This window comes from Manis javanica, chromosome 5 (genome assembly GCF_040802235.1).
Source record: "Manis javanica isolate MJ-LG chromosome 5, MJ_LKY, whole genome shotgun sequence".
Taxonomy (NCBI): domain Eukaryota; kingdom Metazoa; phylum Chordata; class Mammalia; order Pholidota; family Manidae; genus Manis; species Manis javanica.
The window spans coordinates 11516851-11661029 of NC_133160.1; the positions used below are offsets into that span (position 1 = coordinate 11516851).

A 144179-nucleotide genomic window follows, 5' to 3' on the forward strand; every position below is an offset into this window, starting at 1 on the left:
ATGAGCAATAAAAGCCTCTCCAGAATGCTTTCAAACCAAATCTTCTCTGCTATCTAAAAACCCCAGAGCCACTAATGGAGAACAATCATTTGATTTCTTCTTTTTTTTTCCCTAAGAACGGCAGTGCCAGGATGGGCCTGATCTAGTTACACAGGGGGTCCCAGTCCCCACGCTCCTGGTTGATTCGGCAGCCATGACCTTGCTTCCATCACACCACGTCCTGACACTCACTTTCCTGAGGGACACCACTGCCCCCAGCCTGTGACCCTGAGCCTCCCCGAGCCTTGGTTTCCTCATCAGTAAAGAGACACTGCTTACTGCTCCTCTCTAGAGGTTGCTGTGAAGGTCAGAGGGAACTTGTAGGCCACAGGGTGGGGGTGGCGGGCAGCTCCAGGGAACAAACGGCTGCCTAGAAGGAATGAGGTCCCATGCTGCCAAATCTCCTTCTCCTTTTTTCTTTAAAGATAACTTGGAAATCTGGATGTTTTATCCAATGTCACCAGGTTAATTACAAATAATTTAAATAGCTTGAGGTCTAGATTTAGCCTGGGGCCATAAGTTTTCTGAACTAAGTAGAAGCAGAAAGAACAACGAACTAGGAGTTGAAATGCTTGTATTTGAGGCCCAGCTCGGCCAGCTCCTTTCATTTTGCCAAGATTCCATTTCTTCACTGGTAACTTGGGGATACTGACCACACATACATTAGTGGTCAATGGGTTGCTGTGACATTCATATGAAATAAGATAAATGAAAGGACTTGGCAAAGTACAGTTCATTCATTCATTCATTCACTTAAATAATTACCGATGGGCTATATGGAGCCAGCCCTGTTCTATATTCCTGGGTGCAGAAAGATGAAGACAGTAATTGAAGGTGGAGATCCTGCCTTGGGCCAAGTCCTGGCTTCCTCACCCACTAACTATGGGAGAGTTAATTAACAGTAATACCTGACTCGGAGTGTTAGGGTTTTACTGCCTTTAGCCTGAGGCTACAGCATGATTTATAGAGCAAAGCGGGTAGCCACTTAGCATTTCCTCATGTAAGCAAGAGAGAAGTGTTGTGCTCCATGGGCGGTTCAGGCCCATGTGCCCCCTGGCCCTCGGCAATCTGATGTCAGAGATGACGCATGAATCAAGGAGTTCAGATGCTTGAATGGTGACATAGCTGGAGCCCGGAGTCAGGGTGTTGGTGAAGGAGAATGAGTTGAGGTGAACAGAGGGTATGTGGCACGTTCCCTGGGAGTCGGCGCTGAGGAAGCCTGGAGAAAGGGAGGCATCTGGGCAGGAGCCGAGTTCTGGAAGTAGAAGATCCAGAATGAGGCAGGTAGTCATGGTGGAGGTCAGAAGTCCTGAGGAATGACGTTCAGGCACCAAAGGTCAAGAGTGGCCGAGCAGCAAGGGGACCCTAACCTGACTCTGGAGGAATAGAGGTGAGGGTGGCGGTTCTCTTTGCGCTGGCCCAGCTTTCATCCTCCACACTGCTGGGGACAGGGCTCTGGGTCTTCTCTGGGAACCCCAGCTTTGCTGGTCAGTCTCCAGCCATTTCTAGAAGTGTCATGTGACCCAGGCTTGGCCAATCAGACATCACATGCTTCTGACCACAGTGACTGGCTCAGGAGTAGCATGTGATCAGTTAGAGCCAATAATAGTTAATTGTGGGCCTTTGCTGGAGGTATAGGGGAAAGGTGCCCTTGTGGAGGTACCTGGAGCTGGGAGGAGACTGCTCAGGTCCCATGGAGACAAACCATCTGTCTGATGTAACTCCGAGCAGACAGAAAGAGGGGTCAGAGTCCTGAGAATGAAGTTTAAACCTCTGGAACGGGACATGCCCAAGCCAGCCCCATCTCTAACCTAATCTTGGCATGGGCCTGTATATTCTTTTCCTGAGCTTAAACCAGTCGGACTTGGATTTTCTACCACTTACAACTGAGTGTATCCTCAGAGGGAGAATGTCCTCTTTGAGGACTGATATACATTGAGCAGATAGACTGGTCACTGTCCATTGATACCTCACTGACTTTCTTGGTGCATCTAGAGTAAGTTCTGATGGCTTCTCAAAAATTGCAGTTGACTTCAATTTGTTCTAAGAAGCCCAGTGTTAATTCATCCTTGAAGAGCACTGTCTTTGAATAGCCTCCTCACCACTAATATCCGTTTTCCCTTTGATAAATCCTCTCTGAATTGGTAATGTCACATGCAGCTCCATGCATATCCAGCCCGTGCAGAAATCCCTCCGAGGTCAGGTATCGCTCGGTCACTGTTTTTTATTTTTTTAAATAAGAGGCCCTAACTGAACTTCTAAAGTGTCCTTAATCCGAATACATTAAGGTTGTACTTATCAAATCAGAACTGAATTACCCCCTTAAATTACCTTGAAAATAAAATCAATAGTTTATTTAACTGGAGTCAAGAAAAGAAAAAGGAAAAAAAAATGCCCTGAGGAATCTGTGTAATAAGTTTTACTTGGAAAGCAGCAACATGCATAAACATGGGGAAAGGATTTCAGAGTAAAGCAAGGAATATGGGTAGCTTGGAGGAATAAACTGGCACATCATTTAATATTGTTCATTTCTGTGCACCTTTTTACGAATAGCTCACCAGGGCTTGCCAAGTATAGGTTGCTTTCTGAGCAAGCCATAGCAATAAACAACCTCATGACATTTTTAATAGTGACAGCAGTTGGATTTAACACAGTTACTCAAACATTTCTTTAACCAAGTATTTGAGATCATTAAAAAACTGGGCTGTTTATCAATGATTCCAAATTGGACTCCCAGAGCAAAACTTGATCTAATTCAGATACGTCCACCTAAGCTCCCAGTGTGTGTCTTAAGTTTACAATTTCTCAGGGTTTTCTGTCCCAGGTTACAGCTCTTCTTTGCTAAGAAGAAATGACAGTTCCCTCTGGAATGACAGATATAACACAATACCTTCTTCTAAGACCTGAGACTTCCCATCAAGTCATCTCCTGCCAGATCTTGAAAATACCTGCTGGCTAACAGGAGGCACATTCCTCGGGGAGGGCTGATGAACGTCTTCTGAGGATGAATGGTTGGACCGAGTCTAAACACAAGAGGACATCACAGGGCTCTTTATTCTACCAACTTCCAAATCTCGCCAGCTTGCTTCCTGTTCAGGTTCTGGAAGTCATAGGATTCTACAGTTGGAAAAGAATTAGAAATCCTGGAACTCAACTCATCATTCATTTCGTTGTTCGTGTACATTGTCATCAAACATTTCCTGAATTGCTTGCCCTGCACTTGGCCTTAATCCGGGCTCTGGGCACACAGCAGACATGGTGAACAGAGTAGCTGTGATCCTGTTTAGTCTAGTGGAGGAGACAGAAAAAAAAAAATAACCAGCAAACACATAAACAAGACCATTTCAGGTGATGATAAGTGCCACAAAGGAAACAGGACTGGATGTTGTGCCTTTCAGTGAACAGGAAGAGGGCAACCTTGAGTCCCTAATATCCAGAATTCTGAAGCTTCCACGGCTTTCCTCATCCCTAAAACCCAGTTCACCAGATTTGCTTCACTTAGTGACCCTCCCTATATCTGTCCAATAAAGCTCTTTTGGGCTTAAGTTATCCAGAGCCAGTTTCCTTTGTTTGTGACCAAAAAGCCAACATATATAGTAATGGAGAGTAAGAAATAATCAAGGGTTCTCCCCTAATAAGACTGTCCTCAGAAGAACTGGGGATAAAATTGAGATCAGAACATTGGGCGAGAGAAGGGTAAGGCCTATCCTGTTTGTAGGAGACGCTTGGTGTGGTTTCGGTCATCCCACCTAACTAAATACTTGTCTGTGTTTGGGGGGATTTCCCATCTTAGCACCACCCCATCTCCAACACGGGAGGCTGGCGACTCGCTTCCTCAGCGTCCTTGCAGGTAGAGCACAGTCACGTGACCTGGACTTGGCCCATCAGCACCCATGTAGAGACTTCCATTGAGAAGCATGTGATGTAAAGAAACAGGGCTCTGGTGCGCAGGCATTATGACTGAAGTGCTAGAATGCAATGCCCAGGGTCCACACTGGAGAGTTTCACAGGGTAATTCGGACATTATTCCCTGCTGCATAGACTCCAAAAAGGCTCCCTCAGAGAGTCTGGTTGCTCCCCACCACCATTCCCTCGATTCCTTTCCTGCTTAAATAGCCCGAGTGGACACTAACGACCGAGCACACCAACAAGCTGTGTGGTTAACTCCTTCCACGTCACATGCTCATTCTTTCCATGTCTGAACAGCTGGTGGGCCCCACGTAGCCACCCAAGGGTCTGACAGGGAACAGCTTCCTTGTCACCCCCCTCCCCGAGCAGCTGACAGACCAACAGAGCAGAAAACATTTATTTTTGCTTCAAAATATGAAAATTGGATTGTAAATCAATGGAGAGCCCATCTGTGAACAAGTTCTTACAAATTCTAAATGTCACAAGTTAGAGGACACCAAGTCCCTGGAGAATGCTCCGTGCTGATGTTAGTAACTTCTCAGGTAGGAGTTTTTTTTCCTGGGAGTGCAGGTCGGGGCGGTGGGTAGGGCAGAGACGGAGGCTCTGGGCCCTGGGCCCTGAATGCTGTGACAAGTGGGACAGGGTTGGGGTTAGGGGAAGGAGCAAAGTCAGGGCAAAGGGAGAAGAGCGTGTTGGCTGCTCTGCAGACCCTGGCAGATGCCCCCTGAAGTCCATGATCTCTTTCTCCTTAGTTCTAGAGTCCTAGAGCTTTATCTGGTGACATAGAAAACATTTTAGTTATCCTTGAAGGTATTTGTGGCCAGATCCTAAGTTCTGGTGAGTGGAATATAAGTCTAAGCGGTGTGTTCAAATTTGTAGGAGTATCTTAAAGAGAGAACATTCCTTCCCTCCACCGCTGCCTTCCTGCTTCCTGCTGGCTGGAACGCAGGCTGGGATATCCCATCCGGAGCAGCACCCAGAGCCATGAGTGAGAAGCCTTATGCTGAGCCTGGCAGAGCAACAAGGGAGGTGGTTCAGGAGCCACTGAGCTAGCCCTGCTCCGTCCCCATTTATCTGGGACAGAATACATTTTTATCTTCCTTAAGGTGCTGTCATTTTTGGACACTCACAGCAGACTGTAACCTCAACTGAAACACAAAACATTTTACACAGCACTAAGCTAGAAACTTTAAGTGGAAGAAGGGCACACTGGGAAAAAGTTTGATCTATAGTGAAAAGTCTGATTAGAAAGACCATACAAAAGCCCAGGGACTGGGGGCTGGACTGAATGGAGCAGAAGGTGCAAGTTATAGGACTCACAGGTGCAGACACTCAGGGACTGGTCAGGGCGGGCAGGGCCTGGGAGCTGGGCCCGGAGACTGGACAAGGAAGGAGGGGAGAACGGAAGGTGCATGGCTCACCTTCCAAGGCTCAGAAGGCAGAGGGTCCCTCCTTGCCAAGTTAGGGGAGAATTCAACCACAGCAGAGTGGGTATCCACAGGAAATCATGTGGACAAGGACCCCCCCGTAACTAAGAGGTACTGACAACTGTGTTTAACATAGTGCCCAGCCCAGGTCTCAATGAGTATCTGCCTTATGAAAGGAAGATTGAATGAGTCTGTGAGTCATCAACCACCCATACTAAAGACAGGCAAGTAAAGGATGGGTGCCAGAATCTGAGCAGTGGCGTTTAAATGTTGAAGTTTTCGCTTTACCTGTTAGCAGTTGATTGAGTGTTCTGAACCAGTTGCCTCATCTATAAATTGGTGAATGATGATGATAAAGCCTCTCCTGTTAGGGATTAGGTTGAGTGGGATATACACATGTAGACAAAGAAATAGATACATATTGTTTAGCCCGGTGCCTGGAAAATATCAGTGCTCAATAAACTCAGAATTGTAATATTATTGTTGATGGCAAAGGAGAGGATCTCAGGGTCTTTAAGCCAATTTCCTTTCTAAATTGTGTTAGCATACTCCTTCCCCTGCAATATTCAAAGCCCACACATCTTGCTAGCCATGGGTCTCTCGCCTCTCTAGAAAAGCTTTTCTGACCATCCTGGCAATCTTTTCTTCTCCTGACATCACATTACTACCTTGTCATTGAGTACCTGATGAGGGCTGTCCCGGGCAGCTTCTAGATTCTTATCTTACCCCATCCCCTGGTTTCCTAGCCACATGAAGGGCCCGCCTAAATGTCTGACATCTGGATTCTGAATTCTCCACATCCATCCCTTCCATTTCCTCCCTCGTTTAAAAAGCCAAGTACCCCTTCTCACATTTTTAGCATCTAGTTTTTGGTTTGTTTGTTATTTGGTATCATTAATGTACAATTACATGAGAACATTATGGTTACTAGACTTCCCCCATTATCAAGTCCCCACCACATACCCTATTACAGTCACTGTTCATCTGTAAGTAAGTTTAAGATGCTATAGAATCACTACTTGTCTTCTCTGTGTTGTACAGCCTTCCCCATGCCCCCCCACCACCACATTATGTCTGCTAATAGTAATGCCCCCTTTACCCCCTTATCCCTCCCTTCCCACCCATCCTCCCCAGCCCCTTTCCCTTTGGTAACTTAGTCCATTCTTGGGTTCTGTGAGTCTGCTGCTGTTTTGTTCCTTCAGTTCTTTTCTTTGTTCTTATACTCCACAGGTGAGTGAAATCATTTGATACATGTCTTTTTCTGTCTGGCTTATTTCACGGAGTATAATACCCTCTAGCTCCATCCATGTTGTTGCAAATGGTAGGATTTCTTTGCTTCTTATGGTTGAATAACATTCCATTGTGTATATGTAACACATCTTCTTTATCCATTCATCTACTGATGGACACTTAGGTTGCTTCCATTTCTTGACTATTGTAAATAGTGCTGCAATAAACATAGGGGTGCATCTGTCTTTTTCGAACTGGGCTGTTGCATTCTTAGGGTAAATTCCTAGGAGTGGAATTCCTGGGTCAGATGGTATTTCTATTTTCAGTTTTTTGAGGAACCTCCATACTGCTTTCCACAATGGTTGAACTTATTTACATTCCCACCAGCAGTGTAGGAGGGTTCCCCTTTCTCCACATCCTCGCCAACATTTGTTGTTGTTTGTCTTTTTGATGCTGGCCATCCTTACTGGTGTGACGTGATATCTCATTGTGGTTTTGATTTGCATTTCTCTGATGATTAGCGATGTGGAGCATCTTTTCATGTGCCTGTTGGCCATCTGAATTTCTTCTTTGGAGAAGTGTCTGTTCAGATCCTCTGCCCATTTTTTAATTGGATTCTTTGCTTTTTGTTTGTTGAGGTGTGTGAGCTCTTTATATATTTTTTATGTCAACCCTTTATCGGATATGTCATTTATGAATATATTCTCCCATACTGTAGGATGCGTTTTTGTTCTATTGATGGTGTCCTTTGCTGTACAGAAGCTTTTCAGCTTGATATAGTCCCACTTGTTCATTTTTGCTTTTGTTTCCCTTGCCCAGGGAGATATGTTCATGAAGAAGTTGTTCATGTTTATGTCCAAGAGATTTTTGCCTATGTTTTTTCTAAGAGTTTTATGGTTTCATGACTTACATTCAGGTCTTTGATCCATTACAAATTTACTGTTGTGTATGGGGTTAGACAGTGATCCAGTTTCATTCTCTTGCATGTAGCTGTCCAGTTTCGACAACACCAGCTATTGAAGAGGTTGTCATTTTCCCATTGTATGTCCATGGCTCCTTTATCATATATTAACTGACCGTATATGTTTGGGTTAATATCTGGACTCTCTGTTCTGTTCCACTGGTCTGTGGGTCTGTTCTTGTGCCAGTACCAAATTGTCTTGATTAGTGTGGCTTTGTAGTAGAGCTTGAAGTTGGGAAGTGAGATCTCCCCCCCTGCTTTATTCTTCTTCTCGGGATTGCTTTGGCTATTTGGGGTCTGTGGTAGTTCCATATGAATTTTTGAACTATTTGTTCCAGTTCGTTGAAGAATGCTGTTGGTATTTTGATAGGGATTGCATTGAATCTGTGGATTGCTTTAGGCAGGATGGCCATTTTGACAATATTAATTCTTTCTACCCAAGAGCATGGGGCATCTAGTTTTGCATCATAAATTGAAATCAGTGCATTAGGAATCTTTAATATTTATATTATAAAGAAAAACTATTATATTACCTTTAAAGTGTGTCCAATGGAAACTCAATACCATAGTGATTTGATATCCATTATCCCTGATTTTAAGAATACATTAAGACACTTGGCTCTAATTGTTGGACATTTTGCATTATTCCTTTTTCTCCTTGAGCTAGTCCCTGGCAAGATTTGATGGGAACAAATCATACTTTTATGCTTGGAAGTATTTTATTCCAACAAAAACACATATAAATTAAAATAAAAAATTTACAAATGCCTGTGACAGTAACACTTTAAATGTTAATCACATGATTCTGAATTTATCATTCCAATTGTGGGTAATGCACTATTGATCAAAACAATATAACTCTTGCAGAGCTGGTTTTCCATTAATTAATGTATTCATGAATGAGTATTGCTTAGTGTCCTGAAGAGACAAGTTTCAGCATCATTGCTATACTGTTCCTTTTTAAACAATTTTGGTTTGGTTGATATAAGCTTGATGAGCCTTGTTCACATAAATAAACAGATTTGAATTGGAGACTTTCTGTTACACGCCCCTCAACCCTTTGAATGGCTTCCTCCAAAATGGGCCGCCTGGCTTTCTGGCTTCTGATTGAGTTTGAATGGGCGAGAAGGAGCAATGTGGGATGGAAGGTGGAGATAAGTGAGGTGGGGCATCTTCATTCCACTGGATCTACTGGGGTGTAGCCCTGGCTGCCTCCGTCTACTACTGGTCACGGCTCCTGCCCCGAGGCCCACTCTGTACAGCCCTTCTATCTCCAGATGCTAGAAACCTCCTTCTCCTCGCCCTGTGCAGGGATGCACTGGTGCCAGCCAGTGCCCTGCACTGTCCTTTGTGATTTCCCTTCATCCTGTGCACAAGTTTAAATAGTTCCTTTGTGAAACTATCCTCAAATTAGCCAATATAAGTGTTCCATCTGTTTTCTGCTGGAATCCCAACTGATCAATCTTTCTTTTAGAAAGTGGGAGAAGAGCATTTGTAAAAGAGTATGAGGGAAAGAAGAACCCACAGAGTACACATGCCAGTCAAGGATCTGAAAATTGATTCTCTTAAAACTCCTCTTGTGAGCCATTAGAAAGTTGCCATGTACCCCTTGGGGGTGTGAGTACTTCAATTTGTTGATTGCTGTTCTAATTCCTAACCATCTGCCCTTCTCTCCTCTGCCCCATAGTTGCAAGAACAACTGTTGGGAACCAAAAAGTCATTAAGAAAGCTGGGGACTGTTTAGCACCCAGGCTAAAAGATGCTGGGGGACCCCATATAGCCATGCCATGGCATGTGCCCCCATTACCCTCATAGCCCGGAAGCAAACTCCCTCCTTGAGCTGATGTTTGAGAAGGGCTGATCTCGGGGGGTCGGGACCTCAGGGTCACCTGCTGGAGTACAGGGCTTATCATCCTTGTAGGGCAGCCTGTCTTGTTTCTTTATCCACCAGGCTCTCTGCAGCGCTGAGTCAGAAATTCCAGACAACCCGTGGAGAGTTCTTTATTGCAGTGGCGGGCAACTGATCTACAATAACATGTAAAGAGATAGGGGTCCCCAGGCAACGATGGCAGCTGCAGTTTAAGTTGAAATTGGAGTTAAATGCATACTGGATCCACCTGCTAGCAGGAGGGGGGTACTGTAGGAAACGGGGACAGGGTGGTGATCTCTCAACTTCCCATCCCTGAATCCAACTAGAAACCCCAGGGTCAATTGCTTGATATTTTGGGTGGCTCCATCTCCTTTGAGACTGGAGGCTCCTGGCAATGGCTGTGTGTGTGATGCATTAGCTGCTAGAGGGTCTTCTCGCCCAGGGTCATTCAGGCATAAGCCAGCCTCCCTCCCTCCTTTCTTCCCTTCCATTCCTTCCTGCCTCCCTCTCTCCTTCCCTCCCTTCCTTCCTTGCTTGCTTCCTTCCTGCCTTTGATTTTGGTGCCCACTTCCCCATGGAACGCTTGGGATTAGATTTTCACACAGTGGGCGGGGGGTTGGGGCTCATATGTGTCTGTTCACCTCGGTTGTCACTGGTTTGTGAGGGAAATGACGTATGGATGTGCATGTTCTTAGAGCACTTTGCTGGGAAGGCAGGTTATAAATCTGGCCTATTTCCGAGCTCATTTCTCCTGCTCTGCTCACTGTGTGCTGTTCTCTGAGGCTGGGCTGGGCAGTGGTGAGTAGAAGGGAACCCTGCTCCTGCCTGGACAGGCTCAGATGGTCCCCCTGCCTCCCTCCCCTGCCTTAAACCAGAGGCTGCAGGGGAGGAAGGGTGGAGGGAGGTGAGGCTCATCATCTCCCCTGAGGGGAACAGGTGCTCTCACCTCTTGCCTGGGTTAATTGGCTCAGCCACTTTGTGGTTGGTTTTGTTTCTGTTTTCAGAAAAAAGAAACTGAGGTTCAGAGTGGAGCAATAATTCACTGAAGGTCACAGCTAGCACAGGTCAGGAGCCAGATTTGCACACAAGAACCCTCTTCCCTGCATTCGTCATTCAAGGTTTGTTGAACTTCCTTGAAGGAACAATCACTGGAGAAACAGCAATGAACAAAATCAACAAAGCCCTGACTTCCTGGGCTCTACTGAGGAAGATAGACAAGGAACAGTACACAGTCCATCAGGAGGTAATCACGTGATGGAGAGAAGTAAAATAGAAGAAAGGGTACCCTGGGTGGTGGTGTCCTTTTACGTAAGGTGATCAGGAACGTGGCAGACAGCCAAGCACAGACCTGAAGGAAGTGAGGGCATGAGGCAAGCTGCTAACTGAGGAAAAAGAGTGCCAGTCAGAGGGTATGGCATGTGCAAAGGTCCCGAGGTGGGGCTGTGTCTCACGTGTTAGAAGAATAGCAAGTAAGTGCATACCTACTTTTTGGAACCCCGCGTTCAAGGATAAGTCAAGGAGCAGTGGGAGCAGTCTGCCCAACGTGCAGGCAGGAAGGGGGTGCACTGTATATATTTAAAACCAGTAACAAAATGGACTCAAATTTAGTGGTAAAACACTCCTCCCCACCAGGGCAGTGGCTCCTATGCACCCCCATTCCCACCCTTGGATCACCACTGCCCACACAGACCAGACAGCTTTGGAGGCCTGAGCCTGTGTTTGTCCTATTCCTTGTCACATCCCCAGGATTTAACATCTCTGTCTAGAATCCAGCTTCTGTTGAAGGAATAAACAAGTTGAAGAAAAACAGGTGCCCTTGAGAGCTTCAAGTGTGTGCCCAAACATGAGTGAAGAGCTTTTTGGGGATGGACATGCTGGACCCATGGCAGGGCTTGGACAGGGCCCCCTGCTCTGGCTCCGTGAGGACGGGTGGACGTGTACAGCAAGACCAGGGCCACTGGGTGGGCTGTTGCCATGTCATGCTTCTCTCCCAACAGACTTTGCAAAGCAATTAGATTCTAGCTCTTTCTTTGCCGCGGCCATTCCTTTGTGCTGAGGTCATAGAAGATCTCTGAGCACAGATGCCCCAGCCCTGGTCTCTGTCCTGGGGAAAGATGACCAGCCCACTGCCCACCTGATGCTCTTCCGGTGGGACCTGAGCCATCAACAGGGATGGAGAATGAACGCAGTGGCCTTGAAATCCAAAGGCCAGGTTCAAGTCCTGGCTCCATCAGCACAGGGCTGTGCCATTGGCCAGGAGGTTTCTACATTCTGAGCCTCATCTGTGACCCAAGGCTCTGGACTGGGTGACCTAGAAGGTATTTTTAGTGCTGACTTCACAAGAGCCCAGAAAATTTCCCCCAAAGACTATTTTATGCAAAGGACTGTCAGAAATTCAGAGCCTCGAAGAACATGTCCTTATTGAGGCAATGGGAGTCACACATGCAAAGGTACACACTTGAGGGCAGCAAACTCTTCCATTGTTGATGAACCAGTTGTCACTCTCAGGCTGCGAAGAGGAAGAAACAGCAAGAGCAGTGACTTCTATTTGCTTTGTAAACAGCCAGTCTTTGTGATTCATTTCTAACTCACTAACACCTCAGAGCAGGACAGGGTAGGTGGTCTTACCATGCACATTTCTCAGGTGGGGAAACTGAGGCACGTGGTCCAAACTTGTTCACAAACTTCTCAGGAGCAAGTCTCCACCATTCCCAGTTTCCCAGGATTTGCCCCCAGGCCTCAGTGACAGTCCCTTACATTCTACCAGACCAGAGGGAACTGCAACCATAAAGGCTACTTTTTTAACAAACAGACCAGAATGTATTATGCATCCAATCAATCTTGGTCCCCACAGAGTGGTCTCCAAGAGGAATCATACTTATTCCAACAGTGGCGTCGTTGTCAAGGCAACTGTGACCTCCTCCAGGATGTTCAGAGCTGGGACATCTGTCTCTTCATTCCACAGTCACCTCTTGCCTGGCCCTCCAACAGTACTCTGAGCTGGAGCACATTTCCTTCTCACTAACCTTGAACCTGAGTCACTTCCAGACATTTATAAACACCAAGCTCACCCTGTAGGGCCAGCTGGGTGGGCACGTGGCCTGTACAGGTGCACAGGGCCCCTTGCCCCGAAGGGCCCACACTTTGTTGAACACTCTGCTATTGCTGAGTTGGAATTCTTAAGAATTTTTTTTGTTTGTTTATGGTTTTTTTTGCTCATGTAAGTGCTTTATTTGCATCACTTCTTTTAATCCTCAAGCACATTTTTTTTTTTAGAGGGCATCTCTCATATTTATTGATCAAATGGTTGTTAACAACAATAAAATTCTGTATAGGGGACTCAATGCACAATCATTACTCAACCTCAAGCCTAACTCTCAACAGTCTCCAATCTTCTGAGGCATAATGAACAAGTTCTTACATGGTGAACAAGTTCTTACACAGTGAATAAGTTCTTACATGGTGAACAGTGCAAGGGCAGTCATATCACAGAAACTTTGGGTTTTGATCATGCATCATGAACTATAAACAATCAAGTCAGATATGATTATTCATTTGATTTTTTTTAATTTTTATACTTGATTTATATGTGGATCCCACATTTCTCCCTTTATTATTATTATTATTATTTTTATTTTTAATAAAATGCTGAAGTGGTAGGTAGATGCAAGATAAAGGTAGAAAACATAGTTTAGTGTTGTAAGAGAGCAAATGTAGATGATCAGGTGTGTGCCTGTAGACTATGTGTTAATCCAGGCTAGACAAGGGCATTAAAACATCCACAGATGCAGAAGATTTCTCTCAAAACGGGGGGGTGAGGTTCTAAGCCTCACCACTGTTGATCCCCAATTTCTCACCTGATGGCCCCCCTGCAACTGTGCCTGTCTTAGGTTGTTCCTCCCTTGAGGAATCTTACCCGTCTCTGGCTAACCAGTCATTTTCCGGGGCCATACAGGGAGACGTAAAGTTGGTGAGAGAGAAGCCATATTGTTTGAAAAGGTTAGCTTTTTACTTCTTTGCAGATTTATGCCCTGTGGCTTCTATGCCCAGCATTTGTCTTGAGGTATCTTTACCACTTGGAGGAATTATGATACTCGGTAAATTCGATATGAGGCATGAATTCTATTTAAGGGTTGTAATTAGGAAGGAAGAAGAAAAGCTATAGAGGTAGCAGACGGAAGAAAACATGGGAGGATTGATTATTTCTTTGACATATCTTCATGTAGAGTAACTTAAGCATGTATAGGTTTTAAACTACTAATTAAATTGCACACACACATTAACATAATAGGAATACAGTTACATAACCAAAGCAGATCTATAGTTACCAGCCATCTCCAGTGAAGCCAAGAAAACCAGTTAGGCACCCTAGGCATTTGTGAAAATTTGTCTATGATATGATGGATATTATCCAACTGTACTTGAACAGTCTGAGAGAAATCAGACAAATTAAAACAACCCATTCCTGGGCACTGTTCACATCCCATATGTTCTTTTAACAGTAGATAGTCTGTAGTTGTAAGATTTTGGAGTGCTACAACTTGCACTTCTCCTAATTCTTGGTTGAGTTCCAGCAGTATAGATCCAGTCAAATTTGTTGTTTCACTGATAGCACAGGCCAGCTTAGATATCTCCTTCTTCATTCCCAGGGCAAGTCCAGGAACTGGTGGGATGGATGCAGCTACAACTGCAGCATCGCCTGGATCTTTGTTGAGGTTTTTTGATGATCATCTTCTGGTATGACTCTTTCAGAGAGTGCTGATGTTGGAAGTTCTTCTTCATGTCGTAAGAATTCTTAAGAATTTTTGGACATAGGATTCTGTATTTTTATTTTTCACTGGGCCCCAAACATTGCATAGTTGGACCTGCCACCTTCCAAGTAGCAAGGTTTGCCCCTTCTCAGGCATTGAGAAGCACAGGCTCCAGATTAACGGCAACTCCCCTCCCAGGAGAAATCCCCAAGTGTCTGGTCAGTGGGTGCGTCACCAGGGCGTCTACTCAGAAATGATTGTGCTCATTGGGATTCATAAGCACTACTGAGTTTGCTGAACCACGCTGGTCATATACTCCTCAGCTCATATGCTGAGAACCAACCCACAATTTCAATACATGAGCCTGGCTGGAGATGGAACATTGCTGTGGTGTGGCCAGGGGCTCCTAGTTAGTTTTCTCCTCTCCCATTTCCTGGCCCTTTCCTTCTGCTTCAGGATGGGTTTGATCAGGGTGTTGCTGAGCCCTGGCTGCTCTGTTGGTAAATTTGGGGCTGGGACAGTTTCTTTTCTGTGCCCTGTATTGCCTACATTTAGGTAAAATGATGTCTCCCTCCTTTGGGGATAGACCTTCAGGTTGGCTTGTCCTGCAGTTTCATTTGGCTGAGGCCCCACCCCTGTCCCTAGGGCCCTCGTCCTCAGCCACCCAGGAGCTGCCATGAGAACCCACACCCCTCCACATCACAGCCCCAGGAATGTCCCCCTGTTTGCCCTTCCCTCTGAAAGATTTGGAAGACAGTTTTGAGCAACTGAAATGAAAATGAGGAAGATTTCCCAGCACAAAATGAAAATGTGGGGCCTCTGTTCAAAAAGTTACTAGGAGTTTCAAGACAGCAAGGCATCGAACCAAGCGTAGGGCCCTTCTAAATGCAGGAGCTAAGAGACAGCGCTGTGTCCAGAGGCCTGCAACTCATCCTGGAGGGACGCCAGGCTGTGCATCTTTTGAAAATGATTGCAAGCCTCATTCTCCACTCACCTCTATTGCACGACTGCTAGGCAGTTGAGCCACACATAGCTAATCAAATCCAGGGCTGATGGCTGCCTGGCTTTACCTCAGAACAAGCAGAAGGAGGCTGTAGAAGCTTGACCACAAGCTCTAAGGCCTGTGTGTGCTGCCCAGGATGCCAGCAGGGAAAAGAACCTGTGCCCCAAACCCTCCAGTCTCCAGCTTCTGAGCATTTTCACACTCAGAAGATAGCCTCTCTGTGTTATTATTTCAAATCCCAGCTCAATTACTCTCCATTTCCTAAGTGTCCTCATTTTTCCCTATTTTTGATTACTGACTGATTGAGTTTTTAATCCATCACTGTGTATGTCTAGGCCTTGGTGTGGTGGGAAGATGGTTGGGAAGCTGAACTGGCAGAGACACGTGAATTTTGCTTAGTTTTCATTTGTACATCAGGTGGTTTAGTTGGACGGCTACGGGCAGGCCCGGGAAGAGACCAAAGTCCTCAAAGCCACCTCTGCTGTCATTAGCTAGAAGAGAATTGAGAAATATTTCACTTCCTCAGAAGATTCTGCTTGTCTAATTTTTTAAAAAGTCTTTTAAAGATATCCAAAATCCAACCACTTCTCACGAAGCCCCCCATCCTAGTCCAAGCCACTATCATCAGTGGCCACCACCTCCTAACTGGTCTTGCTGTTCCCACCCTCACTTTTGCCTCACAGAAGCCAGTCATCTTTTGAAAATCATGTTAGGTGCTTTCACACTCCTGCTTAAAACATTCCATGAGATCCACAGATACTTAGGTGTGATGTGGGTGGGACCTCCTTCTTCTCTCTGAAGATGAGATATTTAAGCAGAGGCAAAGATGAAAAGGTGGTGATAAGCCTTGGGTGGTAGAAGAGCAACAGGACCCAGGAAGCAAGTGCAAAGGCCCTGAGGTGGAATGTCCTGGGCATCTTCTAGGGATTCTGTGAGACTATTAAGGCTGGGTTGGAGTGGGAAGGGAAGGATGGCAGGTTATTAAATAAGGAGAATGCTGTGAGAGCAGACACTGCAGGGTTGTGCAGGTGTGTGAAGCCTTGAGATGAGAGGCACTGGAGGGTTTCAAGCAGAGGAGCAGCACGGTCTGTTTTATGTTTTAACAGAAGACTCTGGCTGCTGTAAGGAGAACGGGCTGTAGGGAGTAACAGCAGAATCTAGGGGGCCAGTAAGGACCCTACTGCAGTTGTCCAGCCAAGATACAGTGGTGGTTTTCTCACCCTTAACACTAGTGACATTTGGAGCTGGGTAATCCTTTGCTGCGGGGACTGTAGGGCACGGAAGAGTGTTTAATAGCATCCCTGGGCTCCACCCTCTAGATGCAAGTAGCTCTTCCAGCCCACTGTAACAATCAAAACTGTTCCCTGACATTTCTAAGTGCACCCCAGTCAGGAACCACAGCCGTAACTGAACTCTTCTTACTGGTTCCGGCCACATCACAGGGAAGCCAGTCTTTCTGCCGGTGCCTCTTTGTCCCCTTAGATTTCAGGCTGTTGATTGACTGGCCTGTGACCTCAACATTCCACTGGGTTTGGGAAAAGTCTGGGCTTGCTGCTTATTTGGTTTGCTCTTTGTAAAGTTGGGAGCTATGTTCTTTCCACCACCCTATGACTCTGAACAGAAACTAGAAGGGGATACTCACATTTTAACAGAGAGAAAAATATTTCCCAGAAGCCCCCAGCTGACTGCCCTTATGGCTCTTGGCTAGAAGTAGTCAAGTCTGCATTTGTGGGATTGCCATGATTGGCAGGGTTGATCTGACCCTGTGAGTTGGACACATTGCTTCCCAAACAGATCCAATTTCTGTGAGCAAAGAAGACGAGTAAGCAAACAACAGGCTCTGCCACAAACTCTCTGCAGGAGTGCTGTCTGCTTCACCTCCTGGACTGGAAGCCCCATGGAGCAGGTGCCGTATCCTATTTATAACCCCTGTGTTTGTTTAGGACCTGATGCTTAATTGAATAACCTGTTAAATGTATGAATACATGAGCAGGAGTCTCATCAGAGAATCCATGGCTGCTTCAAGTTTTGAGAACCTGAAATCAAGGCACCCCCCTGAAGGATCTCACACATGTCTTCCCTCTCCACATGTCCTGGGCGAGGCCTGCCCCAGTGAAACGACATTGGAGGGTCAACACTGGCCTGTGCTATGCATTTGTACCCTCATTAACTTCACCTAATCCACATGACAGCCATGCAATCTTGTCAATACAGTTCTCATTCTTAAGATGAGGACACTGGGGAGGTAGGCTAAGGAGTCAGTGGCCAGCCAATGGAGGCAGAGCCACGTTAGTTAGAACCTCAGCCCTGGGGCTGCTCTGTCCTGCTTTTATTAAATCAGCAGCCACATGAATCAGCTCATAAGTGAATTTTCTGGAAGATGATTGTAAAGCAAGATAGGCTGTCACAGGGAGAGACCGAAATTGAATTGCACTTGTTGTCAAATGAACCCTGCTATTTAAGCCCTTTTGAACACTACTAGCCACCAAAGACCCACCTGCTATACGTTGCCCACAGAGATCTGAGCAGCGCTGCCCAGGGCCTCAATCATTTTAATGCACAATTACATGTGCACTAATTGTGCTCATGTATCTGCTTCTGTTTCATAATGGTGAAATCCACGTGTTCAATCCTCTTTGTCCACTTATCCACAAGAGAACTCTTGGTGGGTAATAAAGCAGACAGACAAATGGCCACCTGCATCTGTGTTCTCAGAGCAATGTCTTACCTGATCATGGCCTCACTGCCTTTCAGTAGTGAGAATTTGGAGTAACCATCATCGCTGTGTGAGGTCACATGCAAAACAGCCCATGAGTGGCTATAATTAAGCCAGTTTATAATTCCCCCACTCCCAAACAAAGCCTCCCTTTAAGAAGATGCACTGGTAGGCGTCGGGCATTAGAATAAATTAGACTATACAGTTATGTGTAATGAAGGGGGGAAATGGGCACCGGGCTGCAAAGATGAGCCCTGTTTTGCCAGAACAAAATCCATCTCTATGTCAGCATGCCAGCCCAGGGAGGCAACACAAAATACAATTATCTTTCTTCTGATTTAATGGGGGTTTATGCTGTTATTTTTCATTATCATAATTTCTCAAGACATATAAACAGATTTTTTTTCCTAATGCAATTACAGTTCTAATATACAAGTCAGCTTATGTCTAAATGAAAACTCCGGCAGAATTAACCGCAAGAGTGCCCTGCAATAGATGATACTGGACTTCCTATCTTAAAACACACACAAGACTCTCCCCTTTCAGGAGCAGAGGACTTTGGCCTCAACCTCTGAGAGCAACTTTATGGTAGCTTTTGTTCTTGAAAAGCAAGTTCTGGTCCAACTCTGTGACTATTAAAGCCCCTTTGCTCCGGCTCTTTGCCCGTCTTTTCCAGAGCTTCCGAACACATGCCAAGTTGCAGCCATTTTTCCTACTTTTAATGTTCCTCCTTCCCACACTGATTTGTTTGACTTGCTGAAAGCTTGACTTTTACAACCTCATAAATCCCCTCAGCTCCAATCCAAACTCGTCCAGAAAGTGCTCTGGCAAAAAAGGTTCAGGCTGTATTTCAGCTCTTGATGGAGATAAACACACAGCAGGAGTGAGGGTGTTTTTAAATTGTTGTATAGGAGTTCAGGAAATAAAACAGCATCTGGCTTTGCAAGGTAGATAGACCCAGACAGGCGTTCTGCACAGAAGGGCCACCAAGGGATCCACAGAAGGAGGAAAAAAGGCTTACAGACATCAGGAGAGAGGGTCCCCTCGAGGCTAAACCACCAGGGGAGGGGTTGCTATGCGAGGGGTGAGGAACCTGCAAAGCCTGGCTATCCAGATGGACGATCGCGCCGTGTGGTCGGAGACGGGTGGGGCTGGAGAACCAGGAGGCCGGGACGGTCCTGAGATCCTGCAGGGGCCCCGCCAGGCCGGCACTCAATCGTGGCTGAGTGACTTCCCAGGCTGGAGGACATCTGAGTCCCTAAGGCCCCTCCCATCTCCCAGGCTCCCAGGTGGACACTGAGCTCCCGACTGGGGCCAGGAGTCCACACCTGCCTGAAATGAACCTGGAGAACTTTGGTTGAGGCCTTGGACCCCAAGGACCATGGAGTTTGCTGTGAATTATGGAAAAGGAGTGTGGCCAGAGGGCGCATGGCCATCCCTCCAACCTGCCTACAGGGAACACATACACACACACACACACATGCATCAAGCATGTGTACACACACACACAGGCAGGCACACACATGCAAACACACATATACATATTAAGCACATAGCATACACACATGTACTCACACACATATTGCCATTTCCTGTACAATAGGTCATTCATCTCTACAGCATTTGTGGAGCACCCCCTCTTGCCAGGCATTGCGTTATGTTTCAGGAAAGCGCAGATGAACAGCATCTAGTTAATGAGTGCCAGAAGCTCTCTGGTTCACTTTGAGGGCAGTCTGGTAAAGAGATGGGGTCTTAGGATGGAAAATGTAAGGTGACACCTGAAGATCCAAATTTTACACAAGGGCCTCTGTCTGAAATCCCCCACCGGCCTAGAGACTGAAGACCACGCCCCCTGCACCCATTAGGACAAGTACAGACCTTCACTTTGATAATCCCCATCCTCCTTCCTGAAAGTTCTGATTACTCCCAGCCCCCAACTCCTCTCTGCACAATCTTTCCTGCAGCATGTTTTAATCACTTTTTGAGTTAAAAGTCAATATTTAATTAACCAAGTAATTACATTCAGCTTACGTTTGAATCTGGGCATTTGCACATCTGTGCATGTCGGGACACCCGCCCTCTCGCCCCTCCATCTGTCCCCTGCCCCTTTCCCACAGTGCCCCCTCCCTCCCTTTGGGGCAGAGGAGGGAGGCTGCCCTGAGCAGGTTCTCCGGGGAGAGAAGCAGGCAGGATGGGCGTTCCCTGGAGGACACTTGGCATCTTTCCCCACGGCAGGAAGAGTTACACTCCTCTCGTAGTTCATAGTGAAGGAGATTTCTCACTGCATCTCTGCTGCCCATTACAGAGCCCTGGGAGGTTTTAATTAAAATAGAACCATTCATCTCATAAAGGGTGGGGAGGACGGACTGAAGACCGCTCACCTTGTAAGGGAGGTTCCCCAGCTTTGCCGGTCCCCCATCATGCAGGAGAGAGCACTCATCCAGAGAGCCTGTCCGGGTGTGTGATTGGTGTTCTAATAAGCAGCTCCAAGGGTGATGGTGGCAGGCTTGGCTGCTGGCATGCTGGGCATTTGCACGTGCAGGATCTTCCTTTCTTGAGCCCAGTTATGGACATCAATGTCTGATGTCGACATAGCTGCCATGGCTGAGGTGTGAGTGGGTGAGGGTGTGTATATACATGCATACACACATGCACATGTTATATTTGAATTTAGGACATTTCTTGAAACCCTAAGATAATTCTAAGTTTCCAAGTAAGTGTATTCGACAGTCCTACCAGTTGACTGTAAAATGCCTAATCTGGAGGAGGACCGCATGTCCATGCGTGTGTCCTGTGTGTGCATGCACCTATCTGCCCAGGATGTGATGTGGGCCTGGAGACTTCTTTTTCAGGAGCTTTTTAATTACAAATGCAATTTCTTAACTAGTTTTAAGACTCTTCAGGTTATCTCTTCCATCTTGATTGACTTTAGTAGTTCGTGCTTTTTGAAGAACTGGTCCATTTCTTCTAAGGTATGGAATTTATGAGTGTAAAGTCGCTCACAGCACTGCTTTATTATCCCTTTAATGGTTATATAACCTAGAGCGATATCCTCTGTTTTATTCCTGGCATTGGTGATTTGTTTCTTCTCTCTCTTTATCTGTGTCAGTATTGCTAGAAATGTGTCACTTTCATTGATCTTTTGGAAGAAACTGTTCTTTGTTTTATCGATTTTCTCTCTTGTCTTTCTATTTCTAATTTCACTGTTCCCCGCTCTTATATTTATTAATTCCTTCCTTCTGCTCACTTTGGGTTTACTTTGCTTTTCTTTTCCTAGTTTCTCGAGGAACTTAGGTCACTGATTTGAGATCTTTTCCTTTCGCCGTGTAAGCATTTAGTACTCTGAATTTCTCTCTCAGCGTGGCTTTAATTGCATCTCACAGATTTTGATATGTTGTATTTTCATTTTCACTCAATTCTATGTATTCTTTAGTTTTCTTTGATACTTCCTCCTTGACTCATGCAAATACATACATATATATGGCACTGCCCGATATTCATATGTTTGGAGACTTTCTTACTGTCTTTCTGTTACTGATTTCTACTTTGATTCCATTATGGTGAAAGAACATACCCTTTGTGATGTGAATTCTTTTCAATTTGTTAAGGTTTCCTTTGTGAACCAAGGTATGGTCTTTACTGGGGAATGTTCCACGTACATTTGAGAAGAATGTATGCTCCTTGGTTGTAGATGAAATAGTCTATAAATGTCGATTAGATCCAGCTGACTGATGACGCAGTTCAGATTAACTGTATCCATACTGATTTTCTGTCTGCTACATATGTCAATTACTGATGGAGGGTTTCAAATACTGACATGCTAGATGTTGAATCTCCAAGGATAATTGTAGAGTGAACTGTTTCTCCTTTCAACTCTATCAGTTTTTGCTTCCTGCAATCTGAAGCTCTGTGGTTTAGTACACAAACGTTTAGGACCACCCTATCTTCTCAGTGAATTGATCCTTTTATAATGTCCCTCGCTGCCCCCAGTAATTTTCTTTTCTCTGAAGTCTACTTAATATAGCCACTTCTGCTTTTATTAACATTTGCATGACACAACTTTATCTGTTCTTTTACTTTCAGCCTATTTATGTCATTATGTTTAAAGTGAGTTTCTTGCACACAGCATGTAATTGGGTTGCATTTTTTAATCTTCTCTTCCAGTCTCTCTCTTTTAATTGGTATAGTTAGACCATTGACATTTAGCCATGAGAAGCCAGGGGAGGGTCTGAGCAGGTGAGTGACAGGGCCAGAGCTGAAGTGAGGCTGGTACTTGCACACCTGGAGTGAGTGTCCCTTCAGCTTTGCCGCCAAGCACCCTGAGCACCTTGCTGGTCTCACCAGGCCCTGCTGAGTGGCATGAACAAATTGGAATTTTAGGAAGATCCCCTCCAGCTGCCCTGGGGAGAATGGGGGTTGGGGGAATGGGAAGACGCCTTAGGCTGCTGTTGCAGTCCCCAGGAGAGATGGTGCAGCCAGCACATCACCCTTTGGGGGACCTGGTGCCCTTGGTGACTCCCTGAGCCGTGACTCTGGGTTGAGTGGTGGGGTGTGGGGTTCCCTGCGCCTCACCTCTGCCTGTGACCCACCTGGCCTGAGGCTCTGGGGGTGGTGACTGAGGTCCCAGTGGAATGTGACAGTTCTCCCTCAGCTTCTCAGCCCTTATTTTTCTCTTTTGTCATTTGTTTATTCTGCAACATAGAGCTAATCAGAGAAACTTTAGGGTCTGTTGGTGGGGGGCCTGCACCCCCCCCCCCCGTTGGACTGAGTTCTTACAACAGCCACATCTCCCTGCTGCATTCCTGGGGACGCTGAGGTCCCTGCCTGGCTTACTGATGGGGAGACCAAGCTGGCGAAGGACGGAGCTGGGGCTGGAACCCTTGAGGAGCCGTGCAGCCCAGGGTGTCTGCCCGCTCATCCAGGCCCCTCCCTAAGACCGGGTTCCACTCACCTCTGCATCCCCCGCAGTGCCAGCTGGGAATGGTGACCAGAACCATCTGCTCCCCCAAATGGGGCTTCTGTCTTTCCTTTCTGTGGGGGAGATTGTCTGTGGAATTGATGGACAGTTCAGAGACAGGCTGACATCGGACTTGGGACTTGAACTGCCACGCACACCCGCTGGGTCCCAGGGAGAAGTATGTCTGCAGAAGTGGTCACAGAAGACTTTCCTGCCAGCCTATTGACCGAGAAAATTGCAAATATTTTTCTTTGACTTTAGCAGAGTTAAGGTTTTACTCTGCTGAAGTTTCAACTGTTCCACAAATCATTATCTGAGTGCTGGTGTTGGGCCTGCTTTTGTGTAAATATGCACCTGTTTCTTTTTCTCGAGACCTCTGAATACCTTGGAGAGATTGTGGATTTGGTTCCAGACCACCACTATAAAGTGAATGTTGCAATAAAGCAAGTCAAATGAATTTTTTGGTTTCTCAGTACATGTAAAAGTTATGTTTACACTGTACTGCAGACAATGTGCAAGTGCACCATCTAAAAAACAATGAAGAAACCTTGATTTTAAAATGCTTTATTACTAAAAAATGCTAACCATCATCTGAGTTTTCAGTGAGTCATAATCACTGATCACAGAATACCATAACAAATATAATAATAAAGTTTGAAATATTGTGAAAATTGCTAAAATGTGACACTGAGACATAAAGTCAGTAAATGTTGGAAAAATGGTGCCAATAGACTTGCTCAAGGCAAGGTTGCCACAGACCTTCAATTTTTAGAAAAAAATAAAAAAGTACAATAAGGCAAAGCACAACAAAACAATATAACAAGCTATGCCTGCATAGAGACGATGGGAAAAAGAACTAAAACAAGAAAACAACTCCTGCATCCAGAAAGAAGCAAAAGATCACCACAATGCGGCTCCTCCAGCTCCTGATTTGAACTGTCTTCTCTTTGCCTGATTAAAGTTCTGTGTTTCTATCACACCATCCCTGTCAGAGGGACTATCTTTGTATGTGCAAAGGCCCTGAGGCAGAACTAACAAGGCAGATGTGGCTGATGATTGTGAGCCTAGGAAAGAAGGTAGAACATGCCTGGAGGGAAAGGCAGGAGACAGATCCTGGAGGCTTCCTGGGTGTGGCAAGAAGGGCCAGCCAACCATCAGGTGAGGGATAGGCCTTTAGCTACTGTCCACCATCAAGGACAACACAGTTTGGAATATTGCTGTTGGCAGAAAATATTAAGATTTTTTTAGGTAAGACTTTGCAATCAACTCTTAAATTGTGGTGATGATACAATAAAAAATCTGTAGCCTTTCTGAATTCATTATTAAAAACATGAATCAGTCTTTTACCTGCCAAGAATAGATGATTAGTGTGAAACCAAGGAGCTCTGCATATAGCAGTATGTATTAACGATTAGGCATGTGGATGTTTTCAGGCAGTTTTCCAAAGGAATTTGCAGCCAAGAAGCAATAAAGCCCTGAGCTTGCATTGACAATTTGGCACATGCAATTTGGCACAATTTAAGAACATGGTTGCATGTAGAATGGGCCACCAGGGGCATTTTCAGACCACAGACACTGTGGTGGGAGTTTTGTTTTCAGACAGAGCTTCGTGAAGCAGACTTGAGCTTAGAGAGAGTAACAGAGGCCGTGTTATGTGGGGCCTCTGGGGCTGCAGTTGGGTGTGGGTTTTATTCTCCGGGAAAGAGAGAGGAGTTAGGGGGCTTTAACAGAGGAGGGACATGGCCTGTCTTAGGTTCCAATAAGATCCCTCTGTGTTCATGCGGAGAAAGGACTGTCGAGGATGAGGGCGGAAGCAGGGAGACCTCAGAGGAAGCCAGTGTAACAATCGGGTGGCAGGCGATGGGGTCTGAGCAGGGCCCGGGCAGTGGTGAGAAGGGGCCAGATGTGGCATGTGTTTGGGGGACTGAGGTCCAGAGGAGGAGCAACGGCATTTACTGAGCTTCTCTTTTGGGGTCAATAAGTGTTTGCTGTAGAATCTGTGGTTAAAATGAGCTAAATATCAGCCTTGGATTATAATTCTGCATCAGTGACTCTTGGTGGAAATAGACTACACTGAAACAGGAAAGGGAGTTAGGGGTGGGGTGGGGGCCCAGGGGAGAGCAGAGCAAGGAAAATCATGGGAGGTGGTTTAAAATATACCTGCGTGTGTGTGTATTTATGCATGACAGATATATATGCACATTAACTTATATATACATAGTCTATGTATATATTGGAAGTGGCGGAGCTGAGATTTGAACCCACGTTCTTAACCACCACAGGATTTAACCAGTCTCCTGGTAAAGGATATTCGGTTGTTCCAATGTGAAAGGCTATATTTCACTGTTAGAAATAACGAGTCTGGGAGTGTCTGTATGTGAATCTTTTCTGTTTCTGAAGGTGAGTTCAGGGAGTGGACCTACCCCTCAGAACCACATCCGTCAGTCCCCACCCAGCTGCCCACCCTCTTAGATCAGCGCCAAGAGCCTTTCCTGTTACAAAGAGCCAGGACTTCCTCTCCAGCAGCTGAACCCAGACTTTGAAGTGGCCAAGCTCCTTCCAAGAGATGGAGACTGGGAAGAGGGGATGGGCCTTTTGAACAGACCCAGGTTGATGATGCTCACCCCCAAAAAGCTCAACACATTTTCTCACAGCTGGAATGCCAGCATGTGGAGGTGGGGTCTAGAAAAAAAATCTATCGCCTGCTCTTCTCTGCTGTCTGTGGGGTAGTTCTGATGGTTCTGTGGGATGAAGACTTCTCGACGAAGATCATCCTAGGCTTCCTTCTGGGCCCAGAGCAGATGAACAGCCACATTGCCCCCCACCCCCACTTAGGGTTGGCTGGGAGAGCTGGCAGGGGACACAGCAAGGAAAGGGGCTCATCCTGTCTCCTAACTGTGAAGGAGGGATGGGGTGGCTCCTTGGATACAGTCTTCCTTTCTCTGCAGAGAGAGACATGGGGAGGCTCAGACCTTGTTCGCTTTGTGTCCTTTGGCAACGAGGCGGTGGTGATAGTGAATTTTCCAGGGACACCTGGGGACAGGTGTTGCTCGCTTAATGCAATCCAGACAGTTCTTTGGTGTGCATCTCTGGGGCCAGAAGTCTGACACTCAGGTAACAACCTGTGGCCCTCACCCTGTGGAGCATCCAGGACTCCCCACAATCAGCCGTGCACACAGAATGGCACTGGCCTCACCATAACCCGGTGCTGTTTCTACTGTTAAGATCTGTCTGAACGGGACTTTTTTTCTGCTGAAATGATTTTTTTGAAATGAACTTTATATCTGGAATATGAACAGAAGATTCATATTCACTGACATGAGTAGAAAGTTGTTACAAAACTACATACAGTGAGAGCAGTCACTACTCATCTTCAGGTCACTGCCTCCCCTTCTGGCCGATGTGCCTGATTGTGGGAGTGACTAGAAGAAAGGCGTTAAGGTGAGGTAGCACTTCCCGGGACTTTCTCCTTGGCCTAATCAGCAGGGTGGAGAAGGAGATATTTCTCAAGGGTGAGTCACAGGCTTCTCTCGGGGGCCATGCTTATCCAGGTATCACATGGGAGTGGCTGTGGCGTCTGGGGTTGAGGAAACAGACCCCAAACCCTAGGCTATTGGCCATTGCTTCTCCCCGAATTATTTTCTGGGGCATCCACAGCAGATACAAATCAGGTCCTTTAAGAGATCCCCTCAGGTTGCTGTTTGAAAGTGTGCTCCCCAAACTAGATTAAAGGCAAAAATGTTTACCTTTGAGAATTTTCTTAAATGAGAATACTCCCATACTCCCTAAGGGACCACATAGTGACTTCATGATCAGGGCAAGCCCCCCACCAACACCACGTTTACAGCCCTAGAGGCTGGGGAGGAAGGGCTGAGAGACAAAGGCAGGCTGGGGGCCCAGGGCTGAGAGAGAAGCAGGGAGGCAGATGGTGCACAGCCCTGTAGGCCATGCAAAAGGGTTTGGATGTGATTCTAAGAACAGAGAAAGCCACCGACATGTTTCAGACAAGTGAATAACATCTGCTTTGTGCTTTCAAAGGCGAACTCAGCCGCAGTGGGAAAGGGACCCAGGGACAAGACCGCACTCAGGGAGACCAGTCGTCCAGGTGGGGGATGATGCTGGTGTGGATGGAGCAGGTACTACAGAGATAGGGGTGGAGGGATCAGGTCCGTTTTGAAGGTCAGCAGGGCTTGTTGGTGGATTGCAAGTGGGTGGGGAGAGAAAGAGAAGCATACGTTTGGGCTAAGCAGTTGGGCAGAGGTTTGGTCTGTTCAGAGATGGGAGGACTGAGGGAGGGGGAGCAGGTCGGGGGGGCGTGGGGGACAGTGGACATTAGTTGCTTTGCAGGCATGTTGTACCAGGCCAGTGTCCTGTCCACGGGCTCGTGAGGCTGAAGCCCCAAGCTTGAAAACCCATTTACAGGCTATACCCCACTGAACAGGAATCCTGGTGCTGAGGACAGAATGTAATTGAATCAAAGGTAAAACAGAGAAGGACAATTCCTGGGTGGAGCTTCTCAGAGGGAATGACCAATGACTGGTGAGTGCCATCATTACACCCATGACCCACCCTTTCCCAGGTCCGCCGGCCACCTCCCCTCCATTTAGAAGGGTCATATCAGAATTTTCTCCCAGAAGCATCTGTAACCAGAGCAGAAGAAAAACAAAGGTAGGAGAAAAAACAATCGCTGCATGATTTTTCTGTCCAATGTTCATTAATGAAATTCCAACACTGCCTCTTTGACCTCTACTTAATTGATTTCAGGTTTAGGGGACAATTTTGGGCTTTAACTTTTTGTAGCTAAACCCAGCAGTAACATTTCAGTTTATTTTGTAATATCCAAGAGTCAGGAATGGTTTCTCTTTTGCAACCATCATTACAAAATCTCATCTGAGAAATAGGTCCCAGGAATCCAGTGTAATTCTGGATTGAGCTGACAACGGATAGCAGAGAGCACATGCCAGCCAAGGAAGGAAATCAGATGTGATTGTACAGGAAAAAGTGGAGTCCCTCTGTCCAAATGTGGCCTCCAATGACTGCCGCTTGTCCTCTTTTCTCTTGCCCCCCTGCTGGGGACAGAGCTATTTATTCTGAGGCAGTTGGTCTGATGGGACCCAGCTTCCTGTGGCTGTTAAAACAGGTGCCGCTGGGTGAGGGCACCTCACAATCAGATCCAGTGACATTGCGGGCATCCCAGGAAAACCTGAGGACCAGATGACAGTATTGCTTGGTTTGAGGCTGAAATTTAAAGAGTGAGGCCATTTAAAGAGGAATATAATTAGCACTACAAGTAACACACTGAGATGGCCCAGAATTGCAAATGACCGCAGGCTGCAGCTGGCACTGCCTGGGACACACTGAGCTCCTGGCAGGTGGGGTTGTTTGGGTACTGAGTTTAAGTCCCATCCATGAGGTGTGAGTGGGCCCTCCCCAGATCATTAGAGACACAGAGAAAGGTGTCAGGGTGACCTCAACCCCTGTCCAGCGTGGTGGGAAGGTTTGGTCATGGAAAGAAATTGGGTCTGTTTTTCTCCACAGGTCCCCAGGCTAGTGTTGGAGAAAACAAGTTTTGGTTGGCTGACCTGGCTTCCTTTAAAATATCTAACACTGGCTTCTTTCGAACTTTGTGGTGATGTCTTCCAGGTTCTTCCCTCCCCTTTGAGCTGTCCATCTACATCAGGGCAGGGCTGTAGGAGGAGATTAGATCATATATTTTTGTGTTAAAGATGTTGGTGTATAAAGCTTGGTAGTTATAGCATTTTTAATAAATCAGGTTAGTGTCCCAAGGGGAGGCTTACTATGTGTTATTTATACACAAATGCCTCTATCATTCAAGAAGCTTGTTAAAAAATGTACTTTAAGAACAGATTAACAAAACTCTCTACAGCTGGCATATTTGGGCAGGCATGAGCGCCCTGAACACGCAGACACGCAGAGAGGGAGTTGGCAGGCAAGAACACCCAGCAGCCAATTGCCTCCAAAATTAGTAGATGGAGAAGTAAGTGCTTTAAGACCCTGGTTTTGAGCAGATTAAGACTAAGAAACAGTCCCTCAGGCTGTTTGCTTTTAGCCAACACAGCATTCGGGGCTGCTGACTGCAGGGGGATTGTTCACCAGGTGGCGGCCTCCCGCTTTCCAGGAGAGGGTCTGACAGGTTGGGTGGGCAGCCAGCTTTTGTCCTTTTTACTGCTAAGGAGCAGGAGACAGGACTCAGTCTCCGTGATGACCTAGAAAAGCCTCTAGCAAGCAGCGATTGCTTCCGGTGTCCAAGGACCCCCATCAGCTGGCTCCTAAGGGTCATGCAGAACTTTCCGTTCAAAAGCAGTCTTTGGTCATCCAGTAGGTGGGACCCCAGTCCAGGCTGTAGGACTTGGCTTTTTGCCTTTCTGACTTACCTTGTCTGGACTAGGCCCTGCAAGCCCCAGGTATCTTTTACAGGCAATAAAAACCCAACATGAGACTATTTCAGATAATGAGAAGTGACACAGAGAAATGAGTAACAGGCTGGTGGGACAGAAGAGGATTGCAGGGGCGGTAAGGAGGGGTTACCTTAGATCAGATGTTCTGAGGAGGCGGCATTTGAGAAGAGATTCATATGAACTTAGGGAGTCACTGGCAGTGACATCTGGGGAGACTATTCCAGGCAGTGGGAACAGCAAGGGGCAAGAGCCCTGAGGCTGGATGAGCTTGTTTGCAAATGAAAAAGGGCCTATGTGGCTAAAGTGAAGTGGGCAGGGGCTGGATCCTGTGGGACCTTGTAGACCAGCGTGAAGAGCCTGAATATGACCTTGAAGGCCATGAGGGAGGCATTCAGGACTGTCAGTGAGGAGGTGACATGGGATGATGTTCACATTAGAAATCTTTCTCCCCCTGTTACTGGGAGATGGAGAGAGGATGGGGAGAGGGGAGGTGCAGGGGGATGAAGGAGATGTAAGGGGTGCTGGGGAAAGTGGGAGGCAGTCCTGACCACATGTGGTACGGTTAGTTGTCCTTCACAGGTGGATAGTTAGCTCCCTTTACTGGACCCTACAGGGCTCCGTAAACGTGAGTGAGGCATTCTTCCAAGCCCCCCTAATAAATCACCTTATTTGATCCTCAAACAACCCTCCAAGGGAGGTACTGTAACTATCTCCATTTTACACAAGAGAAACATGGAGTAATTTGTCCAAGGTCTCTTAGTGAGTGTCACCATCAGGACTGGAGCCAAGGTCACCTCTCTGTCCTCTCCTCCCAGGAGCCCAGCCAGCTGAAATCCAAGTACTGGGGATCCCTATAATTCAACATTTAGGACCCTGGTAGGGCTATCCCAACCCTGGCACCATGAAAAAGCCAGGAGCTCGTTGCTAAGCATCCTACTTGCTCTCAGTGAATCACGGGAGCAGAAGACAGAGCAAAGCAGGTTAGCACATGTTCAAGATCTGACCGATCAGAGCATCCCATTCCCCTGACTACAGTGATTGGCTCAGTGCCACACATGTGACTCAGGTTGGTCCGGATGGAGTGAGTCCAGGATTTTGGCGTCATTGTAGTGAAAGGGGCCTTCCTTTGGCTTGGATGGCCAGGATGAGAGGCCTTCCATGACATTCAAGGAAAATGTCAGGTTGATAGTGAAGCTGACACAGAGGCAAGGCAGGCTGAGAGTCGGAGAGAGAGTTCTGACAAAAACTCTTGGAGTATCAGGATTGAACCGAGCTTTATCGTCAAGATAATATAAATTCTTTCTGTTAAGCCAGTTTGGGTGGATTTTTCTGTCACTTTAAATCCAACATGGTCATGCTTCTACCTGAGCTGGTTTCCCAAGCAGTTCCCCATGTGCTCCAGGCTTTCTTTACTGCCACAGAGCTGGTGAACCAGAGAAAGGAGCGCCTCTCCTTCCCTCTTGTTTTAGCGGGCATCCCAGGATGTTTCCATTGGGGAACATCTTGGGCACATGTACGTACCTGACCAGTCACCATGGCTAAAGAGTGGCCAAGCCAGGACTATAGTCAACCCCATGCACCAAGAGTGTGTGGCCAGCTCCACTGAATCACACAGAAAAAGTAATGGCTAAGGAGACTGGACAGTGGGAAAGTTAAGTGTTAGCCTGGGAGGCATAGACCACGGCATCCTGGGAGAGCCGTGGAAGCAGGTGAGCCTCCTGAAGCGGGACCTGGGAGGGGTGGGAGGGTGCGTGGATTCTGTGCATAGAGGCAAGAGGCAAGCCCCCTTCTCTAAGCACCAGTGGTCACACACAGAGTCCTGTCCCCATTTGATCCACCATATTGGAGAGAAAGATATTTCCACCTGGGAAGAGGTGAGACAGGCCCTTGCAGGAGCCCCGGTGTGGGAGATGGGAGGCTTGGTCCCTGGCCACCAGCCCTGAGCTAACTTGGGCACATCATCACTTACCCTTTTCTTATCTGCAAAATGGGAGCAGTCAGCCCCTCTCTGGACATCAGGCTCCCCTTCTACCCAGTGGTGGGTGGGAAACCTGGCTGATCTTGAAAGTCTCTCAGAGCATCTAGACCAGCCTGGCAGGGAGACCCTTCTGGGACCTGTATTAGCAATTTTGAGTGGGTGGAAGCCTCAGGAAGCCTCTCACCTTGTCTGAAGAATGTAATTAGCTGTTTTAACAGCCTGATTAAAGGGGCTGTGTTTGGGTGCTTGCCACCCCCGGAGGAAGAGGGGAGCATCTCAGCGGGAAAGCTGCTAATGTGATGACATAGCAGTTTTGTTAGCGTATCTCACAAGCTGTGCAGTTAGCACTCAGACCGTGCGTGCGTGTAAGAGTAAATACCAACAGTGGGCTGAGGAGGGGAGGGGAGCGGAGCCCTCCTGCTGGGCCCCAGGGAAGTTTCCGGAGAGAGTGAGGATTAAACAGTACAAGCCCCCGCCCTTCCCACTGCATGACTGCCAGGGACACGGAGTTTAGGAGGTGTTGGTCCCCAAACTCCATATACCTGCTGTTCTCTCTGAATCTCCAGATGTGAGTCTCCAGCTGCTACTGGACATCCCCACTTGGAAGTCTATGGGCACCTCGGACATGTCATGTCCCAGACTGAGCCCTGATATTCCCCACCCTGAACTTGCTCCTCCTGCAGGCGTCCCCACCACAGTTGATGACAAGGGCACGAGATGATGGGGGGGGAAGGGCCTTGGCCCAGGTGCAAAGGACAAACTGAGAGCTAGGATGGTGCTCAGTGGAAAACATAGGCGATATTTCATTAAAACCACTTGTCCAAGGAGGCGGGCAGTGTGACCAGGAAGAGCATGTAGGATTTCTAGAGCAGTGAAACTACTCTGAATGACTCTATACTGGTAGATACAGGCCATTCTATATGGTCCAAACCCACAGAATGCACAGCCCAAGAGTGGATCCTAATGTCAATTATGAACTCAGGGTGGTAATGATGTGTCTACATAGGTTCAGGGATTGAAGAAAATGCACCACTGTGCTGGGGAATGCTGCTAGTAGCGAGGCTCACCCGCGTGGGGACAGTGGGCTTCTGGGAAATCTCTGTGCCTACTGCTCAGTTTTGCTGTGAACCTAAAAGTTGCTCTAAAAAATAAAGTCTACTAAATTCCTAATTATTGTCTCACAGGTAAGGGAATGGGACACTATAGGAGATAAAAGAGATTTTTGATTTTCATTGCCTTCATTAAAAGAGAATTCAAGGCGCAAGCAGGATAAAATGCTAACAGTTGTCCATTCTGGGAAGTTGATATGGTGCATTTATTCTAATTCTTTGTACTTTTATATCTAATAGCCACTTCTGAAAAACAAACAACCTGTCACAGCATGAAGCCCAGGGAACCAAGGAGATGGTAAAAGGGCTTGAGCCGGGGTGAGGGTCTTGGTGGCGGGACCCAGTGGGCCTGGGAGCCACCCATCACTTTTATCAGGAAGGTCTGGGAGGAGACCTGAGCCGACCTCGAGGCGCAGAACTGGTGACCGATGTGGGACAGGCCTCTCAGGGAGCAGGTGTCCTTGCACAATAATTTGAAGATAATTTTACACTGGAGTTGGTCTGCCTGAGTTCAAATCCTGCCTCCACCACTCACGACCTGGGTCACTCACTGTCCATCTTGTGCCTCAGTTTCCTCATCTGCAAAGGTGGGAAGTGATGATAACTACTGAATCGGGCTTTGGGGGTTGAGTGAGACCCTGTGTTTTACAGTAGTGCCTAGTGTGTGGTAATTGCTCAAGAAATGATAGCTATTTTATTGTCATCATCATTATTAAAATGAATATGAGCGGGAGGACTCCAGACCTGTTTGCCAAGTAGACTTCTTTGGAGCTGTTGAGCTTCATCTCTCGAGGTGGTCCATTTTGAGTGAGAATGTGGCTGAGGAGGAGACAGAGGCAGGAAGGGGGTACAGGAGACAGGAACCTTCCTTGATCAGGGAGGAGGGAGGGTAGACCAGGCCAGTGAATCCTGAAGGAGAGCTAATCATCTGTCCCGAGGGGGAGGCCTTGGCCGCATCTAGCTGGTAGCGTTTCGTCAGCCTCGGAGATGGTGCAGGTCTGGAGAAGTAGACGCCACAGGGACTGGTCTGCGGGGAGCGATAAAGCATCTCAACATCAGGCGCCCCCTATCATCCCTGTCACCGTGATCGTGAAGGATTTATATTCCCTATACACAAAAACAGCAAACAGGAGGCCCACGCCAGCCAGTTCATGCCCTGCACATGCGCACACCCGCACACCCAGCGCATGTGTACTTGCTAAACCACCCCAGCCCTTTGGCTTGCAGTAGGTCCCAGCACCCCACCCCCTGCCCGAGGGAGGCCCTGCCAGCAGTATTTGCTCTCATTCAGGCTCCTGGGCCTGGGTGTGCACCTCCATGGTGCTGTCAGCTGTGGCACTGCTGGAATGGCCATCTCCCAGCATAATTCCCAGGCCTGGGGATGCCCCTGGCCTCTCACCCCATCACCTGCCCTGCCTTGGCCACCCGCCCCACCCCCAGATATCCAGCTAGGCAGCCTGACACGCTTCCTCCAAATAGAAGGGAATGGAGTTTGGAGTCAAGAGGCCCAGGTTGGAGTCCTAGGTAGGTGAGTGAGAGCCACTCAGCCTCTCAGGGCCTCAGTTTACTCACCTGCAACATGGGGAATGAAAGCACCTCCTGCTAATTACTCTGATGTTCAAGCCACAAAATTTCGCCATGCACCTGCTGTGGACTAGCCCAGTGGTTACCACATGGGCTGTGGGCACTGGCTTCTGGTGTTGGCAATGGGCCCTTGGGCAACTGTGGACAAGTGGGTGTCCCTTCCTGGGGCTTAGTCTTCTCATCTTTACAAGCTGAAACTTGATCAGGTAAGGGCCCTTCCAACACAACTGATCTGTGGCTCTGTGAGTCCACAAAAGAACTTCCCAGAAAGTTCCACAGAATGATGGGAGTCGGGTGAGGCGAGTGGACCCTGTTCCTAATGAGCCCAGCTAGGGGCAGCCACCTCCTTCTCCTGGGCTCCTGGTGAGGCTCAGGCCTGCTGGGCACCAGGTTGGATCTAAGAGGAAAGGGATGGAGGGATTCCTTCACTGGAAAGAGGAGGGATGTGTGTGTGCATGGGTGGGGTGCATGTATGGTATGCATGGATACATGTGTGCATGGGGGAAGCATGTTCATATGGTAACAAATGGTACATGTGGGGGACATGTATGGTATGCATGAGTAGATGCATCTAGGGAACGTGTGTTCACATTTGTGTGCATGTTACACATGTGCGTAGGGTGCATGTCTGTGTGGATGCACATGGTACATGTGTATACACAGCTGTACACATCTGTGGGTATGGGCTGCTGATTTGCACAAGTGATGTCCACTGGTGCAAGTGTGCACTGGGCTAACCATATATGTGCATAAGTATGTGCCTGCATATACACACACGTGTAGGTGCTCTGTGTGTGTGGTGCACAGGCCAGTTCTGAGGCAGGTGCCTGCATGTAGGTGCACACACAGGCATGTGCATGTGGAAGGGAGTATGTGGAAATGTGCAGAGGACTGTGTGTTTCTGGCTAAGATTTGTTAAGTGCCAGTTAGCCAGACATTCCTCTAAGCACTCTGTGTATTAGCTCATGTAATCCTCATGACAGCTTTATCTGAGATAGATTCTTAGGTCTGAAAAAATGGAGGTGTTAAATCAGGCGACCCAAATCACAAACTTTGGGGCTGGGATTTGGACCCAGGTAGTCTGGCCTCTGAATGGGTGATTCAACCCCTATATGTGAGGTTGCATGGATGCAGTAGGGCATTGTGCATCCAACAATATGTGCATGTGTGTGTGTGTGTACATGGCTCCATGGATGTGTGCATTCGTGGAGGGTGTATGTGTATGCAGGCACATACTTGTGTGGTAGATAGGCTTTGCAAACACGTGGATATGTGCTAACATGTGTATAGCTACCAGTGTCCCTGTGGGTGTGTGCTTGTGTAGACACACATGCGCATTGGGGGACGAGGTGTGGGTTTGCTCCCAGGCATGGTGGAGGGGACCCCAGGGCCCCCACAGAGCTCTGAGGGAAGCTTCCATCCTCCTGGCAGCCTCCCTCCCTTCCCTTCTCCTTTCCCTCCTCCCCACACCTCTCAGCCCTGTGGCTCTCCTCCCCGTCCTCTCCCACTGTGTCACTGCAGGTCCTCTCTGTCAGTGGAGGAAAGCAGCCTGATGGATGAGTCTGCAGTAGATGCTGCTCATTTGTATTTTCCAAGCTGGGGGGTGCAGCCCCAGTGGGGGTCAGCAGCCCCATGGAAGGCAGTGGGGGAGAGAAGGGCTAACTGGGGATGCTCATATTTCACAGGCTACTTTTCAGGGTGCACATATGAGGCTTGCCCTATGGAGACAAGGGGTATGGTTCTGGAAAGAGGCCTCCAGCCATGACCCACGGCCTCCTGCAAACTGCATGGGTGTTTGGGTGGAAAAGATTGGAAACGCCACTCCCCCAGGAGCTGCTTGTGAAGCCTGGGCTGAAAACTGTCCTCTGGCTGGTTGGAGCTTCGGGACCGTGGCTAAGGCACATCCACCTGTCAGACTTACTCTCCTGCTCTGGGACAAGGCACTGCAGACATCCTTGATTTCTGTCTCTCTGTGTCCATCCCTGTCCACCTCTGATTTCGCACTGTGGACACAGCCCTTCCTCACACTGAGTCCACTGTGTGGACTAGGAAGTGGTGCTTACCCCAACCCCCAACACCAGGGGTGAGCTGTGACCCAGGTGTGGCCAAGCAAGCCATCCATCCTCTTCATCCCTGATTGGCTTTGGGATGGACATGTGACCTGAAGTGGGCCAATGAGAGCCTCCCTTGGACTTCCGCTGGATCTGGTGGGAAGAGATTCTGCATTGGGGCTTCTAGGGTGGGTGGGACAGAAGCTGGGAGGTGCTGGTGTCGTCCTGGTCACCCCATGGGGACAGCCTGTTGGTGAGTGGTGAGTGAAGCCAGCCCAGAGGAAGGCAGAGCCCAGAGATGGAGAGAGGCTGAGTCATGGTTAAATTGTTGGAGTCCCTGGATCCAGCTGGGTTTAATTGCACACTGCCTTTTAATTGCATGAGCTGGTAAATTTTCTTTTTTTCATTTAAGCCTCTTTGAATGGAGTTCTGTCACTTGCAACCAGAAGAATCCCGACAAATGGAGTCACAGTTTGCTCTTGGGACATGTAAGTAGCGGGACCAGGTAAACCAGGGAAGGGGGGCTTCTTCAGGAAAGTTGTTTTTGGTGTCTGGGGACCAGGCATGCTGAGGGGCTTTTCCAGAAAGGGCAGGGCTGACTCCAGGTCCCTCCCACGCCCGCAAGAACGGCCCTGGGCCCCGAGTACCATGGGAGCCCAGCACCTGCTCACAGCCCCTCCTTCCATGGATCTCACAGGTCCTGCCCAGTGGGCTCAGCCAGGCCCAGCCAGGGGTGTTTAGAACAAGGAGCGTCAGCAACAGCTTCCTGAAAAGGGTGAGACCTGAGGGACGTGAGCAAGGAGACAGGTATTACATTTGAACAGATTGCCTGCTTTTGACTCAGTATCTAGTTAGTTCACCACCTACAGGGGGCATTTGCTTTTTTGCTCACTTGGGATACAAATACTTCCGGCCCTGCTTCCGGGTTACATTCAAAATCCAACTGCTTCTCATCACCAGCATTGCATTTGCTGCATCCAAGGCACCATCCGTTTCACTTTCTCCTGGGCTATCACAGCACCCCTACTGGTCTCCCCATTTCTACCTGCTTCTTCCCTCCTTCCCACCCCTCACCCCCCTGGCAGACTGTTCTCACAGCACTCTGAGCCATCCTGTTAGAACCTGTTAGGTCATATCATGTCTCTCATCTGCTCAAAACCCTCAGTGGCTTTTCATCTCATGCAGAACAAAAAACAAATTTCTTGCAGTACCCGCCGAGGTCCTGCGGGATCTGCCCAGCCACAGTGGGCTCAGGCCGACTCATTTTTGGTCCCAGGCCTTTGCAAATCTTTTTCTTTTTCTCGAAATTGTCTTCCTTGAGGGATCCTCATGACTCACCTCTTCGAATTTTTACCCAAATATCCCCTCATCAGTGAGGCCTTTCCTGGCTGCCCCATCTGACATGGAACACCTGTTCTCCTGTCCTGCTTGATTTTTCCCCATAGCACTCTCATCATATGATTATTATATAGTTCATCATTAATTCATTTGTTGTCTGTCTCCCCTGCTGGGATACAAGCTTCAGGAGGAATTTTGCCATTCTTCTTCACTACTGTGTCTCCAGTACCCAGCACAGTATCTGGCACATAGTGGTCACTTTATACAAATATGTTAAGTGTGTGAACTTTCCTGTCTGGGCACAGTGCTCAGATTGTCTTTTAGGGATCCTCTGTTCCCTATCTTGATTCAAGGGCTATGGGTGGTGTGGAGCCACGGACCCCTGCTCCATGCAAGGTGCATCATCCAGGCCTGGCAGTCAGCATATCTGGGGCCACTGCATACAGCTGGGCAGGTTTACCTACACAAGGGGTGGAGGTGTTGCCCATTAAGCCTGTGTCCCAGCACAGGGCTGCTTCTCCCAAGAGGAAGGGGCACTTTTTCCAACTGACACCAAGGCACTGCAGGGTAGCCCTGGCCACGAGCAAATCCCACCACCTTGACCTCAGTGTTTCGGTCTCTCTGGGGGGAGATCAGCATGTGACCTAGTTGGCCCAATCAGGTGGGTCCTGAGAAGTCCACAAGTGCCACCAGGGAGAGAAGGTCTTCCCTCATGGGTTACTACACAGGCAGGTGGCATCTCCCCCTGTGAGGGAAGAGGAAGAGAATGGTGCTACAGGGTGGGGAGAAACTGACTAGCCCCTGGATGCAGCCATACCTGAGGCCCACACCACCCTCGGGCCTTGTCAGTTGGATAAGCCCATTCATTCCCTTTTTGCTTACATCTCTTGGAGTTGGGTCCTGCCCTTTCAACTCTGACCTCATCTGTCTGACCTAGGGGGTAAGGGTTGCAGTACCGTATGGTTCTGCACAGGCAGCCATGAACACTGGGTGAGCCCTGCCTTTATAAAGCACTTTGTCTCTTTTAAATGCTTCATGTATATAAAGGGCTGCTCAAGGCGCTGGTGGGCTCTGACCTCATGGCCATCCTTCCTCTCTCCAGGGCCGCCACCCAGAAGTCCAGCATCTGCCTGCCCCCCACCAGCCTCTGCTCCCTCCCCAAAGGGGGTTTCAGCTACTCACAGCTCTTCTTTCTCAGCTGAGTGATTTTCTCCTTTCCCATTTTTCATCTTGAAAAATGGGAAATTGAAGCACTTAATTTTCCTTCTCCAACCCAATTAATGTGGACGTGCTCAGCACCAATGCTCAGCTATGAAAGGCAAGTCATTTATATCTATTAGCCAAACCAACATGAGCTTTATGGTTGCGTGCAGACTCCACTGGAGGCTGTCCTCCGAGAAGGGAAGGCCAGTGGGGAAGCCCAGGGATGAAGACCCCACTGGAAGTTTCTGGAGAAGGTAGAATTTGGGGGCTATTAGGATTGTGTCACGATGGCATTTTGGACAAGGCCCTTGTCTAGCCACCTCTCTTTCCCACAATGTCCCCATGTGAATGTGTGCAGGGAACAAGAGAATTTCCAGACACAGACACAGCTCACTATAAGCAGAGACTTTGTTCCCAAACCTTCATGTGGACTCTACACAGCCAAGGTAGAACACTGAGTCTGTCTCCAAAGAGTGCCTGAACCCTCCACATGCCTCCTTAGGCTGAGCCCCATCATCCCTCGTGGCACCCATAGATAATTATAACAGCCTGGTCTCTGGTGTCCACTCTGGCCTCCCCCAACCATGTCCACACCCTGGGGTCACAGAATGAGATTTTTTAAATATAAACCAAATCATGTCACTCTTCTGCTCTGAAACCTTCAGTGGGTCCCTATTACTCTTAGAATAAAATTCATACTCCCTATCATTGCCTCCAACATGGTCTGGGCTGTGACCTCTCAGGCTCATCTCACTCCACTCCCCCTCAGCTCATTCTACAGCAGCTACACTGACCTCCGTGCTTCTCCTCTAGCTCACCAAGCTTGTTCATGCCCCAGGCCCTTTGAACTTGCTATTTCTGCGCATCTTTTCCTGGCGGCTTTTCCTCATTCTTCATGTCTCAGTTCAAATGTGATGTCTCTCCCAGGCCTGAGTCACTCTCCTCACCTGTTTATCCCTTCACATCCATTCAAACTCAAACATTTAAGGAGCATCCACTGTACACCAGCCACTGTTCTCTATGCTGAGAGAACAGAATCACGCAGCAAGACAGACAAAACCCCCTGCTTTCCGGTCATTGTTGTTGGTACTCTGGCAACCAGATGAGATTTAGAAGCGATCTGTTGTTTTACGGAATTTTCAGTTTCCAACTGGGGACTAAGCATCATGTATGGGTGAATTGTTTAGAGAAATGATTTCATAGACATTAGATGAAACAAAAAGAAATGAGAACAGGAGCCACCAGCAAAGGCCTGGCCTGGGCCAGGTTGGCAGGACGAGGCTTGGTAGGACAGAGGCAGTTATCATGCCTGGGGAGAATGCGCTGAGTAAAGGTTTTTGGTTTTGATGTTTGATTTTTGTTTTAATTGGTATGAAAGCAATTCCAGGCAGGGGTACTACAGGCAGACCTGAAAAAAGCAATCCCTGCCCTCTTGAGCTGACATTCCATTTGAGGGGGAGATGAACAGAGGTGGAGATACAGAAGACAAACGTCAGATGGCTACAGGTGCTGTAGAGAAAGTAAAGGACAGGAGGGGGTGAGGCTGCAGTGAGGAGGTGGGCTTCACAGAGGGGGAGGCATGTAAGCAAGACCAGAGGTAGCTGGGGACACTGGGGAAGAACTTTCCAGGAAGTGGGAGGAGCAAGGACACCTACCTGGTCCAGAGGGGGAGTGTGGCTGGTGTGTCCCAGGAAGCTTCGCTGCCACAGAGGGAGCGAGGTGGGGGCGCGGGGAGGAGCTGGGAGATGGGGTCAGGGAGGCAGGTGAGGGGGCAGCACATCCCCTTGTAGGGACTTTGGCTCTTGTCCCGAGGGAGCAGGCAGCCATGGAAGGCTCTGAGCAGGGGAGGCAGGGCCTGACCTGGACTTCCCAGGATTCCTCTGGCTGCACCTGGAGAATGGCTGTGCAGGGAGGGCAGAACCAGGCAGGGTGGTTAGGGGGCTGCCTGCATAGTCCAGGCCCACTGCCTCGGGGAGCCGCCTGGGAGGTGCAGGTGAGGGGTCTCAGTCTTGATCCTGAACCATTCTCGGGAATCGCAAAGCAGGGAAGAGGAGGCAGAGATGCCTGGGCCCTCCCTGGGTTTTGAAAAGCCCTCACGGGAACCTTGCTTGCAGGGACCTTGCAGTGGTGTGTATTTGCTTACGTAGCCACTCATTCTTTCACTCTGGAATTCATTCATTCATCCCAAAGCTATGAGAGCCTTTGAATCCAAATGGACCTGGGTTCCACTCATGCCTCCTGCATCCACCCCTTCCTAGTTGGGTGTCTTTTCCCAAGGCCTCAGTCTCCACATCTGTAAAATGAGGAATGTACCTGTGCTTGCACCTAATGGGTTGCCTTGACGCTCCAATGAGACATTGAGTCAGCAAACCCCCCACACACCACAGTTTGTTTCTCCTCTCTCTCCCAAACCCCCACCCTTTCTTCTGTCCTCTGGTCTTCATCTCTCCTGGTCAGACTGCAAGCTCCAAGAGATCGGGGATTTTATCTGATTCATTGTTGTTTAGTGTCTCACCCCCGTGCCTAGAACCTTGCTTGGCACAGTGTGGGTGCTCCGTAAATACATATGGAGTGGGTGAATCCCCTGGAGTCCCGAGCAGATGGAAAGCACTTCCTCGGGGGGCGGGTGTGAATCCCACATTCCAGAAAAGCAGATCAAAGTGGGGCAACAGACATGTCTATGGGGACCTTGTTCTAAATTCTTAAAGGCCCAACAAATGAGCGTTAATGTAATGTTTAATGTCTTCTTTAGCTCATGAGCAAATTGCAGGTCAGATTTATGGGCTAGAGAGAGTTATATTTTTTATCTGGTCTGTGTAAGTTTTATGATGTTAGAGCCCATTGTATAATCACCATATGCATGTATGTATGTGTGTGTATATATATATATATGCATAGTTTTATTGCTTTAGCTATTTATGAAAATCTGCCAGGGCATCTCTCCCTGGGAGTTCAGCAGTGCCAGGGTGTAGGGGGTGGCTCTCCCTGGAGTGGGCCATGTAGCCAAGTTAACCACAAAGTCTTTGAGCTCATGAGCACTAACCAGTTAACCAGGAGCCCTGTCAGCATCCTCAGGGCAACCCCGTGAAGAAGGGTCCTATTACTATATCCAGGGCACAGATAAGAAACCCGAAGAGCAGAGGGTCTGATGTTTTTCCCGAGGTCATACAGCCCTTACAATCCAACCTGGACTGACCCTCTGTGCACCCTGACTTACTCCAAAGCCCAGGCTTTAAATCAGCTTTTGTCACCATCTTGGGCCAGATAAATTATTTCAAAACAGCCTCCCAAACTCTAGAAAGACAAGCATTTACCCAGGCAAATAAAAGATTGAATGTCTGTTCCACCTATATGTTAATTCTGTGTCATATTTGTGGTCCTAAAGAGTTATCTTTTTAATGTAGATGTGTATATTTTTATTATACAAGGGACCCTTGATACAATGAATGTTTTATAAGACTTGGGGTGTAATTTCATTACTTTTCAATATTTTCAGAGGTCCAAAGTTGTAGCTTCACTTTTAGGGCATATCATGACATCACATGGTCCTATGTGTGACTTATTTGATACTATGCCCTTGGTTGGGGAACCTTGGGGCTGTGGGGGCCGTGAGCAGCGCTCCGATGACCCCAGGAGGGGGCAGTGCCCAAGAGCAGGCACAGGGCCTAGGGAGGACATCAGGTGGAAATGACCCCTGGTGTGTGGGTGGCAGGGCTGCCTTGGGCTCAGAGACCTGTCCGGTCTGTGCACCTGGAAGTGCAGAGCAGACCTCAGGGCAGAGGCCCGACAGCTGGGCCCTGAAGGGCAGGTGGGGCCCCAGGAGCCAGAAGAGATGTGGGCAGAGCTTCCCCGGGGAAACCAAGTGACAGTTGCCGTCATGGAAAGTGGGGGGATGGGGAGGTGTCCCTCCCGGGCGGTCCCTCCCTCCGAAGATGTGCTGTAGGCGTCCCCCAGCCCTCTGATCTTCAGGTGTCATTCCGGGATGTCTCTCAGCAGTCTTCCCCGGCTACTCTGGGAGCAGAGAAATGTGAAGGGCGGTGCCTACACCGGCAGAGGTGTGATGATGCCCTGCGCCCAGGGGCAGGAGAGTCTCAGTAAATACCTTGTTTTAACTTGGAATGTGTTGGCGGGACGTTGAGGGTGGGCGCTGGCGCCGTGGTAGCTCCATTTAGAGCTCCTCCCAGGGAACTGTGTCAAGTGATTGGACAAAACATTCCCACTGTCAGGAAAAGCATGTGTGTGTGTGTGTGTGTGTGTGTGTGTGCGCGCGCGCGCGTGCATGTGCATGGATGTGTATGTCTACACACACTGTATAATTCATCAACTCATTTATTCAGGCAAAATTTACCAAATGCCTACTATGTACCTGGGATTGTGTTACGCCTTCAAGATTCAGTGGTTCAAATGGCAGACAGGAGACAGACAAAACTAAGTACCATCTACTAATAACCAATAAAGTCAACTTAGTGATGACGTAAGAATAATGAGGGAAACTGACCAGGCCATGTTTTAATGAGCGAGGGGAAGCAGAGGCCCCCCTCATACACAGGAAGGTTGCGGAGGGAGATGAAGAGACTGGGCAAGGAGGAGAAAGGGAGCGCAGGGGACCCAGGCCTGCAGCCGGGGCCGCGCCTGGTCATTTGTTCTGAGTTAGATGGGGCGCCGTGGGGAGCAATGAGCAGAGAGGTGACAAGAAGCTGACATGTTTTAAGTCTCCTCTCGTGCTCTGGGGACAGTGGGCTGTGGAGGCCCCGTGGTGGGTGTGGGCAGCCAGTGGGGAGGTGTCTGCAGGGATCCAGGCAGAGGTGACAGCAGTTCTGGCTAAGTGCGGGCAGGGGACGTGTGCAGAGGAGTCAAATCACAAAAACCACACTGGGGGATTCGGATTCCAGGTGGCATAAGGACCAGGGGCGGCTCTCAGGTTTGGCCTGAACAAACAAGTGAGGCCACTGTCCATGTAGAGAAACGGCCTTGAACGCCTGAGCAAGCAGCAGATTTCAGGCCTTGTGATGCCAGGGGCCTTAGAGCTGGGACCGTGAGTGAGAGCCTCCCCCACCCATGCCCTCTGAAAGGTCCACCTCTGGCCTCAGAAGAGCAGACAGCGGGAATGGGTGAGGCACCCCAGGGTGGCCCTGTGCCAGGCAGAAACTGTTGTCACATTTTCTTTTCCACCATCCATTAGGAGGAAATGCTCTGGGCCACAGCAGGCGTCCTGCTGAAAAATCAATGGCTCATTAGAGTTCACCTGTGTATCCTGCCCCGCCCTGAGTCCATTAAAACTGGCTGGGACAGGACTCCACATATGAAGGGACCACAAGCTGCGCCCAAGTCCTCCCCGCAGGGGCCACCCCAACTCGGTACCAGCTCGGTCCCCAGGGCCCTGGCAGCCTAGCTGAAGGCCTGGCCCCACCCAGCCCTGCTGGAGACGTGCTGCAGAGCGTACTGGAGCAGACACTGCCTACCTGAACCCTGGGTTCAAGCCCCTGCTTCCCCACCTGCCAGCTGTGTGGCCCAGGGGAGGCATCTCCCCTTTCTGGGACCCAGGCTTCCCATCTGTAAAATGATGCTTTGCCATCAGAGTATCAGAGCCCCCATGGCAAACCAGACGCTCCGCTGCAGCTGGTTGCGGCAGAGAAAGGAGTGGATTACAGGGTGATCAGGCTCTGGAACCACTGCGAGGACCAGACAGGCAGGTTTGGAGGTTGCACAGGCGGCACAACGTCCCACTTCCCTGGCAGGACAGCTCCCTGGGAGCCAGCGCTGCCGCCCGTGGGCACAGACACCCCAGTGTGCACCCTGACACCTGGCCTCCCCCTCCCCACTCTCAGCCCATGTGGCTCAATCCCCTCATCTGCGTGGGGTAGTCATGTGACCTAGATCTGGCCAATGAGCATCATCCCGGGGCTTTGCGGGACTCCCTGGAAGGGGATGCCTGGTTTGCACTGAGGCTTCCGAGCTGGTGGATGGAGGCCTGGAGCTGCTGGTGAGCAGCTTGCCCCCACCTGGAAAGGCCTGTCCGAGAATGTCACCCACACAGAGGGAGGCAGGGCCGGCGGATGGAGAGAGGCAGCATCTCGGTGACATGGTAGGAGCCCCTGGATGCAGCCATGTCTGAAGCCTGGTGGAGGCAGAGCTGAGGTCGGGGCTTGGGTCAGATGGCAGTCTGAGAAATAATGGAGATAATACCTATGCAGCTGTTGTTGACTGATGTGTTTACTGTGGGCAGCTCCATCCTCGGTGCTTGAGGTGCATCAGCTCACTTAACCCTGCAAAGCCCCAGGACGTGATTATTATTGTGCAGTTTATTGCTGAGCTTACTGAGTACCAGAGATGTTAGTGACTCACCCAAGGCCACACAGCAATGAAGTAGCAAAGCAGGGATTTGAAACCAGGTAGCTAGGCTCCAGAGTCTAAACTCTTGGCCACCACACTGTGCTGTCTCCCTAATTTTATAAAATGATAATAACAATGACAAAATTGGATAACTTATATTGAGCATTCATGTACCTGGCACTTTAGAGGCGTCATCTCATTTTGTCCTTGCAACAGCTCTACAAGGTGGGGCTACAGTCATTCCTGTTTCAAGGATGGGGAAACTGAGACTCAGAGTGGAGTGACCTCAGTCTCAATATGAAGTCTGCAGTCTGGCAGGGTTGCAAATTCAAGCAAAGTCGGGTGCTGGGCTGGGTGTGAGCCCGTGCACTGGAAGGCAGGGGTGAGGGACACAGGCCTTGACAGTGTGACCACAGTTGCTTTTTGTTTTATACTCTTCCTGTAGTTTTAAGTTGTGCTGGATTTTTTTAGGAATGTGTCTGCTGTTGACATTGAGAGAACACCATCTACCATGTAGAACACCCACCCCAAGGCTCTTGTGGTGTCAGGTCCCTGGTAAGACACACGTCAGTCTGCATTTGTCACCATCACTGTCACTGTCCTCCTGCATTTTAGTGTGAACACCTGATGGCTTCGCTCCTGGGCAGTCATGCCCAAAAATTCACGCATGTGAAACACCTCACCAGATAGGAAATAACATTTTACTAGAATGCCTGTGACTTTACCTTTCTGTCACAGTTACAGGGCATTTACTGACCTTTATATAATGACATGTGTAGCTATGATATATTGTTTTGCAAATGTCATTTCCAAACAGTGAAGGGGATGGTAACAAGTGTTTCTCACCAGATTGGGATGCTGGGAAGGGGGTGTGTTCAGGGATTTTGAACCTATGTGGGTGGCAGCTGGACATCCATCACTTCCTTCTCCAGCCCCCATGACTTGCCTGAACCCTGAGAGGCAACCGGGCTGCTGTCCATGTTGCCAGCTGAGCCTCCCTCAGGAGAAAGGATGCTAATGTGACCCAGGTCCCCAGGGAGCAGCCCACAGGCCTGGCCAACCAGTTACTACCTTTCCTTGAACACATTGTGCCTCAATTTCCTCATCTGTGAATCTTTTCTTGGCATTGCTGAGATTAAAAACATTTTCCTTTGAAAACACTTAGAACAGTAACTGCTGGGTTCATTATTTTTTCTGAGTCCCTTTTCTGCATGTGTAGTGGGAACTTGACCTCACATGACTTGGTACTGATCCTTCCCCTCTTCGGGGGATTCTCCTAGCTCCAGGTGACAGTGGGGACCCAGCACGGTCCTCAGGAACTATCTGTCTGAGCTGGTGCTTGCTGAGGCGTCCACCTGTCCGCTGGGGTCCTGGGTGTGAGCTTAAGAGATCACCACGGAGATAGTCCTTGTGCCTGTCCCATGGCCCGACCAGCCCTGCCATCCTCTCTGCTACTTCTTTGCCACTTGGGGCACATGGAAATCATCCCATAGCTCCTACCCCAGGCGGGGTGGGCACTCGCTGCCATCCTCAAAGACCCAACTGCCCAGGGTGGGGATTCCAAACTCAGACACCAGCATTGGGGAGCAAGTGACCTAAGATGTGAGCAGGCCAGCTGGAGTGTGTGTGCCCCAGGGCTGAGGGAAGGAAGGTCCTTTGGAGCTTAATTCTTTGCTTTTGAAAGAAGCTATGGTTTTTGTGTGAAATCTTCTGATTTTTAAATATTGTTCAAATGGCAATTTAAAAAATAACAAGTGGGTCAAGCATAAAATGTCTATGGGCCTGAGCTTACCCTGCATTCAAGGTGCAATGATTTTGTGACTAGGCCTCGCTGCCTCCCTGGGTTCTACCCAGGCCAGTAGCCCCAGTAGAGGGAACAGCAAGTGCAAAGGCCCCGAGGCTGGGTTATGCCCAAGTGCTTGAGGAACAGCAAAGAGGCAGTGTGCCTGCAGGAGGACAAGTGAGGAGAGGAGTTAGGGATATGTCTTCCCATTGTACTAGGTCCCAAGTCAGCTACTTAAGAATCTTGACCTTTTCCATTTGACAGAGGACTGCTTTCCTTTTTATTTGGTATCTGAATCTTCATTGCTGTGCATGCAAATTAATCTGCCTCGCATTATAGAAAAATGGGTGAGACATAATGGGTGAGGTCAGGCAGTGCCTTGTAGCCGAGGGCAAGGACACTGGCTTGGGGGTTTAGGGGATGCTGTGCAGAGGAGGGTCAGGAGCTGACTCAGGTTTTTACAGGGTCGCTGCAGCTGAATGTGGAGAAGAGATTTCAGCAGGTGGGGGGAAGCAGAAGTCCAGAGAGGGCCTCCTACGGTACTCAGGACGCAGATAAAGTGGTGTGGGTGGGCCTTGTAGCAGTGAAGCAGGCAAGAAGCAATGAATTCTGGATACATTCAGAAGATGGACTGGCGTGTTTTACTCTTGGATGGAATGTGGAATGTGTGAGAAAGAGGGAGTCACTGGTGAGCTGTGAGAACCAAGGACCAGCAGAAGGAAGCCAGAAAGGTAGCTGCCCACTTTACACTCTGTCACCTGATAGGTCCCAGACCTGTACTAGCCCCTGAGCAGAAGCCCAGCGTGGGCTAAAGCTGGGGCAAGGGTAGGGCAGATTTCCTGCTCACACTAGCGTGGGGACCTGGGTTCGGCCTACAGTCTGACTTATGCTCACACTTGCAAGACTGGGACATCCTGAAGGTGAGTATGGGGTCTGTTTCCTCCCTTCACCCCCAGAACCCAGTGCAGGCATTGCCCAGAGCAAACATGCACTGCTTCTGTGTGGCATTGCCAGGTGAGGGGTCTGCAGGCTGCATCCCCTCCCAAGGCTGGGAGCTGGAGCAACCCCCACCCGCCAACACTCCCTACACCCCACCCCCACCCTAGCAGCCTGGGGCCCAACAGCTGCTGGGTAATTCCTCAGCCCAGACATGTGTCTGCCCAGACTCCATAACCCCTGACCTTTGGAGGCTCAAGTGTCAGTTGTGCCTGATGAGCGAGGAAAGGAGGGGGATGGGCAGAGTGGGAAAGAGAAGACAAGCAAATGGAAAACACTCAGAGGCCCTGGAAAACGCGTCCTTCGCCTTCCAGCAGCCGTCAGGGCCCATGATGTACTGTGCCGGCCTCATCAGGCTCGGTTTCTACCACCACTTTAACATATATTTTCCGAGTGCCCCCTGCAGGGTCACAGCCGGGCATCTTGGGTCAAACCCATCCCACAGGTGTGTGCAAGGGGTGGAGGGGGCTGCACATTTCCACAATGGGTAAGTCCCAGATACAGCAAGTCAGGACTGATGCCAGCCGTAAATAAGCCAAGCATTCAGGCAGGGGCGCCCAGGTGAAACCTGCTCCATATGTGTGCAGTCCTCATGTGGACGGCCCAGTGCTTCACAAATGGAATCTGTTGCCAAATTTTAATAGACTTCAGATCTGTCAACCCTCAACCCATTCTCCCACCCAGCAGAAATCAGCTGGAGCTAAGGGGTCATGAGGACAGAGCCACTTGACCCCTGCTCATCCCCAACCCAGCCTCACTCATTTCTGTTACCTGCTAATGCTTACGGATATTTGCGTTTGTGACTCCTGGCCCATTGGGGGCTCAGTCTGCTGGGGCATCTAGAAACAGAGAATACAAGCACCAGTACTGTCTCAGTGCTGTGATCAGTGCTGCAAGGGGCTGGGCGGGGGTCTCTGGGGTACACGGAGGTATCTATTCCAGCTTGGAAAGTCAAAGAGGGCTTCTAGGAGGAGGTGTTCTCAGCTCTGGGAAGAAGCGTAAGAGTGAGGGATGTATCGGGAGGCATGCATTTAGCAGCAATCATGGGATTCCTCACCAACAGAGCCAAACTGTAGATACAAAATGACTGATCCCACGTCATGAGGAGAACAGAGGTGGGCTTCCAGGTCACCCAGCCTCCTTCCACTGACCTCTGCGGCACGCAGCCTGCAGTCCCCAGCCTCCACCACCATGACTGGATGAGCGATGAAGTCCCAGGCTCATGGGGGAAAGGCACATCCAGCTCTGCTCCTCAAACTCCAGCCCTGGGGTCTCCTTTCTCCACAGAGCCCACCCCCCATCGCAAGCCTGACTTACTAGGGAGCAGTGACCTTTCACAGGGCAGGGACCAGGTATTTGAGAAAGACCTGGTAAATGAAAGATGCTCAATTATTTTTAATAATAATAACAGCAAACTCATTGACATAAAACACTGACCTATGCTGGGCTCTGTTCTAAAACATCTGACATGTAATGATTCCTTTAATCCCTGTAACAACCCTATGAGACAGATGCCAATAGCCCTCCATTTTACAGCTGGGCTAAGTGAGGCAGAGAGAGGTGAAGAGATGTACTCAAAGCTGTCCAGCCAGCAAAGTGGTGGACCCAGACTTTGTACCCAGTCATTTGGTCCAGAGTCCTGGCCCTACCCCTGCAGCCACTGTTGGAGGAGCCCAGGATGGAGAGCAAGAGCCTCACTGGTCTCCCGTGACTGGGAAGCCCTTGTCAGAGCCACTTCAGAGACCCACGTCCACCACCAGCCAGGGCATCTGGGGAGCCAGGTCCCAGCATCCCTGCCCACAGCTCTTGCCTTATGAGCCCAGTTCTGGGAACTGGTCCCCTTCCAGGAAGCGTCACTGACAAAGTATTGATCAGCCCACTGGTCAGTGGGGGCCTTGAAATGCTCACACTTCCTGCAAGACCTCGGCAAACCTCCACCCCAGGAGCCTGTCCTCCCGAGGCCCGGTAGAACATCCTGGAAGCTTCAGCAGGAGGCAGGCAGGCCAGCAGTGGAGCATCCGAGGAAGGAGACCTCAAGGGAGTCAAGACCCTGGGTTTTGCTCTGCTGCCACGTTGGCCCCCAAGAGTTGGCACTTTGACTTTTCAATCGGCATTATAAGTAATTAATGGCTGCCGTGCACTCTGGGATTTACAATTGCATGGGGCCCAGACACCATACCTGGCATGTCAGTGGTCTCATATTGCTGAGACTGCATGCTACTGAGACCCACCAGTCCACCTCCCACGGCCCAGCAGATACCCTGCTTCTGTCCGGAGCCACGTGTTTACCCCAGTCCTCCCAACAACTCTCTGAGGGAGAGCCCATTATCATCCCTATTTTCCAAGTGAAGGAAGTGAGGCTCCGAGGAGTTCAGTAACTTGGGCCACTGAGCTGTTGAGGGGTGAAGCCTGTTCAAACCCCCTGCCTTGGCTGTATCTGTGCTCCTTCCTGCCCAGCCCAGCCCTTGGGGCCTCCGGATCTGGGAGTAGCCTGGGCCATGTCTTCCTCCTGAGCTCTGGGGCAGGCGGCTGTGACGGCTGCCGAGGAGGGATGCCTCCCCCCTCCTCCTGGGGCCTTCTCTCCTCCACCTTCCTGATTTTCTAACAAACAGGAGAAAAGACATTGCATGGCACAGCTAGGATTCATTTCAATACTAATTCTGGAACCTCATTTTCAGTGGATAATGAAATTACTTTTTAATTACAAGTAGAATTTTCGCATTCCCTCTGACTGAACACGGACAGGGGAAAAAAATGAAGACAGCTACCCAGGAATGGGCCGCCTGGCCTTCCTGATCAGTTCTGGCTGGTCAGAACCAGTGCCGGCTGCACTACTGGGGTCCAGTGCAAATGGTCCCCTCCTTTGTCACTTGTCATGTCTGAGGGTTGTGAGCATGTGTCCAGGTGACCCTGCTGCCCTGTCACCAGACAAACCCCTGCAGGTGTCCCTGTCCGTTCTGCTCCATGAGGACAGCATTTCCTGCCCCTCAGTGCACCTCGTCTTCAACCCCCAAAAACTGCTCCAAAATGGATGACATGCCAAGTTTCTGCTAAAAGTAAAAGGAATCACTTTGAGATCACTGTCACATGGGCCTCGGGGTCAGGCTGCAGAGAGGCAGGTACAGGGAGGCAGCAGGGGGTCCTGACCCAGGGCTTCTGCACCCCGTGGAGAGCCCTCCTCCAAGCACATGGTCCCACAGAAAGAGACGACCCAGACCCTTCCCTTCCTAGAGACATGGGTGAGCAGCGCACTGTCAGGGGACGGTGACCCAGCCGGTCCTGCTGGCTCCCAGGAGAGCCCGTCCTGTGTCCTCGTCCTGGGCACACTGGCTGGAGGGTCTAGGCGTCCAGGCCAGGAGGGTCAGCACCGGAGGGAGCCTCCCCAGGGGGCAGCCTCCTGGCCACTGAGCAGGTGCAGCCGGGGGACCATCCCCCACACCCTGGCCACTGAGTGATTGAGGGGTCAGCCCAGTGGGAGCCGGAGGGAGCTGGTTCAGATCCTGGCTCTGTGGCTGCCAGCTGAGGAGGGCAGAGCACCCCTGCACAGAAGCAGCCTGGCCCTGGGAACAGGGGTGCCTCTGAGCTGGGCTGAGCCCAGAACCGTGTGGAGGGATGGCACAGATGGCGACAGCAGCCCAGCACGGCCCTGCCTCAGAGCCGTCCCTCTGCGTGAGCGCCTTCTGCTGTTTCCTTCCTCTCCTCGACCCTCTGCGCAGAGCCGCCCCTCCGCCCTTGTTGCGGGACATGTGGCTCTCAGCACAGTGCGCTCCCAGGAGCAGATGGCAGCCTCCAGTCCCCCGTGTCATGTCCCGCCTGCTTTTCACATGAAAATGGGGGGCCAGCCAGACAGATGTCCACCAAGCCGGCCTGGCTGGGCAGTGTGGCCTCGAGGCCATGTCCACACCAGGTGCCCAGGAGCAGACCCAACAAACGGCCTCTGGTCAGTGCCTCTCCCCACTGTGGCCTCCGTCCCTCTGAGCCCATCCATCCCCCATCCATAAAAATCACATCTGCTTTCTCCCCTCCGCACAGGCCTTCTGAGGCCACAGGAACGGGGACACCCAGCAGGCTGGACTGTGCCTCGGCCTGGTGAGTGTGAGCAGGGCCTCCCACTTTAAAGTGACACCCAGCCCCCAGGGTGAAGGGCAGAGCAGGGCATCGCTACTGGACCAAGAAGTGGCAGCCCCAGAGGGAGCGACTCCTGCCTGGGCACATCACAAGCCCCAACTCTGCATCCTCACAAGACCCCAGAGCGGCAGAGAAAGGGGTCACCCACCGTTCACTCATCCTTCATTTGTTCATCCATTTATTCATTCAACAAACGCTGTGGAGGCTCCCCAGTCAGAAGGGGGCGTTGACAACAGCACTCGCTCAGGGGTACTTGGAGATGACTGTGACGTGCTAGGCGCTCCCAGCTCAGCCCGTCACTGGCATGTCCTCTCAGGCCTGCGCTCTGGGTACTGTAGGAGGCACGGGAGGTTCTGAGCAGGGTCCCTGTGGCTGCACAGAGAGCGGTGTGTGGGTGGTGAGGGTGGGAGCAGGAGCCCGGGAGGCTCCCCAGATGGGAGGGCCGCTGCCCAGACAACCACCTGGGTGCCTGAGTTAGGATACAGCCTGCTCTGCCCTCCACTCCACAGCCAGGCCCCGCCCGCTGTCCTGAAGCAGGGAGGGCACCTCACCAGCCCTGCGGGGCCAGGAGGGGAGGCCTGGCCTTGGGTTTCTAAAGCCCTCAGGCCACTCGCCCGGAGAGTCTGTAGTGTCGGGTGGAGGCCCCCCTTGCTGACTCTGGATTCTCTGCTACCAGAGCTGCTGCTCCTCCAGGGCACAGGGCAGGGCTGCTCACAGCCCTCCAGGCAGGAGGGGCCGAAGGGTGCTGCTTGTCTAAGATCCTCCCCACAGCCGCCTTTGAACCAGCAGGGTAGGAGCAGGGAATTCATTCTACTTCCCGAATCCCCAGACTCCACAGGAGAGGCCGCACGCAGAAGCCAGGATCCCTGCCCCCATGGAGCCTTGGTTTTCTCGTCTGCTAAACGGGCTTAGGAAGACAAGAGTCATGCAGGAACAATGAGAGAATTCCACTGGGCTTGCGGGGCATGCAGGTCAGTAGAGGCTGCGGTTCCTGTCCACCTCAAGAAAGTCACCCAGCCCCCAACATCAGTGTCTCCTTTTCCCCGTGATACAGCCTTTGGCCCTGCCCGGCCCGTCTTCTCCACCTTGTCACCCTCTGATGCCTCCTGATCACTCTCTGAAATTACCTTTTTTATTTGTCTGTTTTTGTTCTCTATCTTCTACCAGAATGCGAGCCCCATGAGAGGCAGGAAGCCCACTGCTGGGTTTCCAGGGTCTAGAACAGCAAGGGCCTGGCACATAGTCAAGCTTCAAAAATATTTGTTGAGTGGATGAGTGAATTGTGAAGTGGATGAGTGGGGTTTATACGAGCTTGGCCCTGCTCTCTGTCTGGACTCACTGCCCGCCACTTTCCCTCTAAGTCTCTAACCGCACCCGCCCTTGTCAAGTCTCAAATGCTCTGGACTTCTGCCTCAGGACCTTTGCTCTTGCTCTTCCCTCTTCCTGGAACGTTCCTCCCCTAGATATTTCTCATGGCTCCTCCCCTCCCCTCCCTCAGCTATCTGTATAAATGTCCCATCTCAGGCCCTCCCTGGATACCCTATCTATATATGCATCTAATCTGCCCTCCTGGCCTCTCTGACCCTCCTTTCCACCCTTTGCTTTGTTTTCTCCAGAGCACTTGCCATCCTCTGATTCATTAATTTCTCTGTTTTGCTTATTGCCTTGTACTCCCCAGAGGCAGGGATCTCTGTCCGTCTGTTCGCTTCTGCTTCCCCAGCACCTGGAACAGTAAGTGCCTGGCACATAGCAGGTACTCAGAAAATAAAAATATTTTCTCAGTGAATGAGCACATGCAATCAGAGGTCAGACAAAGGCTGGGGTAAGCAGAGGGGCTTCCTGGAAGAGGGGACTTGAGATGGGACCAAGGGATGGAGAGAGGCAAAGGCTTGATGGGAGAAAATTCTAGGTAGAGTCAACTACTGGAAAGCAAACACAATTTCTGGGGACCGGAATAGGGTTACCACGGACCCAGTCTTGGGGTATTTTATGCTTCCCAATGTGTTTAGATCTCATGCAGGCCGACCACAGTTCTTTGACAATTAATTCAATGTTTTATTCATCCCTGAACTCTTTAAAGCTACAAATCAGTCACTGGGTGCTTTGCTAACCACTGGTTCCAGGCTCCTGTGTGGCAAATAACTGTGCTCTTCTGCATACCAAGCAGACCTTTCTCTGTGCCAGGAAAATGAATTTCTCCTGGTGTTCATTGCTCTAATTGTATCCAGAGCCAGTCTGACCAAATATGTTTCCATCCTATTTTGTCTTATGCAAAACTTTAATCTTCCCAACTTTCCTAAGTCACTGTGAATGATTCACAGCCTCCCAATGCCATGGAATGCACTGTTTGACCTGCCAGTCCATATACAGTAGATTTATTGGAGGAAAATAAAGGAGCATTAATACTATAAACTATGAGGATATAATCACCCATGTGCATGTGCATCTCAAAAATTTGTTAGTTGGGAGAAAAACAGGCCAGCTGACCAAGCACATGGTGCTGAATTTATGTCCTCAGCATAAGTATCAAAAAGAGGAGGGCATGCTTTGAGAGAAATCTTCTGCATCCGTGGATGTCTTGCTGCCCTTGTCTAGCCTGGATTAATACTTAGTCCATAGGCACACACCTGATCATCTGATCATCTATATTTGCCTTCTTACAGCACTAAACTATGTTTTCTACCTTTATCTTGCATCTACCTACCACTTCAGCATTTTATTAAAAATAAAAATAATAATAATAATAGGAGAAATGGGGGATCAACATATAAATCAAGTACAAAAATCAAACGAATATTCATATTTGACCTGATTGTTTATAGGTCATATTTCATGATCAAAACCAAAAGTTTCTGTGATGAATGCCCTTGTACTGTTCACCATGTAAGAATTTATTCACTATGTAAGAATTCGTTCACCATGTAAGAACTTGTTCGTTACGCTTCAGAAGATTGGAGACTGACGAGAATTAGGCTTGAGATGGATTAATGATTGTACATTGAGCATTGACCCCCCTATACTGAATTTTATTGTTGTTAACAACCATTTGATCAATAAATATGAGAGATGCCCTCTCAAAAAAAAAAAAAAAAAAAAAAAAAAAAGAGGAGGGCAGTGGACTTGTATCTTTGCAGACTTCTATGATACCTGATGTGGGACTAGCCAACCCCCACACTCCCTGAATTTAGGCAGCTGACCTAGAAAAGGCCCTGGAAGAACAGCTGGGTTACAGGATGCAACCAGTTATGGATACAAGAGTTATGGCACGAGCCCAGCATAAGGAATGCTGGCTCTGCTCTCCATTTGCTGTGTGACTCTGAGCAGGTAATATACCTTCTTTGAGCTTTAGTTTCTTCACCTCCCAGCCTAACAGTCCAGGTGGTTGTGGGGATTACATGACGTCCTGGATGGGGTCATGACTGGACACCTTCTCTGTGCCAGGCCCTGGCCTTTGCTCTTGGGAGCAGTTGAGAAAAAAGGCAGGCTGGGCCCCTGCCCTCAGTGCTTAGAGAGAACAGAGCAGGGGGCCCTCGTGGCCGGGATTAGCTCAGACAGTGAGAGGTGAGGTGGGGCAGCATCTTTATCACACAACCCACTTCTACTCGCATTTCTCTATTCCCAGCATGCCAAGGTGCTCCACCTGTGCCAGGCAGGACCCCTTTGCCCTTATCCGCAGTTCCTTCCATTTGGTGAGCAAAGACTTAATAATTTACAAAGCACCAGGGATTCGGATATCTGAACCCCTTCATTTATCTACAGATAGGAACACTGAGGCCAAGGCGAGGGGGAGGGCCTCACCCAGGGTCAGGCACACCGGCAGTGGCTGTGCTGGGATCCGGCCCTGGATCCGAGCTGACTCCCGCTGCACAGCCCCCTGCCGCCCCACACCGCCTCCAGGAGGCCCTCTCAGTTCTGTGATTCGCTGCCTCTTCCCAGCCTCCAGGCCCGAAATATCCACACCCCTCACCACCATTTTACATTCTCATTATTGGAGTGACATTCCTGAATTAAAAACACAAGACTCTGGATATTCCTTATTAAATATGGATATCTGGTCTTGAAAGAACTAATACATATTCATTAGCACAAACAAGTTATTCATTAGCTCTCAGATGAGGTTGGAAAGAAATGGGACATGACACAGGTGAGTCTTGAGCCAAGTCCAGTCCTGGTTCCAGGGTCAGCTTCCATTCATTCCTTCCTCCCTCCCTTCCTGCGCACTCACTCACCCAGCGAGGACTCGCCAGGGGCGCCCTGCCTGTGGGTGCCAGGCTGTGTCCTGGAGGCCCAGCTGCGGGCTCGCCACAGTCCCCACCCCACAGAGCTGGCTTCCTAGAGGGAGAGACAACTGGTAATCGCATGAATCGAAAGGTCACAGATTTGATGAACCCCAGGACGGAAACAGTAGAGCCTCAGAGAATCAAAAGTGGCTTCACAGGAGACGGAGGCTACCTTAGAAGGGGTCAGTGAAGGCCCCCAGGTGGAGGGGCTAAGACCCACCCAATGGGACAGGCCCCTCCCAACATGGGCCTCCTCAGCGCAGGCCTCCCCTTGAGCCAAGGAGCCTGGAGTGGGGAATGGGTGGTGACAGAGGCGGAAGCTGGAGAAAAGGTCTGAGGCAAGAGACACGCCCGCTGTTTGCACATCTGTGGGGGCTTGAGATGTGGGAGCCTGTCAGACCAGGCTGCAGCACCAGGGTAGCAGAGCCAGGCCGACCCTCTGTGCCCTGGAATTTTCTCTGCCCAAGCTGCTGTTCCCTGCAGAATGGGCACCAGAGAGCTCACTGTCCAAAGTGAGCAGGAATAAGAAACACTGTCCCCACGGGGCTCCTTTACCAGGTCTGTTCTCGGGGGTCCTGCGTCTATTTAATCAGGCCTCTGAGGGCCAGTGGCACTGATGGGGACGTTTGTGTGAGCTTGGAAGACCTGAGAAAGTCTCACACACACACACACCTGTACATGCATACACATACACACAAACACACACACGTACACACACACAAACTCATATACACACACTACCCACAAACACACACACACATACACTTACACACCCATAGTGAGACCATTATCTGTTAATTGCTGTAGTTAACACGGAAGCCCTTTTCGGAACAAACATTTCTCTTTGGGAATTGAAATGTAGACAGAAGCACGGTTCCTGCAGAATCAAACAGATGCTATTTCTACCTCCTTCCGAGGTCGGTGTTGTGATATTAAAGGGATTATCCAGGACAGGCGATCTGAGGGACGTTCAGCTACAAGCCAGGCTGTTCTCCCCTGAGACATGATTCACCTGATTCCCGAATGAGGGGAACGGATTCATGGGAGAGCCCCCAGACCTCCCTCACCACGGGCTCTGATGAACCAGGATCCCATTGGCGCTGCTGAAGGCACTTACCAGGAATCCCTGAAGTCCTGGGTGGTGTCCCCACTGGGGGCACACACAGGGCTGCACTTCCTGGCCCCCTGTGACACTGGGCCATGTGACCCATTCTGGCCAATGAGCTGCGGGCACAGTAATGGCTTTGCTCACAAGCTGGGGTACTTGACTGCCAGTGTGAGACCCCCTCCCACTGCTTTCTTCCACGGCAGTGGTGACACAAGAGATGGGGCTGCTGCCACCCCCTAGGTCACAAAGGAGAAGACTGAACACAGCTCCCAGCTGCCCCTGTGTGGCCTTGTGGCTTCAGCAAGAATCAGCCATCAGCGCATGGCTCGGAGCTTGGGGGGCTGTTTGTTACGCAGCACCGTCCAGCCTCCCTGACTGTGTGCACAGTGACCCACCCCTCGGAGGAGAACCGCTGCCACTCCCTGAGGGCTCCCAAGCTCCAGGCAGTGGGCTCTTCTGTACAGCACACAGAAAGGGTGTGATAAATCAGCGGGTGTAGTGATCACTACTCTACATTTAACAAAGGAGCAAACAGCTAGCATCCATGAGTGTGTAAAATGTGGCAGGCATTTGCTAAGCACTGGGACATGGCAACTTCTTCAAGCCTCACAATAACCCTGGGAAGAAAGAGCTTTTATGATTCCATTTTACAGATGAGGAAACTGAGGTTCACAGTGGTTGCACATATACCTGGGACCACAGAGCCAGCAAGCGGCAAAGCTGGAATTTGAAGCAAGGACCATGTGACTCCTGATCTGGGGTTCATGCTGAAGCCACCTGGGGCACTGGTGGTGACCCTGAGGGCTGGGGCAGATGCCCAGGGCCTTTGTGCTCTCTGACCGCTGCCACATCCAACCCTGAGGGTGTGCAGGGAGAGCAAGTGTCAGAGCTCCTGGCGGGTGTGGGGAGATGCCACCCATGGGCACAGGTGCAGCGTAGTCAGGAAAACCCTTCACCCACTTTGCATTCAGCAAAGAGGCTTCAGCCTTTAACCTCCAGGCCTCTGTCTGGAATGGGCCCCTCTTTGGAATAAACCACATTGATTCCACCTAACTAGCTCCCCAGATGAAATCCCTGGTTACTGGGGAGCCACATCCTCACCAACCCTGAGTGAGGAACACGCTTCTCTGTAAAATGAATGGATGCAGTTCATTCCCAGAGCCTGGGCCTATCACTGGTCTGGGCTTCACTTTCACAAAAGGCCTGAATCTTAGACTTTGGGCGTTGCCTCCAAGAGGCTGCGTGGAGTCCAGGAGAAACCGCGACCAGTGAGACCCAATGCCCAGAGCAGCGTCCTGAGCGCTTCCTGCGGCCACTCTGATCCGGGCTTTCCCTGCACTCACGCATCCAGCCCCACAGCAGCCCAGGGAGGTCATGCTGCTGGGAGCCCATGTGACAGACAGGGAAACTGAGGCACAGAGAAGTCAAGGGACTTCCCCAGGAATTTGAACCCAGGAAGCTTGGCCACAAAGTTCGTGCACTTAACCACGAGGCCTATCCTCCGTCTGCCCCTCCCAACATCCGGGTCCTCAGGCCTGAGCACACCTGGAATTAGCACATTTTTAAAAATCAATGTAGTTCTTATTTTCTGAACAGCACCATGATAAAGAGTTTCTTGTCCACTTCAACATTTCAGCCAACCCCTGCTTTTCATAACCCTCTTTAAGCATTTCTTCATTCTTTAATAAACCAGAAGCGTCCCAGGGCTGCCCTTTTGGACTGACCTGCGCTCAACACCGCGTCTCCCGTGCCAGGGGCAGCTGCTGGGTGTGGAGGCCGGGAGCCAGGATCTGGGACCAGGCGCCATGTGCGCACCCCTGGCTCTGACGCCCCTTAACTCTGTGACCCTGGGTGAGTGCATCTGCTCCTCCACCTCCTTCTCCTCCCCAGTGGGAGGCGGGTGGAAACGTGTCCCTCATAGGACTGTGTGAGAATCGGTGACAAGTTCCTGTGAGCACCATCCTGGCACACAGTAGGTGTTCAGTTCACAGGACATACCGTGTTGACTCTTCAGTCCCACATGTGCATGGAGCCCTGTCACCTTCCCTGGGAGGGGGGAGGCTAACCCAGTTGGAGGAGGGGTGCATGGTGGGGGTGGCAGGGTGCGCCTGGCCCCTTCTCACAGCTGAGTCTCTGCAAACAGGACACAGACACGGCAGCCCCTTCCACGGACCCCCGCCAAGGCAACAGGACCCCTGACAGCTCCCTGACAGTGGGCGGGGTGATGCATGGAGGGGCAGCCCTACCCCCCATGCCCCCATCTCCCCCCCTCCTGATGGGCTGTTTCCCAGCAGCCTGGAACTCCATCATCCTCCATGTCGGCCACATACCATGCCAACAAGTCCCACCTGCCAGGGCCACTCTGTGTTCTTTTCCAAAGGGCTGCTTGAGCCAGAAGCCAGAAAAGAGAGTGCTAAGTCTGTGCAGCCCCCACAGGGCTGGCCTTCCTCCAGCGGGCTGGCCTCCAGTGTTCCTGCCCCTGGGGCAGCTCACTCCCTCCCCAGTCATGGGGTATGAAAAGCCCCCATTAGCCACCCCAGAAGCTCTAGGGGGGCTCTGGTGAAGCACAAAAGGTAACTGGGGGGCATCTCCCCATTACTCATTGGCCCCATGGTGCTATGATGCACGTGGCCCTCAGCAGGAAGCAGGGCCAGAGGGTGGGGGCCAGAGGGTGGGCAGGCTTTGACTGGAGAGAGGGTGACATGGCAGGGAGGATCTGAAAGATCTGGAGGCTGACCTCAGGGCAGCAGGGACAGGCTGCATGGTGGGGACACTGGGGGCAGCCCTGCACTGGGACCCTGGGCCTAGAAGGTGCTAGAAGGGAAAATGCAGGGAAGGCAGCAGGAGGACATGGCAGTGCCTCCCCGCATGCTGGGCAGAGGCTGGCCAAGGCCTATCCAGGAGGGGACTGAGCTGTGGGACTGGACCCTATGCTGAAGCCCCCAGAACTTCTGGGCCAGAAGGCAGGATAGCTGAGCACCGCTGCAGGGACCCAGGGAGAGGAGCTGAGCTCTGCGCCTCCAACCACCCCTACCTCCATGTTCCTGGGGACCTGCCCTGCCCCCCCCCCCACCAGAACCCTGGGCACAGGGTCCAAAGCCAGACGGCCTGGGCTCAGGTCCCAGCCCCTGTCCCCGTGAGGATTTCAGCTGCAAAAACGGGAGATGCAGCCCAGGCTGGTACCGACCCCTGGGCACTTCCCTATATCCCTCAGGGAGGATCCTGGAGCGGAGGGCCCGGGCGGGCAGGGGCTGAGCCGAGGCACCGGGTCCCCAGCAGGCCCCTCCTTCGGCTCCCCAGGCCTGGTGTGGCCCCTGACGCACCCCTCATGATCACACATTGTCACAGCTCCCTCTGTCCATTCACTCCCTTAGGCGGTCAGTATTTAGTGAGGCGGCTACATGCCTGGCGCCACCCTCATGGAGCCCTTCTGGCTGGGCGGGACAGACATTAAACCTAGTAACTCAGAATGTTACACGTATGTTAATTAGGAAAATCACACAGGACACAGGAGGGTCACAATCTTAGAGAAGGGTGTCAGGGAGTCCTTGCTGAGCCACAGAGACCTGGAGATGGGGGTGTGGTGGGAAGCCATGGGGATTCCTGGGGAAGAGCATTCCCAGGACAGGGAGCAGCTCATGCAAAGGCCCTGAAACAGCCACCTGGTGACTCTGAGGAACAGTGAGGCCAGAGTATCTGGGACAGAATGAGCGAGCAGGAGAAATAGGGTAAGTCAGGGAGGAGGTGGGGCAGGGATCAAGCAGGGTCTTGGGCTGGGGAGGTTTGGGGCTTAGACTCAGAGTAGGTCCCTCATGTCTTCTGAGTGTGAAGGGACATGGCCTGACTTCGATTCTAACAGAAGCCCTCTGGCTGCAGTAGGGTGTTAGAGTAAGAGCAGGCAGACCAGCAAAAAGGTGGGAATATTCGAGGCAAAAGATGATGGTTTGAATCAGGGTGGAAGCAGTGGGTGTGGAGAGAAGTATCCAAGTGTCTGATATTCATGAAGGAAGCAGTGGGCACAGGAAGAAAAGAAATGTCCTCAGGAGCCCTCTCTTTTTGGGAGAAAGGATTTTCCAAGAACCCTCAGAGCATGACCACTGTACCTCATTGGTCAGAAATGCCACCAATCACAGGCAAAGAAATGGGACCCCGTGATTAGCTTAGGACTGTCCTTATTCACCCCATGACTGAGCTCATGTCAGGAAAAACTGGGGTGTTATCACCAGGGCAAAGGACTGTGGGGAGGTGAACCCTCAGGGTTGGCCATAGCACTCACCAGTATGAGGCCCCAGGTATACAAGGTAATGTGCCTGGGTTTGACTGTCATAAAAATGGGGATAATGCCGCAGAGAGTTACTGGAAGGTGTGATGAGAGGATGCAAGTAGAGAGCTTAGAACAGTACCTGAGGTGCCGTGAGGGCTCAGTCATCATCAGCTAGTATGATCTTGTTCCCTACAGGGACCCAGAGTCACCTCTTTCCTGAGCTAATGGTGTCACATAATTGAAACCATGGCATTCCTGTGGAATTTCTCCTCCCCTGACTCTGTCACAGGGCATGAAATTCCCCTATCAGCCACACATCTACCAGTTGGACCAGGAATGCCGTATTTTGGAGTTCATTAGAGAGACAGCTGTAGAGAATAGAGAAAAATTAAAGTCTGTGTCATCATAACTTGGCAAAATTCACCAAATTTGCATTTGCCATGCCTGCACCCAGCAGAGAGGACCTTCCTGTACTCCTAGTGTCGATATCGTGTTGGCCATTGCACCTGCAGTGAGCACCTGGTACTCCCCTACACCTGCCCTGATCAGGGCATGAGCACTGGCCCAGGGACAACCCTCCTCTATCTGCCTTGGATAGAGCTGACCCCAGGTGTTGACATAACACGTAGACGAATCAGAGAATTGCATCATTCCCTTAGCCATCATCATTGTTTTACAAGTGGACACATAACTCAAGGCTACCCACTCAGATTCAGCGAGAGGTAATTCCAAACTTCTCCTGGAGGAATTATAAAGAATTTTCTCTCCTTCCTGCTGGGTTTAAAGCTGGAATTAATAATAGTTCTGGAGCTATTAGCACCCATCCACATGAAGCCTGAGACTGCAGCCGACACAAAGGCAATCAAAACTGAACTATGAAAGAGACCCTTGGTCCTAATCCCATGGTTTGGGGTTCTAAACCACAAGTAAGACAACTTCTGGTATTTCCTTTCAGCTGAAGCCAGCTGGGGAGAGCTTCCTGCCGCTGACGTTCAAGTAAGTCTTAACAGACACACTGTAACTTGTCACCCTCTCCAGTTCTGTCACTCTGCTGTGTTCTCCTCTGGTGAGAGTCAATTTCACCAAAGGGCAGACTGGGGCAGCGGTTCACAGCACAGACTGGAGGTCAGACTGTCTGGCTGTGTAACTTGGGACAAAATGTTCAGTTGCCCTGTGCCTCAGTTTCCTCATGTAAGGAAACAGGGATAATAGTACCTACTCTGTAGAGTTTCTGTGATGGGCTGTGTTAATGTATCTAAAACACTTAGCACAATGCCTGGCTCATCCTAAGTGACCTGTATGTTTAAAGAGTTATTAACCTTAAGCAGCAAAGGCTCCTCAGAATGGGTCTCAGTCTTCATACACGTGGGAAGTCAGGCTGGGAGCTGGTGGTGAAAGGAAAGGCCAGGGCTGGTCCTGGCCCCAGGAGAGGCCTCTTCCATGGTGCCTCATGCTCCAGCCATGCCCTGGGGAGCTGAGCATACAGGGTGACTCTCACACTGAAAATGAAAGTGCTGGCTGGCTCCTTCCACAGGACTCAAAGCACAGATGAGGAGGAGTCAGGTGTGAAAAGGACATCATAAAAATGTAAGGGGATCACTTTAGAGGATGAAGTGAAATACTATGTGTGAAGCACTTGCAGCAGGCCTGGACCAGAGTGAACATTCTGTGGGTATTAGTTATTATTTTATTATTATTATTATTTCCTTTGTGGGTAAAATTGTAATACTTCCAGAATATCTTGCCTGGCTTTAGTGCATCTGTATATCAACAGGCATTCCTCAGGGGTGGAGAGAGGTATGGGTTTTTAGTGCATCTGCTTATCAACAGGCATTCCTCAGGGGTGGAGACAGGTATGGCTTTTAGTGCATCTGCATATCAACAGGCGTTCCTCAGGGGTGGAGACAGGTAGTTTATCTCCATATCAATGGGTAATTACCTGGGCAATGGAGGGCTTATCCAGACCTGAGAGGTGAGGGGGAGGGCTGGTTTTGCTTCTGCCAGAGCAGGAAAGAAAGACAGCCCCAGACTGCAGTTTGTAAGCAATAAACAGATTTTAAACTTTATTTCTCCCTTTGACTGATTGCGGTTTTAGAGATATTTTGCCCTGGGATTTCCTCTCCCCAGACTTACACCCTTGTTAAAATATTATTGTCTGGGGTGGGCCTATTCTTAGCAAATTACCTCTTAGTGGATGAATCCATTCACTAAGCCTTCAGGTGGTCATCAAGCCCATGCCATGTGCTAGGCAAGTGGTTCGAGGTGCAGGGGACACAGCAGTGAGCTAGATTCTCCCAGGGCTGGTGTTAGGACCCAACACTGAATCAGACAAATCAGAAAACGCCAAGCAGTTAGAAGTGCTCTGAAGAGGATGGTGTGGGCCATGATCGTGGGGTGGGGTGGCTCAGTTTGCTCTCAGTTCCTCTCTCTGCCACAACAAAGAACTGAAGGGCAGAGACACAGTAGTGAAGTGAAGCGAAAGTTTTATCGAATACTTTCCAAGGCAGGAATGGGCCAGAGTCAAAGGCAGAAAAGGCAGATTCGCTTGAATAAAGCAGAGAGGAAGGGGAAGCTCATTGACAGGAACTTGCAAGCTCAAATCAGAGATTTCAGCAGCCCCTCCCTACTCATCTGAAGTAGGACAGAGAGCGTGAAAACTTGTGCTTAAAGTCTGGAAAACAGAATGAAATAGCAAGTACCAAAGACACCACTGGAAGAGCACAGAGACAAAATGTAACAGTTTGAGCAATAAGAAGTATTTTAAAAATACACAGTCCCAGAAAGGGGCATGTAGGCAACCTCAGAGAAGAGGCACACTTAAGGGCTTAGGATTCTGTCTTTTAAGGCTTTCAAGAATGGGATAAAGGTAAAGGTTTAGGGGGGCATAGGCTTGCTATGATGTCTATCTCCAGTGAGAGACAATATGTCAACTATAGTCAGTCTTCTAGATAATTCTGTAGGATAAACTTCCTGTTCTTCTCCAAGATAGCAGCTGCCCCCAGGCACTGGGAACATTTCAGCTTAGACTGCTTGCCCTGCCTTAAGGTAGGTTGTTGGCTGATAGCCAAAGAATATGCCAGGAGTCTCACTTTCCAATTCTCTTTTAAAATGGAATCTTAGACTTAAGATAAGTCCCTCCTGTTCTTATTATGCTATTCATTTCTCAGCATTTTTTAGGAAAATTAATAATGATGCTTGTCCCATGTCCCTGCCCTATCTCACTTGCATTAGCTAGAGCAAGTCTCAAGGTCAGCCCAGATTCGGAGCATGCGGAACGACCTCACATTGCAAAGGACTCTGAGGCCTCTCTGGCTCGCTGGCTTTATCTGATTAACTCCCTGAGTTCTTTTTTCCACCCTCTTTGCATCCCACTCATATCTGTCTTTCTGCCTAACAGTGGGACCACAGGGACTGTGCTCAGTGGGATACTTGAGGAAGGTGGTGTTATGGACTGAATATTTCTGTACCCACAAAATTCATATATTGAAACCCAAGGTGGTGGTGTTAGGAGGTGGTGACTTTGGGAGGCACTTAGGTCATGAGGGTAGAGACCTCATGAATGGGATTAGTGTCCTTATAAGAAAGGCTCCAAAGAGATTTCTTGCCTCTCTGCCTTGTGAGGATACAGTAAAAATGGCCATCCATGACCTAGAAAGTAGCTGGAGGATTCATCTTGGAATTCCCAGACTCTGAACTGTGAAAACTAAATTGCTATTGTTTATATAAATTTCTGTTTGTTACAGCAGCCTGAATGGACTAAGACAGGTGGCATTTGAGCTGAGCCGTGAAGGACCGAAGGAGCCAGCCATGGGATGATGGGCAGAGGAACCACAGGGGGCAAAGACCCTGTGGTAGGAGGAAGCTGGGTCAAAACACCAGAGTGGTTGCGATTGAGGGGTAGATGATGGGTGTCTGGGGAGCTCAGATCTCAGGGAAGGGACACAGCAGATGTGGGCTCTGGCTTGCAAATATGTTCCCATGACCTCCACCCCTTCCCCAAGCACTGTCCTTGGAGCTGGATTCCAGGCAGTTTTCTTGAACAATCAGAGAATTGACTAACAAAGCTAAGAAACTATTAATTTGGACATTGGTTAAGTGGCCTTGTGGGAGCCAGGAGGCAGAAGGAGGGAGGGATGGGACTTGGGGCCACAGCAAAACCATGTCCAGGAAGCCAGATGGTGGAGGCCCAGAGCCATAAATCTCTGCAGGCCAGAAGGAAGTGGTACATCTGGGGAGGGTACTGGTTCCTAGTTGGGACCACATGGTGAGGAGCTGGAGGAGCCTGTGGTGGGCAGGCTAGGGAGCTATTCTGAGAACTTCTTCAGCCTGGGTCCATCAGCATTAAGTTTATCTTCTACCTTGAGAGAGGATTGGCCTCAGGGTTGGGGAAGAAAGGGTATTTTTAGAGGAATTTGAGAGAAGCTGAATTGTTATACCTCCAGGCCCTGAATTTGGAAATCTTGGTTTATGACGCAGTTTGAATTAGATGTTGTAACTCCAGGGAGAGGAAACCCCAGGGCAAAATACCTGTAATACCAAAATCAGTCAAAGGGAGGAATAAAGTTTAAAACCCATTTATTGCTTATATATTGCTTACAAACTGCAGTTGGGGGCTATCTCTTTCCTGCTCTGGCAGAAGCAAGCAAGACCTCGCCTTAAACTCTCAGGTTCAGATAAGCCCTTGTTTGCCCAGGTAATTACCCACTGATATGGCGATGAACTACTACTCTCCACCCCTGAGGAACACCTGTTGATATACAGATGCACTCCACCCCTGAGGAACACCTGCAGATGCACGCCACCTCTGAGGAACACCTGTTGATATACAGATGCACTAAAGCCAGGTGAGATATTCTGGAAATATTACAATTTTACCCACAGATGTGGAATATGAGATTGTCACCCTGAGTGTGTTGGACAGACTATGGGATGCTGGGTCCCTGTGTCTCACTGGAAAGACAAGCGCCTTAGTGTCTCTGGCCCCCAGTTTCCTGTCTCAGAAATGGCAATAACGATAGCACTTGACTCACAGCCCTGTGCACGTCCACTCAATTAACTCACTCTGGAAATGTTAATTAAGTGCCTACTGCATGCCAGCCCCTATTCTAATCATTGATGAGAGCAAGTGTTTACAGAGAGCTGAGTGCTTGCTAAGCCCTGGGCTCAGACTTGATTTTCCATCATTCACTCAAGAAACCCTCCCTGTGGGTCCCAGGTGGTCAGTACTGTGCCCTCTGAGGCTCAGAGTGGTGAGGTATCTGCCAAGGCCACACAGCTATTAAGGGACAGGGCAGGGATCTCACGCCAGCAGTCTGACTCCAGAGACTATACCATCCATCCTCACATTCGGCTGTGCATCTGTGTCTAGTCTATGAGCCCTGTTTGGGCAACTGAGGCACCCCTACCAGTCAGCAGCTTGGCCAGTGCTGCACAGTGACCCTTTATGGCTCAGACCAAGACTGTCCCAGAATCTCTCAACCCCATCCTCAGTGCCCTTAGGGCTGCAACAGATGCAGGAGGGGAAGGGTTTGCTGGCAGTTGACTGACGGTAGGGGTGGAGAGGGGAAAGAGTGGGTGCCCTAAGCACAGAGGCTCATCTGTCAGCCCCCTGCACCCTGCACCCCTCACCCTCCATGTGACCCACCCTGCCCCCTGGGAAGGACAGGGCATCCTTCACAGCAGTCATGGCCCAGCTGTGCAGAGTGAAGATGCTTCAAGGGGAACTCTGTTCGTCCTGCTACAAATGTCCCTGGGGAAGAGCCGGCCTTGGTGCCTGGGCCCCTCCTGAGTCAGGAAGCACCCAGACGAGGGGAGGTGGCCAACAGCTAAGCTCAACAGGCTAAGCTCAACAGCCCTGGCCTGGAGGCTCCCTCTGGCCCCAGTCCCACTGCTTGCTGGCTGTGTGAGATGTGCACGTCAGTTAACCCTTCATCGCCCAATGCCTTAGTTTCCCCATCTCTAAAGCAGATGTAATAATACCTCCTTCCTTGGATGATGGGGGCATTACATATATGAAATACTTAGTAAGTGCCAACACATCATAAGCCCTTTATATCCTATTGATACCTTAATTAGAAGCAATCCTGGAATGGCACAGCAAATACCTCCAAAAAGCCACTCCTCCAGAAAAGCAGTGAGAACACCAGCAGAAAACACTGTCAAAATCAACTTTTTCAGAGTTCAGTTCAGATAATAACTGAACACCTACAACTAGGAGGAATGTTTATTCAGGAAAAATAGCCAAATCTCAGAAAGAACATCAAACTTTGTGCAATTTTAACTTGCCCTAACCCTATCCTTCATCTTCCCAGCTGTGTTGTCCCTTTGGACACCAACAGCCTCACAACTATAGTAGCTGTGAGAATCCGCAGCCCAGCCATTACTGCAGGGAGCAGGGGAACAGACATTTCTCCAAAGAAGCTAGACAAAGGATCAGTAAGCACCTGAGATGTTCAACATTGTTAGCTGTTAGGGAAAGGCAAACCAAAACCTCAACGAGATACTACTGCACATTCACTAGGATGGCTACAATCAAAAAGCTAGACAATAACAAGCGTGGATGGGGATCTGGGGCAATCGGAAGCCTCATACATTGCTAGTGCGAATGTAAAGTGATAGTCGCTTTGAAGAATAGTCTTGCAGTTCCTCAAAAAGTTCAACAGAGTTACCATATGACCCAGCAGTTTCATTTCCTAGGTATATACCTAGGAGACTTAAAAACATAGGCTCACACAAAAACCTGGACATGAATGTTCACAGCAGCATTATTTATAATTAGCCCAAAGTGGCAGCAACCCAAATATCTGTCAGCTGATGAATGGATAAGCAACAATGTGGTGGAATATTCCAGTGGAGTATTATGCTACCATAAAAGGAAATGAAACACTGGTACCTGCTACAACATGAATGAGTCTTGAAAACATTATGCTGAGTAAAAGAAGCCAGGTACCAAAAGTACATTCTGTATGATTCCACTTATATGACATACCCAGGATGGGCATTAGTGAACAGAGTGGGTTCTTTGAAGTCAGAAATGTGCTCTTAGCTCCCCCATCTGAGCGCCTTCCATCTTTCATTTTCTCATGCTGACCTTTCCCTTTTGATTCTAAGCCTTAGCCGGTGCTATTCCGCCAGCCTGATGAGACTACCCCTGTCTTCCCCCAGGCTAAGTTCTGCTCATTCTTCAAGAGTCAGCCAAATCTCACCTCCTTGTGGAGGTCATCCAGAAACCCCCTGCCTGGGCCAGCTGCCCATGGCTCATGAAATTTCCCCATGTAACACTCATCTCACTTGTTCAGGGCCTGTTCCTCCACTAGACCAAGCTCCCTGTGGCCATAGCGGAGGTCTGGCTTTACAGCCATAATCTCAGTGTCTCTCGTGATGTCTGCCACCTAATAGGTGCTCAATCAACAGCCCCCCCTGAGTAAATGGCGGCCCAGGCTGCAGTGCCACACTGCACAAGCCCAGAAGCCTACCCTGCAGAGGCTCATTCTGCTGTGCAATCTTGAGCAAGACACCGCCTGCTCATGGCTGAGTGTGCACTGGATAGTTTCCTGGCAGGCCTGGTGTGAAAGCCCAATTTAGTTGGCTTACATAACCTCTGCGTGACAATACACAGTTTTTAGCAAGAGCTTTCCTCTATACAAGCTTTAGAGAAAAATAATCTATAATCTCTCTTGTGGAGAGAGCTTTATGTAATTAGCACCACTCAGCCGATGAAGAAAGTGAGGCTCAGCGAGGTGACATATCTTGCCTGAAGTCACACACAGATGGAGAGGCAGAACCTTCACTTTATTTGTTCACTCACACTTCATTCATTCACTGAGTAAGTAGATATTTGTTACTCATGCAAGGTGTTCTGGGCACTGGAGGATACAGTGGAGAAAAGACAAAAGTAGGCCTGACTCCAAGGGGCTGACAAAGAGATAAAATATGGTGGTGACTGAAACGCATGGAAGAGGCAGAATGACTATTTTATTTGTGCTGGTCAGTGAAGGCCTCACTGAGGAGATGGCCCTTGCCTGAGACCTGGTGAAAAACATTCCCAGCAGGAGCAGCACGGAGGCCAGCTTGGCTCCAGCGGAGTAAAGCCAGCGGGCAGGTGCGGAGGAGGAGGAAGTGGCAGAGCAAGCATGCAGTGCCTCATAAGCAGTGACAAGGATTCTGGTCTGGCTGACGTGGGGGACAAGCATGCTGGGCCATGGAACAGAATGTGCAAAGGGCGTGTTCCATGTAACATTACCCTCTGCAGAGGAGCCCCCAGCCTGCATTCTGGTGGTCTGCGCTTCTCCCTTCTCCCCTTCCCATAATGGCCATGCTTTTTGAAGGGACATTTTGGGGGCCCTTTCCTTATCTAACTGCTGCTAGAGAAATCAGGAAAGAGCCTTTCCCCCTTTGGTGGGAAGAAGGAGCCTGGGAAGAGATGGGCTGGGGACAGGGAAGGTGAGTAAGAAGGCAGCTGCTTGGTTTAGAAACATGTTCTCCCGGGATCCCAGATGTTGGAAAGGGAAATGCCAGCTGGGATAGATGCATATGAACTTTCCACGTGCAGGTTCATGCCTCAAACAGTAGCATGGTTTTGGCAAATTGCTCATTAAGTAGAGTAAGGCCCCAGATGAAGAGATGTAATTACAGTTGCTTCACCCCTCTGCAGGTGCAGGCAGAAGCTTGATGCTCTCTCAGAGCAGGACTCAGATCTCTCTTAGGAACTGGTGCTTCCCAGGCCAGGGCTCTATTGGCCCCTTGGCTCGATTTCTTAACATCACCAGGCTAAGGTTTTTTCCCTCCTCTATTTTCCACATAGGCAGAATAGACTTCACCTCCGTGCCTGACACCAGCCCTGTGGGCCAAATAATGAGGAGACATGAGTGAAGAGAGCGGAGATGCTGGGCGATGGTCCCCAAGTCCTTCGGGGACATCCCAAAAAGGTTCAAGATCAAAGGTATTCAATTTGAGAGACCTTGCAAGCCACTAGTAGTGGGCACGAGTTTCCTTTGAAAGGGGGAAACCCTGGTCTGCACAAGCACTAGTGGTGGTTCATGTTGCTCCGCTGGGGACCGGGGGGCAGTGCTCAGAACCGTGTGGAATGGTGTGAGGAGCAGTTCAGAACCAGGCTGCCTGGGGTTCAAGTCCCTGCTCGTGTTTCTCCACCCCTCTTTGCCTCAGTTCCCTCACCTGAAAGTGAGGAGTCTCAGGAAGTACGAAACAGGGTTGTTCTGCAGATTAACTGAGTTAGTAGTATTGTCAAGCAGTTAGAATGCATCTGGCACATGGGTTAAGCCCGGTGGCGGCTGCTGCTGGAAATCATGAGTACAGCCCTGATCTCTGGACACAGTCGTAATGTTTTCAGAATTATTAAAAAAAAAAAACTGGTTAAAGGAGGGTGATGAGCTCTCTGGGAGGGAGGTGAGGCTGGGTGAGGACAGTTGGGTTGTTTTTACGCCAAGCACGCTGATGTGTCCATTCCTAAGCCGCTCACCGAGGGGCGTGCAATGGACTGCTCTGATTGGCCAGCCTTGGTAATATGGCCACGCCCTAAATCAGGGGCGGAGTCAGCCTGTCAATAACAGGAATGACGGTGAAGAAGGGGTTTACTCCCAAAAGAAAACCTGGCAGGTGTGATCAGAAGGTAAGGAGGTGGGTGCTGGGCAGGGAACCACTTCACATCCTTTATGTAACATTGGTCCTAGATCTGTGAGCAAACACTGGGATCCTGAGCCAAGAGGGGAGGCCATTTAACTGGCCAGACAAGGAAACCCACCACCCTTTTTTGCAGCTCCAGTCCTCAGGCCAAAGGTTAGAGGCGCCATGCGAGGAAGAACTTGCTAACAGTTAATGCCGTCCCTAATGAAACAGGTGGCCTTGCAGAGGAGGAGCTGTGTGCCTCCCAAAGTTGAACCAGAGTTTTCAGGGGGTATTGTGGACTTAGGGAAAGATCTCCGTCATCATAAAGGAAGATCCTGCCAATGTTTTCCAAACATCTCTCACAATTTTATCCTCTTCCTTATACACCAGCTGAACTATGATTTAGTAAATATTTTACTTGCATACATTTATGTATTTTACTTATATATGTGTATTTAAAAGAAATAATAGTTATCAGGGCCTAGGCATAGGGAGCAATGGGGAGTTTGTATAAAGGGCACAGAGTTTCAGTTTTGAAAGTTGAAAACGTTCCAGAGATGGATGGTGGTGATGGCTGCACAACAATGTGAATGTACTTAATGCCACTCAACTGTACACCTAAAAATGGCTCAAATGGCAAATTTAACATAAGCATATTTTACCACAAGAAAAAATTTTACTCAAAGGAGAAAAAAAAAGAAATACAGACACACACACAAATGTCACTTTCAAAAATGGAAAACCAGTATCATGTCCCTAAAGAGAAGAAAATAGTAAAAATAAAAGCAATTTAAACAAAATATTAATGTGAAATTCTAGCCTAACACTGTGACCCACAGAAGGCTCTGAACCTGAGGCATTGATCTCTTATTTTTCAAATGAGCATTAGCAAGAGCTACACCATTGAGTAAACTATATTAACACTAACCTTTGACTTTCTTATTGACAAAATCAACAAAAGAGAAAGAGAATTGAGCTGGGAATATCTTTCCTTGCTATGAGTCAATGTTATTCTAGTGCAGTGTCTATATAACCCTCTGAAGTCATCTTTGAACCCCTAGCAGTTTTTAGATGCTTTCCCTCAGTTTCCAAGGAAGAGCCTAAGGGTGTAATGCTCACACTGGGCACTGGGTCGCTTCTCCCTCTCCTCCTTTCCTCCTTTAACCAGTGTTGATATGGATGTTTCCAGGCTTCGGATTTTATTTGATGAAAGAGATCTGAAGTTTTAAAAAATATGTTTGGAAACTATTGGTCTAGACCTGAGAAGGTACTCTCAACTTTAAGATTCCAAGATTCATCTTAATTATGATCACTCAAGCCAAACACACCCATATCCTTTGTTTTTTTAATGACATGTTTTTCAGACCAGGTTTTCCCTACCCCAAATCCACTGCCCTTTCTTCTTGTAATTAATCCTATTTTCCTTGGTGAGCTACCCCTTTCCCACTGTCTGTGTAGTTTGGCTGAGTCTAGGGCTGTACATATGACCTGAATCTGGCCAATCAGAAATCTATAATCCCGTGATCATGGTGATTGGCTAAGATATGATCATGTGACCCAACTAGAGTTAATAAAAGCCAGTTTCAGCTACCAGCTGGTGCTCTTTCACCCAGGGTTGCTGAGGAGTTATGGTGTTGATCTGAGTAGCTGGCTTACTATACCTTACTATAGGTGCCTAAAATGTAGTCAACCCAGTTGAATAAAAGATGGAAAAAGAGAGCCACATGGTAACACTCTCTGAGTTTCCAGATCCAGTGATACCTAAAGCAGAAATCCCCACACTACTTCAAATTTAAGACCCAATAAGAATCCCTAGCTTACTGAATCCAGCTTGAGTTGGAGTTTCTGTCACTTGCAACCAGAGAATCCTGACTGATACAAGACATTCTTTCTCATGAACCTTTTCTTGAAGCTACTTTATGATTACTGCATGCTCTCATAAACAGTAAATACAAAACATCAGACTTGGAAAGAACTTCTGGGTCCGTGATGGATAGATATTTTTCCCCACTAGAATCGAAGGAAATAGACCAGAGACTGTCATATGTTCATGTCTTCACATCAGTCACTTTCTTTTCTTTGTTAATTTAAAATTGTCTAATATAAGAAAAAAGTCTTTGTGTTCTGCTCTATAAGACATGCAAAGTGTGAATCCTCAGGGCTGCCCAGGCTCAGCTCTGCCCTTTTGCAAAAAACACTGGTCATTTTGTCTCTGAAGATGTGATTCCATTGCTCACACATCTGGCTGTTGCAGCCAAAAGCAATATTTTGCTTTGGCTTAAGAGCCCATCTCAACATAAACATCTGAGCTCCTGAATGTTGCTCTAACAGCTTGACAACTCTGTAGGTGTAGAGCTGGCTGCCGGCCAATCCAAATTTTTCTGCTTCTTTCTTTTAATATAAACAGGGCCTTTGAAGAACTGTGGATTCATTGAATGAACAAATGAACTTGTTTACATAAAACATGCAGGGAGAAATTTCCACTGTGCTTCAGCATATAATTTCAGTCTGTTTTCTGATGGGCCAGCACATTACGGAGGTTGTTTTCTTAGACAAGGATGCCTTCCTCCATATGTCAGCCTAATTATTCATCCCAGTCAATAAGTTTGAGAGATGATGAGGCGGGGGGTGGGGGGGGTGGGAAGGAGCAGTATTAAATTCTGCTGTGTGGGTTCACAAAGAATGGACTTTTGAGTCTGGAAGACCCCTGCTCAGTTGTATGAAAATAAGAAATGAAGAGTGATTTACTTTAATTTATGGAAGGTAAAATGAGCAAGGAAATCACTGAGGACAGGCATTGGGTAGGATGATTAATGATGGTTTTATGTTATTTAGAGAATATAAAGGTTGCCTTTTGCAAGCTCTTGCACAGAGCCCTGTGAATCATCTCTTGGTTGATGAAGAGGCCTCTCCCACCACTCTACTCGGTAATGACAGATCACTCTAGGGGGAGGCCAAGAGTTTTCAGAAAATGGTTTGTGTGATGACGTGAAATCCAGAGGTAGAACATTCTGGTGGGGAAGGAACAGAGAGGGCTAGAAGGCGATTTGGGCATGAGATGGCAGTGAGGGTGGGGTGGCATGGGGAGGTGGGGGAAAGTTGGTGGCAGTAGAAACATGCCCTTGGAGAGTCCCTGGGGCATCCGTGGGAGCAAAACAATCTCACAAGTGATGATCACCGAGCTGATGTCAGAGACCCTCCTACCCTTCCCCCCTATTGTTATGAATCAGTACTCTTTATCATGGGCCGATGGTGAGTTAGTTTGATCAGGGATGGGAATGAGGAAAGTCTATTTATAAAACAAATAAAATAAGCCCTCCTCTATGGGGAGTTTTATCATTATTTCTTTTGAATGGCTTTTAAACTCATACCTCCGAGATGTACCTCTGAGACCCCAAGATGAAATCATGGAGTGTTTAAAGTGTCATCCTGTCAGTTAAGAGCCTGCTTGTGCCCACCCCCAACCCAGTAAGCCACATAAGAACAAGAATGAAAACGATTCTAATGGAGCCAACGCGTAGTGAGCACCTCTGAGCCAAGCCCTGTTCTTAGCGTTCTACCCACTACCCCTCAGGTCGTCATTACACTGTGTGAGAAAGGACCCTGTTAATCCTGTTTTGCAGGGGAGGAAATGGAAGCACAAGCAAATTAAGCATCTTGCCCATGCTAATGTGTCTAATGAATGACGCAGCCAGGATTTGAATGTGGGTGGACGTTCAGGCCCTAGGTGAGAGTGAAAATGCACACAAATAAAAAGAGTGAGCTAAGAATTCGAGTCTTCATAGAATGAAGGAGAATGAGGGGCTGTTTCCGGACGAGGGGATGCAGAGTGTTGGGTGTGTGGTGTAGATGCATGGCAAGAGACTTAAGCAAGACATACTTTTGAAATCCGAAGAAGGAAAACCGTACATTAAGGGACACATGGGACACAAAGGGGGACCTGACCCCACCACTTGGCTTGGAGCACCTGAATCGTGAGAAAAAACAAAGCAAAACAAAACAAAACCTCCACTTGAGAGGGATCCCATGTCCTTGGAGAAAATCAGATTTCAGTTAAGGTTGATCCATGACAGGACTGTTGGGAGAGTCATTTGAAGATATTGGGGAAGGGAAGAGATTTTTGATTAAACAGTTGTTTCAAAGATTTTAGGGGGCGGAGAAGAGGATAGCTGAGGGAAAAGATCAGAGGGAGCAAAAATTGGGAGAGAAAGTAAAAAGTACTGTTAATAGGGGGAGAAAGAACCAATATACAGATAAAAGGAGTCCGTGAAGCCACGGAACAAAACAAATTCTAAAAACCGTAATTCAAGAAAATTTTCCTAAGACTAAAGTAAAAATGATCTGAAATGATTGAAAGGTTACAATGAATCCTGAGACTAGCTGACCGTAATAACCGACATCAGGTTCATATAAAATTCCTGGACTTGAAAGAAAATGAAAAAAAATAAATCTTTTGGACACATGATTGAAATGTCCAGAGGGGAGCGGATGGACCTCAGGCCTGTCTGGATCCTTTGGCTTAAATGATTTCATCAGAACCTGACCTTTCTGACTTTTTACCTCTCACCTATGGTTCTGTCATGTGGCTTCATGGACTGGCAAATGTTCTCCATATGGTGTCTCTGAGAATTTCTCAGCATACATTATTATAACATAAAATCCAGCACAAAAGCATGTCTTTTTATTTGACAATGTCAACGACACTTTAAGAAATGCATTTCAGGGGCCACCTCGGAGCTGGTCCAGGTAGCCAGGGAATCTGATGCTCTGATTGGCCAGGCGTGGGTCACATGGTGACACAGCATTGTATTGTCCCCTCCTTGACTCTGTCTGAGGGAGTTCAGGTTAGTACGTGGAAATGACTCCCCAGTCTTCCGTCCCGCAGCTGGATCCTTCATCCTCTTGCGGAGAGGCTCAGGAGGGAAAGGAGAGGCGCCCGGGGCCGCGGGCACAGCCAGGGTCAGGCCTGGGGCTGTCCGCTCCCTGGGCAGAGCCGAACCACTCGCCACTTGGGTCACACAAGAACTAGTCGGCCTTTGCTTTGCAACTGTCCCTTCTCCCACCTGGCTGACAAGCAGTGAGAGGGGTGGGTGCCAGCCCCCCTTCCCTATCTACCCAGCCGGACACAGGAGGAAGAGGGGAGGAAGCCTGCCTGAGCTGCAGTCCTGCCCAGCCTCCCCCATGAGGTGAGAGACAACTGCCCACTAAGCTCACAGGTTTCCTGGTCACAGATTCCTCCTGCAACCCAGAGCCGCTCGCACACCAGTGCTGTATCTCTGGGTTTGGGCTAACGTTGACATCCACTGCTCACCACTGTACCACTCCTTTCTCCCTTCTTGGTTTTGTCTTGGGCTCCGTGTCCAGGTTAGAAAGAAGAGGCAGTAAATGCCCACCCAGTGTAGCAGGGTAGCAAAACGTACTGGGATTCACAACCAAGGACTATTCCGGAATGAAAATCATGCATCTGACCTTACCTTCCCTTGCACTCTATCATTGTGGAATCTAAGTGTGGCAAATAGGGTACATGAGGACACAGATTTTCTGAACAGCCCTTGAGTACTTCTGGTTTAGGCTGTTAATCTTGCACAGGCCCAAGAAATAACCATACTCATATTTACTTGTACCCCAACCAGTATACAGATCACTGCAAAGAATACATAACATGCATCTGAACCAAAATACTGGATACTTTGTCCTGGAAATTCCTCTGAATAGGACTTCTTCCAATAACCCAGAAAGCCAACATCATTAGCAGGCCCTTTTCCATTTAGCAGCTAAATGGCAGGTCTGTGGGGATGTTACTGGCCCGTGTTGGCTTTTATGGGTTGGAAACCTGCTTTGGCTCTATCTCCAGTAAGTTCAGCTTCAAAATATTTGCTCTTAAATGGGTTAACTGTTTTCTCCTGACCACACTGAAGCCGGCAGTAAGGGATGGACAGTTAACCTTAACACTCATTTTCCCAGGGAAGAAAGTAATTCGTCATCACATAGCAAGCAGCCAGCTTGGTGCACCAGGCTGCGACCTGGTGTGGAGTGAGCCAGACTGGGGTCAGTCTAAGGGACCCTAAGGGGGCCGGAGCCACAGAGAAGGTCCCTGGCAGAAGAGAGGGTGGAAAATGCCCCACTTTCTCCCTTCCCCCAGTCTTGAGTCCCCTGGCAGTGCTTTCCATTGCCCGAGCCTGGCCCTATGCCCAATGACAGGGGGGCCTGGGGAAGCAGGGGTCAAGCTCTTGTGCCCCAGAGCAGAGCAGAAGGGCAGGCAGAGGATCTGAGGCCAGTGACCAGAGAGAGCAAGAAACCGGTGAAATAGCGGTCTTTCCCAGATGCTGGGCCTGGATGGGAGGCCTCTCATTGACATTTCTGAATCCTGTTAATCTCCCAGGAGCCCTTCAGCATTGCTCCTGAGAACACTCAACCTCTTCCTAGCCTCAGTTTCCCCACTGAAACAACAGAGATAATAATAGGACCTACCTTATAAGGTTGGTGTGATAACTATATTAGAGTAGTCAGAGGGGCTAACTGCTGTATTGAATGACTCCTAATTCTAGGGTAGCCAGATTTTGGGTTGCCTAGGATTAAGGGTTCTCCAGGATGCAGGACTTCTAATGCTAAAACCCACACAATTCCAGGCAAACTAGAACAGAATATCGCCCTACTGAATCTCAGTGGCTAACATAATGGAAGTTCTTTCTGGCTCACATGGGTGCTGGGTGGCCACCCTCCGTGCAGTGATTCAGGGACCCAGGCTCCTAGCTTTTGGCTCCACCCACATAGACAGGATGCTGCCCTGGAGGTTTCCCTGCGCCAGCGCCCTGTGCCTGGTCAGATCCAAGGGCATGGCAGCACCTAACTGCTGGGGAGGCTGGGAAACCTAGTTTTTTTGTTTGTCCGGAAGGGACAGGAGCCTGACTGAATGAGGGCATGCTGTCTCTGCCGTGAGGGTACATGAGTTGAGGGAAGTGACGCACTTAGAGCAGTGACGGGCGTGTAGTAAAGCCATGCATTATGATTAGTGGGACTGTCATTATTTCTCCTCGTCCTCTTGTTCACCCACTCAGAGGCCTTCCCTGACCACCCCGTGAAGCCTCACCCCAATAGCATTCTCCTCTTAACACCCGTGGTGATCATCTTGGCAAAATCTTGGATTTTTATGTACTTGCTATTTTTCTATTCACTCCCCATCACAGCTCCCCAGATAGACTGTAGGTCCCACTAGCATCCGGGTGTCGACACTGGGTCCAGCTCAGTAAATACCCACAGACAGAATACAGGCAAAGAGTGTCCTGGGCCTATCACACCAAAGCCCCTTCCTCTGCATCGCTGTCTGTCCAGTTTCCCTGAGTCCTCAGTCGTTTACATCCAGCCCCCTTTCCCTGGGAGCCCGGGGTCCGTGGCAGCTCCATTCGTGTCTGACTACACCCAACCTGCCCCCAGCCAGCCATCTCTCCAGAAACCACCTCCAAAGCCCTTTCTTCCTGCCCACACCCCTTACTCTCTCTTGAAATCAAGTTTTATTTGCTACAAGTGTAATTAACAGGCATTCAGTAAACACCTTATGTCACAAATTGTACCAAACTCATGATTAGACTCTGCAGATGGCTTCTGGGTACAAAATATTTATCTTATATCAGTGGCATATGGCCTGAGAGGTGATAATAACATGGGTGGGGGTGACATTTCTCCCAGCATACTCCCTTCTCTGCTGCTTCTGGGGTCGTCGGGGCCCCCCACCTCTGTCTAGGGGGACTGAGAAGTTTGGGATGAGGCCCGTGGGTGGCCCTCCCCAAAGATCCAGCCACAGGGCTCTGCTGGGACTCCTGGCCAGGATCTGAGAGGAGATTCAGGGAGGCGTGTACTGTGTATAGAAAAAGCCACGCCCACTGTAATTTATGGGTAATAGGTGTGTCCAGGGGTTTTTAAGACTGCTCCTTTCTGCCCTGTACTTGGTCTTTGGTCAGATGAATGCCCCCTGCAGGTCCAGCAGTGAAGTCTCAGGAGTGAGGAAGACGAGGGCAAAGGCGGCAGGGTGTAGGGGATGGGAAGGACGTGGCTCTCTAGTGGGGATACTGGGCCCTTGTCCCGGAGCTGGAATGGGGCTGGGTTCCAAGCTTTCCTCTGAGGTGACCCTGAGCGGAAGGACTGTTTCGTTCTCTTAGCTCTTTTCCATGATTTTCCAGTGGCCTCTTCTTTCTCCCTCACAGACTCCCGTGTCCAATCAGCGAAGTCACCACACTGAGCAAATGCCCCTGGTAAGCCCGCTTCTGCGTTTCCCGAGGCTTATCAGGAAGCAGCCCCAAAACGCATGGCTCTGCATCTGCCTCGTCTGTCCTCCTCTCCCTGCCTCTCCCCCGCTGCCCAGCTTTGCACCTCCGCTATGAAGTGATTTCACGTTAAACCTGTTTTCTAGAAATCCAGGACCCAAGCATGCATTCCCACTCACCTGCTTCTCAGCCTCCAGAACAAACATGGGGGGCGGGCTGCTTCCCGAAATCTGCCTGAATCCTGTGTTGGTGGTTCTCTGAAACTAGGAACAACACCGGGCTGGACACATCAGCAGCCTCACCTGCATATGCCTGGCCTTGGCAAAGATCCCAGATGGTGTCTGCTGAGCAACACCAAAGCCTCTGAACGTAGTTGGGCAGCCTCTTCCTGGGCTGGCTTATTGCATTGTGCTGAAGTGGCCTGATATCCACAGCAAGGCATGTTTCTTCTCTGTCTTCTCCTGAGATGTGGTCTTTGAGTCTGTGGAAATCACTCCATCCCTCCTGATGAACAGACACTGCCACATCCTACTTGGTCAGCTAAGGGGGTGGGGTGAGGACACAGACGACAGTCAGGCTGACCCAATCTCAGAAGGGCCTGGGGTTTAATACTCTGCAGTCACCATCTTGAAATTGCTAATAATTTTATCTTTGAACTTGTGTTTTGCAAGTGCAGTCCTGGGAAACCATGGAGCAGGCTTGGAGCCTCAGCTGTCGAGCTGATGAGCAGTCCTGCATCCTCACCTCCCCGGACGGGTTCTCGGCTGCACACTGTCCTGTCGCCTGGTGGCCCAGGCCCCACACACATCCCTCTCCCTGACCCCCACTTTGCACCCACTGCCGTCAGGCAGCCACCTGGGTCGGGAGAGCCACGGTGGTGTGTGCACTTCATGGCATCGCTGGGAGGGGTCTGGGCTATCCCCGTCCCCGGCTGGCAGCTTCCCTGTGTCTTTCAGTTCCTAAGCCATGCATTCTTTTTTTTTTTGAATTGGGTGTCTCCAACTTCAGACCAAGTCTTATGGACTCTTCAGGCAGCCAGGGCTCTGGCCACAGTACCCTGACCACCACATTAAAATCAGATCTCAGGAAATGATTCATAAACTTCTTCCAACCAGGTAGCAATAGCTGATAAGTTTCCATGTGTGACCCCCTCAGGAGTATTGCTAAGAGTGTAGAAAGTCAAAGAGAGGAAACTTAAAGATATCTTGGAGATCCAGCCATTTTTCTATAGTAGTAAACTGATCCTCAGAGAAGGCAAGAAACTTGCCTGGGGTCACACAGCAAGGGAGGACAAGAAGCCTGGTACTCTGACCCAGGTTCCCATTTGGGCACAATCACCTCAGACATGGACCTGCTCCCCTCACTCTGATTCCAATATGATCCCCTGAAGTTCTTTCTCCTCTGTTTCTCTATCTCTGTCTTGGGCTCCCTCTATCTCCCAGTCTCCTTTCCTCTCTATTTATCCTTCTTTGTCTCTCTTTCTCCTTCAAATACATCATCACGTGAAGACTGGATAAACAAAGTGTGGCACATCCATACAATGCATTATCATCCAGCCATAAAAAAGAATGATGTATTAACACATGCTACATGGATGAACCTTAAAAGCACTATGCTCAGGAAAAGAAGCCAACTACAACAGGCTGTATTTTGTATGGTTCCATTTATATGAAATGTACAGAACAGGTGCATCCACAGACACAGAAATACGTAAGTGGTTGCCTGGGGCTGGGAGGACGGAGGAACGGGAGTGACTGCTCATGGGTACGGTGCTTGTTTGAGAAGGATGAAAGGGTTCTGGAAGAAGATAGTGGTGATGGTGCCGACTCTGCAAATCTACTAAAATCACTACGGTTCAGGCACAAGCTGTGCACCCTGTGGCAGGAGACAGGATTGCTTTTTATAGGGTGAATTTACGTGTGAATTACATAACAGTAAAGCAGCTATAAAAATACCGTCATGTGCTTTTGCACGTGTACTCCATCGTGCGTGTGCACATAGAGGGACAGCACGAGTTGAAGTGCACACTACCTAGGACGCTGTTCTCTGGGCTACTGACAGGGTGTTCAAAGCTGAATCTGATTCCAAGAGATTTCCTCTTTAGATTAGATTCAGGAAGACTCATACCTCAGGTGCGATGTCAGCAATGGCCAGAAGGTAGCTGAGAACCCTAAACATAAAAATAAGGACTGTTAACCCATTCTGGGCAGACACTGGCCCTGGGGGCTCTGAATGGGATTTGCTTTCTCTTTTCAAAAGGGAGATTGGCATGTGTTCATGGTTAAAGACTCCCTAGGGCCAACCTGAAACTTTCTCCTTCCTAAAGTCACAAAGTTGAAAATGAATTGAAAAGGGACCAGTTCTGGATGGGATATGTTGTTATCAAAATGCTGTTTCTCAGACCCCTCCCCTGTCAAGCTTTGCCAGTAACTGCAGGTCTGTCTCAATGCCACCGTGTCATCCTAAAACGGTATGGCTTCCAAAGAGAAGGACATTCAGTCTGAGCCAAGCAACTCTGGCAGAATGGCTGGTGAGGGTAGAGAACACAGAGAGCTTGTCCTTCTATTTTCTTAGGGCCTCCTTCCCCTGGACCCAGCTCTCCAATCTGGGTTCTTGAACAGGAACTTTTCCGCTTTGTAAACAAAAATCCCGGGCAGTGAAAGCTTGCTCCCAATCCCAGGGAATGTTGTGCTGCCGCAGTTCTCCAGAGAAATCTGATCTCAAAGAAGTTCCCCAAGCTCAGAGCCTGTCTCCATCTGCTCCTAGAGGGAGAAAACAAAATCGCTTTCTTTCCAGTGTCCGGCGATTGGCCAGGACCTGCCTCCCCAGAGGAAGACACTGTTTGTTTGGATGTGCTGTGCTTTGGGGTCTCATTTGGTTTGCTTAGGTATGTGCACTTCTTTCTGGTGTGAGGTTGAGGCCATGTGGCGGTCCTGATGGCTTGTATGTGATCTGGGTGGCTGGTATCCTGGCCCCGCAGGGAACACTGCAGGGGCACTGCTCTGCGGAGAGCATTTCTGTTTCTGGTTGGCAGCCACATTCTTTTTGGTTGGCTTTCACCCGTTTCTCCCCAGTCTCTTGCTGGGTTAGGATTAGAAGACTGAAGCAAACAAGGGAAAAAATGCCAGCCGACCTGTGGGTGCCCACAGTGTGCTGAGCACCACTCCACTAGGTGTATTGACCCATTAATCCCCATGCTTTTCTCTATGGGAAGTACCCATTACTATCATGCCCATTTCATAGATGAGGACACCATGGAACAGAGGGGTCAAGCAACTTACCCGAGGTCACACAGCCACTCGCTGGCAGAGCTGGGATTTGAACCCTGATGGTCTGGCCTCAGGGTTTTACTGTAACCACTGCTACCTTTCACTCTCCTGGGAAAATCTCATCCCAGATGGAATGGTCTTCCCATCTGAGGGTTAAGGCAGAGAAAGCTGGGGGAGGTCTAGCCCTGAGAGAGACACTCTGGGAGTCGCATTTACAGAGTCTGCTGCCGCCCAGGAGACCATCGCCTTCACACGGGACCTGTCCCTTTCTTTGGCATTTGTGGAAATCCTCAAGCCCCCCCCTTCTGCCCACCTTGAGGAACCGACTTGCCAGACCTGCCATTCCCACTCTGTAACTTCACTCTCTCCATTCCCGCCTTGGTAGCACCCAGTTCTCATAATTACTCCATGGGTACAAGGCAGAAAAGAGGCTCAGAACTCAGAGTCCCCGAGGCCTGACTGATTCACTTCCTATGGGGACAGAAGGTCACCTAGTCATTCTTTTTTTGCTAATGAGTCCACAAGGGCTATTAAAAAGAAAAAAGAGATGAGTAACAAATTAAATTCTTAAGACTACCACAGTGTAAATCATCACAGTGCAATGTGGCAAGTGCTATAAATCATTCAACAAACACTCATGGAGCACCTGCTATATGCCAAGCACTGTTTTAGGCTCTGAGGATATGCCTATGAGCATTATCCCCACTCTTGTGGAATTTAAATTATATTCACAGAGACTGATAATCAGCAAAACAGAGATGCAAATCTCCAGAGAATACCAAGTGGTAATGAGGACCAGGGAGAAGCATAAAGGCTGGGAGGGAGACTGGGAAATGCCTGGGTGGGCTGGGATGATTTGCAACTTCAAACTGGTGTATTAGGGAGGACCTCACTGAGGGAGGTGCAGGAGTAAGCCCTGGAGACATCTAGAGGAAAAGCATCACAGGCAGGGGAAACATCAAGTGCAAAGGTCCTGAGGCAGGTGTGCCTGGATGTTGAAGAACGGTGTGGCAGAGCTCAGACAGGCTGGTGGGTGGGGAGGGGGTAGTTCTCAGAGGTCCTCGTGGGCCATCACAGGGCTTTAGCTTTTACATGGAGTACAGTGGGAAATCGCTAGAAAATCTTGAGTTTGGGGATGATGTGTCTGTTTTAAGTTTTTAAAAGGTCCCTGTGGCTGCTGGTTACAGAACAGAGTAGAGGGATCAAGGGAGGAATCGGGGACACCAATGAGGAGGCCACTGCCATGATGATGGCAGCTTGGCCCAGGGTCGCAGGGGTGGGGTGGTAAGAAGCAGTCAGGTCTGGACGTGTTCTAAGGCAGAGCCAGGTGATGAGGTGCACGGAAGGTGCCGGGAGAGCGTGCCTGCCTTGGGGCTTGGCGAGGTCTCCATGGAGAGGTTCTCGGGCCCCAACACTGAAGGAGGAAGAGGGGTTCACTGGGAATCTTGGACGAAGGAGGTCAAGGCAGAGAGGACTGAACATGTGTGCAGTCCAGGCCTCGGAGGGCTCTGCTGGCCCCAGATCAGCCTCGTGGGGCCAGGTGCCAACTCTGCACCTCGTGCCTCTGTCTGCTCCTTCCTCTATGACAGGGTGGGCTGGGGTGTCCCGATGACTAGGGAGGGCCTGACAGGCCTGGGTCCCCACTTCTCTGCCCTCACTTCCTACTGTGCTCTGGCTGCCCTGCCCTCCCGCCCCGTGCCCTTCATTAGTTTCTTCTCAGCACCTCCCCTTACCTGGAGTTATAGTATGTGTTTATTGGGCTTGGCTTAACTGTCCCCCTGACTAGAATGTAAACTTCATATGACTAAGGGCTCTGTTGGCCTTGTTCAACTCTGATGCCCAGCACCTGACACATAGCAGCTCTCAATAAATATTTGGGTGATGAATGGGTTAAATATTTATTGATTGTCAATGGGGATACCGTAGTTAGTACAACCGAGCAAATCCCTTGTCCTTGTGGTACTCACATTTGTGTGTGTGTTATGGGGGTAAGGCATGAGGGGAACAGGTGGAGAGGCAGATGACTAGGTACACAAATAAAATAAACCTTGTTTGAGGTTGGCATCAAGCTGGCATGGCAGCTTGCAGCCTCTGCTGCCAGTTGCAGAGCCGAACTGTAATGAGGTCCTCTGGGCATCAGAGTGCAGGAGTGGGCATCCCTGCGGCGAGGCATCTTCCCTTGTAACCCAGAGAGCATGCGCTCTGGGTGGCTGCCTCCCTCGCAGGAGGAAAGTCCTGCCCTTAATCTCTTTATGCCACGCCACCCTCGGAACACAGGTGGTACTTGATAAACGGACCCAAGATGATTGGAAGATGATACCATGTTTTCTTTGCACATGCTCTCCTGACATTCTAAAAGTTCCTGGAAAATCTCAGTCTAACACCTCCACCCATTTCACAGGTAAGGACACAGATCTTGGGGCCAGGCAGGACTAGGTGGGCTGCCCTGACCCAGACCCAATCTTCTGGCTACAGTGTCTGCTGACCATTTGGTTAGAGCAGAATTACCTAAAGTGCAGGACTTTTAATTCAGATGGAAAGTGTGAAGCTTTCAAGGAAATGCAAGATGTCTGCATGAAAAGCAAACCTACCGCACAGTAATATCAAATCACAGGTGCAATTCCTTTCAACCCTCCATTTCCTTCTGGGGAAGTCTGGTTTATTGCTAGCCTCTCCCCCCAGCTTTGTGGAGGTATAATTGACAAATACAACTGTATATACTTAAAGTGTACAATGTGATGTTTGATATATGTATCCATTGTGAAGTGATCACCATAGTCAAGTTAATTAACATCTATCATCTCACATAACCATTTTGTGTGTGTGGTGAGAACACTTACGATCTACATTCTTTGCAAATTTCAAGTATATGATACAGTATTATTAACTATAGTCACCATACTGTACATTAGATCCCAAAACTTATTCATCTTATAAATGAAAGCCTGTACTCTTTGTCCAGCATCTGCCCGCTTCCTCCCTACCTCCCTCCAGCCCCTGGCAACCACCATTCTACTCTCTGGTTCTATGGCTTCAACTCTTTTTGTAGGTTCCACATATATGTGAGATCTTGCATGTAGTATTTGTCTTTCTCTGCTGGCTTATTCCACTTAGCATAATGTCCTTCACGTTCACCCCTGTTATCGTACTGGCAAGATTTCTTTCTTTTTATGGCTGAATAATGTTCCATTGTATATAGACATGACATTTTCTTTGTCCATTCATCCACTGACTGACATTTCAATTGTTGCCATGTCCTGGCTATTGTGAACGATGCCCTGTGAACACAGGAGTGCAGATCTCTCTTGGAGATACTGATTGCGCGCCTGCCTTTAACACCTCTCCATCACTCGCCCACCTGTCCCTCTGACAAACAGCACAGGCCTCCCGCTCAGAGCCTTTAAGGCTATTATGTGCCTTGCTTATGCTGTATTTCCTTCCATTATCTTCTATTTATAGCAAATGGCACTGGTTTTAAATTTTGAAATATGAATATGCAAGGTGATTTCTATTATAAATAGCTATGTTTAAGAAGAATGTGTGCCAATTAAAAAAAAATACCTGTATGAAATTAGAGACAGGCATAGGTGATATGAAAACCAGAAACCACAGTGTAAATGACCAACGTTTGGGAAACTATCAGTTGGTGGCTGATTTGTGGGAAAAATAATAATAACCAGCAATCGTTGAGAATTTACTATGGGCCTGGCTCTGCTCTAAACACCTCTAGACGTGATCAAGACTTCACTCCCCTCAGTGACTCTGTAATGTGCCTATGTGACCAGTGGAGAAACTGTAGCACAGAGGCCGTGTTACGTGCCCAAACACACACTAGTAGAGGTGACAGAACTGGAAGAATCAGTAAACAAATGACACCCTGACTCAGGGTCACTGATTGGAAGGCCCTATGATGGGCCTGGAAAGTTCCTGCCGCAACCTTCTGGAAATACCTCTCGAGTGTCCTGTGGCTGTGTGAGTTAGTCTCCCCCAGGCCGGTCTCACCTGCCCAGTGGGACAGGGGTGTCATCACCTGTACACAGCAGGTGGCTAGGTCCTCCAGGCGGCCTCACAGGAGCTGAGCTGGGCTTTTCCTTCTAACCTGTTACTGGTGTCATAAAACCACTGACTGCATGTATACTGCAGCCATAGTCCTGGCGGAATTAGTCATTGCCACGGCTCAGGCAGCCTTTGCAGACTATTAGCTGACCGTGGCTGTTCTTCTGCTGATTAAGGGCCCTGCCTGCCACAGGCTGCTGGGCCTTCATGGGCTACCGTCCCCTTGCTCAGTACCTGGGTGGGAGTACATCCGGGGCAGCTCTGGCTAGTGGATTCTCTTGAGGGCCAAGGCGGGGCTGCACCAGGGGCAGGCAGGAGCAGAGGGGGAGGACCCGGGGGATGGGAAGTCCTGGGTCCTGGACACTCCTTTTTCTTCATTTCCCAGAGGAACAGAAATGCCTGTGCTAGAAGCACCTCAGAAATTGCTGATCTGGTCCACCAGGGTCTTATACTGTGTCAGCATTTGGGTTTGCTGAACTGGGGAATGCTTCTTGGAGGAGGTGGCCTGGAAGCTTGTTCCTGAAGGACTCAGTGTTGCACTTTAGGAGAGATGAAAGATGCAGGGAAGGTAGTGTAGGCACAGGCTGGGAAAATGGGAATGTGTATAGGGCGGAACCTGCAGTGGGGGTCTGACCAGAAGCAGGAGGCAGACATCGGAAACATCACAAGTGGCTTCAATACCAGGTGATGGGGGTGGGAGAAATGGGTGAACTGTTTTTGTTTTGTTTTGTTCTTTAGTTTAAATAAATTGAATTTAAATGAAATACCAGGCTAGAGACCTGGTCATTTTTGCTTCTATTTTTCCCTTAACTGTGGAAATGACGTGGTACATCCAGTTCCTACTGAGAGCAGGCAGGTAGCCCCAGGCAGCGCTGCCGTAGCTGGGGACCGTGGGGAGCTGGGGCTGGAGAGCACACCCCCAGGAAGGCTACTCCCAGTGTGTAAGATCTCCCAGGTCACCCAGGGAGGCCGGCCTGATGTTGCCAGGTGCTTGGTCTTTGCAAAGCAAGTAAAAAATCTGGATCTTTATATAAGAACACAAAATTTGAATAGATTGGCTCCCAGCTGGGCAACTGGAGCCACTGAAGATTTTGTCAGTAAGGGGTCAATAGGGCTGGAGTTCCTGGCACAATCACACCTGACCTGGGTCGAATTCCTCAGCAGATGGCTGGAGGGAACTCAGAGTAGGTATTGAGGTCAGCAGGGCCCTTAGCTTCCTGGAGGCACTGGTCCAGCGGCCGTTCTGCGTGGGGCCTGCCATCTGCAGCATCTGCACCACATGTGGACCCCTGCCCCCCCACAGCTCTGAGCACAAGAGTCAGAGACTCTATTTGACCTTGTCAGTGACCTGGGTGGACCAGGAGAGAGGGTCTAAGTCTCTCAAGCATGGGGCCTCTGCGGGGTGTGACCCATTGGCCACTCTGACAACTCCACCCAGGCAGGGGCTGCTCTGGCTACAGCCCAGGACACTGGGGCCCCCAGCGTGCATACATTAGCATATATTATCTAATCAAGAATTTATCCACACAGCCTGCCCTTCTGGACAGAGGAAGGAGCCAAGATAGCTGATTTAGAAATCTTCTCAGAGATTTGGAGCCCTGGGCTTTGAGTGGATGAAAAGATAAATGGCCAAGGGGTGGCCTAGTGAGTGAGCGTGTGGAATGTGGCAAGCCAGGACCCTCTGCAGGGGTTGGGGGGGAGGTCCTGGAGTGAAGCTGAGCATGTGCAAACCCCAAAGGAAGGCAGGGAGGGAGGGAGACATAGAAACCAAACAGCATGGAGGCTTGAGTCTCTGAGAACTAAGTGGCCTGGGCCATGAGGCCACTTGCTGAACATCAGACCAGAGCCCAGGAGGGAAGTTGGGAATGCGCGGGGCTCACTAATTGCATGGTTTGTGCAAGTCTTTGGCCTTCAGTTGTGTGTGAATTCAGGGGCTGAACTAGAGCAATGTTTCCCCAATTGTCATCTATGGGTGAATATTTCAGGCAGTACCTGGATGCACACTTTTAATTTTAATGACTGTTTGTCAGAAAAAAAGAATGAACAATAATGTCATGATTATTATTCCTGAGGATGAGGTTGATAGGTCTTTAGGTCAGCCAGGGTAAAGCTTTGAGGAGACATATCTACTGTGGGCAGGTGAGTTATGGGTATGCAGCATGGTGCCAGGAGGGTGAATGCTGACGTTTGGGAAGCACAGACCTAGGAGACACCGAGGAAGCCTCCAGCTCCATGCTTTTAAGGTATAACAGGATCTGGTTATCTTGACTCATGGTTGAGTTAACTTGAGAGGGGGACCCCATGGAGCTCCTTGCATCCCTCATCACCCTGCTTTCCAGAAGAGGAAGGATTTCTTACACAGTCTCTGTGGGGTGAGAGACTGCACCTCCATCCTCATGAAGCCCGCAAAGCAAGCATCCTGAATCAATTCTGATTGGTGAATGTTTTCAACTCCAGGTAAGATGAACTCTGAGCTTTTGCATTGGCTGTTCCCATCTCTTGGATTCTTTTCCCTGCACTCCTCTCTTCTCATTCTGACCCTGTTATGTGTCACCCACTTGGATCCACTTTCCCAGCATGCCCTGTGTGACATATGCCCATCCACCCTCACTACTCTTTCACCCATGATTTCATCTCATTTCCTTGACTGGAATCATTTATTTGACAGTGCCAAGTATCTATCTTCCCTACCACCTGTCAGCTCCATGAGGGAGGGACTGTGTCTGGGAGGTTCACTGCTGGTACTTAGTGGGGGCTCTGATATTTGCTGAGTGATTAAATGAATGGCCATGAATTATTCTGGTCATCTGCCTCTACCTCTTAAAAGTGCTTTTGGTTATATGTTCAAGATATACCAGGGTTGTTTTTTCTCTCTTTCTTCCAGCACAGACCTGTAGGCCTTTGTACTGTAACTAGAGCTGGCATCAGCGTGTTTTAACAGCACCAAGTGGAAGGACAGAAGGAGGAGCTGAATATCATTTAACTAGAATCTGTGCCTATGGACCTTGGGGAGCTCATCAAGGGGCACCCACATCTGCCCCTTCTTTGGGGTGGGCTGGTCCCAGGCCCCTGGAGGCTGGGAGGAAAGCTTCAGTCCCTATGGATGACTGGCAGATTTGTTCTCAGTATTGGCTCTCAAGAAAAGGCTTTGAAAAGACAAAAGCTTCAAGGCCCAGGCCTGGCTACCCATCAGGGTTGCCAGGTTGCCAGATCTCCATGGAGACCATAGAAGCACATCTGTTCTGTATCACTTCCCAAGGAGGGTGTCCGCTCTGAACCTGCAATACTTGGGCCGGGAGCCTTCTCTGGGCGAGCCCCTCACTTACACACACACACACACGCCACAGAAGCCTGGCCTGAGCTCCCTGCCCACAGGGAGGACAAGAGGCTGAGCAGCCTCTTTCTCCCCAGGAGATGGACGGCTTGGGAAATGGCAGACGGAGATGGGCTGGGTGCAGAGTGGCCCCAGAGGGACAGTGTGCTGGCGAGTATGTCACAGTTCATGGGGCTCCTTGGGAGCCTGGGGGTAGGAGACAGGCACAAACAGCTGTTTGCAGCTGGAGCCTGCCCCAGAGGGATCAACCTTGGGGTCATCCGGCCCTGGAATACAAAGCCTCCCTGCGTTCAGCAGCTCTCAGACTCTATTCAACCAGCTTCTCTTCCTGTTTCCCTTGCTCTCTCTGGACCTTCTCTTCCCAGTTCTCTCTCTCTTCCTCTGTCCCTTTCAGCCTGTCTCCCTCTGTGCATTCCCCAATGTCTCTCTCTCTCTCAGCACGTATCTCTGGTTTCTGTCCCTTTCTTGGCACCTCACGTAACCACAGTGTTGGCGTCTCAGGAGCTGTAGAAGGAACTATTAGAAATTGTCGAATTGTGTTCAGACTTTCTCCTGCCCGTGGCTGGCGATGGCCCTGGTCTTGACCACTCGAGCTCCTTGCACCTGCACAGTCAGGTTGTCTCCCACCTGAGTTCTGTCTCCTCTCTCTCTCCATATGCCTGGGAGGACCCTCTGCTAGCAGGCGAGTCTCAAGTTCATATTCTAGGACCTCTGCAGATAAGGAGTGACCTGCTTGGCTGCAGGCACATCTTTACCTTTCTGAGCCTTAATTCCCCCATCAGAAAACCACATCTAATCATTGTGACCCAGATCGCAGATGTATGGAGAGAAATACATCAGAAAAGATGTATGAACATTCTTTGCAAACCAAAGCAGGACCATAAACGTTAGTGCCATCAAGGGCCAGGCCAGTAACAAAAATGAGCAAAGAGGGAAGTAGACAAGTACACAGGGCAACAGGGAGGGGTGGGGACTGTGGCAAACTAAAGAGACCAGGCTGTAGGTGACCCACTACATAGCTTCAGTTAATTGTTACTATGCGGGCCTATGGACCCACGTAGCCAAATCTTCAGATATTTCCAGAGATGCTAAAAATTGGACTTTCATTTAAATTTTTAATGCCATCTATCGGTTTCACCCTGTTGACTGGGTTTGGTTTCAGTGCCATCAGCCTGAGTCCTCTGAAACGAAGCGTAGGCGCATCCTCCCTGGAGAGCTGAGGGAACCTCCACTTCCCCACAGAGCTAGATGTCTGAGGAGCACATGGTGACACTAGCACTGTGGCCTGAGTTTCTACCCACAACCAGGGCCAGATGGAGTCTTAGGTTTTGAGCCCCAGAGTGACTATCTCACCACCCCGGCTGCTCCTGGCCCCCCAGGCCCTGGGCCTCCCCTGCTCTAGCAAGTGAAGCATTCGTGCCAAGAACAAAAAGAGGAAGGTCTCCAGGATCTGCTCCAGAGCCAGGCCAATGTCCGTTAAGCATTTGGACGAATCCGCTCCCACTGCCCACTGGCCAGGCGGACTGGGAGGGAGAGTCTGTGATGTGGGGATCTGAGCTCTGAACTGGAAATACCCTACTTTTCCTTTTGTTACAGTGTGTGTGACAATATTCTTATAGCCACTGCCCAACAGCTGCGATGGTGAGAGGCCTTCTGTCTACTGAGCACAATTCATTCATAGTCAATGGAAGAGCAATTAAATTTTACTTTCAGTGGAAGGAGTGTTACAGACTTTACAGATGTATTTTAAAGACCACACATAGCAAGACACTGGCTGTAAGATGTGAACCCAGGCAGCAGGCTCTAGATCACATGCTCTTGGCCACACTACTACACCTCTTCTTTATCTCCATTTTGGGGGAAAAGGGCTGCACTCAGGCCCAAGCACATACCAGGTGTTCAGTAAATGTTTGTTGATTACATCGCACAGACTGTAAAACTCCACAGGCCCAAGGACCTCGTGACTGTTGCTTTCCTCTCCAGAGCTCGGTGAAAGAGTGGGTGGGTCAGAGAGGTGGCAAGCAGAAAACTTCCAAGGGCCACTGGTTAGAACCACGAATGAGGTCACCGAGATACTGCAATGTCACCTGCCACAACACAGCTCCAAAGAGGAAGAGCGGGCTTCCCTTGTGCAATGTTGCCATAGCAACCAGCAGAGGCCCTGGCTTCAGCGGGGTCCTCATTACAGCTGAGAGCCCCTGGACGCCAGGGATCGTCCTTCTGCACGCTGCTCCCTAGGAACAAAACTGGCCGACCCATAGGAAGGGAAGGGCGGGCATCATCTTGGCACCAGTGGCAGCATCTGTTATTCTGACAGAAGCGAGACAGTGGGGAGGCAGAAATTAGGGGCATAAATGAGCAGCCTCAATTCTTGTTGGAATGGGTAGGATTTTTTAAAAAGCAGAGCATGTCCTGAGAGATCCTCTAGTCTGGAGTTAGCAAATAAGTTTCATTCATTTGTGGATTCATTCAACCAACCTGCATGGGGCATCCGCTCTGGGTCAGGCTGTCTTCTAGGAGCTGAGGTGTGAAGAAAGAGCCTGTCCTTCTGGGGCTGTCAATAAGCAGAGGACATCAGGAGTAAATCATTGCACCAGTTGGTGGCAAGCACTGTGTGGAAAATATAACCTGGTGGAGGGACAAGAGGATGGGAGGGGCCGTGTCCCAGGCAAGCCTCGTTGAGAAGGAGTGAAGTGAGCTCAGACCTGGCTGAGGAGAGGAGAGAGTCCTTTGGCTCACCTGCCACCTCCCATTCTTAGTTTTGGGGAACACTGGACAACTGTTCAGACTGCAGTGCCAGCCCTTTGGGAGGGTCACAGACCCCACCAGTGGAACTGAGGTGCACCCGTGAGACTTGCTTTGCCCAAAAGAGTGAGTGGAAATGACACGTGTTCATTTTCTAATCAGAGATTCTGAGGGTGTGGCACCTGCTGGGCTGTTTCTGGAAAGTCTCCTAATGGAGCAGGCTCTCACCCAAGGACGATATTGCCCCCAGAGGGCATTTGAGGGGAAGTGCCACTGGCAGCAAGTGGGTGTGATCCTTTTGCTGGGGCTGCTGTCACAGAGTACCACAAACTGGGTGGCTGAAGCAATAGGTATTTATTGTTTCACAGTCCTGGGGGTTGGAAGTCTTGAGATCACGGTGCCAGCAGGCCCAGTCACTGCTGAGGTCATTGCTGATGGGCTCCAGGCCCCTCCCCTAGCTGTTGGTGGTTTGCTGGCATCGTTGCTGCTCTTTCCTTATAGAGCCATCCCCCCAATGTCCGGCTTCATCTTCACGTAGAGCTCCCCCTAAGTGCACATCTCCCTCCCAATTCCCCTCCTTAAAAGGCCACCAGTCATTTGGGATCAGAGGCCCATCCTACTCCAGTACGACTTCACCTTCACTAATTACCTCCACCACAACCCGATTTCCAAGTTAAGGTCACATTCTGAGGTACTGGGAGTTAGGACTTCAACATGTGAAAACGATTCAACCCATAACATAGGTGGAGGCCACAGATGCTGATGAACATCCCACGATGCACAGGACAGCCCCCCCACAACAGAGAATTATCCCACCCCAAATGCCTCAATGTCAGCACTGAGGCTGAGACCCTGTGATAGAGACTGGAGCTCCCCAGAGCAGGCGATTCATAGCACAGCCACAGCCCATCTCTGCAGAACCTGCAACCCTAGCAAAAAAGGAGCTTCTGCAGTTGAGAACCATTGAAACATCTTGTTTGTTGTTATGCAGCATAATCTAGTCTATTCTGACTGATAAGAAACTGCCTAGAGCCACCTGACTAGATTTAGAACCCACCCAACTGCAGCAGCATGAAACGCTGTCATCATTTAATGATGTGTGCCATTGAGCAGGAAGGGAAAGGGACCCAGAAGTCCTCACAGTCACTGCTTCTGACCTTACCTGTCCAACTCAGAAAGATGTTTTGTCCAAGTCACATAACTGGCAAACCAGTGCTTAGCATAGACCTTGACACATAGTAAGTGTTTCTGAAATATTTGCTGGGCAAATGAATCACCAGTGAGATTAGAAATCAGGCCTCCAGCTATCTTTGTTTTCTGTTGGGTCATACCCCAGAGATTGTCATGCTCCCAAAATATCTTAAATGCTGGGACCGAGAGCAGACTGTGCCACAAATTCTACTTTTCTCTTATCAGCAATTGCTCATGGAAAACATATTATCATGTCCTTATGCAAGAGGCTTGAATGTAAAGTTTAAAGCATACTTTTTTTTCAAGTTAATTTTTTACATCTGGAAATTCATGCTGAGACTCTCTAATGGTGGCGTTTCGAGCAGCAGTGATGAGGTGGGGATGGCTCTGGGGAAATGCAGCAGTGACTTGGTGCTTCTGGAATCACTGCAGGCAGTTGAACGCTCTTTACAGCGTCAGGCTAGCCTGGGCCTGAATGCACATCAGTCAAGGGAAGATGGAGCTCATCTGCACACAGTAGGGATTAATCATGGAAGGATTCATGCTTTGCTTATCTGGAACAGACTTAAGACCAGTGGCCTGAGGAGCCCAGCCAAGTGTGTGTCTGACCAAGCAGAATAAGAGGCATTATCTCTGTGTGGAAGCTCTGGGCTAGATCAGTGTTCTATAGGAGATGGCATCTTACCAAGAGGTATTTTGTCAGGATTCTTTTGGCTACAAGAATATTAAATAGACAGAAATTAAAAGGAGCATACTAGCCTATCTAAATGAAGGCTTGAGATGTTGGTGGCTTCAGGTATGTCTGGATCCAGGGTTTAAGTGACCTGGATTCTGGAAATATGGATCTGTTTTCATCCATCTCTCATCTTTTTTCCACCAGTTTGGCTTGATTCTCAGCTAGTAGCAATGCAAGAATGATAAGCACAACCACAGGCATTTATCCTGGCCTCACAGCAACTATGGTAACAAGAGAGCCCTGTGGCAGCAACGATCCCAGGGTTGGCTCTGATTGGACCAATTCAAGTCACATGACCATGCCCTGCTAGTGACTGATGCCCAATGGTTGTGGCAGGCCTGGGTCACATGCCCATCTCTGAATTTAGGGGTGAAGACAGCCCAATCCATAGCTGATGGACTGAGCATGGGGGAGGGGTGGTCCCACAAAAGAGAACTGGGGTGCCATCAACAGAAGATGTAGGAACAGACTGACAGTGAGAAAGATCCAATACCCACAACACAGATGTGGACCCAATTTCAAAAATTCCTTGTCCGTACAAGTACCCCTGGGGGCAGCCCTTTCCCTGTCAATGCAATGTGGTTTGAATTCATTTCTCACACCAAATATGTCAAGACAGTGCATGGCTAGTTAAGAAGAAGGATGAGCAGGTCTCCTGCCTCTGGAGTTTAATGCTTTAAAAATGACTTCTCCATCTGTTTAAGGATTACTATTCCTTGAAGAATTCAGCTTCACACGATAAGTGTTAATACCTTATTTCTGAGGGACTCTGCAGTCTGGAGTTGGAATTGACTGTGAACAGAATAAAATAATTTGCTTTTTATCAGCATTGTCCACAGCAACTTGTTTGCAGCCTGTATGAGCCTCAGAGGAAAATATGTTTAGCTTCACCTCCCTAATCCCCCTGTAAGATTCCTAAATCACCATCCGTCACTCAGCGCCACTCAGCCAGAAATGACCGCCGCTCCATAATAATAAAATCAGAATTACAGTCGCTGTCACCTCCTGATGATGGCTCCTTTAAGGCCAGGGGAGAGTGAGACTTCAGAGTCAGCACCCTGGAGAGCGGCAAGGACCTGCGGGCTCTGTGGATGCTGGGCCCTGCACTCCTGACTCGGTGGCCCTTTTCTGTACCCTGGAGGTGGCAGACTGCTGATTTACAGACTACTGAAGTGCTTCATTTGGTTTTTAAAAAATAAATAAGTCACAAAATCTAATAATTGTGAATTTCCACATAAAAATTGGAATCTTATGCCTTTCTTGAAAAAATAGGGAAAGCTGAGAGCCCTGCCTTTCTTTAACTGGGGCTGAGGAGCGATGCCCCATCCAACTCTCCAGTTCACCCCTACCCTTGCCACCGCCTAGAGGCCTCTTTGCTCTTTGTCACCTGTCTGGCCCTATACCATGTGGGTCAGAGAGCTTGGCCCTCCATGCAGTGAGCAGGTAAGAGCTCAGCCTCTGCAGACAGACAGACTGCCAACTTCCACAGCTGGATGACCAGAACTCACTGGGTGACTGCAGACAAATGACTTATTTATGCGTGTGCCTGTTTCCTGATCTGTAAAATGAGTATAATAATAGCACCTGTTACTGAGCAGAGTAAATGTGTTAACATGCACGTAAGGCCCTTAGAACCACTCCTGGCACACAGGGAGGCCGTGCTTGTGGAGCTGTCACTGCAGTGCTTCTGTGTCCACTTGGCCTTCATGCCATTCTCACCAGCTTGGGTTGTGCGTGGGCTGGATTGTGACCCCCCAGAAAGATATGCCCAAGTCTGAACCCATGGTGCCCGTGAATGTGACCTGATTTGGAAAAAAGGTTCTTTGCAGATATAATTAAGGACCTCAAGATGAGAGCATTGGATTAACTTGGTCCAATGACAAGGGTCCTTATAAGAAAAGGAGAAGAGGCTGGAAGAGAAGGCCACATGAAGACACAAGCGGAGGCTGGAATGGTGCAGCCACAGACAACAAAAGCCTGGGAGCTCCCTCCTTTGGAGGGAGCGTGGCCCTATGCACTCTTTGATATTGGATTGCTGGCCTCCAGAACTGTGAGCGAATGAATTTCTGTTGTTTTAAGTCACCTGACTTGTGGTAATTTGTTGCAGAAGCTACAGGAGACATACAGAGATGGGCTGGCACCATTTCCCTCCAGCTCAGTGGGTCCTTGCTCGCTATTCTGACCCTGCTCAGTGCCTACTGCATGAGTGCTAGACATGCCTAGTTGACTGCAGAAGACTTGAAATACTTTTCAGTTGGGAAAATGTATTTATGCCTCACAGGGTACCTGTGAGGGAGAGAAGGGTTTTGTATGGCAAACCTTGCTGCGACCCACAGCTCGGGGTTGGGCAGCTTCCATGCCCTGACAGAAAGGCACAGAGTAGCAGGCTGGAAGAGAGAAAATGTCCTCATGTGTTTGGGAAGGGATGAAAGAGGCTTCCTGTCTCAGCCTGGCTTATCCACCAGCGTTGTGCCAAGTTCTGGGTGTGGACAGAAACAGCAGACTAAAATGCAGGAACCCAAGAAAATGGAAATGGGGGGCCCCTTGTTCAAAAATTATTGAGAATATCCATACAGTGACAGCAGAGCATTAACCCGATGGGAGCCCTCTGAGCACAGCCACCTGTGCAACTGCAGAATTGCCTGGTGCTAGGGACCCAGCAGTAGCCTGCACTGTATCACTATCCCCAAGCTTGCATTTTGGTGGGAGAATGGCCCAAGTAAGCAAGCTCACAAGGTGAATGCACAGTCCTCATCCCTGTAACCAAACCTGGCTCATTGGATCCACTTTCCACCCAGAAGAAGTGGAAAGAGAAAGAATGGAAGGACAGAGAGGTTAAGTAACCTCCCAAGGTTGCACAGCTGGCTCGTGATGGGACTAGAGCCTATCTCTAAAATGTGGGCTCCTTGCTTGCTTCCCTTCAGGATAGCAATTATCAGAGAGCTGGTATCTTGCACTTCACATATAGCAATGCCTTTAACCTTCGCAAATGGTGAAATCTGTTACAGATGAGGAAACAGAGGCACAAAGAGCTTAAATAAGTTGCCAAGGTCACACAGTCTGTGAGTGGCAGGGCCTGAATATGAATGACAGTGGTCATTCCCGGACTTGTATGTATGACCTCAGTTCTCTATGACTTCCACAGATGGGACAGGTGACCCTTGAACCATGCAGGTGTTAGGAGCACCAGCTCACCTCCCCCATCCCCTTCTTCAACCCTCCCGTCCCTCCTCCCCATCCCCACATATTTTGTACATTACATGTACTACATACTATGTATTCTTACAATAAAGTGAGCTACAGGAAAGACAACGTTTTTTCAAATTGTCACAGACTGCCAAAAATTTTTGCAATGCATTTGTTGAAAAAAAGCCTGCACCTAAGTGGACCCATGCACCTCAAGGCAGAGTTGCTCATGGGTGGCCTGTATTTTAAAAACTAGTCCTAATGTTAGATCATATTTTAACAAAGCTTCAAGCAATTGTGCCCATTTTCACGCAAATTTATGGGATTCACTGTTGTTTTCACAGAATGTGATCAGGAAACCACATTCTTTTTTTGCCCAAAAGAAAAAATATTGCAAGAAGTTGATCTACGAGGAGGTTTTCTGGAAGGAGGAGGTTTTCAGGAAGGAATCACTTGCGTAATGAGGCAGAAGATTGGGTTTCTCATCTCTGTTCCATCAGCACACGCTCTGGTCTGCAGTTCTGTCTCCCATCAGCGTCGCCCACTTTGGTCCATTTTGTTCAGTGGTTGTGCCTAATCTCTGGGCTCCGAGCAGAACCCAGCACATGCTGGTTGTTGAATGAATCTCGCCCTCTTTCTGCTTCTGTCACTCTGTCTCTGTCTCTCTCTGCCTCTGGCTTCTTGAGGCTTACTCCGTGGAATGTGCCTAAGACCCCTGATGCCAAGCTGTCCGGATGGAACATGAACTGGGCAGGGGCTGTGACTCAGCCCCCACTCCAGCCAATCACTCCAGGAAGGAGACGGGTGGACCTGAGGCCCTGGTGATCAGTGCTTGGATTGGGGGCCTGATTACATGTCTACGGAACATTGATTTATAGGTTAATTCTTCCTCTCCTCCAAGACTCTGGATTGCAGCTAATTTACTGGCAGTCTTAAATCACCCCGTTCCCCCACCCCCCACCCCACCACAGAAGCAACAGGAGGCACTATCTCTCATGAGCCTTCTATAATCACTGACTTGATTAAAACAAGGGTGGGAAGAGAGATACCCACTTCCCTGCCAAGGGTGGGGGCTCAGGCAGGAGCTGGCTGCATAATTTATCTAGAAACGATGGCAGCCCACACATGGCCCACTTAATTTCATGTTTGGCTGCTGATGGGTTTTCATTTATAGATAATATAAACAGGTTGACAGGGCCCTAATTAACTGATTTGTGGTCCTTGGGGAACAAATGGTTATTAATATTCATAAACATTTGTAACGCTCAGTCAGATGCCCAGCCCTGACATGATCATAATGTGTCCTCAGCTGTGTGCACCTGTGATTTCTGATTTGTCTCTTACCCGTGGACACTGGCGGGTGCTGTCCAGTGCAGATGGCCCCTTGCCAAGAGACAAGGTCCATCTCTTGATTACATCATTTGCACAAAATTTGCTGATCACAACTTGGTGGATTTGCCACCATCTTTTCTTCTCCTTGGATGCCCTTGGCTCAGCTCTCCTCCAATCCCACCCACTAAAATCTCCTTGAGACAAGCTGAGAATTCCTTCCTCCAGGAAGCCTTCTTAGATTGATGGCATCTTTCTACAGTGCAGTTGGTTGCCACAGTATAATTTTTTACATTAGGATTTGTTGTTTAATATTTTTTGGTTATTTTATCCAATAAATGTTCTGTCTTCGTGAACTTTTCCTAAAATCAGGGACAAATTTATTTCTCCCTTTTGCAGTAGAGTCCCACCTTATGTAAAGTCTGGTGTACAATGAAAATTAAATAATCCAAACAGCTACAGCAATTCCTATGGCTGAACTGAATATATGTCCTAGGATACTTTCATTTTGCACATGATAAAACATAGCAATTAAGTAACCTGCCCAAGGTTGCACTGCTAACCATTGCTTGGTCAATGCTCTTTGGTCAGTGACTTTTGAAGGACCCAAGGAAGCTTGCAGCAGCCATGTGAATGGGCAGTGATTTCCCTCCTTGTTTTATGCCTAGAAAACCCCTTCAAATTATTCTCACATTCTTTCTGTTTTCAGAGCTTTCCAGGCCTGTGGGGGCATTAGCATCCAGTGCCCAGGGCACCCCCCCTTGACCAAAAAGCTAGTTGCATCCCCACTGATTCTGGTCCTTCTTGGCACTTCCCTCTCCTTCCTCGAGTGCAGTTGGATTTCTTGGTGAGTTAAATGCAGTTTGGTGCGATTACCTGCTGTGTTCTTGGACTTGTACCGGGGACGCATTAGCAAACATCAATTAAAAAAGTCATCAAAAGCCCACTGAAAGATTGAGCCGCATTCTGGGCTGGAAATTTTTTTTTTATTTTTTACATATCTAACGACTCTATGGAAAGCATTTAGCTGGAGGAGGCATGGGGCTCTGGTAACCTGACAGCCTGCCCAGCACAGGGCTGGGCATCAGAACATCCTTGACACTCGATGACCCGCCCTGGTCACAAAGCCTTCCTGGTACTCACTGCCCCTTTGCGACCAGGGCATCAGCCACCAGTTTCTGGAAGTTGAAATTACGTTTTATAAGCAGTGAGGTGTTTGTTACAGCTATTCACCTCTCCAGGATTTTCATTTCCTCTTGAGCACAGTGGGCTGGTAGGCTCCAACCAAATAGCGTCCACAGCTCTGCTGTGGGCCCCAAGGACCACAGCCCCATCCTCTACAGAGAACAGTGGGGTAGCAGCCGACCCTGAGCTCAGGTTCTAAAATGACTAACCAAAGAGAACACCGAGTACAGGAATAACTGAGCGTATTCAAACTGCAGTAAGCTACTCAACGTGGGGAAATGAGTCCGTTTGGAGGGGTCCTTGGCTGCTGAGACACAATGAAGGAAGACAGATCCACCTGCCGGCTCCACCTTCCACCAGGTGGGGCCCATGCAGGGGTGTGACTGGCTGGACTATTTACAATCATTTAAATACTTTGTGTTTACTTATTAGCATTGCATTTGTTGTAAACTATAAAAGATAATCTGCCCATGTTTTATTTTTGGTCAAGTGTATACGACTGTATTTATGTCCAATACAATTCCGCTGTAATCCCAGCAATAAAAATATCTGCCCTTGAGGGCCACGCTGATAGACTTTGAAGAGCACTGGATGGAACTGAGGAGACCTGGATGCTGGACCTGATGCTGTCCTCTACCGACTGTGTGACTTTGGAAAATCATCTAATATTTCTGAGACTAGGTCTTCCTTATTCTAGACAAGTGTCTCAACTAGGCACGATTTTGCCCATAGGGGACATTTGGCAATGTCTGAAGACATACTTTTGCCTGTCACAGCTTGGAGGGGTGGGTGCTACTGGCACTGAGTGGGTAGAGGCCCGGGACACTGCTAACATTTGACAACGCACACACCAGACAGCCCACAACACAGAATTACCCAGCGCAAAATGTCAACAGCACTGAGGCTGAGAAACTCTATAGTGTAAACATACATAAGGTATGAAAAATACTAGAATGAATATCCACATTCCCACCTCCCTTTCATCAGGAAACAGTCGAGTCCCACGCCCCATGCATGCCCCTCGTTTCCTGCAGAGGTAGCCACCACCCTAAATTGTGAGGTTCTCATCCCGTGCATGTCCTTACTTGTGTCCATACCCACTATAACCAGGGAACCAGATCATTTACAGGACTGTTATAAGGAGTTTGTGACAAGAGGTCCAAGAAAATGCCTTAAAAATCCCATAAAGCAACTTAAAATTGGGGGCAATTGTTATGATTTTATTTGTTTTTCTTATTGCCCCTTTGAGCATTCAGAGTAGAAATCATTCTGCCTCATGTGACAGATGCAGAAATGAAGCTCAGAGAGGTTGAATGGCTTTTCCTCGGCCAGGCAGCATGTTAAGACCCAAACTGGGCTCAAATTCCAGTTCTCTGAGTTGACTTTTGGTTTCAAGAGTCAAGCTTGAAGACACTTTCAAAGAATTTGAGCCGCAGAAACTAATAGAAGTTGATTCTGCACCTCTTGCCAAGCTTACCAAACTGCTCTATGGCTTGTGTCAAAAGCCATTTCGTCTGATTTATTTGCCTCTCCCTAAGTTGCATTTCATTTCATGAAGTCATATTGAGGCCACTCTCTCTCCAGGTGGACTGAAAATTAAAGCCTGTTCCAAAAGCATTTACCCTGTCAGGCCAACCCCTTGTCCAGAGTGGGAGCGGCCAGGGACAGCAATTCAGCTGCTTCTCCTATTCTTTCTGTTCTTCATGAAAAATGGTTAAAAAGAAACCAGTTTTTGAGAAAATGACCCATGTGATTCAGGTCTTTATGCTCCAGCTGAGAAGCAGCAACTGGACTGGAGGAAAGGGGAAGCAGGTGTCAGGTCGGGGAGAGAATTGGGTCAGAGTTACTGCCCATCCCCTAGGAGGTAACGTCAAGATTGCAGTGCAGACCAACTTCAAGAGGACCCCAATCTTACTTTTTTTCTGTTTATTTAATCAAAAGTATGTGCGCACAGATTAAATAATCAAATAGTTCTATAAGATTTGTTACAGAAAAGGCATTTTCTCTCTTTGTGCCAATTTTCTTGCATTTAAGGGCAACTGCTTTCAATTCTTTTAGCTGAATATGTTGGTCTTTAAATCTAGATAGCATGCCTGTAAAAAGCCTTCCTGTCTTCAAAGGCTAAGCAGGTGACCAAGGAAACATAAAAGAATGTTGCTAAGTAAAGGCCACAGATTCAGATGCATGCACATCAGCAGCCACCTTACTCTCATGAGGCACATGCAGCTAATGATGTTGAATGGAGAGAAGACACCTGTGTTCCCACTGGCGATGAGGCATGTACTTACCAAGAGGGTGAGGACTATACCCCAGGTCTTCTGCAACCCCTAGTGTGGCAATCATCCCTTCTGTTACACTAGAGATGATGAAGAGATGATGATAAGGGCCAAGTTTCCATAGGGTTAGCAAATTCTTCTAGTAACAATTACAACAAGAATAGTAATAGCAGATAGTCTTGGTTTTCTATCCAATAGCCATCATCTCCCCTTTCTTTCCTGCAAACAGATCCCTGATTTTGTGTTGAGATAGAAGCTAGTGATCTCAAGATCTCAGAAGGAAGCTAGTCCATCTTCAATCCTAGAGGATTAATCTGGTATGTAACCACCATGATACATCCTTTGCCCCTTTGCCAACAGTTGGTTCAGGAGATGGCATGTGAATTTGTTTTGGTGGATGAAATATAAAGGGAAGTATGTTGAGGACTACCCACTCAAAAAAAATAAACAGAGCCTCATGATAAAATCTTTTGCCCCTGACTCTTTCTCTCTTTTAGGGATGGGAGAGCAGGATCTTGGCAGCCATCTTGTGAACATGAGGAATGTGGGCATGAGGATGAAGAGCCCATATTCCGAGGGAGGTAGAGCATAAGTGTGGAAAGACCCTGCATCCATGGCGATGTCTTGCTACTGCCACAGCAGCCCTGGGATCTCAAAGCTTATCTTGTCCATATGAGAGAAGAAAATGTCTTTCAAGCATGAGATAGAGTTAGTAAGGTGCTCTATAACTGCAGCCAAGTGCATTCTCCATGATACAAGTATCTTCCCATTTAGAGTGGGCCCTGATTGTCTCCTTTCCTCACGAGGACATCAACAAACATTTTATCCAGCCACAGTGATGAGCTGGCAATTTTCTAGGCTCTTGGGACACAAAGGTGAATTGAACCCTGTCTCTGATTTCACAAAATCTGAAAACATAAGAGAGGTAACATGCACGAGGGTCGATTCATAATAGTTACTACCACATGCATCAGCTACTGCTCTAAGCACTTAGCGTGTGATAACTCATCTGACCTACGTGGTCAAAGCTGGTTGAAACAGCACCACCTCGCCAGACAGTAGTGGTTCTGCTTCCCGTTCATAACCAGCCACTGGTCCAGTGGGAGGGAGTTCAGAGGCTGAACTTCAAGAGTGTGGCAACTCTGAGCACCAGTGGTGGGCTGAAGCCTGAAAGCTTGACTCTTTCTTGTCCTTAATGACATGGGGTGTGCAAGCCTCAGCTGCAATGAGGGAAAATTCCAGAAACTCCAGCTTATGAAGACTTGAATCAAACAGGCCTAACTGGACTCTTGACTTCCAGCTCTTCTGCCCTTCGGGATGGGAATACATGTCTGTTGGCCTCCACGGCGTGCAACTGGCAGGAAGGGTTATAAATAAACTGTCTTCCTTCCATCTCTCTCCTTCCCTCCCTTCCTGCTGCCCCCTACCCTCTGAATGCTCAGTTTAGTTTCCTCTCCCTTTGAAAGCCTTGCCCAGCCTGATGCAAATCCTAATTAAAATCATGCTCAGCGTGACTTTTAATTAGCCTAAGCAACCCCGTGAAAGGCATCAATATCTAGCAAGGTAATTGTGCCAAGTGACTTTCTGCAAGGATCAGCAGGATGCCCCAGCCAGTGGGAGGCCCTTGTGCCCATGCTGGGAAGGGCCATGGAGGGGTCAGGTTGAGTCCAGCCAACCACAGTTTTCACTTGGGGCTGCCTCTTTGCAGCCAGGGAGCAATGACTTTTATTATGGGTTGCAGATATATTTCATGTAAACTAGATGGGATTTAAAACAGGTCCCAAAGAGCAAAGACAGCCTTCTCTCAAAGGTCATGGCTGGATTTTCTATCTTGGGGCAAATAAGCAGGGATAAAGGTGGAGGAAGGGATATAGATATAAAACTGCTTTCCTTTTTTTTTTTTTTGGCTCTGAATCTAAATGTAGAGGAGAGGATAAATGGAAAATGAAATCCTTTTTTCATAACAAATAAAATAATTGGGGCACAGTGATTTGTGAAAGCAAAAATGACTTCACTCTTAACTCATTCCCCAAAAGCCATAGATTTTTCTCTGTCTTTGCTTATTAATCAACCAGAAACATGACTTGGGAGATAAAGGAACTGTATTTTTGGCCCAGGAGAATTCGTTAGATATTCTGATACTGATATCAGAACTCACCCCTAATGCAGCTAGCTGCAGACTTCCCCAAACCCAAGGTTGGGGAACCCATTTACATCTACAGACAGCCTCCCTGCAAAGAAACCCAGCTCAAAAGGGGTGCCTGGTTACAAGCAGGACACCAAGATGTCTTCCTAGGGGCCTATACTCCGTAACAGCTTCCTTGGTCCATGGAAATGTCGGCCTAAAGATGGTAACATATGGCATGGGGAGTGGGTAGGGGAGGCCTGGGAAACCCTATAGCTAGTGAGGGAACAGAAGATAAGTTACACATGTCAGAAATCATAACAGAGGTCAATGCGAAAATAGGATGCTACTTGCCAAAAAGTGGATTTTCATAAGACATATACCTACACACAGCTATTCTACAAATGTAGGAGTGGCAGGCACTAAAATAAATGTGAAAGAGTTAGTTATTGACAATCTCTTCCCTTCAATTATTTAAATGTCTTATTTTATGAACCTGACATTTTTAAGGGGACAAGAAAGATCTTTCAACTCAACAAATGGATAATGAGCTCCAAGCAAAGGAACGCCCTAACTTGAATTTCAGAAGTGAGAAAGATAGATGTGTGCGTTGGGAGGGGGAGGGATGCAGTCCTGATGCCACAGTTCCTAGGGCAATATAAATCAGACGAGTTAGGTTGACAGTTTCTGCCCTCTTCAGATTCCTCGAGGTCGTGAAAGGTCTCTGCGCTGGGCTGCTTCAAGCTGCCGTTCACTCTGGTGATCTCTTTCCCCTGAGGGGCTGCAGTGATAGGCATTCATCCTTCTGAAGCAAAGGACATCTCCTCGTTATCATCTGTTCCCTCCTTGACAGGTATCACCCACCGCAGGCAATGGCTGCTTCTCTAGTGTGGGAAACCTTCATCTCATCCACACAAATGCCTCTGGTTGGCCACCATGTTCACCAGGACATGCAATCATGGGAGAAAGAGACAATGGCATAACTTGGCTTCTCCTCCTTCTTTCACACTCAGTCCAGTGTGGCGGTGAATCCTGTCGGTCTTTCCTTCCACAATATCCAGATCCAACTAGAGCTCCCCCCATCCACGGCCATCCCTTTGGTTCAGACCCCATGTGTCATCCCTCCCCTGGCTCGCTGTAAGGGTGCCCTAACCGGGCTCCTGGCTTCCATCCTTGTCTATGGAGACTAACCTGTTCACGGCTATACTTCTGAACCTTTTTATTTAAAAATTAAACACAGGTACCAAAAAGCACACAGAAATGTATCGCTTAGTAAACAGTATAAACAGACATCCTTATAACCAGAACCAGGTCAAGAAAGAACACTTTGCCAGAAGCCCCTCCGCGGCCACATCCAAGCACAGCCCTGCTCTCCAGAAGCGACCACCTCTCGGACTGAACACCTCCGCATGACCTTCACGGCATCACGGCCCAGTGTTCCTCCTTAGACCCTATAATGTCACTCATTGGGTGAATCTCGGTATGTCTTTAAAATCTACAGGTTTCCCCTCTGTGTCTCTTTTCCTGAGAACTTCTCTCCTGCTGTGCTCAAGCTGTGACCTATTTGGATTTCGGTAATTCCCTATTTGTGGTGCAGTCAACACATTCTTCTCTCTGTCCTCTGAATTTCTTGAAAAATGGCAGCTGGATCCAGAGGCTTGGTCAGAATTATGTGTGGTACTAAAAAAAAGTTCTGAATTGTAAGGGAGTTAGCAGGCAACTGAGGAAGATGGCATTGGCACGTTGGATCATGATGTTAAAGCTCACCAGGCAAGACCGCCAGGAACCTGCCTGCAGTCACAGTTTTATTTATCTAGTTTGGTGTCACAAAGGAGACCACACCCAGGACAGCCAGGAGCATCTGAGTAAGAGGGATGGGGACGTGCACTGTACCAGAACTGACTTCTACTGAGCAATTCTCAGAAGGAATTAATAAGTCGAGGTCGCGAAGTGGGACCGTTTTGTGATTGGGTACCTTAAATATTTTTATATGGAGGTAGGAAGATTAAAGCAGGACAAGTGTTGTTATTGCTAAAGAGGCCATCAGTGTGTTAGCAGAAAAGGGGAGTGGAACACAGTCATTTCTGTGGCTGCAGAGTGGTCTTAACTGCCCGTTTTCACATGTGGTCATGGCACAGCCTTGTCTGAACATACTTACATTCTGTGAGCATTGCTCCTATTGATTTGGGAACATCATGGCTTAGCTGCCGGAAGGGTTGCTTTTCTTTCTCAGACCTCCTCCTGGTCTAACTGCAAACAGGAGTGATTTTACTTTATCGGTGGTCATATGGTGGCAGGCCTTGACTATCAGTGTGAGGGGGTTTGTATCTAATTTGGTAGATAAGGAGGAGCCACCAAATACACTTGTGTGCTGGACTGATCATGTTAGAACTGTACTTGAGTGATCAGGTGTCGGTCTTTTGGAGAGAAAAAATTGATCAGAGGCAGTATGTCTAGTTAGAGGCAAATATGATTGAAGTGAGATGCCGAGGAAATAAAGATGTTGGAGACAGGGATAAAACAAAGATGATCAAGGCATCTGAGGGAAGAAAAGACAACACTGTGCCCAGGAGAGGATGTGGGCGGTGAATGAAGATTGCGTGGCCGGCCATGAAGTTTGTTTACCCCGCAGCCATCCCCACCTTTCTTGCAAACAAAGCCCCCAGGCACGGTGCCGGATACTTCCCCTCCCCCTCGCAGTGAGGCTGCCCTGTAACCTCACTCTGACCAAGGGGGCCTGAGAGGATGCGTGATGGGCCTCCTGGGAAAGGTCCGCTTTCCTTATTAAGAGGACAGGTGTAAAGAGGGTGCTCCCTTGAATTGCCCTTTTCCCCTGATTTTTGGCAAAAAAGGAGTATGTGATGCCTAGAATTGCCTTGCTCAGGTTTTGCTAAAAGCACTTGTGTTTCAAGAATCACTGTTGGAGTTGCTGTTCCTTGTAGCCCCAAACATCCTAACCCAGGCCCAGGGGGAGCCAGAGACGGATGACTTGAATGCCTTCGCACGACTGATGGGACAGGAAGAGGGGCGCTGGAAGAAGTGGACTAGCGGGGGGCAGGAAGGTGACCATCCTGTCTGAATCTTCTGGGCTTAAACTGACGATGAATATCCAGATGCCGGGCTTGGGACAGAGGCGAGAAGCTGAGGAGGAGGCAGTGGGAGCCATTAGCCTGCGGTTGAGAAGAGGAAGCCAGCCAGCGGCATTTGCAAGAACTGCCTCGGGTCGTGTGGGGGGAAGCTGGGTGGCCACACACTTTCGTTCTTTGCCACATATTCAGAAATTACTTGTAGGGTGTTGTGAGCTCATAGCCTGGTTCAATTTCTGTACTTCCAAGGCCTGACTGAGAAAATAACCCTAATAGTGATAGTCACCAACCTGTCCCTACAGGAGGATGCTTTTCCACTCTGCTGCTGCATTTGTGTCTTTTTGAAAAACATTTTTTTTTTTCATTTTTCAGTGTTTCACATGCAGCTGTTGCCCCAGTCTGGGAATGTGTCCTCAAGGAACACGGGTCCTGTTGAGGCGGGAAGAGGAGGGATGAGGGTAAAGCAGGGCAAACCCTCCGGCCAAGGCCCCAGGTGGCTCAGGGGGGACAGGTTTAGGTGAGGAGTCGGGAGGGAGTGTAGGAGAGTTTGGGGACCCGTGGACCATTTAAAATGAGAGAGTTGCCATTTTTCTAGAAAGAAGGATGGAATTAACACAAGAGCCAGTTCTAACTCTTGGTCCACTGCTTCTCCCCCTTTTTCATTCTGAATGAGAGGAGCAATCAGTAGTGGGTTTTGAGCAGAGAAATCACCTACCACCCAGACTGCTCTGATGAGGAGAGGAGGGCAGAATACTGAGGGCAAAGAGTAGAAGGTGAGAGATTAACAAGGGGCCACTGCAGAAAGCAGGAGGGATGATGGTGTTGGGGGCCTGGGAGGGAGCAGTGGAGCAGGGAGAAGTGGTTGGACTTGGGATATATTCCAAAAAGTGACCTCACACAGCTTCCCTTTGGGTTGGATGTGACATATGACAGAAGGGGAAGAGATAAGGAAGACTCCCAGGTTTCTGTCCTGAGCAACTGGGAGGATGATCTCACCACTGGTTGCAGCGGACACTAAAGAGGCATGCCTTCAGAGGAACGTGTAAGGACCTTCATTTTGGACAGGTTGCGTTAGATATGTCTGGGCAGCTGAGTGCGTGAGTTGGGAGCTCAGAAGAGTTTCAGGCCAGAAATATAAATACGGGAGCTGTCAGCGTGTGGCTGTTTAAAGCCTTCAGCCTGGAGATCTCCCAGGAGAGTGTGTGGGTAGTTTGGAGAAGAGTCCCTCCCTAATCTCTCAGATTTGGGTTTACTGTGTGATCTTGAGCCAGTCCCTGTACCTCTTGAGCCTTTAACTTGTCTGTAGAAATAGAGATTAAAGAATTTGATCTTTAAGATCCTGTCCTGCTCTGTGATTCCACAGTGGAGGGTCTTTGAGATTGATCACTGCGTGGGAGCTGCAGATTGGTGAAATATGGTTGCTGGCCTCTATCAGCGCTGTGCCCATGAGGATGAAGACCTGGATGTGCATGAGATTTCACAAGACTCAACGAAAGTCTTGCGCACATGGAGTGTGATGTCACATTCTTCAAGCTGTGAAACTGGAGTCATCAATAAGCAAGCCCTTGATTATCTCCAGTTTTCTGCAACAGGAAGTCAGAGCTATTAGAAAAACCATTCCAACCAGAAATCTCAGGAGAACTGGCGTGACCAGTGGGGTCAGCCTCTTCTGAGATCATATCACCAGGAGATTGTTTGCAGCCCATTTATCCACCAGCAGGAAAACGGCCTGATAATCTGATAATCTGCTGGGCATCCTCTTCCCTATCAACAAGGTCACTGCCATTCTTGCTGCCCCAAGCCCCGTGAATGTGATTATTTGCATTACGGGGAGACAGAGCCTGTGTGCGTGGGCTAAACATCTGCCGTATTTACAATGTCTTCAGCTGGTGTCTTAGAGATGAGGCTCTGGAGAATGGAGAACCTTTGTTTCCAGGTCATGCAGGCTAATTTAGGAGAGAACAGAATGAAATGGAAACTACAATGCATTGAAAAGTTTCGTTGATTGGACTGAAAGCTGCCTGGCACCCAAAGGTCAAAATCAGCAGATGGCTGGAGCATGTGCTGATGAAACCTATGCACGCAGTGCTCCCATAGGTGGTGGCTGTCATGACTAAAAGCATGAATTTTGGAGACACACTGCCTTGGCTCAAATCCTGACTCTGTCCTTTTTTTTTTTTTTTTGTATTACCTTAGACAAGTGAGTTAAACCTCTGTGCATCTTGAAGCTCCAAATGAAAAGTGGGTGCAATAATGGTACCCACTTTGCAGGACTGCTCTGAGGATTATATGAGTTAACATGTGTAAAGTCTTCAGAACAATGCCGCACCACTGTGGGTCCTTCATGAGGCTTGCTGTTCATAAGGACAGATCCCTTAGCCAAATCCCCTCCTACTATTTGAGAAATCACCTGGGACACACCTGGGTTCAGAACTCCTTTAGTACAGGAGAGGCAGAACTCAGCTCACACACCTTAGCTCTCTTCACCTCTCTTCTCGCTCCTTAATCAGGTTAAGCCAATAGTTACTGACTGGGTGTCTGCGGTGTGGGCAGCTCTGGGCTGGAAGCACAGAAGCTTACAATCAAGACATGGAGCCAACACACAAGCGTGTGACTTGCTAAGAGGTGCAAGTGATGGGGAGAGGGTCAAAGGGCAGCACATGATTAACGGCCAGACCCTTGGACAGACAATGAAGTGGGCAGGGATGTAAACAGAGTATCAGAAGATCATCTTGGAATGCTCAGGAGAATCAACTAGAACTTTCAGAGCTTACAACTGTGTCCAGAAGTCCAATGAGCTACAAAAAGCAACACATATTTAGCAAGCTAAGCAAGTCAATGATAACATTTCCATAAAGAGAAAAAAGGAAGGAAAACTTTGAAGTCTGTTGAAAATGAAAGAAATGTGAGAGGAACTGCTCTACCAAATTTGGTGTTGATATAGGAATAAAGAAAAAGATTGATGGAACAAAATCCAGATGTGCAAATTAATGCATCTTCTGTATTAAGAATAAGCAGTTAAGCCCAGAATAGAAACAAATCCAATTTTCAATAGCAGTGATACATAGCACTTAGATATTATTACAACAAGTCTTTGAGATTCACATGAATAAAACTATGAAAAGAATGAACCAAATAGTAAGATAACAGCATATTCCTGGAGAGAGTTAGTATTGACTAGATATCTACTTCCTTTCTTTCAATCTATAAAACGTGACTTTCCATGAAGTTATCATGAAGACGGCTCTCCAAAGTGAATTTGGAAAATAGAGTAATAAAATATTTTTTTTTGAAAAAGAAGTGAAAGTATGGAATTAGCTCTGCTAGGTATTCTTACCCTGTTATATTCTCACAGAATTATAACTAAAGTGCTGGCTGATTAGAAAGAGAGCAATTCAATAGGAAGTTCAGGAAAGACTTACATAGAAAGAAGACTTTACAATGTAATGAAGCTTGCATTTCCATTATTTGGAGAAAGATAGATTACTCAGAAAATGGTATTCAGACCATTTTGAAAGTGCCTAATGATCTGGGTAAAAATATTAAATCCGATTCATAGCTCATTTTGTATATCAAAATAAATTCTGGATACATTGGCAAATTAAATGTAGAAAATATCTAAGTCCTGGAAGAAAATTAATGAATGTTTACATACTATTGGGGGATGTGTAAACATGACAATAAATGCGAAAAGTACAAATGAAAACTGCTGAACGTGAAACATTAATGGAAAACTTTTCTTCCAATATCTCTCATATTCGTTCATTTCTCAATTCCACAAACTTACGCCAACTATCACTTGTTGCCTGTATTCATTTACTCATTCATTCATTGAGTGCCTACTATGTGACAGATGTTGGTACCAGTGAAACTGTAGTTAAAAAGGTGGAGGGGCAAATCCTAGCCCTCTAGAGCTTGCATTGTAGTGGGGCACACAGAGTGAAATAAACAGGATAAATAAGTTTCATAAATAAATATGTCAGATTGTGTTGTTTGGATTTATAAGAAGAATAAAGAAAGCAAAGGGCATATGTTTCCGGGGGAGTAACTTGCAATTTTAAATAGAGTGGTCAGGAAGTCTCCTCTGAGAAACTGACATCTAGGCAAAGAATTACAGGAGGAAAGGGGATGATTTCTGTGGAAAAGAGCAAAGACTCACAGCCAGATATGTGCCTGACTGTGTTTGGAGATCCTCAAGGAAGCCTGAAAGTGAGGGAAAAGAGTAGCAAAGATGAAGTCAGGGGAAATGTTAGCCCGGGGCGTGGGCTGATCACAGGGGCTCCTATTTCCCTAGGGTCCAGATCCAAATGGTCCTCAAACCAAGACTCAAAAGCAACTTACCCAATTCCAGGGCTCCTCAAGCCCAGCTGGTACAACTACACTCATCCACCTGTACTCTGCCCTGAAGCTTGAGTCACCACTGAGAGGAAGGGTCAAGGGTGTGACTGTATGACGCAGCCCCAAACTAGATGCGCATTGAGCACGAATGGGGCACCATTAATGATTATTCCAGGACATAGGGACCATCCAGCAAATGGGGACTTGTGGCCACCCAAGTGGACACCATGTTTGCACAGCACTTTATGTAAGATTGCAAAAATACCCATTGTCTGCAGAGAATGGGGACAGGGAAATGAGCCAATGGGTTGAAACCCATTGCCAGCTCTGTGACCCTGGGAAAGTTATGTACTTTCTCTGGGCCTCGGTTTCCTCATTTGTCAAATGGTGGGAGCAATAATAACCACTAAGTTTCAGGGTTTCTGTAAATATGCAATAAAGTGATGCATGCAAACCTCCTCAAACTGTGCCTGGCATGTGTGCCCACTGTAAGGATTGGCTGTCATCATCATGGGTCCGAAATGGGTCTCAAAGGTCTGAAACAAAAGTGTGGGCAGGGCTGCTCTAAGGAAGAATCTGTTTTCTAGCCTTTTCTGCTTTCTAGAAGCCCACCCGCATTCCTTAGCTCATGGCCTTTTTCTTCCATTTTCAAAGCCAGCAACATCAGACTGAGTCCTTTGTGAGCTGCCATCTCGCTGCTTCTCCCTCCTTCTGCCTCCTTGATCTACTTACAAGGATCCTGTGATTACACGGGGTCCACCCAACTAAGCCAGGATCATCTCCCTGTTCTGAGGTTAGCAACTTCCATTCCCCTTTGCCATGTAACCTAGCATATTCAGTCTCCAAGGATTAGGACACAGTCTTCTTGGGAAGCCATTACTCTGCTTACCCCAGGGGTAATTGAAATTACATCCCTTCTTCCCATTCCACAGGTGGGACCACTGAGGCCCTTGAAGAGGAACTGAGCTGCCCAAGCACTATCACTGGTCAGCACAGTGGCCAGACTCCACCTGTAAACCCTCATTCCCAGGCCTCAGCTTTCCCAGGCAGAGAACATTCCACATGGTATATTTCGCAGCTGGGGTACTCAGAGAGAGATTTCTGCCTTACAGTGGGTAGCCCCTGATGCTTTTTCCTAAACTGCTCAGCCCGAGGTCTTTCCTCTTGGTAATAAAGGGCGAAAGTAAACCCAGTGAGTCAGTGACTCTCTGTTGCTGGAAGTTACACCAAGTTCAACAACAATAATTATAGGAGTACCCTTCCCACATCAGATTCATTACAGAAACGATTCCAAAACAAACGTCCCTTTTCCACCATAGACTGAAAATCGCTATTGCAGCGGTGCTCAAGGCAGATGGCTGCTGCATCTCAAAGGTCACTCAGGAAACTTCATCACAAGCACACCCCCCTGCACCCGGGCCAGGGAAGGATGAGCAGGCGGGTAATTTATACACATAATTATCCTCATGGAGGGAACAGATGGGAGGCCTTCTCCCAGGGACATGGTGTACAATGTCCCGTTTCTCACCGGGGAAGCAGGGACAGTTCCAATTAACCAACTTCCCATGAACCAGCCCCCAGCAGAACTCAGGGGAGGGGAAGGAAGGAGAGAGATGCCCAGTGTTTGCATCGCATCTGTCGCTGCAAAGTGCTGGCTTCAAAGCCTAATGTTCCCTACATGGCTAGAAGCAACGTGTCTCGGAAGCCCAGAGTCAGAGGCTGCCGGTGAGGCCTGCGCTACCTCCAGCACAGTCCTCAACCAGGAGCCAAGTGTTGACAGGGGTGCTCTCTGCCCTGTGTGAGAACACCAGGCACCCCGTAGGCTCTGGCCCTGACCTTCAGGAATGTGTGGTATAACTGGGAAAGAGCGGCCCAGGAGCAGGCAGTGACCACTTAACTCAGGCTAACGGGAGTTCTGTGGGGACCGTGGAGCGGGAGAGGGCGTGCCCTTGCAAGGGAGACCAACCCAGGTTCCCTTAACATTCCTGCTAAGCCCCGAACCTAGCTATGACCTTGGGCAAACCATGACTACCGTCTGAGCCTCAGTTTCCCTGACTAACAAAGACATTCTGTCAACAACACTTGAGAGGGTATGGATGAATGACTGAGGTGACATACATCAGGCATTTCTTTAGAGTCTCTTCCCCTTTTCCTTTTTCACTCTGATTTCTCAGAAGAGGAGGGGAGTCCATTCACTTGGGGTAAGAAGAGAAGAATTTACAGTGGGGGGGGGCAAGGTAAGCTAAGCTGGAAAGGATGTGGCAGACACTGCTAGTTACCTTCTAAGTGCCCACTTCTCCCTTCTGCCCACCAGGACCCTGGCTTAATTCAATCTGGCATTGTGTCCAGCTAAGATCCTCACGTTCCCAGACTCCCTTGCAGCTAATAGAGGTCACATGACCCCATTTCAACCAATGAAACATAAATGGACTTCTGCATTCTCAGGAATGCCCTCTGGCTTCTGTGATGTGGGGACCACCCTGCCTCCTTCTCTCCTTGTGCCTGGAGGTGAAGCTGCCACTTCAGAGCCAGAAGGTGATGAGCCTGTGGAGGAAAGCCAGCACACTGAGGATCCAAAGAGGGAAGGCAGAAAGAGGCTGGTCCCCGGAACATCCATGACTGACAGCACTGGCTCTGCCCTGCCTGCTCTGGGCTCCTTATGACGTGAGAAAAACAAACCCTCTTTCATTTTGGACACTCTTAGTTGGGTTTCCTGTCACTTGCAACTGGGATGATTCCTAAATGATGCCAGAGTGCTGTCACAGCAATAGTGAGGAATGGGATGGGCACTCCTGCAGTGAAGTAGAGGAGCCAAGTCCACACAGAGGCCAGAGCTGCTCCTTCTCCCCTCCTCCCTGGGCAGCTGCCGGTGACCAGTCACGGCAGTCCATGCCCTGCCTAGGAGCCACCTGGGGAGCATGTGACCCACTGCCGACCATAAGCCTCATGGGAAGTATTCCAGGAGGAGATTCTAGAGAATGCTTTCAGACTCCTAAGAAAAAACCTAAGAACAGAATACACCCCTCTCCTCTCTCTGACATTTTTTTTTTTTACATCCAGAACTGCCTGGACCTGTGGGCAGCCAACTTGTTATCAAGAAGAGAGTTGCCCACAGGACAAAACTGATGCCCCAAAGATCACAGAATAGAAACTGGGAAAGGCTCAGGCTCCTAATGAGGTCCTTGGGCCCCTGGATTGACCCAACGGCAGCTATAGGAACTCCTATGTGAGTAATAATAATCATTGAAGTCATCATTGCCGAAAACACTTGAAGTTGAGTTAACTGTTACTTACAGCCAAAATCATCCTTATGGGTGATTTTGTATTTGAGGAAAATACCTTGTATTTAAGGAAAAAAGATCAATTGATCATCATCAATTAGTAAAGCGGATAGTGGGTGGGTGTTTTACGTTATTGCATATATGGTTTTCTTTCATCTTCTAGATTAATCATAAGCACTTGCTTGAGGGCAAGACTGTATCTGTCTTTGGTTAAGTCAGACAGCACAGCTTGAGGTAAGAACATGGCCTGTGCGTCAGACCACCTAACTTTAAATCCTGGTTCTGCCAGTTACTTGCTTTACAACTTTGAGGGAGTTGTTTAAACTCTTCTCACCTTGCTTACTTGATAGAGATAGCACTTCCCCTATGGGGTGGTTGTAAGGATTAAATGGCATAATATATGTAAAGAACAGTTCCTGGCATGTGTAAGTGCTGTATGAGAACCGACAGTTGTCATATTAATACGCAGGCAGATGGCACTGTTGATCCCAAATGATTTTCTGTTGTTCCAGCAATAATATTCCCCTATTACAGATAAGGAAATTGAGTCACAGATAATTAAAGGTATTTGCCAAAGATCTGCACAACTGGTAAGCAGAGAAGCTGGTATTTGAGCACAGGCAGTGGGACTGCAGGACCTGATCTCTTAACCATGGCTCTGTTCTAGATCCTTCACATGGTGGTCAAATTGAATGACCCAGACAGCTAACCAGGGTAGCCATTAAGTAGGCTGGAATCCATCCTGCTTTGCCACTGTGTGAATATAGTCAAATACTGGCAGCAGTCTGCTCCTTCTTTGCCAGCTCTAGTCATTTCAAAGCACCACTATAATTTCTCTTTTGCATTTTGGAGCCACTGAATGGGTCAGCGGGTTCACAGTTACAGAGGGAACCCAGCCAAATCCCCACCATCTGGCACCACCCGAGACACAGCATCTGCTGTGGCCCTCTGCATGAAGCATCCCTCAAAATGCCGCCAAATGAGATCCTAAATGCCCCCCTGCCAAGGGCAAATGGTCCCCGAGGTCCCTGTGGAGGAGTGCCAGCTCCCCACAGCTGACAGATTCCCCATGCCCCGGGTCTTCGGCTTCCTGGGCCAACAGCTCAAAGAGGACCAGGCATGGATGGAAGCACTCTTTTCTTTTTCAGGTTGGAACAGCGCCCTTAGGGCAGGAGGAATGAAAAAAATAATTGACGTGAGACCAGACTGCAGACATGGGGCATGAAGGTAGCACCTACCAGGTCCAGGCGCTATATGTCGCGCCAAGAGCACAAAGATAAATAAAGCCTGGTTCATGCCCTTAAGGTGCTCACAGTTTGGAAAGCAAGGCAGACAGTAAACAACTAATGAGAGCAAAATACAGAGCATTCCCTGTGTGCCAGACAGTTTTAAGTACGAATACATTTGGTCTCCACACCTACTCCATGAAATGTGTCCTTTTCTCATCGCCATTTACCCCAGGAAACGGGGGCATACACAGAGAAGGTAAGTCACTTGCCCAAGATCACACAGCTAATAGGTGGCTAGAGCCATCTGGTTCCAGACACCTGTTCACCAGCCACCCCGCTGCCTGTAGCATTGAGAAGCGGCATGACACATGTTTTAAATAAAAACTGGATGAGGGCATCCTGGAAGCCCCAAGGGGAAGGCAATGAACCCTCCCCACTGGAAGGGGGTTGCTCAAAGGGAAAAGGAGTCATGAGAGGTGGGTGGATGCAGCTTTGGCCAGGTGATGGGGGTAATGATGATAAAAGTAATGGCAGCTAACATTTACTGTGTACCTACTAAGCAACTCATCCAAGTTTACTCAGTTACTCTGAACAACACACATAAGAGGGTCACCATCCCTCACTGCCTGATTTTACAGACAAGACAACCAGGCACAGAGAGATCTGGTGACTTGCCTAATCTCAGGTGGCTGGGAAGAGGCAGAGCCATGGGATCTGGCCTCAGAGCCTGTGACTTCACCACTAGACCAAAGGGACAGGGAGAGGAGAGGACATGGCTGCAGCCTGGCCTAGGTGGGGAGTGAGTCACAGTGCCTGGCACAGTGGGGGCAGGCTGTGGGTGAAGGGGACTGGAGGGAAAGAGGATTGAAGAAGGGGTTGAGTTCAATCTGAACATGGTTGAGAGATGTCGACAGTTTCTCCAAAGCAGGGTCACTGGAGATCTGAGTTCTGGCTGTGGCTCTGTGGTAAATGTGTAGCCATGTCACTAAGACTCAGCTTTCTTGTCTGTGAAATGGGAACGTCAGAGCTTGAAGTAAGACATAAGTTCCAGGGCACAGTGTGATGTAAGGGAACGAGAAGTGAGGAGTCCATCCTTGGTAGGCACCAGGCATGAGGCTGCAGGGGAGAGTGAGGCTGGGTAGGCGGGGAAACCAGTGAAAACTGTAGACAGGAGAGTGATGTGGTTTGTACCAATCAGGCTTCTTAATTGAAAACAACAAACTCCACTCTGACCAAGCAAACCTGAACTTCATTAAAGGATAGCAGGCAGCATGAAGAATCTTCCAAGGAAACAGAAAGCCAGGACTGGGGAATACAAGCCAGGAGCTGCACCTGCCCACAGGGCACTGGACCCCAGAGAGTGCAGCCCGCTCCCCCAGAAGGACCAGATGCCTCCATGGCCCTGCTTACCAGAACCTTAATTCTATTCATCCCAGCATACGCCCTTTGCAATCATGGTCTCAAAAGAGAGGATCTGATTGGAGAAGCCAAAGTCACGTGGCTTCCTCTAGCAGCAAGGGATGCTGGGAGACCGTCACCTGGGGAGGTGGGAACTGCATTGTGGAAAAGTCTCCAAACACGGGCTGGGTGTTCAGAAGGTGTTGGGCAGCCCCCAAAACTCACATGGCCCTTCCTTCCATGGTCCAATTTGCACTGTAGTTAAATTTCTCCAACAGGAGCCTGAAGTGGGGATTTTCCAAGTACAAGACTGGAGACCAAGGAGACCAGTGAGAAACAAACAAGGGACAACCTGATGCAGGCAGTGGTGTCCAAGACACAGAGAAGGAGGTCATCCTAGGAAACACTCAGGAGGTAGAATCAGCAGGACTTGAAAATGAGGAGCTAAAACTATCAGGGGCCCCAAATGGACCCACAGGAATGGGCAACATTTGGGAGCGTTACAATCCTGCCTGTGCAAAAACAATGAGGTAGGAAGGGATGCACACCATCAGGGATGGATGTCGGGGGAAGGGGCAAGGGGGGCTTTAGCAGTTCTACTCACAGTACTTCAGTCTTCTTTGCACCCTTTGCAACAGGAATGCACTCGTTAGCCAGCATTCCTTTTTTGCTCTTCTGCTCAGGTACTGCTTTTCAAGAAAATAATAGCCACAGAGGCTTGGCAGGGATGGACACTGAGATGCTTGAGGGGGCTGAGGTCTGTGGTTTGTGCACCTTTTAATTCCACAGTCTTGGCATAAGGGCTGACCCACCTCAGGCTCTTGGTGACTGTTGATCACAGAACGCCCAGTCTGCTGGAGCTAGAACTTCAAGAAGGTCACTTCCACTACAGAAAGAAGGAGAAAAAGAAAAGTTAATTCTGTATCCCCAGCCTTCCTTTTAAAGTAAGGATGTTCTGAAGAGAATGAGCAACATTCCCTGTGTTCACTCAGTGATGTTTTATCATGACTCCGCAGTAAGCCAGCCGGGTGATCAGGGAAGGGGCAGAGACACAGGAAGGCCCTGTCCTCGCTAGCTCTGACCACGTTTTCAACCACCTGCAAGATTTAGGGCTTGGCAGTAAAGTGGGAGTGGAGAAGGGGAGGGAAAGAGGAAAGCGCTGAGAGTCTGGCCCCACCGTTCACTAGCGGTGGGACCCCAGCACAAGTTTATTTAGCATATGGTGTCTCAATTTCACACTTTTAAAAAAAGGGATGGAGATAACCAACCCCACCTCTGGGTGACAGTGAGATGAGCTGATATACATGCACACCTCAAGGAAAGCCTAACACTGTTAACCCTTATTATTTTCGGCCTTTTCTTACTAAGTTTTGCCTCTGGGATCTTGCCCTGCTGTTCCCTCACCTGGAATGCCTTTCCTCATGACCTCTCCATGCAGCTCCTTCTCAGGGTGCAGGTTCTAGCTCCACTGTCACCTCCTCTGACCACTCAAACAGCCTCTCCCACCAGAGCACTTGTTTCATTTTCTCTGGGGACTTAGCGCTCTCAGGTAACACCATCTTTATTTCTGTGTCATCTGTCTCCCCACGCCGGAACTGTCCTGCCATGAGGTGACGGGCTTCGGTGGGCACTTTCACTGCCTGAGCCCCAAGCCCGGAGCAGCCCCTGGCCCAGAGTAGGCAAACTTTACCATCGGCAGAGTTTAGACTCGATGTTTTCCTGTCCGGTGTTCCCAGGGTCTCTCTTCTTGCCTTCACTTGATTCTCCTGAAGGGCATGGTTGTTTTTGAGGAGAATTCTCTGGATTCTTTCTCTGACCACCCAAATTAACTGGTATAATCAGCAAGTTTGGCCTTTGCCAGAGACGCAAAACAGCAGTGGCGTGAACACCGTGGGAGTTTCTCGCGGGTGCGGCAGGGCAGCTCCACGCCGCGGTGGTCAGGCGCCAGGCTCCCGCATCCCTAGGGCATCCCCCTCATCCCCAGGGCATCCCCCTCATCCCCACGGCCCGAGATGGCTCACTGCCACGCAGGGACTCCTGCCGCGGGGCCATGATGAGGGGCAGGGCTCTCATTCCTCCCTGCGAGGGCTCCACCAGGAAGCATGCCTCACCGCTTCCACTGGCTCCCACCGGCCAGAGCCTGGTCACGTGGCCACACCCACACCAAGGAGGCTGGGAAATGTAGTCTCTCTTCCGCACAGGCCCAAGGCCAGCTAGGAATCGGGGGTTCAGTTAATGTGAGAGAGAATGGATAATAGAGAATAAGCAGGGTCTCTAACCACCCTCCTTCTCTTGGGCCTTGCTGAAATCAATACACTTAGGAGAGGAGAGGAGAAAATGGGCCGGGAGGGGTCATCAGGGGTCTGCCTCCACTTAGGAGTGGTGGGGAAGGTTCAAGCTGCTCCTCTGAGCCTTTTCTCTGCCCCCTATTCTTCTCATTCTCACCTCAAACCCCACTTGGGGATGTATCTGAGTTTCTCCTATTGACAGGGTTAGAGTATAGCCGATCTCCCCACTGTCCCCCAAGCTGGCAAGGCCCTGTGTGACCCAGCCTTGACCCTCTGGTCCTTCTTCTCTATCGCCAGTGCCAGGCATTCCCACACTTGGTCCCACCAGGTCACACCACTTGCACAGACCTTGAGAAGCTCTCAGCAGCCAATGCTAGGCAGCTCTCCAAACCCTAGCCTCTTGGCCAGAGAAAGAAGAGTGTCACCCCCTTAGTGTCCTTGTATATATTGTATAGTCTTTCAAAAGAATGTATGACTAGGCCACATTTTGTTTATCCAGTCATCTGTTGATGGTCACTTGGGTTGCTTCAACCTTTTGGCTATTGTGAATAATGCTGCTATGAACATGGGTGTACAAACATCTGTTCATGTCCCTGCCTTCAATTCCTTTGGAGTATATACCCAGAAGTGGAATTGTTGGATTATGTGCTAATTCTGTTTTTAGTTTTTTGAGGAACCTCCATACTGTTTTCCATAGCAGCTGTATGTTTTACATTCCTACCAACAGCGCACAAAAGTTCCAATTCCTCCACATCCTCACCAGCACTTGTTATTTTCTGTTCTTTTGATGATAGTGTGAAGTGGTAGCTTGATGTGATTTTGATTTGCATTTCCCTGGTAATTAGTGATGTTGAGCATCATTTCATGTACTTATGGGCCATTTGCATAACTCCTTTGGAGATAGGTCTATCCCAGCCTTAGAGCTTTCTGTATTCATTGGTTCTGTGGTTTAGTCTCCCGTTCAGTAGATATTCTCGGGCTCTCCTCCCCGCCAGTGGTGTATGGGCTGTGGGTACAACGATGGTGAAGACAAAGCAAAGTAAGCAAGCAAAATAAAACAAAAGCTTCTCGCCTCCACGGAGCTGCCAATTTTAATCTAGTTACAACGTGATTCTTGCCTCTGAGGGCTTGTTGTGGGAATGAAATGAAATAATATCTAAGACCTCCAGCAGAGGGGGTGCGGCCGCCAGCCCCTCCCCGCTTGCTCCCTGACCTCCGCACTGTCCCCTCTCCTGCTCCCTCCATCCCCTCTGCCAGCTCCTCCCCACCTGGCTTTATCTGTCTGCCCGGCCTTTGCCCTTCTTTGTGAGCATTTCAGTAGCCGGTGAGTCTCCAGGCTGGTGGGGTCCTGGTAGGGCATTTCCATCCCTCCTTCAGTTTATCTCTCAACATATGAGAAAAACATTCTGAAAGCACTCACCACTTACCACTTACCTGTTAATCCTGCTGCAGAGCGGGTAAACTCCAAGCTCCCATGGCACCTCCATGAAGAAAGCCACCATTTCTCAATAAAATCCTTTCTCTGATATATTTATTGGCATCCCCTGTGATCCAGGAAATATGGTGAGACTGGGACAGACAACTCAAATATTTACAAGGAAGACGGGTGAGAAAGCAGAAACTACCATTTCAGACTCAAACACTGGGGAAAAGTTGACTTTTAAGCCCCAGGTGTTGGACTCATGAGTGGGCGGGGGTGGTGATGGGGGTTGGCATGAGTCTAGAGCATGGGTGGAATTTGAGCTGGACATTAAAAGACAGGGAAAAAAAGTGGAGAATAATGCTGATCAATGTAATAACTAATGACTATTTAATCCCTGCTATATTTAAGGGCTTTATTTAGATTAACTTGTTTAATCCTCATGGCTACTCTAGAAGGTGTTATTAAACCCCTTTTCTAAAGCATGAAATTGACCCAGAGAAATGAACTCATTTTCCCAAAGTCACAATACTGTTGAGGGACAGATTTTGTCACAGATGCAGGATAGGCACCCAGGCGATCTCTGGCCTGCCTTGGTGTGCTGAACTGCTGCACCCCCACTGCCTCAACCCCGCCTCACTACTCCAGGGTAGGCACACATACTATACCTTGGATTCCTAGTCTAGGCCTTTCTGGTATGCAGTAGGTGTTATTAACTATCTGCAAAGGACTTCCAGCTTATAAAATCTTCACTTCTGTTAGCTCCTGTCTCTTCCCGGAAACCCTGGGAGGGAAAATTCCTCTTTCATAGACTTGCAGATTAGGAAAATGAGGCATGCTCACAAACCAAGCAGCAGAGCTGGGACTTGAACCTGTATGTTCTGGCAGGTTCCTTGTCCTGGTTTGTCTCCACCAGGCCAGACCAATAGGGGCCTTCAAAGCCAGAGTAGACACAGCCCTTGGGCAAGAAAGTAAGGTGGCGGCTGGAGAGGAGTTTTAATGTTGGCAGAGAAGTTTTTGAAGTTCTACTGTCCAGTGAAGAAAATAATGTGGAGAGAGTAAAGAAAATAATGCTTAGGAAGGAAATGACAAAGAAGAAACCCTTTAAAATCTGGGAAGAGATCTATCCAGGCAGTGAGGATCGTATGTGCAAAGGTCAGGCAGGAATGAGCCTGGTGTGCCCAAGGATCAGAAAGCCTGCCAGTTGTCTGGAGTGTAGTAAACATGTTATGGGGAACAGGAACACAGAGAGTTGAAGCCAGGGAAGTTGGTGGGGTTTTACTTTAGATGCGGTAACCCCCCAGGAGGGCATCAGCAGGTGAATGACTTGGTCTGATAGATCTTTTTAAATTCTCACTCTTGCCATTATATAGAGGATGGGTTGGAGAGTGCAGAATGGAAGAGACAAGTTTGATGGCCCAGGTTAAAGATGGTGGTGGTTTGGCCCAGCATGGAATTGATGGTGATGCAAAGAAGCAGACAATGCAGAGCCCCTTGTGGAGAGCTGTAAGGTAGAGCCTTGGGATTTGCTGATGCCTTGGAAGGTAGAAACAGAAAGGAATGTGAGCAATCAAAACATTGACCTTGACTCATGGACAGCCAGCAAAAACAGCTTCTGGAAGCTTCTTCCAATGGATTGGGACAGTCTCCCAGCAGTAGTTAAACAAGTCATTTTATGTCCTTAGAAAGATGTGAACAGGGCCCTGATAAATGCCCACCTTCTTCTCTAGGCTTCTCCTTGGGGCTCATTTCTATGTGTCCAGTGAGGGGACAGGCCTCAGAGGCTGCCAGTTTTCCCAGCTCTCTGGAGGGGTGCATTCTGTGTTGTCTGCTGCTCCCAGATGGAGAAAATTCAAGACAGAGGGGAAACCTGTGTGGCCGCCAGCCCTCTCCCGTCCCCCACCATGGTCTGCACAGGCCTATGTGTCCCAGTGCCCAGGGGCCCATACACAGGAGGCTCTGTGAGCTCTGGGCCCACAGGCTCCAGCACGGGATCCCTTGCCAGCTTCTGATGGTTGATGATCGGGCCCAGGACTCTGCCAGCATGGAAGTCTTGGAGGTATGCATTCAGATGGCAGGTGGGTCAGGCGTGAGTCCCCCCAGTGTACCTTTCCACTGGAACAGGAGTATCTAGAAGGCTGTGGACATCCCTCTGCAAAAGCAACTGTGCGACTGTGGGAGGTGGGGGAGTGACTGTGGCCTTTCCCCACCACTCTTCTCTTGATGGCCACTTGCAGAACTCCTAGAGTCTAACAGACTTACTCCCCCAGTCCCCAGTTTCCTGGGGTGCAGGCGTTTTGTACTCCACCTAGGCTTCCCACCCCAGGTGTGGGAGTTTCCTGCCTTCCTCCCATAAAATCTTCTGCATTTCATTTTATTTCATCAACAAAGACACTATTCTTAGACTTTAACTAATCAGATAACCAAATGTGCACAAAAGTGTAAAAGAGCCATTGGCTATGCAGTACATGACTTGGAATCCTGTCTCAACACCCTTCCTAATTAGCTTGGGAGATAAGAAAGCCCTGGAATGATGACAAGACTCCTTAGCAGCCAAAGAAGCCTCTCTCTTTGGCTTATCAGAGGTATGGAAAGAGGAAAGACAGTAACCTCACCACGGTGTAATCCACCATCACTTAAACTCTTTCCTCGGTGTGTTCCGTAAGAGTGGACACAAAAGCATTTTGTAAACTCCCAGGGCTGGGGAGGATGGCAGCATGAGCATCACTGGGTTTTTCCATGAAGCTGGACAGGATAATATATCACATAAATATCAGTGTTTTTTTGTGGCCACTACTGCTGCTTGACAGAGCTGACTGGGGCACAAACCCTGGGTAAACCACACCCTCTGTGGAGCTGTTCTATTTCTGACCCTCAATTCTGGGGGTAGCAGAGTTTTAGCAACTCTCCAAATTCAAGTGACAGTTTGAAGTGGGGCAATGCAGACACCATTGTAATAATTGCCATTTATTGGATGACAGAGACTGTGTTGGCTTTAGTAACTGAAAACAGTAGTGACTGCTTCAGGTACAGGTTGATCAAGTTACTCAAAGGTTACCATCAGGAACTGGTTTCTCTGTCTCTTAGCTGTTAGATAGATTTTTCCCTCTGTAGCTCTAGCAAACCCTTCCCTTCTCAGATTCAAGACTTCTGGGAAAGAGTGAGCATCTTTGTGCCAGCATTAATCTATTCATTTAGCAAATATTTATGGAACATTATTTTGTTTCAGAACTTTTTCTAGATGCTGAGGAAACCTGAGACAAAACAGATGAAAGCCTCTGGCCTCCTGAAGCTTATGGTCCAGGGGGTCAACTGAAAAGAAATGTATTAACAAATAAATGTATGAAAGATGTCAGGTCGTGACAAACGTAATGGAGAAAAAGAGCACAAGGCAAGGAGATGGAAAGACGGGGGTGGCTGTTTTAGAGCGTCCAGGAAAGGCTGCTTGAGGAGGTCAATTTTTAGGAAGGGTCTGTGTGAGGCAAGCTCTGTGAGTACTGGAAGGAAGAGCGTTTCAGGCAAAGGACCACTGAGAGCAGAGGCGCTGCAGAGGGACCACGCAGGTGTGTGGGTAGGAGAACAGCAGGTGGAGTGGCTGGAGACAAGCAGTCAAGGGGGAGGGTGGCAAGGGACTGGAGAAGCAGGGAGGAACCCCAGGCCGGTCACAGGAATTTTTCTCTACCTGTGAATGAGCAGCCAGTGGAGGGCAGAAAGCAAGGGTGAGAAGTTCTAATCTGCACCCAAAGGATGCTCTGGTAGCAGCAAGTCTCACAGACCTTTGGGGCCATAAGCTCAACCCTCAATCTTTACTGTGACTGTGAATGGGAGGCCTTGGTGGGCTGAGGGCTGTGCTGAGCAGGGGTTCTCCAGGGAAACATCCAGTACTACCAGCAGGAATAAGACGAATGGATTCCAGGTGGCTGAAATAATGGGGTCCACCCCAGCAGCCCTCAAGCTCACTGTCAAGAGTCACCCCTGGGAACCATCCCAATGTCTCCCCTCCGCGTGTCTGCTGACACACACGTGGGGCCAGTTCAGCGACATAGGCTGTCTGCACTCTCCATTCACATACCTGTGTCCAGCCCACACAGCCCATTTTTGTCCAGGCCCTGAGCAAACAATGGGTTTTACATTACACACACACATGCACACAAGAATATGTGACAAAGACCACACTGGGCCTGCAAAATCTTAAATATTCACTATCTAGTCCTTTATGGAATAAATTTGCTGATTGTAAGCCATGTAGGTAGGGCCTTTCCTTCCCTCCATCTCTGCATCTCTCCCTGGACCAGGTCCAACGGCAACATCAGATCGCATCATGATGTAACCAGTCCGCCCAAATGCCGGTAAGTGCCGTGTTGCAGAAGTGTGCGGAGAATCCAGTTTTGCCATCCAGGTTTCCATATGTGATAGTCATGGTAGATGGCTGGTTCCGCAAGTCACATGGGACATTTGCTGTTCGTTCCCACACAGCATGCATTCTGCTTCTCTGGCTCCCAGCACCCACTGTTTACGTTTGATGACACCCCCTACTCTTACTCTTGAGTTGCCTGGGGTATCACCCCAGGTTCCAGAAAGGAGCTCTAAACCCACCCTGGGCCATGAGTTACACTGTGACTTCTGTTGAGAAACATGGTGGGGATGGGGGTGAGAGATCGGGATGGTGTCTTCCATCGGCCCCAGAAGTAGGAGGGCCCAACCCCGGATGCCATGGCGTGAGCCCGAGCAGAGGAAGGCAGAGCCGAGAGACGGAGGAAGAGGGAGCCAGAGTCTGGTGACGTCAGCCCACCCCCTCAGCAGCTCTTTGTCATCTAAGCTTGTCCTCTTCCCAGCTGTGTGACCTTGGGCAGGAACTGTAGATGTGACCAAATCAGACCCTTTGAGAGTAAATGGGGGTGCTCATATCACTATTTGGGGGCTGTCCCAGGTAAGCCAGGATGGGTGATCATCCCTGATCTGGGCAAGTTACTTAGATCTCATTCTCTGAAATTCTTCATCTGAGAAAATACCTGTCTCTGAAGGGATGCTATGAGGATTACATTAATTGGTACAGGTGAAGTATTTAGAAGACTGCCAGGCACACCACGAACTACTGAAACATGTTAGCTCTGGTCGCTGATGTTGTTTTCATTATTGTTTGTCCTCAAGTACCTCCTATATTTAGATAACTTCTTATTTTATGGGCTCATGCCCCCCAGATGAGAAGTTGGAAACATGTTTCCCCAGATTCCCTTGCAGCCAAGGTCCAGGAAGGCTCCACACAGATCCTTGTTGGTGAGGGGACACAGGACACATAGGGCTCTGATGGCATCAGTGTAGGGGATCTAGTGCTGGTCCCTGGGCTCAACTGCCGTGTCCCCAGGAGGGGGCACAGTGGTGTTAGCTCTGATGCAGCTCTGTACAGCAATTTTGGATGTCGCTCCTGGTTTCAGAGCCACCAGACTTGATTCTTTTCCCTTCCCAGAGATTGTGTGACCACATGATAGCGTCCACTGGCCCTTTCACACTTCAACAGGTGACATTCATTTCTCTTGCTTGTAACTAACCCATAAACCAGTAAAAACCCCTAGATCCAACCATATCTGCAGTCCTCTCTTAGACTTTTCAGTTAAAAAAGTCACTCATCCTGACCCATCTCCCCTTGTCTTCTAGTTCATTTTGATTTGGATCCCTGCAACTTCCAACCAAAAGCTTATTAACTAATATATATCTGCTATTAAAATTGGGGGGAGGGGGTGGGCATGGGGGATGTAGGAAAGCAAAAACCGTAGTTCTTGTATAAAATCTTAGAATTATAGTTTCTTAAACACTCCTCTCCCCACCATGTAAATGCCCATGCTCACTCATCAGCCATTTAAATGGAGTTCCTGGCTACAGAAACATAAAGCTAAACATAAACAACAGGTGTCCCCTATCTTACTACTGGTATTTCCCAATTGCTGGCTTAGAAAATGCAAAGACTCCTGTCTGTCTGTGTCGCCTTTGGCAGGGCTCCAGGAATAAGTTGAATACTTCTGCATGCTTCAAAAGGCAATTATCTCTGGAAAAGCCTAGCTTCCTTCCCACGTTGAACTTGTGGTTGCCTGATATCTAGAGTGCTTTGTGGCTATATCAAAAGGAAAAGAAAACACAACAAATTCATAATGCCATACAACATACAGCCCTTGCCACCTCCCTATAAAAAGTGCAGCCATGAGACGAGCAGGTTTTCTGAATACAGACCTTTGTGAAAACCCTCTAAGATTTCTCCTCTTATCAACACCCCCAAATAATTTACGTGGGAGGGTTTTAAGCCAAGAGAAAAAATTATAGACATCTCTGGACATAAAATTCCCATTCATGCTCAAAGTTTACATTTCTAACATTATTTCCGTATGCCTGTCGAAGCTGGGAGGAGAAAGAGAGAAAAACCGGGCACTCAGGCTAGGATTTTGCCTGTGCTGTATTTTTATGGGCAGGCATGGTGTTTGATGCCACCTTTGAAGGGAGGCTCCTGGCACCTCCTCCTGCAAGGATTTGACTGAAAAGTCAGGTGATCCTCAGATGAGAGCAGGGCCTGTAGGAGAATCTTTGTTATTTTTAGTTTTGGAAAATCTAATAAAAGCATTCAGAGACAGCAGTTTTGTGAGTGTGACTTTAAATGTCATTTAAAAAAATACTATATTGTGAAATTGACCTTTTGTGGCATGCATTTCTATGAATTTTAATGCATGTATATGTGTTATGTAATCCCCACCGTAATCAGGATACAGGACAATTCCAGCATCCCCCCCAACACACACACACACACACACACAAAGTCCAACCTCTTGCTATTCCCTTCGTCACACACACTCCCCTCAACATATAACCCCTGGCCGCCCCTTCGTGTTCTCTAGAACTATGCTTTATTTTTTCTTCCTCAGGATTCATGTCAGTGGGAAGTATGTAATCTTTGAGACTGTTCTCTTCCCTACAGCTTAATGCCTTCCAGATTCAAAGAAGTGGCCACAGCTGTCACCAGCTCACTCCTTTCATTGTTAGGTGGTCCCCCGTGTTGGGGACGTACCACAGGCTATTGAACCATCCACCCACTGCTGCGGGTCGTTGGAATTGTTACCATGTTTTAGCAATTACAGAGAGAGCTGCCACAAACGTTTGCGGACAGGTTTTTGCGTGAACATCATTTTTCCTTCCTCAAGGGCAAAAGCCCAGGAATGTGATTGCTGGGTCATCTGGTAAGTGTAGGTTTAATTTTATAAGAAACTGAAAAGCTGTTTTCCAGAGTGACTGTACCGTTCTGCATTCCTAAAAGCAGTGTATGGTTCCAGTTGCTCCACAGGCTCAATTGCGCTGGGACAGTCAGGTTTTTAGTACCACTGTTCCAATAGCTGTGCTGGCAATGCACTGGGCTTCGCTCTGCATTTCCCTAAGGGCTAATGACAGAGAAAATTCTATCATGTGCAGATTCGCCATCTGCATACCCTTTTTCCCAAAGATTCTGTTCAGGTCTTTGCCAATTCTTTCATTGCCTTGTTTGTTTTCTTACTGTTGAATGTTGAATTTTGGGAAATTTTTGAATATTCTAGGAATGTGATTTGCAAACAGTGCACCCCCCACACACCCCGTAACAAACTTGCCTTCTTTTAATCTTGTTTTTTCTTAACAGTGTCTTTCACAGAATACAATTTTTTTTATCTTTACAAAATCGATTTTAGTAATGTTTTCTGGTAATTTTTATTAATGCTTTGGTATCATGTCTAGAAATCTTTTCCTAACAGCAGGTCACAGAGATTTTTCCTATTCTTTGCTAAGATTCTATTTTTCCATTTGTTTCATGTGTGTTCAAAATTTGTCAGTGGAATTTTATGGGAGCTGCTCTAAAGTCTTTTGTCAGAAAATTTCAATACCTGTGTATTTCATTGTTGGCATCTGTTAATTGTCTTTTTGCCCAAGCGTTGAGATTTTCCTGGTTCTTTATATAACAAGAAATTTTTAGATTTTACCCTGGATATTTTGCATATTATGTTATGAGACTCAGATTCTTATTCACATCTTGCACATTTAAGGTTGCTTAAGAGTTTGGGCACAAGAGAATGAGGAAGAGAATGAAAAAAATAGGGGACTGTCCACACTCTGAGCATTAGAAGTTCCCTTTACTAGAATGGGTTTCTCCTGAGCTCTGTCTTTAGCCTACTGCCCATGTCTGGATTTTGGGATCGGGTCACATGATACCAGAGGTCAAAATATGGCAAACTCACCACGTGTTTGGTGGTGCTTCAAATTCTGGTTTTCTTCCCTGACCCACCTGTAATGACTTCCTCTTTAGAGTCCTCAGTGCTATAATCTTTCCAGGCTCTATAGCTTCATTCAGTGGGAGAAACAGGGTAGAGTGTTTACTCCATCTTACCTGGAACCAGCACCGGCTGGCATAGCTTTTTAAAACGATGATTCATTCATTCATGCATTCAACAGGCTCATTATAATTTTCCTTGTGTCACAGTCCCATGTATGTTTGCCACCTGTACCACTTGGGGTGTGAGCTTCTCCAGCTCAAGTGACTGGTTTCATGCACCCCCGAGTCTGCCCCAGGACTCAGCATAGGATGGGACCTAGATTAGACCCTTAAAATAGTACTTAATGCTAGTATGTAGCAAGTATCAGAAAATCCATCTGAAACTAATTTAATCGACAAATGATTACGTTTAGTTTGGTCTGGTTTGGAACCCATAACAGAGAAGTTCAGAGGAGCAGGCACATGGCAGGTCTAATGCGGGATCTTAAATGATTTGTTTTCTCTCATTCACCTCTGCTTTCGGAATGTTGGCTTCATCCTGAGACTATGTTCTGGAAGCTCTGGGGTCTCATCTGGTGGCAGCAGAATTGTTCCTAGGAGTCTAGAACACAGATCTTCATACCCTACAAAATGAGGGAAGAAAGGAGTCTCATAGTATTATCTACTGTGTAAGTCTTAAATTTCTTATCCTTTTGCTAGCCATATTGGGTTACATGCTATCATCAAAGCCAAAGTGATGGAGTTTGCTGCTTGGCATAAGCTCATATGAGCTTTCTATGTATCCAAGCATAATATCTGTCCCATCCAAGACATGTGTCTGGGCAATATAGGAGGGGCAATTTCCCCAAAGGAAAATCAGAGACAATGGAAGAAAGGATAGATGGATAGATAGATGCTTTGGAGATAAATCATTTAGATCAATTTTTGCAAACATCAAAAATGCTAATTCATCCTTACTTAGTAATTTTTTTTTTTGCCGCCCCCCCCCCCACTTCCTTACTTAGTAATTTAAAATGATTTGTTATTCACGAAAGCAGTAAGTCTGGAAGTTTAAACATGAGGCTTAAGATCTGTTTTATCTCTTACTTGCTATGGTATGCCTGTTTTCTTCTCCTTCACCTGGCATCCCAAAATGGCCCAGCAGTTCCAGGATTCAAATTGCTAATTCTTTAACATTCAGAAGGAGGATTCCAAGGAAAATACGAACTCTGCACTGATCGGGCCACCATGTGCCTAGGAAAATATTATATGGTGACTGGTTTATGCCTGGATTTGCAGAATCAATCATGTACCAAAGAGGGTGGGAGTATGCTAGTTAGCTTGGAACATTCAGATTCCACTGCTGGAGGTGGACATGGTGGCAGTTTCCCTAAGAGAACTGGGCTGCCTGGGAGATGGTACCCTGAGGGTATTGAATAGAAGGGGCATATTGGATGATTAGATATTGGATGGGCATAAAAAAATAACTACAAAAACTACCGAACATAAAACCTACATCTTTCCAAAACAGAGAATGGGTTTTCTTCATTCTGAATTCCCACGATATTCACAGTTAATGGCACTTAGTAGGCTTTCGTTCAATTTTTGATGACTGGGTTAATAAGCTAAAACAATCAGACTATAGGGAATAAAATTCTAATCACATTTAAAAATAAGATTCACAGTCCCAAGGCTCATTCTAATTGTAGGCGCTGTAACTGAGAGACATATTTTGCTATCGCTGTGTCTATGAAGAGCTGTCAAAATATTTTGAAGTTAGGTAATAATTTGATATCTATTAAGATTCTATCTTTAAAAAGTCATTTTTCAGTGAACACAGAACATTGAGGACAAGGCAAGCCAATGTCAAAACATTCATTTTCTATCATTTTATCTTGGCTTCTAGGCTAAGGGTTGTGATAAGTTGACACATGTCACAAAACTCGAAACTCAGACACAGTGCCCGATGGCTGATTCTGAAAGTGAAGGCTACGGAATCTCAAGAAGGGTGAAGTTTTCAACTCTTGATTGAGGTGAGATCTGATGAGAGTCCTGTAGATCGGTAAGAATGTCCTGAAAGTCCAGGGACAGTGTTGTAGGTGATGCAGGACCCAAAGCAAAGGCTGAGTCAAGAGAAGGGAAGGGATGCAGTGTTGGGGGTCCCCAAGGCCACTCTTGGGTTTGAGGATTCACCAGGAGGACTCCCAGGATTCAGCACATGGTCATACTCATGGCTGTGATTTATTAGAGTGAAAAGACGCCAAGCAAATCAGCCAAGGGGGAAAGGCACATGGGCTTAAGCCCAGAGGTGACAGGGGTGAGCTTCAAGGGTCTCTCATGGAGTCACAAGACTCCCTTAATTCCTCCAGCAACACGTTGTAACAACTGTGAAATGTTGCCCACGAGGGAAGCTCCTTAGAGACTCAGTGCCCCGATTTTTACTGGAGGCTGATCATGTGGCAGCCTCTGCCTACAGCAAACCCCAGACTCCCAGAAGGAAAGCAGGTGCTCAGCATAAACCATATTGTTTTGTATAAACAGTGTAGGCTCAGGGAGCTTCTCTTGTCAGTCAGGGAACCCTCCAGAAACTCAAGTTCCCATACTAGAGCCAAGGGCCAATCCTACAAGCAGACCTTTCAGGGGACAGCAGTCAGGCCTGCTATAGCAACTCTCATCTATACAGATGTTCAAGAGTTCCTTTAAAACATGGTGTGGGGAAAGTGAAGGTTCCTCTGGCTGGGATTCTCACCTGGCCCTGGTTGGCTCGCTCACAACACACGTGTGGGCAATACGTTGTTATTGACTCTATATAAAGAGCTCTGCCCAGTGCTCTAGGCCACACAGCAGCATGGCTGCAGGAGAGCAGAGGCTGGAGTGGTGGCAGCGCCAAGGACAGACTGAGACAGCTGCAGGGGCAGTGAGGCCCAGAGGCAGAGACCGGCTTGCTGCATGCAGACTTGCTCTGAGTGGACGGGATTCTAGTGATTGACCTGCCACCATGGGAATAAAGTTGGGGCGAGTGAACTTGTCCAGGGCTGAAACCCATTTGCAGGACACATGGATTAGGTTTTTTACTTCTCTCATCATGGAGGACTTGGCATAATAATAATTAACACTTACAGCTCCTGTCCTGTGCCAATCATTGGGTTAGTTATTGCCCTCTCTGAGCCTCAGTTTCTTTGTTCTGAAAACAGAAACAAGACCAACCACAAAGTGGCTGAGCCAATTAACCCAGGCAAGAGGTGAGAGCACCTGTTCCCCTCAGGGGAGATGATGAGCCTCACCTCCCTCCACCCTTCCTCCCCTGCAACCTCTGGTTTAAGGCAGGGGAGGGAGGCAGGGGGACCATCTGAGCCTGTCCAGGCAGGAGCAGGGTTCCTTTCCACTCACCCCAGCCCAGCCCAGCCCAGCCTCAGAGAACAGCAGGCCAGAGAGCTCATTGTTGAGCAGGAGAAATGTGCTGGGAAGCGGGCTGGATTTATACCCTGCCTTCCAAAGCACTGTAAGAATGCTCACCTGCAGAACTTCATTTCTCTTATGAAGAGCAGAAGACAACCCAGATATACACAGATATGAGTCTCTCTAGAACAGTGCTCAATACCTAGGGTGATCAAAGCATTTGTAAAATAAACAAGTGCATAAATAAATAAATGCCTGAATGAATGAAACCTGATTGTAAGTGGAGAAATGTTTTGAAAACTACCACCCTTGGGTTTAGCAGAGCAGAATTTGCAAACCCATTCCTTTGTCAGGTTTTGCTAACCCACCTCAGTGATTCACCAGAAGCACTGATTCTCACACAGGTCCACAGGGCCACCGGCCTATCGTGGTTCAGCTGATCTTGCCTGGGCTCTGCCAGGCTTGGTGCAGGCTGGTGTCCAGGTCTGCTCCACATGTGTCCTTCCTGGTCAAGTCAGATGGGGCAGTAGCTACCTGGCAGCTCTTCTTGCGGCCAGTCCCCGAACAAACTGCAGGAGCAAATTTAATGTCTTTGCTCTTATCACTTCCATTGACATTCAACTGGACAAAACAAGTCATGGGCCCAAACCCGCATTAAAGGGATGCAAGCGCTCTCCAGTCACAATGGGGAGGCCAATAATACAAACTATCACATAATCCATGTCCTTATACATGCATATACATATGTACATACATACATGCTAGAATCTGAACTGCCCAACTGCAGGGAAAAATCACCATGGCGGCTAATACAAACCACACCCCACAGCTATCTGCTGACAGCATCAAGTGCCAGGGGCACCAAGAAAAATAGGCAATTGTCCCCAGGGGTCTTCTAGCCAGTTCCGGGATGGGAGGTGCCAGATCATCGCTCCCCACAGCAGTTGGGTCCAGCATGCGTTTTAACTCCAATTTTAACTTAAACTGCAGCTGCCGTCGTTGCCTGGGGACCCCTATCTCTTTACATGTTATTGTAGATCGGTTACCTGCCGTTGCAATAAAGAACTCTCCACGGGGTGTCTGGAATTCCTAAATCAGTGCTGCAGAGAGCCTGGCGGATAAACCAGCCAGACTCCCGTCAAGGGTGATTGATGCCAGACTCAAACAGACAATTATGGGGTACTGGCTTCATAAAACCCGCCCCCAGAACATATATCAGTTCAAGGAAGAACATTTGCTTCCCTGCAAGTAAGGCCAGTGGTGGGTATGGCTAGACAGCAGAAAAGGATGGAAGGTGCTGGACACACACCGTGGGTGTACAGGATTCTCCTCTATCATTTGGCATTTGTGAAAAAGCCCCTGTGAGCTTTCTTTAAGGCCTGCTTGGTTCTCAACCATGTCCTCACCATTATACAGTGGTGGGAACAGAGATGAACAGTCAGGTACTAGACAAGCTGTCATCAAAGTGGAGTACACAGACCTACAAGGACATGAAGATTTTCTAAGGATTCATAGGCACGGACAGTTGTAAGGGAATCAGTTTTCAGACCCTCCACTGACATGTGCCCTTTGGCCACTTCCTCCTTCACAACTGTCCTGCTTCCACTATGTAAAAAATAGTTTTATCAGTCAGCATATCAGGATAAAACACAGTGCTCAAATTGGGTAACTGGAGGAGAGTTTAATAGAGGAAATATTTATAAGGCTGTGGGTGGAGTAAAAAAAATACAAAGGATAGCACAGCCCCTGTGGGCTGGTGGGGCCCTGGGGAGGGTGAGGGGAGAGAGAGGTTTCTAGAACCTGGAGAAGGGGAGGCTGTGTAAAATATGAAGGAGCCGTGACCCCCTGGAGATGCAGCCACCCTGGGTCACCCCACAGAGAGGGCCTGGGAACAAATGCCCAACTTTACCCCCCTTTCCTCGCTTCTTTCCACTGCCAGAGCTCCCCATGGGCCAAATCCAAGCTGAGCCACAGGAGATGGGTTTGAAGAAGGGTGGAGAGTGGAAGGAATCCCCACTGAAAAGATATCACCCATCCCAAATCTCGCAAAGGCACCTTCCTTCCCCTGCTGTGGAAAGTCCTTCAGGGCACCAAGTAAGGTCTCGTTTGAAATACTCGCCTCAGTGTTGAGCACATGAATGTCTGATAACTGGGTACCATCTGATATGTAACTAGGAGTCACATTCTTTTACAATCACATTGTTTTCAATTCTTCACTGTCATTGAAACTGAAAAAGAGCCTAGTGCCAATATCAACTCGTAGATAATCAAAAACCACCCTGTGACTTCCGGCATGCAATCCGAAAGGATCCTGACCGGCTCAGCAGCACAGGACAGAAGCCCCTCTGGTCCTGTTGTTTGCTTACATGAACGGGTTCTCAGCGCTGATACCAAGAAAGACAAAATGGTGTGAATAGAACCGATGCTGAAACTTGTCTCTTTAAAATAACAATATTCATTCATGAATACATTATTTGAAAAGATAGTGCCACTTAACATATTAAGAGACAGTATTAAAATCACGGAATATTTTATTTTTTAGGATTAGTCACCTTTTACCACGAGCTATGGCATATTTATGTTGTTTTCATCAATTGTGTTTTACTAACAACCATATGGTAATTGAATTAAAAATAACTTGTTTTAAGATTCAAAGACTTGGAGTCCATGAAAATTCTTTAATTTTAAATTGCAATTTATGAGCATATTTTTGTTCCCATCAGTGATACAGGGTAAAAGGATTAATGAAAGACTTCCAAGAGTAGAAATATGATTCATTAAGACCAAATTTCTGCCAGGGAAGTAAGTTCATGAAGAAAAAAGGACAATGCAGAATTCCTAACAATTAAGATAAAGCCTATATGTGTTTTTTTTTTAATCCATAATGTTGGGTATGAAACCACAAGGATATTAAGATTCAACTGGACATACTTTGAACGTTTTAGTAGTTTTCTTTTAAAATATCAATATTACAACATGTCCAAAATTTTATCTATTTATATATTGGTTTGATTTATATTTATTTTTATATAAAATAAATATTTGTTGTATTATAAGAGTATGTAATATATACTTATATAGTAACATAATATGTAATTTAAATATTTATATCCAAATGTATATTTAAACCTATGATAAAACATTAAAATAGATTATAGTTTTAAAATGTGAGAATATGGACATGGTTTATAAAGAAGGAGAAAAGACTGGGGATGAGTCTGCAAAATTAAGCAGGAGTCAGATATTTTGGAGGGCCTTGTTTGCCCATCATATGCTGGGTAAATAAGGAATGAAATAAGGTAAAATCCATACATGATGTCACAGGGCAGCTGCATGCGGTGCCCAGTGACAAGGTAATAACATGCTGTCAGAGGACACAAAGATTGCTGCAGGCTGAGGTGATCACAATAGAGGTCCTAGAGGATTACCCCAGGATTTGAAGGAGAGCTGAACCCATCTGAGTATGTGAAGAAATGTTTCCAACCTTAGAAAGATCAATCGGCTTCAGACCCTGGCATTCTCTCATTCATAATCCACGTCGACTTATTGACATTCAGTTAAGGTCAACCTTAAAAGCAATGCTAATCATAATAATAACATTACTGGTCTATATTTCTTGGACACCATTTTTAGGCAATGGTCTGACATACACAAATTATAGATACAGATGCAAGGATTCTAGCACCCATTCTTAGCCACCAAGGGTGCCTGCTCAGTTAGTCTGTCAACCGTCACGGGGAAGTGACCAGGCATGGCCTCTCTGCCTCAGACACTTGGATGGTGACGTCACCGTGGCCACCAGCTGTTCAGACATGGAAAAGATAAGCATGTGAAGTGAAAGGTCTTAACCAGCACATCTGCCAGGATTCTCGGTTGCTAGCAGTGAAATCCATTCTAGCTATTTAATTAGAAAAGAAATTTAGTAAAGGGTACTGGGGCATTCACAGACTCTCTGGAAGGAACAGCAGAGCAGGCTTCTTGGAGTCTGTGCAGCTGGGAATCACACTGTGTGTGAGATCCCACAGGCAAGTGACAAAGGCACTCCCACTAATGGCAGAAGAGCTATGACATCAGGTGGAAAACCCAAGAAATGCCAAATGTAAAGATTTATGAAATGAAATAAAAGCAGCTTAGATGGTGGTATCTGAATCAGCTCAAACTTTACTCTTGAGGTCCACTTGGACACATCTGATAAACTCAATGTATTAATCTCAGATGTTGAGTTAAAGCACAGTATCAATATCCACACTGCCTAACTATTGGGTCAACAGCACTTTTATTCTAATCACTTGGTTAGAAAGAAGTTCAGATTTTGCAAAGGCCTGTTGGGCTATTTTAAGAAGGAGCCAAGACATGAACACTCATTAGCTGGGAGCTGATTTATTTCTCCACGCTGCCACATACTTCATTTACCCTTAGCTTATGTACATTTTTGCCTTCCAAGAAAACATCTGAAAGATTCCTGGGGGTGTTTTTTTCCCCCTAGTTTTTCTTTTCTCAATTGTGTTTAAATAAACTATTGATTTTGTTTTCAAGATAATTTAAGGGGTAATTCAGTTTTGATTTGATAACTACCACCTTAACACATTCAAAGTAAACAAATCTTAGGGTTTCAATAGTTAATTTTGTCATCAAAATCGACCTCATGATGGCTGACCCCGTGGAGATTGCTGGGTAGGCTGGATGAGCATGAAGTCGTACACGGTGTTGATGGCTCAGAGACCAAGTACCAAGAGGGAAATTTGTATCAGAGGCTGGGAAGGCTCTTCAAGAGATGTGTTCTTCAAGAGTAAATTAACATTGGATTTCTGCGGGGGTGCGGGGGGACTGAATTGGGATGCAACTTTTGAGAGCTCAACAGAATTTATTCTAGTTAGGTCAAAATATCTGCCAAGTATCTTTGCAGAGTGCAGAGCTCATTATAAAGAAAAGGAACACCAGTCTTCAAAGAGGCACATTCTAGCTTTTCAGACATTTGTTTTAAGTGACAGAAAACCCATGTCTTTGTGGTTTACACAGAGGAAAGGAATGCACTGGCTCATGCCAGGGAAGGCCAGCATGAGCTGTCTGTGGGCATATCTAAATCCAGGGACTGTGACTTTTTTTTCTCCATCCCAGCACAGTTTTCTTTGACTTCACACCCAGGAAGATGCACGCCCCATGGGAACCTCAACAGTCTCGGTCTTACACCCTTCTATCTCCAGGTCCCTCTGTTAATAGAGTTGATTCATATTTTACTGTGCAGGGTATGTTTTGAATATTATTCCACCCATGTGAGCTTATGTAGATGGCATGACCATTATCAGCAAAGCCACGTTACGTTTTCCAGCTGGTTTCCTGGATTCTCATATTCATACATAATTTTTTAGTGTTATTCAGACTGCCCCAATAGTTATCAAGTCAAACCCTTCCTTCCTTCCACTTTCCTAATACGATATTCAACCTTTTCCTAGGTTCCTAACTCCAGGTAATTTCTTGGTGCCCCTCTCTGCCCTGTTCTGCCCTCCCCAGAGCCCATCCCCATACTGCCCTGTGCGGTTTCTCTCATGAAAGTGGCCAGCGGCTGCAGCAGCTCCAGGCCCTGTGTCCGCACAGCACGTATGTTCCTTCAGACGCAGTATCTGTGGGGCTTAGCATCTTGTTCCAGCTCACAGAGCTGTCAGCAGGGTCAGGGACCTGGGTCTCCCGTCTCCCCAGGGCTGCGCTCTGAGAAACACTGTCCGTATTCCAAGAGGAGCACTGATACAGTGGGAGGCATCACGTGGCTCTCAGTGGGAGGCATCACGTGGCTCTCATTCACTCACTCAGCCAGTCATGTGTTCATGAATTCATGCAGTAAGTATGTATGATGCTATTAAGTGCCCAGCACTGTTCTAGGTAAGAGGATGTGGGACCCATCCTATGAAAAAGAAAAAGGAAAAAAATAATAGTAATGGCTTATTTCTTTTGGAAAATATTTGTTCTGTATTGTGAAAGGCCTTTGTGGCTCCAGAATTTTGTTTACAGGTGGGTCTTCTGGGCAGAAATCTTTTTTGGAAAGAGGGATGACAGAAACTTTGAGTGTTTCTGCATATCTGCTTCTCGCATCCTTTGGGAAACACAGTGAGATGGGACTCCCTCCCCTTGAGGTTAGCAGTGGGGCGGGGGGGGGGGAACACACTCTAGGCATTTAATGTGGGTGGCAGAGGTGTCGTGTGTCACTTCACTGAAGCATTTCGTGGCAGGCACGGGAGCCACAGGGCTCTCTAGCCTGCACTGTGATGGTGGAAGCTGCACTACGAGGTTGACCCCATGCAGATGGAAGCCCCCTGGATGAGTCCACATGGAGATGCTGCTCTCAAGGGTCGGGTGGAGTGGCCATTGATTTTACATGAGACAGAAAAATAAATCTTGGTGTGATTTGGGGGTTATTTGTTATTGTAGCATAGCACACTCTTTCCTGACTGATATGGGGCTGGGGGTGAAAGGAGGTTTGAGGCCTCAGGTACAAGGTTGAGGCTGTTTGTAGAGCATCACCCTTCCTCCGTGCAGCGCATGTCCCAGATAAATCATATCATAGTAAAACAGTTTCCTAAAGATGCTCTTGACTGACTTTGCATTCATTTTCTTAGCATCATATCATATGCAATGGCATTGAGAGAACACTCAATTCCAGGCACACTGAGGAATCCCTTTCCAAGCCTTCCTCGGAACCACCATTAATTTAAAAATAATAAATAAAATAATTAAGCACATTTCATTTTTGATGCAAGAGAGTTAAATATTAATTAATAAATATACTCAAGGATTCCAATGTTGAAGGGTTTCCTAAGGGCCAACTCTTATTGCAACTTAATTAAGAAGCTCGACTGAGAAACGTCAGGCTGTTAAACAGAGGTTGCCGGAGCCTGGGCTGACTCAGAGCTGCACAGAGACATGGCCTTTATTAGCCTCCTTTGCCTCTATGAAAGCAAAGTAGGCTTGTGCTCCACGTGGGGACTAATTCATTTGTCACTGTGACGTCTCTAAGGACAGGGATGTCCATTTGAAACCTATTTTGCAGTTGCCTTTTCATTTTTGTGGTTTCGCAGTGGAATTTATCTGCCTCAGCATGAGTATATTTGGTTCCCCCATGCAGATATCTAGTGCCACAGTGAGATTTCAATATACCATCAACAATTTCTTTTCCCTGAGATCAGCTTCATTTGTCAAAGGCTTCAAGCCAGGCCCGTAAAGAAATGTCACTCTCACCCCTTCTGTAGTGGTTTTCTGCAAATAATCTCCAAGCTTCAATTCTATGATAATAATTTCAAGGAGAAAGGAAGCTGGAGGAGAGAAGAGAACAGAGGAGGGAGAGAGTTAGACGGAGATGAGAGGGGAAGGGAGAAGGGGAGGGGCAGGGAGGATGGCCTCGGCGGCGGAGGGAAGTGGTGAGGAACTGGGGCCTCAGAGAGGAAGGAGAGGAGGGTGCGGGGAGGAGCAGCGTGTGGGTGTCCAGGAGCAAACAAAACTGCCTACTCCTCTGCCACATGGTGGTTTGGTGGAGACCGGGTCCCACTCTGAGCACGCCACACCCTTGTTGTGAGTCACAAATGAGACACACTAAGAAATACCGTGGGAAGGGTTCAGAGCCCTTCACACCACCGTAGTTATTCCTGTGCGGACTGGGGGAGGGAAGCCGGACCAGCAGGCCAGGAGAGAGAGGATTTTCAAACTGAGGCCAACTTCCTCCTGAGGCACACTCTCTCCAAGAGCCCACGGGCACCAGCCCTCTAAGTCCACGTAGTCACATGCCCTGTGTTGATCTACCAGAGATCCCTGTCTTCACTGTGCTTTCTCATCTCTGTCACAGTTGCCCTTTTTCCGTTTAAAGAGATATGATCTTCACCCATCAGCACCTTCCCATAGAGCCTCGCTGACAGGTAGGAAAGCTTCCCACACAACAAGGAGGCAGCTTGTAATGTTGTGGTCAGGGCTCAAGGGTCCTTCAATGAAGATTCCTTCATCCCTTCCATCCGCCTCATTTCCAATAAAATGTTGTTTGACATTGCATAATTATTTATCCAAAAGAATACACATTTATGTTGTTTTGATCACTTGGGTGTAACAAATAATTTCAACAACATCTCAAACCAGGTAACATTTTAAACATATTTATTAGAAAAATAATTGAAAGGATGAAAATATATTGAAATAAGATAAAATTACAAGGGGAAAGTAGAAGAGATCCTTCAAGGAGAAAAATGAATGATACACGTTTCTGATGGTTAAAAATGTCAATATATGTTTTAAAAGGACAATAGATATAAAGCAGCTAGGATATTTAGCTTCAACTAGATACATTTAAAAAGATGAGACAACAGTTTTATTGGAAAATATCAGCATTTACACTACTCAATCATTTACACCATTTATACTACTCGATCATTTACACAACTGTCATTTTTGTCCTTTGTATTTGGCTCTAGTTTTTTCCAGCTGAGAACAGGATTGCTTTAAAACCTCTGCTCTTGCCCTTTACTTCCATGACTAGAAACTGGTTTTCTCTTCAGGGATAATTTTTCACTAAGAATCTACATTTGTATCGATTCACAGGAATCTATACAAAGTGGGTGAGAGAGAAGTTCAGGTCTTTCCAGCATCCAGATCCTGAACAGTGAATGGGCTGGCCTCACTCAGCAGCTAAGAGGCCTGGGCACACCCACCCGCTGTAGAAGAGGGGGGTTCATGAACCCCTAGCTACACATTGCTGCATATCATGGGGTGTGGCAGTTTCCAGGGCTATTCACCATATATTTCTGTCTCCTGGACCCTTCCCCACCCCCTTGGAAGGTAGGTGCAGTCATGTGACTAACTTTGCCCATGACACTTGGGAGGAAGTGGTAGTGTCCCCCTTGGACAAATATTTTAGAAGCCAGTCTCCATTAAGCCCCTTAGTTGTCTTCCTCCTGCCACAGTGATTGTAGAAGAAATGCCAAGACCAAGCTTCTGTAAGCCTGAGTCCAATGTACTGAAGTCCCATATGACCCCGAGGTTGAAATGCAGCCTTTGTGAGAATTAACTGTTTTCTTCTTTTGGTCTCTTTTGTTACTGCAGCATAACCTCATCCATCCTGAGTAATACTAAGAGTCATTTGCTGATTGTTAGAACTTTAAGTGTCAAATCTGTGAAATGCAAAGTGATTCTATAGTCAAGTCCTCTTTGTAACCATTTCTTTTTCATCTCAAAAATCTGAAGCCCTTTATCAAGTCCAATTATTGCATCTGCCTCTTTGGTATAAATTCTACAAACTGACACATTTTCATTCACTCCTCTGATTTGTGTTCAGAGAAGACCTAGGCATTCGCCACTCTGATGGTTCATTGTATGTGCCATCTTGACTGGGTCATGGAGTGTCCAGACAGTGAATTAAATGTTATTTCTGTGTGTGTCTGTGAGAGTGTTTACAGATGAGATTAGCATTTGAATGGGTGGACTGAGTAAAGCAGATTGCTCCCCTAATGTAGATGAGCATCATGGAAGCTGTTGAGGGCCTAAATAAAACAAAAAGGCTAAAGAAGGGAGAATTTGTTCTTTATGCCTGATTGCCTGAGCGGGGCACTGGTCTTCCCCTGCCCTTGGACTGGGATGTACCCCACTGGCTCCCCTGGTTCTCAGGATTTTGGACTCAGACTGGAACTACATTACTGGCTTTCCTGGGCCTCCAGCTTGCAGATGGCAGATCGTGAGACTTCTCTGCCTCCATTATCAAGTGAGCCAATTCCTTACAGTAACTCTTATACACACACACACACACACACACACACACACACACACACACACACACACATCTCCGGTTGGTTCTGTTCTCTGGAAAGCCCTGGCTAATAAAACCACTCAGCTGGTTTTGCTACTTGCCATAGATCTTTGAGCATTGTGTCTGTGATCACTTCTTTACTTCTGCCTTCTGTGACCCTTATGACATTTCTTGAAAATCCCATTTTCTGCTCTGACCCAGGGTCAGTGGCTCTCATCAATAAGCAGGCCTGGTGTCCATCAACATTTGCTATCAAATAAGAATGTAAACATGAAGGTCTTTCCAACAGAAATATCATGTGCAGCTAATGGAGACCAGAGAAAGAGGTTCATTAGCCCAGAAAACTTGGGGAAACTGATTAGTGAGTCAAAAGGGTATGACCCGCTGTTCTGCTGAAGCACATAAAGACTCAGATACCATCCTGCCTGTGCCAGACAGTTCATCTGATGAATGGCAACCCTGAAAGCTGCTGGGAACCTTTGCCCCTTTAAGTCAATCAAGCTGTTCACTTACACATTTTTTAAAAATCTCCATTTTGAACAATCATTTTCTGGATCAATGGTGGCAAAGTAACTGAAATTCTCACTTTGTGATTAGAAAAGTATTTTTCCCTCCATGCATATAAATGTTTCTCCTCAATCTAGGGTCTTAACAGATCAGGAATCCAACATCCTTAAAAGCTGAGGGAAACCAGACCACCTGATCCAGGATCAAAGTCCTGAATGATGTCAGCCCCACCTGGGTGACCCTTCAGCCATACATCATCACATACCAAAGTTTCTGGCTTTAACTTTTTCTCAATTTTTCCACACTTGGCCTAATTAAAACCATCCTAAGCTACTCGTGTGCTGTCTTAAAGGGACAGGTACGTTTGGAGGTGGAATGAAAGGAGAAAATGAATAATTTGAGGACTCTTCTTGCAGAGCCTACTGAATCTAGAGACAGAGTAGTACC

At 48.2% G+C, this 144179-nt stretch overlaps 1 long non-coding RNA gene across 3 annotated transcripts; it reads right to left on the minus strand.

Annotated features, from left to right (window-relative positions):
• Positions 1–42959: 42959 nt before the first annotated feature.
• Positions 42960–120224, minus strand: LOC108408709 (uncharacterized). Of its 3 annotated transcripts, XR_012131296.1 has the most exons (5): positions 119491–120224; positions 118691–118972; positions 92460–92535; positions 44732–44811; positions 42960–43760 (listed from the first exon to the last, which is right to left on the minus strand). It is a non-coding gene; the product is annotated as an uncharacterized lncRNA (long non-coding RNA). The 3 variants fall into 3 exon arrangements; XR_012131294.1 differs by lacking the exons at positions 42960–43760; positions 44732–44811 and adding an exon at positions 91315–92291; XR_012131295.1 differs by lacking the exons at positions 42960–43760; positions 44732–44811 and having other exon boundaries at positions 91312–92535; positions 118899–118972.
• Positions 120225–144179: the final 23955 nt, after the last annotated feature.